General features: G+C 46.0%; 6 protein-coding genes and 3 non-coding genes across 13 annotated transcripts; 2 read left to right on the forward strand and 7 right to left on the reverse strand.

Moving 5' to 3' along the window:
• Positions 1-17324: 17324 nt before the first annotated feature.
• ATP6AP1 (ATPase H+ transporting accessory protein 1) lies at positions 17325-29456 on the reverse strand. The gene is made up of 10 exons (XM_073640353.1): positions 29281-29456; positions 26755-26881; positions 26539-26613; positions 23705-23898; positions 21883-21923; positions 21645-21730; positions 19841-20082; positions 19548-19583; positions 19128-19371; positions 17325-18334 (listed from the first exon to the last, which is right to left on the reverse strand). Exons 1-10 carry the CDS (start codon positions 29388-29390, stop codon positions 18125-18127), a joined length of 1365 nt encoding a protein of 454 aa, XP_073496454.1. The 5' UTR covers positions 29391-29456; the 3' UTR covers positions 17325-18124.
• Positions 29457-35624: 6168 nt separating this feature from the next.
• On the reverse strand, positions 35625-44792 carry TAFAZZIN (tafazzin, phospholipid-lysophospholipid transacylase). Of its 2 annotated transcripts, none has more exons than XM_073640360.1 (11): positions 44037-44792; positions 42979-43111; positions 41945-42073; positions 40574-40619; positions 40409-40494; positions 38742-38822; positions 38549-38590; positions 38405-38467; positions 37791-37843; positions 37455-37532; positions 35625-36269 (listed from the first exon to the last, which is right to left on the reverse strand). In XM_073640360.1, exons 2-11 carry the CDS (start codon positions 43085-43087, stop codon positions 36168-36170), a joined length of 789 nt encoding a protein of 262 aa, XP_073496461.1. In that variant the 5' UTR covers positions 43088-43111; positions 44037-44792; the 3' UTR covers positions 35625-36167. The 2 variants fall into 2 exon arrangements, with proteins under 2 accessions (XP_073496461.1, XP_073496462.1); XM_073640361.1 differs by lacking the exon at positions 44037-44792 and adding an exon at positions 43771-44008.
• A 168-nt stretch (positions 44793-44960) lies between these two features.
• LOC141154432 (mitochondrial carnitine/acylcarnitine carrier protein-like) lies at positions 44961-56078 on the reverse strand. Of its 2 annotated transcripts, XM_073640354.1 has the most exons (9): positions 55615-56078; positions 54394-54486; positions 50154-50281; positions 49729-49819; positions 49459-49576; positions 47674-47746; positions 47439-47548; positions 46989-47110; positions 44964-46802 (listed from the first exon to the last, which is right to left on the reverse strand). In XM_073640354.1, exons 1-9 carry the CDS (start codon positions 55900-55902, stop codon positions 46740-46742), a joined length of 1086 nt encoding a protein of 361 aa, XP_073496455.1. In that variant the 5' UTR covers positions 55903-56078; the 3' UTR covers positions 44964-46739. The 2 variants fall into 2 exon arrangements, with proteins under 2 accessions (XP_073496456.1, XP_073496455.1); XM_073640355.1 differs by lacking the exon at positions 54394-54486 and having other exon boundaries at positions 44961-46802.
• LOC141154433 (deoxyribonuclease-1-like 1) lies at positions 52819-66461 on the forward strand. Of its 3 annotated transcripts, none has more exons than XM_073640357.1 (10): positions 52819-52958; positions 54364-54509; positions 56222-56375; positions 56516-56604; positions 56679-56759; positions 57330-57442; positions 57547-57659; positions 57913-58070; positions 65239-65329; positions 65510-66461. In XM_073640357.1, exons 3-10 carry the CDS (start codon positions 56238-56240, stop codon positions 65645-65647), a joined length of 921 nt encoding a protein of 306 aa, XP_073496458.1. In that variant the 5' UTR covers positions 52819-52958; positions 54364-54509; positions 56222-56237; the 3' UTR covers positions 65648-66461. The 3 variants fall into 3 exon arrangements, with proteins under 3 accessions (XP_073496458.1, XP_073496459.1, XP_073496460.1); XM_073640358.1 differs by having other exon boundaries at positions 54364-54498; XM_073640359.1 differs by lacking the exons at positions 52819-52958; positions 54364-54509 and adding an exon at positions 55676-55788.
• A 144-nt stretch (positions 66462-66605) lies between these two features.
• On the forward strand, positions 66606-71183 carry LOC141154435 (deoxyribonuclease gamma-like). Its single transcript, XM_073640362.1, has 8 exons — positions 66606-67322; positions 67568-67656; positions 67901-67987; positions 68177-68289; positions 68378-68490; positions 68862-69019; positions 69310-69406; positions 71109-71183. The coding sequence occupies exons 1-8, from the start codon at positions 67188-67190 to the stop codon at positions 71181-71183; spliced, it is 867 nt and encodes a 288-aa protein (XP_073496463.1). The 5' UTR covers positions 66606-67187.
• A 1084-nt stretch (positions 71184-72267) lies between these two features.
• RPL10 (ribosomal protein L10) lies at positions 72268-78648 on the reverse strand. Its single transcript, XM_073640363.1, has 7 exons — positions 78552-78648; positions 78424-78461; positions 76332-76390; positions 74953-75060; positions 72960-73098; positions 72589-72751; positions 72268-72496 (listed from the first exon to the last, which is right to left on the reverse strand). The coding sequence occupies exons 2-7, from the start codon at positions 78444-78446 to the stop codon at positions 72341-72343; spliced, it is 648 nt and encodes a 215-aa protein (XP_073496464.1). The 5' UTR covers positions 78447-78461; positions 78552-78648; the 3' UTR covers positions 72268-72340.
• Positions 72803-72937, reverse strand: LOC141155682 (small nucleolar RNA SNORA70). The gene has a single exon (XR_012247586.1). It is a non-coding gene; the product is annotated as a small nucleolar RNA SNORA70 (small nucleolar RNA).
• Positions 73261-73394, reverse strand: LOC141155680 (small nucleolar RNA SNORA70). Its single transcript, XR_012247584.1, has one exon. It is a non-coding gene; the product is annotated as a small nucleolar RNA SNORA70 (small nucleolar RNA).
• On the reverse strand, positions 75196-75329 carry LOC141155681 (small nucleolar RNA SNORA70). Its single transcript, XR_012247585.1, has one exon. It is a non-coding gene; the product is annotated as a small nucleolar RNA SNORA70 (small nucleolar RNA).
• Positions 78649-119972: the final 41324 nt, after the last annotated feature.

Below are 119972 nucleotides of genomic sequence, written 5' to 3' on the forward strand. Positions count from 1 at the left end.
AACCGCTCACCTCATCAATAAATAAAAAATGTCCCCCTCATAACTCCTCACCTCATAAATAAATAAAAAATGCCCCCCCCATAACAACTATGTCCCCCCTCATAACCTCTCACCTCATAAATAAAAAATGTCCCCCCTCATAACCGCTCACCTCATTAATAAATAAAAAATGTCCCCCTCATAACCCCTCACCTCATAAATAAAAAATATCCCCCCTCATAACCCCTCACCTCATAAATAAAAAATGCCCCCCTCATAACAACTATGTCCCCCCTCATAACCGCTCACCTCATCAATAAATACAAAATGTCCCCCTCATAACTCCTCACCTCATAAATAAAAATGCCCCCTCTCATAACAACTATGTCCCCCCTCATAACCTCTCACCTCATAAATAAAAAATGTCCCCCCTCATAACCCCTCACCTCATAAATAAAAAATGTCCCCCCTCATAACCCCTCACCTCATAAATGAAAAATGTCCCCCCTCATAACCGCTCACCTCATCAATAAATAAAAAATGTCCCCCTCATAACCCCTCACCTCACAAATAAATAAAAAATGTCCCCCCTCATAAATAAATAAAAAATGTCCCCCCCTCATAACCCCTCACCTCATAAATAAAAAATGTCCCCCCTCATAACCGCTCACCTCATCAATAAATAAAAAATGCCCCCCTCATAACCCTTCCCCAATAAATAAAAAATGTCCCCCCTCATAACACCTCACCCCATCAATAAATAAAAATGTCCCCCTCATAACCCCTCACCTCATAAATAAATAAAAAATGTCCCCCCTCATAACCGCTCACCTCATCAATAAATAAAAAATATCCCCCTCATATCCCCTCACCTCATAAATAAAAAATGTCCCCGCTCATAACCCCTCACCTCATAAATAAAAAATGCCCCCCCTCATTACTATGTCCCCCCTCATAACCTCTCACCTCACCTCATCAATAAAAAATGCCCCCCCGTCATAACCCCTCACCTCATACATAAAAAATGTCCCCCTAACCCCTCACCTCATAAATAAAAAATGTCCCCCCTTATAACCGCTCACCTCATCAATAAATAATGTCCCCCTCATAACTCCTCACCTCATAAATAAATAAAAAATGTCCCCCCTCATAACTCCCCATCTCATAAATAAAAAATGTCCCCCCTCATAACCCCTCACCTCATAAATAAAAAATGTCCCCCTTCATAACCCCTCACCTCATCAATAAATAAAAAATGTCCCCCCTCATAACACCTCACCTCATAAGTAAAAAATGTTTCCCCTCATAACCGCTCACCTCATCAATAAATAAAAAATGTCCCCCCTCATAACCCCTCACCTCATAAATAAAAAATGTCCCCCCTCATAACCCCTCACCTCATAAATAAAAAATGTCCCCCCTCATAACCCCTCACCTCATAAATAAAAAATGTCCCCCTCATAACCGCTCACCTCATCAATAAAAAATGTCCCCCCTCATAACCGCTCACCTCATCAATAAATAAAAAATGTCCCCCTCATAACCTCTCACCTCATAAATAAAAAATGTCCCCCCTCATAACCACTCACCTCATAAATAAAAAATGCCCCCTCATAACAACTATGTCCCCCCTCATAACCGCTCATCTCATCAATAAATAAAAAATGTCCCCCCTCATAATCCCTCACCTCATAAATAAAAAAAGGCCCCCCTCATAACTGCTCACCTCATCAATAAATAAAAAATGTCCCCCTCATAACTCCTCACCTCATAAATAAATAAAAAATGCCCCCCCTCATAACAACTATGTCCCCCCTCATACCCTCTCACCTCATAAATAAAAAATGGCCACCCTCATAACCCCTCACCTCATAAATAAAAAATGTCCCCCCTCATAACCCCTCACCTCATGAATAAAAAATGTCCCCCCTCATAACCCCTCACCTCATAAATAAAAAATGCCCCCCTCATAACAACTATGTCCCCCCTCATAACCGCTCACCTCATCAATAAATAAAAAATGTCCCCCTCATAACTCCTCACCTCATAAATAAAAATGCCCCCTCTCATAACAACTATGTCCCCCCTCATAACCTCTCACCTCATAAATAAAAAATGCCCCCCCTCATAACCCCTCACCTCATAAATAAAAAATGTCCCCCCTCATAACCCCTCACCTCATAAATGAAAAATGTCCCCCCTCATAACCGCTCACCTCATCAATAAATAAAAAATGTCCCCCTCATAACCCCTCACCTCACAAATAAATAAAAAATGTCCTTCCTCATAAATAAATAAAAAATGTCCCCCCTCATAACCCCTCACCTCATAAATAAAAAATGTCCCCCCTCATAACCGCTCACCTCATCAATAAATAAAAAAAGATCCCCCTCATAACCCTTCCCCAATAAATAAAAAATGTCCCCCCTCATAACACCTCACCTCATCAATAAATAAAAAATGTCCCCCTCATAACCCCTCACCTCATCAATAAATAAAAAATGTCCCCCCTCATAAATAAATAAAAAATGTCCCCCCGCATAACCCCTCACCTCATAAATAAAAAATGTCCCCCCTCATAACCGCTCACCTCATCAATAAATAAAAAATGCCCCCCTCATAACCCTTCCCCAATAAATAGAAAATGTCCCCCCTCATAACACCTCACCTCATCAATAAATAAAAAATGTCCCCCCTCATAACCCCTCACCTCATAAATGAAAAATGTCACCCCTCATAACCGCTCACCTCATCAATAAATAAAAAATGTCCCCCTCATAACCCCTCACCTCACAAATAAATAAAAAATGTCCCCCCTCATAAATAAATAAAAAATGTCCCCCCCTCATAACCCCTCACCTCATGAATAAAAAATGTCCCCCCTCATAACCGCTCACCTCATCAATAAATAAAAAATGCCCCCCTCATAACCCTTCCCCAATAAATAAAAAATGTCCCCCCTCATAACACCTCACCTCATCAATAAATAAAAAATGTCCCCCTCATAACCCCTCACCTCATAAATAAATAAAAAATGTCCCCCCTCATAACCGCTCACCTCATCAATAAATAAAAAATATCCCCCTCATATCCCCTCACCTCATAAATAAATAACAAATGTCCCCCCTCATAACCCCTCACCTCATAAATAAAAAATGCCCCCCCTCATAACTATGTCCCCCCTCATAACCTCTCACCTCACCTCATCAATAAAAAATGCCCCCCCCCTCATAACCCCTCACCTCATAAATAAAAAATGTCCCCCTAACCCCTCACCTCATAAATAAAAAATGTCCCCCCTCATAACCGCTCACCTCATCAACAAATAAATAATGTCCCCCTCATAACTCCTCACCTCATAAATAAATAAAAAATGTCCCCCCTCATAACTCCCCATCTCATAAATAAAAAATGTCCCCCCTCATAACCCCTCACCTCATAAATAAAAAATGTCCCCCTTCATAACCCCTCACCTCATCAATAAATAAAAAATGTCCCCCCTCATAAAACCTCACCTCATAAGTAAAAAATGTTTCCCCTCATAACCGCTCACCTCATCAATAAATAAAAAATGCCCCCCCTCATAACCCCTCACCTCATAAATAAATAAAAAATGTCCCCCCTCATAACCCCTCACCTCATGCATAAAAAATGTCCCCCCTCATAACCCCTCACCTCATAAATAAAAAAAGGCCCCCCTCATAACTGCTCACCTCATCAATAAATAAAAAATGTCCCCCTCATAACTCCTCACCTCATAAATAAATAAAAAATGCCCCCCCTCATAACAACTATGTCCCCCCTCATAACCTCTCACCTCATAAATAAAAAATGGCCCCCCTCATAACCCCTCACCTCATAAATAAAAAATGCCCCCTCATAACAACTATGTCCCCCCTCATAACCGCTCATCTCATAAATAAATAAAAAATGTCCCCCCTCATAATCCCTCACCTCATGAATAAAAAAAGGCCCCCCTCATCAATAAATAAAAAATGTCCCCCTCATAACCTCTCACCTCATAAATAAAAATGTCCCCCCTCATAACCGCTCACCTCATCAATAAAAAATGTTCCCCTCATAACCCCTCACCTCATAAGTAAAAAATGTCCCCCCTCATAACCCCTCATCTCATAAATAAAAAATGCCCCCTCATAACAACTATGTCCCCCCTCATAACCGCTCACCTCATCAATAAATAAAAAATGTCCCCCTCATAACTCCTCACCTCATAAATAAATAAAAAATGCCCCCCCCATAACAACTATGTCCCCCCTCATAACCTCTCACCTCATAAATAAAAAATGTCCCCCCTCATAACCGCTCACCTCATTAATAAATAAAAAATGTCCCCCTCATAACCCCTCACCTCATAAATAAAAAATATCCCCCCTCATAACCCCTCACCTCATAAATAAAAAATGCCCCCCTCATAACAACTATGTCCCCCCTCATAACCGCTCACCTCATCAATAAATACAAAATGTCCCCCTCATAACTCCTCACCTCATAAATAAAAATGCCCCCTCTCATAACAACTATGTCCCCCCTCATAACCTCTCACCTCATAAATAAAAAATGTCCCCCCTCATAACCCCTCACCTCATAAATAAAAAATGTCCCCCCTCATAACCCCTCACCTCATCAATAAATAAAAAATGTCCCCCTCATAACCCCTCACCTCACAAATAAATAAAAAATGTCCCCCCTCATAAATAAATAAAAAATGTCCCCCCCTCATAACCCCTCACCTCATAAATAAAAAATGTCCCCCCTCATAACCGCTCACCTCATCAATAAATAAAAAATGCCCCCCTCATAACCCTTCCCCAATAAATAAAAAATGTCCCCCCTCATAACACCTCACCCCATCAATAAATAAAAATGTCCCCCTCATAACCCCTCACCTCATAAATAAATAAAAAATGTCCCCCCTCATAACCGCTCACCTCATCAATAAATAAAAATATCCCCCTCATATCCCCTCACCTCATGAATAAAAAATGTCCCCCCTCATAACCCCTCACCTCATAAATAAAAAATGCCCCCCCCTCATTACTATGTCCCCCCTCATAACCTCTCACCTCACCTCATCAATAAAAAATGCCCCCCCGTCATAACCCCTCACCTCATACATAAAAAATGTCCCCCTAACCCCTCACCTCATAAATAAAAAATGTCCCCCCTTATAACCGCTCACCTCATCAATAAATAATGTCCCCCTCATAACTCCTCACCTCATAAATAAATAAAAAATGTTCCCCCTCATAACTCCCCATCTCATAAATAAAAAATGTCCCCCCTCATAACCCCTCACCTCATAAATAAAAAATGTCCCCCTTCATAACCCCTCACCTCATCAATAAATAAAAAATGTCCCCCCTCATAACACCTCACCTCATAAGTAAAAAATGTTTCCCCTCATAACCGCTCAACTCATCAATAAATAAAAAATGTCCCCCCTCATAACCCCTCACCTCATAAATAAATAAAAAATGTCCCCCCTCATAACCCCTCACCTCATAAATAAAAAATGTCCCCCCTCATAACCCCTCACCTCATAAATAAAAAATGTCCCCCTCATAACCGCTCACCTCATCAATAAAAAATGTCCCCCCTCATAACCGCTCACCTCATCAATAAATAAAAAATGTCCCCCTCATAACCTCTCACCTCATAAATAAAAAATGTCCCCCCTCATAACCACTCACCTCATAAATAAAAAATGCCCCCTCATAACAACTATGTCCCCCCTCATAACCGCTCATCTCATCAATAAATAAAAAATGTCCCCCCTCATAAATAAAAAAAGGCCCCCCTCATAACTGCTCACCTCATCAATAAATAAAAAATGTCCCCCTCATAACTCCTCACCTCATAAATAAATAAAAAATGCCCCCCCCTCATAACAACTATGTCCCCCCTCATACCCTCTCACCTCATAAATAAAAAATGGCCACCCTCATAACCCCTCACCTCATAAATAAAAAATGTCCCCCCTCATAACCCCTCACCTCATAAATAAAAAATGTCCCCCCTCATAACCCCTCACCTCATAAATAAAAAATGCCCCCCTCATAACAACTATGTCCCCCCTCATAACCGCTCACCTCATCAATAAATAAAAAATGTCCCCCTCATAACTCCTCACCTCATAAATAAAAATGCCCCCTCTCATAACAACTATGTCCCCCCTCATAACCTCTCACCTCATAAATAAAAAATGCCCCCCCTCATAACCCCTCACCTCATAAATAAAAAATGTCCCCCCTCATAACCCCTCACCTCATAAATGAAAAATGTCCCCCCTCATAACCGCTCACCTCATCAATAAATAAAAAATGTCCCCCTCATAACCCCTCACCTCACAAATAAATAAAAAATGTCCTTCCTCATAAATAAATAAAAAATGTCCCCCCTCATAACCCCTCACCTCATAAATAAAAAATGTCCCCCCTCATAACCGCTCACCTCATCAATAAATAAAAAATGTCCCCCTCATAACCCTTCCCCAATAAATAAAAAATGTCCCCCCTCATAACACCTCACCTCATCAATAAATAAAAAATGTCCCCCTCATAACCCCTCACCTCATCAATAAATAAAAAATGTCCCCCCTCATAAATAAATAAAAAATGTCCCCCCGCATAACCCCTCACCTCATAAATAAAAAATGTCCCCCCTCATAACCGCTCACCTCATCAATAAATAAAAAATGCCCCCCTCATAACACTTCCACAATAAATAGAAAATGTCCCCCCTCATAACACCTCACCTCATCAATAAATAAAAAATGTCCCCCTCATAACCCCTCACCTCATAAATAAATAAAAAATGTCCCCCCTCATAACCGCTCACCTCATCAATAAATAAAAAATATCCCCCTCATAACTCCTCACCTCATAAATAAATAACAAATGTCCCCCCTCATAACCCCTCACCTCATAAATAAAAAATGCCCCCCCTCATAACTATGTCGCCCCTCATAACCTCTCACCTCATAAATAAAAAATGGCCCCCCCTCATAACCCCTCACCTCATAAATAAAAAATGTCCCCCTAACCCCTCACCTCATAAATAAAAAATGTCCCCCCTCATAACCGCTCACATCATCAATAAATAAAAAATGTCCCCCTCATAACCCCTCTGTAACGGGTCTGGGAGGCGGAACCTCTGAGCTACTATACAAGGGGGCGGTCCTTGCAAGGGAGCGGGTGGCGACCAGGGAAGACGGGCAGGCAGTCACAGCAGGTGACCGGGACAGTCTCTGAGTGAACGGGCTGGAGGTCACGGCAAGTGACCGGGGCAGTCTCTGGATGAACGGGCAGGAGGTCACGGCAAGTGACCGGGGCAGTCTCTGGATGAACGGGCAGGAGGTCACGGCAAGTGACCGGGGCAGTCTCTGGATGAACGGGCAGGAGGTCACGGCAAGTGACCGGGGCAGTCTCTGGGTAAAGGGTAGTTATGACCTGTGATGGCAGAGCCTCCAGGTAGGCTAGCGGGCAGATGGTAGATGTGTGCTCCCAGGTGAGCAAGCGAGAGTCTCTGGAATGGCAGGTGGTCACAGCACGTGACGGCGGAGCCTCCAGGTAGGCTAGCAGGCAGGTAACAGGTGTGCGCTCCCAGGTGAGCGGGCAGGAGTCTCTGGAATGGCAGGTGGTCACAGCACGTGACGGCGGAGCCTCCAGGTAGGCTAGCAGGCAGGTAGCAGGTGTGCGCTCCCAGGTGAGCGGGCAGGAGTCTCTGGAATGGCAGGTGGTCACAGCACGTGACGGCGGAGCCTCCAGGTAGGCTAGCAGGCAGGTAACAGGTGTGCGCTCCCAGGTGAGCGGGCAGGAGTCTCTGGAATGGCAGGTGGTCACAGCACGTGACGGCGGAGCCTCCAGGTAGGCTAGCAGGCAGGTAGCAGGTGTGCGCTCCCAGGTGAGCGGGCAGGAGTCTCTGGAATGGCAGGTGGGCACAGCACGTGACGGCGGAGCCTCCAGGTAGGCTAGCAGGCAGGTAGCAGATGTGCGCTCCCAGGTGAGCGGGCAAGCTGGTCCATAGACAGACTGACAGGAGTAGGAAGGCAGACCGTCGGACCTCAGGCTAGCAAGCAGGTAGGAGGAATGTCAGGCAGGAAACAGACAGCAAACTGGCAGGATTCTGGCAGGTAACTGGCAACGGGACCTGAGGGCTGAAGCAGAGTAGTGAACAGTGCAACAACATTGCTCGGGCACCTCCATTTTGGAGGAGGTGCCTTATATATGGTGAAGTCCTCCGGCCATTGGCCGGGGACTCCTTAGGACGGCGCGCGCGGCCCCTTTAAGAGGGAGGGAGCGCGCGCGCCCTAAGCACAGTGGCCGGGAAGCAGCGCGCGCTGCCAGCAAAGCGGGAGGAGGACGCAGAGGGGAGAGGGGAACAGCGTCCCTGCCTAACAGAGGGCAGGGACGCCGGCGCTACACCCTCAACTCATAAATAAATAAAATGTCTCCCCTCATAACCCCTCACCTCATAAGTAAAAAATGTCCCCCCCTCACAACCCCTCACCTCATAAATAAAAAATGTCCCCCCCTCATAACCGCTCACCTCATCAATAAATAAAAAATGTCCCCCTTATAACCCCTCACCTCATAAATAAAAAATGGCCCCCTCATAACCCCTCACCTCATAAATAAAAAATGTCCCCCCTCATAACCGCTCACCTCATCAATAAATAAAAAATGTCCCCCTCATAACAACCTCACCTCATAAATAAAAAATGGCCCCCCTCATAACCGCTCACCTCATAAATAAAAAATGGCCCCCCTCATAACCCCTCACCCCATAAATAAAAAATGGCCCTCCTCATAACCTCTCACTTCATAAGTAAAAAATGTCCCCCCCTCATAACCCGACTTCATGAATAAAAAATGCCCCCCACCTCATGAATAAAAAATGAATACCTCCCTCATAACCCCTCACCTCATATATAATAAATGTCCCCCCTCATAACCTCTCACCTCATAAATAAAAAATGGCCCCCCCTCATAACCCCTCACCTCATAAATAAAAAATGTCCCCCTAACCCCTCACCTCATAAATAAAAAATGTCCTGCCTCATAACCGCTCACATCATCAATAAATAAAAAATATCCCCCTCATAACCCCTCAACTCATAAATAAATAAAATGTCTCCCCTCATAACCCCTCACCTCATAAATAATGTCCCCCCCTCACAACCCCTCACCTCATAAATAAAAAATGTCCCCCCCTCATAACCGCTCACCTCATCAATAAATAAGAAATGTCCCCCTTATAACCCCTCACCTCATAAATAAAAAATGGCCCCCTCATAACCCCTCACCTCATAAATAAAAAATGTCCCCCCTCATAACCGCTCACCTCATCAATAAATAAAAAATGTCCCCCTCATAACAACCTCACCTCATAAATAAAAAATGGCCCCCCTCATAACCGCTCACCTCATAAATAAAAAATGGCCCCCCTCATAACCCCTCACCCCATAAATAAAAAATGGCCCTCCTCATAACCTCTCACTTCATAAGTAAAAAATGTCCCCCCCTCATAACCCGACTTCATAAATAAAAAATGCCCCCCACCTCATGAATAAAAAATGAATACCTCCCTCATAACCCCTCACCTCATATATAATAAATGTCCCCCCTCATAACCCCTCACCTCATAAATAAAAAATGGCCCCCCCTCATAACCCCTCACCTCATAAATAAAAAATGTCCCCCTAACCCCTCACCTCATAAATAAAAAATGTCCCCCCTCATAACCGCTCACATCAATAAATAAAAAATATCCCCCTCATAACCCCTCAACTCATAAATAAATAAAATGTCTCCCCTCATAACCCCTCACCTCATAAATAATGTCCCCCCCTCACAACCCCTCACCTCATAAATAAAAAATGTCCCCCCCTCATAACCGCTCACCTCATCAATAAATAAAAAATGTCCCCCTTATAACCCCTCACCTCATAAATAAAAAATGGCCCCCCTCATAACCGCTCACCTCATCAATAAATAAAAAATGTCCCCCTCATAACAACCTCACCTCATAAATAAAAAATGGCCCCCCTCATAACCGCTCACCTCATAAATAAAAAATGGCCCCCCTCATAACCCCTCACCCCATAAATAAAAAATGGCCCTCCTCATAACCTCTCACTTCATAAGTAAAAAATGTCCCCCCCTCATAACCCGACTTCATAAATAAAAAATGCCCCCCACCTCATGAATAAAAAATGAATACCTCCCTCATAACCCCTCACCTCATATATAATAAATGTCCCCCCTCATAACCCCTCATCTTATAAAGAAAAAATGTCCCAGCTCATAACCGCTCACCTCATCAATAAATAAAAAATGTCCCCCCTCATAACCCCTCACCTCATAAATAAAAAATGTCCCCCCTCATAACCCCTCACCTCATAAATAAAAAATGCCCCCCCTCATAACAACTATGTCCCCACCTCATAACCCCTCACCTCATAAATAAAAAATGGCCCACCTCATAACCCCTAACCTCATAAATAATTAATAAATGTCCCCCCTCGCGCCTCTTGGCACTTTTTACCTCTGTGCAAGAAGGGCTCCGCTGGACCAATGCGTGTTCATGTGATTTGATGAAAAATCGCTTTGAGGGCTTTTTTTCCTGATCACCCATTACATATGGGTGTGTGATAAAACGGATGTGGCGCGGTCACCATCTGTACGGCGCCCGTTTTAGCGGATACATTGCAATTATGAACATAGATAGCTATTTAGCATTGTAATAGTTTTTAATGGATGTCATATGGAGAACACAAAAGAAAAATCCTTTATTTTTTAAGGAATGATTTTTTCCTTTGACTGTATACAGACGGTCATAATGAAAGAATTGCGTATGTGACTGGCTCTGTGTGTTTGGAGTGTGATTTTGTCCGCCATGATGGGTCCGTGGCATACAGACTGATACGCTAGTCTGAACAAGCCCTTAGGCAGATTTTACACCTGTGCTTGGATCACAATGCCAGGCCCAATCTCCGGGTCACATGAACACAGATAACTGACGAATAGGCATATATAGGGTTGTGGAGTTTAGGTTAAGGGACCCGCGGTCAGTCCAGAAGTCGCAGCCCGTGATATTTGGATGTCTGAACACTGCCTCACATACAGTTAGGTCCATATATATTTGGACAGAGACAACATTTTTCTAATTTTGGTTCTAGACATTACCACAATGAATTTTAAACAAAACAATTCAGATGCAGTTGAAGTTCAGACTTTCAGCTTTCATTTGAGGGTATCCACATTAAAATTGGATGAAGGGTTTAGGAGTTTCAGCTCCTTAACATGTGCCACCCTGTTTTTAAAGGGACCAAAAGTAATTGGACAATTGACTCCAAGGCTATTTCATGGACAGGTGTGGGCAGTCCCTTCGTTATGTCATTCTCAATTAAGCAGATAAAAGGCCTGGAGTTGATTTGAGGTGTGGTGCTTGCATTTGGAAGGTTTTGCTGTGAAGTAAAAATGTGGTCAAAGGAGCTCTCCATGCAGGTGAAACAAGCCATCCTTAAGCTGCAAAAACAGAAAAAACCCATCCGAGAAATTGCTACAATATTAGGAGTGGCAAAATCTACAGTTTGGTACATCCTGAGAAAGAAAGAAAGCACTGGTGAACTCATCAATGCAAAAAGACCTGGGCGCCCACGGAAGACAACAGTGGTGGATGATCGCAGAATAATCTCCATGGTGAAGAGAAACCCCTTCACAACAGCCAACCAAGTGAACAACACTCTCCAGGAGGTAGGCGCATCAATATCCAAATCTACCATAAAGAGAAGACTGCATGAAAGTAAATACAGAGGGTTCACTGCACGGTGCAAGCCACTCATAAGCATCAAGAATAAAAAGGCTAGACTTGTCTTTGCTAAAAAAAACATCTAAAAAAGCCAGCAGAGTTCTGGAAGAACATTCTTTGGACAGATGAAACCAAGATCAACTTCTACCAGAATGATGGAAAGAGAAAAGTATGGCGAAGGCGTGGTACAGCTCATGATCCAAAGCATACCACATCATCTGTAAAACACGGTGGAGGCAGTGTGATGGCTTGGGCATGCATGGCTGCCAGTAGCACTGGGTCACTAGTGTTTATTGATGATGTGACACAGGACAGAAGCAGCCGAATGAATTCTGATGTATTCAGAGCCATACTGTGTGCTCAGATCCAGCCTAATGCAGCCAAACTGATTGGTCGTCGTTTCATACTACAGATGGGCAATGACCTAAAACATAAAGCCAAAGCAACCCAGGAGCTTATTAAAGCAAAGAAGTGGAATATTCTTGAATGGCCAAGTCAGTCACCTGATCTCAACCCAATTGAGCATGCATTTCACTTGTTAAAGACTAAACTTCAGACAGAAAGGCCCACAAACAGCAACTGAAAACCACCGCAGTGAAGGCCTGGCAGAGCATCAAAAAGGAGGAAACACAGCGTCTGGTGATGTCCATGAGTTCAAGACTTCAGGCAGTCATTGCCAACAAAGGGTTTTCAACCAAGTACTAGAAATGAACATTTTATTTATAATTATTTAATCTGTCCAATTACTTTTGGTCCCTTTAAAAACAGGGTGGGACATGTTAAGGAGCTGAAACTCCTAAACCCTTCATCCAATTTTAATGTGGATACCCTCAAATGAAAGCTGAAAGTCTGAACTTCAACTGCATCTGAATTGTTTTGTTTTGTGTTAATGTCTAGAACCAAAATTAGAAAAATGTTGTCTCTGTCCAAATATATATGGACCTAACTATACTTACATAGTTTCCCCCACACATTATGATGCACCCACAACGCTCCCAATACACGAGATGCCTCCACAGTGCCTCCCACTCCGTTATCTTTTCGCAATGTGCTCCTGATGGTGCAGAAAGCACGCACAGGCTGGATGGTGGAGCAAGGAGCAGACAGGTCCAGGTCCCTGCTCCACCACTTTGCTCATTGGAATGCTGGAAGTTGGAAACGGGATCCATGAGTGTCCCTCTGGATCCAGGACACTTGGGAGATAGGATTTAGTATATACAGTTATATGAAAAAGTTTGTCACCCCTATTAATCTTAATGTTTTATAAAAATTGGTGTTTTTGCAACAGCTATTTCAGTTTGATATATGTAATAACTGTTGGACACAGTAATGTTTCTGCCTTGAAATGAGGTTTATTGTACTAACAGAAAATGTGCAATCTGCATTCAAACAAAATTTGACAGGTGCATAAGTATGGGCACCTCACCAGAAAGGTGACATTAATATTTAGTAGATCCTCCTTTTGTAAAAATAACAGCCTCTAGTCGCTTCCTGTAGCTTTTAATGAGTTCCTGGATCCTGGATGAAGGTATTTTTGACCATTCCTCTTTATTAAACAATTCCAGTTCAGTTAAGTTTGATGGTCGCCGAGCATGGACAGCCCTCTTCAAATGATCCCACAGATGTTCAATGATATTCAGGTCTGGGGACTGGGATGGCCATTCCAGAACATTGTAATTGTTCCTCTGCATGAATGCCTGAGTAGATTTGGAGCGGTGTTTTGGATCATTGTCTTGCTGAAAGATCCATCCCCTGCGTAACTTCAACTTTGTCACTGATTCTTGAACATTATTGTCAAGAATCTGCTGATACTGAGTGGAATCCATGCGTCCTTCAACTTTAACAAGATTCCCGGTGCCGGCATTGGCCACACAGCCCCAAAGCATCATGGAACCTCCACCAAATTTTACTGTGGGTAGCCAGTGTTTTTCTTGGAATGCTGTGTTTTTTTGCCGCCATGCATAACGCCTTTTTGTATGACCAAACAACTCAATCTTGGTTTCATCAGTCCACAGGACCTTCTTCCAAAAAGAAATTGGCTTCTCCAAATGTGCTTTTGCATACCTCAGCCGACTCTGTTTGTGGCGTGCTTGCAGAAACGGCTTCTTTCGCATCACTCTCCCATACAGCTTCTCCTTGTGCAAAGAGCGTTGTATAGTTGACCGATGCACAGTGACACCATCTGCAGCAAGTTGATGCTGCAGCTCTCTGGAGGTGGTCTGAGGATTGTCCTTGACTGATCTCACCATTCTTCTTCTCTGCCTTTCTGATGTTTTTCTTGGCCTGCCACTTCTGGCCTTAACAAGAACTGTCCCTGTGTTCTTCCATTTCCTTACTATGTTCCTCACAGTGGAAACTGACAGGTTAAATCTCTGAGACAGCTTTTTGTATCCTTCCCCTGAACAACTATGTTGAATAATCTTTGTTTTCAGATAATTTGACAATTGTTTTGAGGAGCCCATGATGCCACTCTTCAGAGGAGATTCAAACAGGAGAACAACTTGCAAGTCGCCACTTTAAGTAGCTTTTCTCATGATTGCATACACCTGGCTATGAAGTTCAAAGCTCAATGAGGTTACAAAACCAAAAAAAGTACTTTAGTAAGTCAGTAAAAATGTAGGTAGGAGTATTTAAAACAAGAAAATGATAAGGGTGCCCATACTTAAGCACCTGTCAAATTTTGTTTGAATGCAGATTGCACATTTTCTGTTAGTACAATAAACCTCATTTCAAGGCAGAAACATTACTGTGTCCAACAGTTATTACATATATCAAACTGAAATAGCTGCTGCAAAAACACCAATTTTTATAAAACATTAAGCTTAAGATTGATAGGGGTGCCCAAACTTTTTCATATAACTGTATGAAAAGCAGAGGATGCCATAAGAGTCCATTCACATAACATATACCAGCCAACATGTGCCATAAGCGCCCTCTTCTCTTCTCTCTCGGAATATACTGCTCAGTTGGCATGTGCCCAGAGCCGCAGGTTATACGTGCTGCAGTACATGGCTGTCTGGGGGTTTACAGAACGTCTCTTTGTTCTTGCTCATGGAGGAGGGTTTAGGACAAGGACCCCTTTCTATATATATTTTCTGGTTAGCCAATAAAGGTATCACCCCAAGAATACTTTTGTCATTTTTGGCATACAAGTATTTACATCTATACCCTCCCTAATAAGGTGTATATAGAGGCGCTCACCTCATGAGACATCCCGTATACCACTGCTCTAGTTACAATGCTGAAAACAAAGCACCGTCCACCGAAGCCTAAACTGAAGGGTGGCGGACCCCTTTTCCCCATTTCTCATCTGGCACGGTGTTGGAATTGGAAATAACCAAATTATCTTGGACAGTGTATTGTTATACTTGTGCCTTATAAAAACCTATGGGAACATTAAAGCAGATCTGTTGTCACAATGGGCTACTAGTTAGGGTCAGTGATAGAGGCACGGGCATACACTGGCCTAAGTCACTCTGATGCCAACCTATATAATAGAATGCCCCAAAAATGGAGTCCATAGCAGATTCCACGCTGCCATAGGGAAGCTGGCATTACTCCAGGAGTAGGTTGTCACCCACTGCCAACATCACAGGGAAGGATTCATCATTACTGTATTAAGAAGCCGGCCCCGATCAGTGGGCAATCACTTTCCTTGCTGGGCTTCTTGTCCGTGTGACTTATCCCATAGATCTGACGTCTGGGACTTCAGGCCGCGTCCAATATCCCTATTTCTTGGCACATTCAATATTCTGAGATTCTAGAAAGAGAAGACATGACTTCACATAAAGCTGTAGATGCCGTAACGTGGAGCGAGACGCGCTGGGCGATAATGATGGGAAGCGGCTCAGGTTTCAGCTCCATTACATTTCCAATCATCCAGTTTCCAGCACATTACTCCTCTTAAAGGGGACATACATTTTAACCTGACTTTTGGCAGGCGGGTCTCGTAAAGTTAAACAAAGACTACTAATTTAGCTTTATAGGATATCGTACAGACACTTTCATTTAATAGAGGAGCAGTCTATTGTATAGCACCAGGGCAGGAGGGCACTCGATCACAGTCTATAGGGAACGTAAAGACGTCACATGGGGGTAGGTAATACATACACCGGCCCATGAGAAATCAGCAATGGCTCCTTGAAGAAGATTTAACCAGAATGGGACAAAAAAAATGAGGTGTTTGGTTGAGAAAAAGCTGAACACATCATTGCATAATGCATTTTCCAGATCTGCTTACAGTCAGTGAATGCAAACAACAGTTACATCCAGACCTGTCCTGATCCTGCTCTGAAGGACGATGAGGAATCGGGGTGCAGCTCTGGGGGCGCAGGTGATTGGTCCTAGGTGACAGCATTGGTCGCCCCCATTACCCTGGAGCTGGTCCTGGCACCTCTATCAATTAGCAGGATTGAGACCAGATACACCACCACAAAGCCAGTCTACAGCCACACCCTCCATTCTGTATGACATAACTCATGACGGACCCCTGCAGGGGTCAATGGGCTGTATGGCACCGGCCCATGCCGTCATATATCCCAGACAGAATGACAGATGTCCCTGTAATTAGCCCGGGTAATCAATACATCAGCGACGGCCACCACTGCAGAAAAAGCCAAAAACATATGTAGCAGAGCTGAATTGTCACTTTGCTTTCCATTGTGCACTGTGATAACACGTGCAGTCCTACGTAAGACCAGAGATGTCACATCATGAGGTCACCATATGCTTCAAATGATAAACTGGACCGGGCCTGCTATCTCGCCCTTTGCACTGCTAATGGTTTAGGAGGGTGTATATATATTTTTTTTAGCATCACACAACAGTATTTATCTCCAATACACAAATGTAGCAGAGCTGAATTGATTCTTCATCGATTTTTATGTGCCGTAATACCCTAAGTGGTATGGCAATAGTTTAATTGGAAGTGGTAAGAGTATAGGGGGGGGGGGGGGGTTGCAATTGTTACTTGTTGAGGCCCTATAGTCAAGGGATCCCACAGGACCCCCATGTGAAGGCTTGGAGGAAAAGAGAAGTTAGGAGCGGTCAGTACACGCCCGACTATTCCATGGTCAGAGGTCTGATCAATTTTGGGGTCTAGATTCAATAAAAGGGTCTGGGATCTGATACAGGTCCAGAAGAATTTAGGGGTTTGGGGGTCAGAATTAATTCAGAGGTCAGGGGTCTAAATTCAAGGTGCTGATTCCAGATCTAAATTTAGGGGTTTGGTCTAGGGCGAGGATAAATTTAAGTTCTATCGTCTTGTTACTTAGGAGGTCTGCATTCATTTAAGAGCCATCTTTTGGACCCCTGATGCTCTATTGTAGTGTTGCTGGTGACCCCTACCAGTCTCCAGTCGTCTTCTTCCATCAGGGGAGTAACTGAGTCACCACTGCATTCTGTTGTTATGGGGCCAACTGTGTGTATTGTCCCAGCATGCTCTGGTCTTTGTACAGATGTAGCAGAGCTGAGTTTGTCAATGTACAGTAAATGAAGCAGAAGCCACAAGGCGATAAACACGACCACAGGAAGATTTATTTCATTTCTGATAATTTATACAGTGAATAGTTAGAGGAACAAAAAAAATTGTACATAAAACTCATTCATTTTAGAGAGCACGTCACAATGAGCATATATCCAACACAGAATCACGTGACTACAGCCGTCAATGCACTACAGATCCCAGCATTATCCAACCACAAATAAATAGCGATTCTTCTATGTACACATCCTAGAGAATTTATACAACGTGGTCGCGCCCCCTGCTGGGTACACAGGGGGGCCGGAACTTTGCAGATAGCTTTCTGTTTTCGGCGCCAGGTTGTGCCTTCTTACGCCCGTCGGTGTGACAGACACCCGACAGTTACTAATTATCAGCGTTTTCGGTAATTTTCTGTTCGAGCAGTGGCCGGGGATGGGAGGATCTCACAGAAGGGGCAACTGAAAACAAAGGCATGGCTACCACTTCCTCGACTGACCTTAGCCTTACATATGCAGTTCTATAAACGAGAGGACGCTTAATTATAAGTTTCATTAACCCTTAAATCTCTTAATACTAGATCAAGATAGTAAACATTAAAAAAGTGCCCCCCTTCTCCACCACTGAGGTACGAGATCTATTATGCCTCAGCCATTGGTAAAGGAAAGCAACAAAGCAATCACCGACAACACAAAGGTAAACCAGGCCCCTCACATGGGCACGTGTATGAGGATGACAGTCTGGGAGATACATGTATGGAATGTAATAGGATCTGGGCATGGGCGAGGGAGGACACTGCCGTGAGGGGGAATAGGGGCGAGTTCAACCGCAAGATCACTCGTTCTGGGGCACAGAGATGGAGGGTCCCTTGGGGTCGTCAAAGCGATCCATGGTCTTTAGACTCATTACCATGTGCAATCCATAGGTCAGGATGAAGACAAAAAGCAGAGTGGTGATGAGACCCATCCAGATGCCAGGAGAGAAGAATCCTGCACAGTCACTGGCGTAAGAAAACCTCAAGCCAGTCACATTGAAGCCCTGGATCTAGGAGATAAGGGTGGAATTAAATAGGAAGACATAAAAAGTAATGATACAGCCCCTTCTGCATTATACCCCAGAGCTGCACTCACTATTCTGCTGGTGCAGTCACTGTGTACATACATTACGCATTCTGTATTATACTCCAGAGCTGCACTCACTAGTCTGCTGGTGCCTTCACTGTGTACATACATTACTGATCCTGTACTGATCCTGAGTTACATCCTGTATTATAGCCCAGAGCTGCACTCACTATTCTGCTGGTGCAGTCACTGTGTACATACATTACATTACTTATCCTGTACTGATCCTGAGTTACATCCTGTATTATACCCCAGAGCTGCACTCACTATTCTGCTGGTGCAGTCACTATGTACATACATTACGTATTCTGTATTATACTCCAGAGCTGCACTCACTAGTCTGCTGGTGCCTTCACTGTGTACATACATTACATTACTGATCCTGAGTTACATCCTGTTTTATACTCCAGAGCTGCACTCACTATTCTGCTGGTGCAGTCACTGTGTACATACATTACTGATCCTGAGTCACAGCCGTTATAATTCTCCAGAGCAGCACTCAATTGTATAGTGTCTGTTGTAAAGACGACATTTTCAATAAGCAAAGCACCAGAGTAAGCTCTGAACCAAAACTGAACAAGTGTGAAATTTGGAGAGATTTCAGCTGTGCCGTAATGTATTTATAAAGTAATCTACATACAAGCTATTAACTATCCCTATACAGATGGGCAGAGGTTCAATATGTTAAGACTTCTGTGACGCCGGCACCCACCTACCTGAAAATCATTGATGGTGAGGCGCCAGTTAAATCCTGGGGTTTGGTCGCTGCTGTTCTGGACCAGGAGAGCTCCGTATTTCGGCAGGCTGCTGATGTACTCACAGTGATAGGAGTAATTCCTGGGAGCGGTCACTTGAGGTGCCAGGAAGGTGGCATTCAGGGTGCCGTTAAAAAGTTCCACACGTTTCAGGGTGAACCAGAGCCGTGCGGATACCGGATACCAGCGGCTCTCCAGTAGGAAACTGCAAAACATGGTGACACAATAAGGCTGGGGAGGGGAGGGATAAAAAACCTTGATGGTGACATCGCTGAGATGGTGACATCAGAACTGGAGTCAGTGATGTCATTGGTGCAGCCGCCATTTATAATATATAATCAGGGGTCATACAGGGGCGCCCGCACACATGCCAATACTTACATTATTCTGATCCCATTGTTGTAGTTCAGCACCAGCCTGGAAGAAACACAATAAAAATGTTATGGCCATATTCACACATCAGTGTTTCACGGTCACAGTATGCAGTGCACAGCACGGATCTCCGCGGGTCTCCTGACCCGAATGCTTAATATATGCCTATGAGGCTGCTGACTTAGGGTCAGGATACGTGCGGCCGGTCCGTGCATCGAGCTGCAAGAAACACAGATGTGGGAATATGGCCTAATGCTGGATCGGCCTCTTCCTTGGTTTCTCTAGACTTTGGCCTCACTGACCTGGCATCTGAATTGTTGCAGAAAGAGCCGTCTGTGATCGTTTCGGTTCCCTGGAAGGTGTCATTGGTGAGGTCCAGCTCCCGATCCATTGTCACTGTGATGTTTGAGGCCCAGAATAGGATGCAGGGTCGATTCTGCGTTCCGTTGTTATAGGACAGAGGAGGATAAATGGGGGTTGGGGTTGGAGTTGCCAACAGCTGACGCCCAAAACTGCCAACAGAGAAGTCAATTTCCCTGTTCACCTGAAAGAAAATAAAAAAATAAATGAAAGCTGAGAGTGTGCTGGGCAACACAGCAGCCATGTATGGATGTGCCATCCTGGAAGAGCTGGATGATCTGTGCCACCTGAATGGGCAGCAGGTGCCACCTCATCCTACCAGCAGTGACCAGGACACCAGCAAAACGAGAGAGGAGTCAGTCAGGAGGGATAAGGAGAGAATGGTCTGTGGTCCCCATTCCCTTGGGGACTTGTCTTTCTGTTCCCTCCAGTCACCTGTTGTCACTTTCATCTGCATCAAAGCCGGTGAGATAGAAGCGAATGTGAATCTGGACTGGACAGACAGACCCCAAATCACTAGTATAAGGGCAGTTATGTGGCCGATTTTCTCATCAACTGTGTCAAATTTTCTGCCCTGAAATCAATATGAATTCTGCTCATTGCTTTCAATAAGAATCCATTTTACAGATTTGAGAACCACACTACAAGCAATGGGAGAGCCTCAAGTCAATACATGGTGCAGAATCCTTGCTGAATTTACCTACTGAAATCAATGGGAGGCAGAAACGTGCTGAATCTGTTCCAAAATAAGCGTGTATTTAAAAATCAGGTGCTCATCTTGTACAGGGTAAAATGAGCACCTGACTTGAGTTGCAGTAAATATTGTCAAGTTAAAAAAAAAAGAAAAATTTGTGTTCCTTGTGATGACACAATATCAATATGGGTGTGTGTGTGTGTGTGTGTGTGTGTGTGTGTGTGTCTTATTAATTATGTCGGACTTAATGTTCCTTTGTTCAGTAGGTCAAGGGACATGAGCCATAGTTTCATGTGACACTGTCCATTGACCCTTGTATGTTAATTTGTGGAATGCCTGCTGATTACGTTTTGCATCAGCCCCCTGCGGTGTACTAGTCTGTACAACTTGGAGGACAAATATGCAGTCTAACTGCAGTCTAACTGAACGATCGAACAATGAGGGATTACCTCCTGACACCTTTCTGTTGGACAATGCCCTGAAAAGAGAGCTGTGGAATAGAAAAGTGCCCTGCTCCTGTCACCAGTGTGATTCTACAGGACGTCAGCCCAGGAACCACGGTTATAGCTGGTGGAATACAGATCTGCTCCACGGTCCATCACTGAGCCCACAAAGTCGTTTGGAGAACCTAGGTTGGGACAATCAGGTAACCTGGCCACATACCTCGCTGTGCTCTGTCAGCTTCTAAACTTGCCGCTACCTCTTCGCTGTGGGTGCCTGGCAAAAGCGGGGTGCTACTGGTAGGGGCAGTTGGCCCCAGAAGTTGCAGAGGTTCTAATCCCTGGCGAGCCAGCGGAGGGGTGAGACTATCATCTGCACCATCTTGTGCAAATGTACTATATGTTGTTGACTGTTTGTGATCCAATAATTTATTACCATAGTGTTACCCTCACCCTGTGGTGTTAGTAGTGTTCTGCCCACGGCTAAGGAGTATGGGTGTTCAGTGGGATGAGCCCTGGTCCATGCGGTCTTTCTAAAGATAGCTAGGCCAGCAGAAAAGAGCAGCCACTGACCCTCGTGTCTCCACATTCCAGCCCCCTGACTGCACGTACCCGTGATGGCCTGAGGGCAGTGAGCAAGGCGGTGTAAGGGACACCCTCCGACTTCAGGGTGCTCAGCACCTGTCCTATCACTTCATCTGGAAGAGAGACAGAAGATAAAAATCATTTCTATTCCCCCACAGCCCAGATCTTCAGATTTAATATCAGCCTTTGACAGATACACCATGAAGCAGACGTTATTTGGACCATCAGATGCCGGATTAGAGGACTAAGGATTTCTCTTACTCACCATTTGCTCTGAGGACATCTTTAGCTGCCAATAACCCAGCACTAAAAAGAAAACAAAGTGATTAATCACCATAAAATGAAAGATCCAAAACTGGACGGGAACGGGAGGTTCCAAACAAAAAAAAAAAAAAAATATATATATATATATTAATATATATATTTTTCTGTATTTTCATGACTTTGAAAATTGTACATTCACACTGAAGGCATCAAAACTATGAATTAACACATGTGGAATTATATACTTAACAAAAAAGTGTGAAACAACTGAAAATATGTCTTATATTCTAGGTTCTTCAAAGTAGCCACCTTTTGCTTTGATGACTGCTTTGCACACTCTTGGCATTCTCTTGATGAGCTTCAAGAGGTAGTCACCGGAAATGGTCTTCCAACAATCTTGAAGGAGTTCCCAGAGATGCTTAGCACTTGTTGGCCCTTTTGCCTTCACTCTGAGGTCCAGCTCACCCCAAACCATCTCGATTGGGTTCAGGTCTGGTGACTGTGGAGGCCAGGTCATCTGGCGTAGAACCCCATCACTCTCCTTCTCGGTCAAATAGCCCTTACACAGCCTGGAGGTGTGTTTGGGGTCATTGTCCTGTTGAAAAATAAATGATGGTCCAACTAAACGCAAACCGGATAGAATAGCATGCCGATGCAAGATGCTGTGGTAGCCATGCTGGTTCAGTATGCCTTCAATTTTGAATAAATCCCCAACAGTCTCACCAGCAAAGCACCCCCACACCATCACACCTCCTCCTCCATGCTTCACGGTGGGAACCAGGCATGTAGAGTCCATCCGTTCACCTTTTCTGCGTCGCACAAAGACACGGTGGTTGGAACCAAAGATCTCAAATTTGGACTCATCAGACCAAAGCACAGATTTCCACTGGTCTAATGTCCATTCCTTGTGTTCTTTAGCCCAAACAAGACTCTTCTGCTTGTTGCCTGTCCTTAGCAGTGGTTTCCTAGCAGCTATTTTACCATGAAGGCCTGCTGCACAAAGTCTCCTCTTAACAGTTGTTGAAGAGATGTGTCTGCTGCTAGAACTCTGTGTGGCATTGACCTGGTCTCTAATCTGAGCTGCTGTTAACCTGCGATTTCTGAGGCTGGTGACTCGGATAAACTTATCCTCAGAAGCAGAGGTGACTCTTGGTCTTCCTTTCCTGGGGCGGTCCTCATGTGAGCCAGTTTCTTTGTAGCGCTTGATGGTTTTTGCAACTGCACTTGGGGACACTTTCAAAGTTTGCCCAATTTTTCGGACTGACTGACCTTCATTTCTTAAAGTAATGATGGCCACTCGTTTTTCTTTACTTAGCTGCTTTTTTCTTGTCATAATACAAATTCTAACAGTCTATTTAGTAGGACTATCAGCTGTGTATCCACCAGACTTCTGCACAACACAACTGATGGTCCCAACCCCATTTATAAGGCAAGAAATCCCACTTATTAAACCTGACAGGGCACACCTGTGAAGTGAAAACCATTTCCGGTGACTACCTCTTGAAGTTCATCAAGAGAATGCCAAGAGTGTGCAAAGCAGTCATCAAAGCAAAAGGTGGCTACTTTGAAGAACCTAGAATATAAGACATATTTTCAGTTGTTTCACACTTTTTTGTTAAGTATATAATTCCACATGTGTTAATTCATAGTTTTGATGCCTTCAGTGTGAATGTACAATTTTCAAAGTCATGAAAATACAGAAAAATCTATAAATGAGAAGGTGTGTCCAAACTTTTGGTCTGTGTGTATATATTATATATATATATATATATACACACATATACATACACACACACATACATTACAGGAAAAAGGACATTCACCTGTTGGTGTAGGGCAGCCTCACAATGAGCAGGGATGGGATTGTCTCGTTTAGCCTCAGTTCCAAGAGTGTCGACTGGTCCACGTGTAGGGGGCTCACACCCAGCTTCTCCTTTAAGTAGGTTGGCAGGATGTTGGCAGCGTACCAGTCCACAGCAGGCAGCACCAAAGAGGATGGTGAGGACTCCATAATGTTCTGCATAGCAAATAAGTCTTATGTGAGAATATAACCCTACTGTCACGTGTGTCCAGAGAGCACCTGACATGTACACCATGGAAGCGACACTTGCAAAACCACAGCAGAGTCTGCAGCAACAGGAGCCTTCCCTCCCTCCACAAAAAAGTCACAGGGTCTATAAGCATTTATAAATGCATTAAAAGTCTATTAGTCTGGCACCTGATAATCCAGTCATCTAGAACGGTGAGACTCCGTTTACTGGAGTTGGAACAGATGCCTGCACTAGGTCAGTGGTGATTGTGGCCACATTGAGGAGTTTGAGGCCCCTGGCAAGGACTTTTGGGTATACCAGCGGACAGACCCCTCCCCACCCCCCAGTGATCATAATTCCATAGTCCCCCCCTATTTTAATGGTTATAAAAAATAAAAAAAACTGTCCTTAATGCAATCTTTCGGGGTCAGATTTAAAACATGGGATGTGGTCTTGCCCCAATAGATCTTTTTGAACAATATTACGGGATATTTTAGATTCCCTTTGGCATTTGACTATTAGGGTTCGCTCACATCTGCGTATATAAAGTAGCTGAGATTCTAAGCCAGAAAAGTTAGAGAATGTCAGGCGTTTTTTTTTCTCACCTAGCATCCATATGCAATGCGATTTTAACATCAGCTTTCATATACAGTAATTCTGTCATTTCAATCTAGTTTTCTAACTAATAAAATAATCTTATATACTAATATAGAAAGATAGATAGTAAGAAATATGGTCAGTAAGAGATTATATATATATATATATATATATATATATATATATATATATATATATATATATATCAGTGCTTTGCATGTGTAGTTTTCTGTACATGTATTTAGCTAATAAATGAAAGAAAAAAATGGCATGTGGTCCCCCTTATTTTTAATACCCAGTTGAGGGAAAGCCGACAGCTGGGGGCTGGTGTTATTATTCTGGCAAGGGGCCAATATCCATGAAGCTTCTCAGCCTATTAATATCAGCTCACAGCTGTCTGCATAGCTTTTACTGGTTATTAAAAAGGCGGGACCCAAAAAAAAAAATAAAATAAAATGATGTTGGGTGCCCCCTATTTTTAATTACCAGTAAAGGCTATGCAGACAGCTGTGAGCTGATATTAATAGGCTGGAAAGCTTCATGGATATTTTCCCCCTCCCAGACTACTAACACCAGCCCCTGCTGTCTGCTTTCCCTCAGCTGGGCATTAAAAATAAGGTGGATCCAACGTTATTTTTTTCTTTACTAAATACATATACAGTAAACTACATATGCACTGCACTATTATCTTTCTATTTATTCTGACGGCTCACACTGTGAATTTACTGTACTTGGCTGATGAAATGTTGGGTTTCCTATCAGATGTGTGTGTAAAAATTGGACTGCACACGCATGCTCCGTGTTCAGTGCAATATTTTCTCTCGCACCCATTCACTGACTGGCATTGGTGAGTCTCCGCCGTTTTATGCGGCCATACGCAGCATGTTGTGATTTTAATAATAATCTTTTATTTTTATATAGTGCCAACATATTCCACAGCACTTTACAGACTATATGGGCACTTGGCTCACAAACTACATTCCCTATCAGCATTGGAGTGTGGGAGGAAACCGGAGAACAAGGAGGAAACCCACGCAAACATGGAGAGAACATACAAACTTCTTGCAGATGTTGTCCTTGGTGGGATTTGAACCCAAGACCCTAGCGCTGCAAGGCTGCAGTGCTGACCACTGAGCCACCGTGCTGCCTCACCCCAACTCTAGGTGAGGAAAGACTCGTAGATGAACACTCCTCATTGAATAACATTGGTGGGAGTGAAACGCAATTTCTTTCTCACATTGCACTCTCCGATTTTATACGCAGATATGAGTGAACACTTACTGTCTCTTGTAACACTTCTGAAACACTATGGAGAGAGAAAAGGGGGGTGCTGAAAAAGCAAAGAACCGCAGGCAGGTTCACTTTTGCAGAAGTGGAAGCAATTTATTATAAAGGTGTTCCCTGGAGGAAATGAATAATGTTGTATGTCCTTTACTGCGATCTGATGGTATAGTACGATGACCTAGGTCAACGCCGTATTATTGCATATATGTATCGGAAATACAAAAAGCTGCAGGTATATAAAGGTTTCGGAGTTTCTCCCCCACCTTGTAGGTTTTATAATACGGCATTGTTCTGTATATGAGCTTTATTCTTATTATGTAAGTTATGACACGCTAACAATACATTATTCCCCATTCTGTACTGGATACCGAGCTGTACACTATTGCTTTATTACACGTTGTTTACACTAAAAATTATATATTAAAAAAAAAATTTTGTTTGTGTGGATGACACCAGAAATGTTGTTATTCTTCTGGCGATGGCGCTGTGCGAGGGATTTTTTTTTGCATGGTGAGCTGGTGTTTTTATTGGGACGATTTTGGGTTACTTAAGACCTTTTCATTGTAATACTTTCAGAGGGGAGATGAAGCAACCAAAAAAAGGGCAATTTTAGCATTATATATAACGCAGCCAGCACCCGCCGTGTATGGCATGGACTCGGGTCACGATCTCACTACGGGTCGTTAAGGGGTTAAGTGCCTTTTTCATTATTCCCGCTGCAGCAGAGGGACATTGTTCTCTCTTACCTCCAGGTTCGGGAACGCGCTGTCTTGTTTGTTCCCATAGACTCCTCCGAAGGCAGTGAAGTCCTCAACACTGAGCTGGGGGAATAACAGAAACGTGTTAGTGATTGCCGGGAGCCACACAGGCTGCAATGCTGCCCTTCTACACTGCACCCACTCATCGGCAGCAGCTGGGGGATGTGCGGGGTAGGAGAGGGTTAATAATGCTGCATACAATACCTTCTCCTGGAGGAAAAGCAGGAAGTTCCTGGGGCCACTGCTTAGGGCCGAGTCCAGGTACTGCCCCAGCTGGAGATCAGTGGTCACATGGCCGCCATGCGAGCTGGGCTGCGCCGACCACAGGGAGCTGCGGGGACACAATGTATCAATGTCTGGTGTATACAGATCTAGATGAGGTCACAGGCAGAGCTCATCATCTCCAGCCCTGGAAAAACACATGATCTGGTTTCAGGCGAGCGCCTTGGCCGGTGTGCAGTCAGCCACAATGGCTCATTCATAAGCAGCGGCGATGGCAGGACGTGCTAAGTCCAGGAAATTATAGATTACAAACTACTGCACTCTACAGTTATTGCAAAACTACAACTCCCAGCATGCTCAGGGGGCAGTATATGAAGAGCCAGACAGCACAGTAGGATCCATACACAGGCATCACGTCCTCGGCACATTTCCAGGAACTATTTTGAAGAAGTGGAAATGAGAAGTTGGCACCGCTGGACGAGGCGCAGCCGAAATGTGGCCTCGGTGGAAGAACATGGAGGGGCCGTGTGTGACAACGTGTGCGCACCATTAGGAAATGTGGTTTATAGAGAGAAAGAAATATACATACAAAGCTATACAATCATAGCACCCAACACTCAGTGCACCGCCGTGACGTCACACCCCTCCCTATACACCAACTACTACATACTGTGATGGAATCACACCCCTATACGCTGAGCGGGACGCCCCGTGATGACGTCACACCCCTATACGCTGAGCGGGACGCCCCGTGATGACGTCACACCCCTATACGCCGAGCGGGACGCCCCGTGATGACGTCACACCCCTATAAGCTGAGCGGGACGCCCCGTGATGACGTCACACCCCTATAAGCTGAGCGGGAGGCCCCGTGATGACGTCACACCCCTATACGCTGAGCGGGAGGCCCCGTGATGACGTCACACCCCTATACGCTGAGAGTGACGCCCCGTGATGACGTCACACCTCTATACGCTGAGAGTGACGCCCCGTGATGACGTCACACCCCTATATACTGAGTGTGACGCCCCGGGATGACGTCACACCCCTATATACTGACGTCACACCCCTATACACTGAGTGTGACGCCCCGTGATGACGTCACACCCCTATATACTGACGTCACACCCCTATACACTGAGTGTGACGCCCCGGGATGACGTCACACCCCTATACGCTGAGAGTGACGCCCCGTGATGACGTCACACCCCTATACGCTGAGAGTGACGCCCCGTGATGACGTCACACCCCTATACGCTGAGAGTGACGCCCCGTGATGACGTCACACCCCTATACGCTGAGAGTGACGCCCCGTGATGACGTCACACCCCTATACGCTGAGAGTGACGCCCCGTGATGACGTCACACCCCTATAAGCTGAGAGTGACGCCCCATGATGACGTCACACCCCTATATACTGAGCGTGATGCCCCGGGATGACGTCACACCCCTATACACTGAGCGTGATGCCCCGGGATGACGTCACACCCCTATACACTGAGCGTGATGCCCCGGGATGACGTCACACCCCTATACACTGAGCGTGATGCCCCGGGATGACGTCACACCCCTATACGCTGAGAGTGACGCCCCGGGATGACGTCACACCCCTATATACTGAGTGTGATGCCCCGGGATGACGTCACACCCCTATATACTGAGTGTGATGCCCCGGGATGACGTCACACCCCTATATACTGAGTGTGATGCCCCGGGATGACGTCACACCCCTATATACTGAGTGTGATGCCCCGGGATGACGTCACACCCCTATATACTGAGTGTGATGCCCCGGGATGACGTCACACCACTATATACTGAGTGTGATGCCCCGGGATGACGTCACACCCCTATACACTGAGCGTGATGCCCCGGGATGACGTCACACCCCTATACGCTGAGCGTGATGCCCCGGGATGACGTCACACCCCTATACGCTGAGAGTGACGCCCCGTGATGACGTCACACCCCTATATACTGAGTGTGATGCCCCGGGATGACGTCACACCCCTATATACTGAGTGTGATGCCCCGGGATGACGTCACACCCCTATATACTGAGTGTGATGCCCCGGGATGACGTCACACCCCTATATACTGAGTGTGATGCCCCGGGATGACGTCACACCACTATATACTGAGTGTGATGCCCCGGGATGACGTCACACCCCTATATACTGAGTGTGATGCCCCGGGATGACGTCACACCCCTATATACTGAGTGTGATGCCCCGGGATGACGTCACACCCCTATACGCTGAGAGTGACGCCCCGTGATGACGTCACACCCCTATATACTGAGTGTGATGCCCCGGGATGACGTCACACCCCTATATTCTGAGTGTAATGATGTCATGACATAGCTCCATTTGCACCGCTGACACAATACTGCCGTTCCCGAACGTTACAGTCATGACACAATGACGTCATCACACGACATATCGCCAAGCGATCCCGCAATAAGAACAGAAGAGTCTCAATGTCAGAGGAAAGAAGAGCCGCGCTCACCTCTCGCTGGACCACAGGAGCACTGGCACCTGCTGGGAGGTGGCGGCTCGCCATGGCACCCCCAACACCAGGAGGAAGCAGAGAGGCACGAAGCACATCCCATCCGCCATCTTCCTGCTGCTCACACAGGGAAGACCATCACATGATTAACACCGGTCAGGTGACAAGGGCTAAGATCATTGGACGCCGTCAGTGTCAATCAGGGAGCGGCCAGGAGGCGGGACAAACGTACTGAATGCTGATTGGAGCATAGGAACCTAACCCGATGCATGCGCCGTAGAGGCTAGATATTAAAACCGGAGCATGCGCAGTGATGTGTACTGCAGCCATAAAAATGCAGGTGCAGCTGGAACAGTCATTGTGTGTGTGACCCAAATCTGCACAGGAAAAGGAGGTCTCAGTGCTGCACTGCTCCTGGCACACGGCGTACAAGGGTTCCCTCTGCCCCCTCCCTGTACCCTGCAGGATGTGCAGCCTGTGTGACACAAGGCCTTGCTACATGTGCTGCCTCCCCGCTGCAGTTCTCAGGCTGCAGGTACATGTGATGCTGTGCCACCGCCAGGGGGAGCTCCAGCAATCACTGTGAGCGCATGTCGCCGCGCAATCCACAAACGCAAGAGGCGGGATATCCGCACAGTCCGGGAACACTGCCGTCTGCTCTGCACCAAAGCGCCTTTATAATGACCAAGGCAGCATGGAAACTGTTCTGTGGTGAAATTCTTTCTGGAAAAAGCGGACTCAGGAGAAGGATCAGCTCCATCTGTACGTCCCATAGGCTATACAGCGACCCTGGCCATGACCCCCGTCACTGCAGAGTCATGTAGGTGACTGGGGTCGCACTGCGCGGTGACCTCGGCCATCACACTCGTCACTGCAGCGTCATGTAGGTGACTGGGGTCGCACTGCGCGGTGACCTCGGCCATCACACTCGTCACTGCAGCGTCATGTAGGTGACTGGGGTCGCACTGCGCGGTGACCTCGGCCATCACACTCGTCACTGCAGCGTCATGTAGGTGACTGGGGTCGCACTGCGCGGTGACCTCGGCCATCACACTCGTCACTGCAGCGTCATGTAGGTGACTGGGGTCGCACTGCACGGTGACCTCAGCCATCATACCCATCACTGCTACATAGCGTCATTTAGGTGACTGGGGTCGCACTGCGCAGCGATCTCGGCCATCATACTCGGCACAGCAGCAGTAGGTGACTGGGGTCGCACTGCACGGTAACCTCAGCCATCATACCCATCACTGCTACATAGCGTCATTTAGGTGACTGGGGTCGCACTGCGCGGCGATCTCGGCCATCATACTCGGCACAGCAGCAGTAGGTGACTGGGGTCGCACTGCACGGTAACCTCAGCCATCATACCCATCATTGCTACATAGCGTCATTTAGGTGACTGGGGTCGCATGGCGCGGTGACCTCGGCCATCACACTCGTCACTGCAGCGTCATGTAGGTGATTGGGGTCTCACTGCGTGTAACCTCGGCCATCATACTCGTCACTGCAACGGTAGGTGACTGGGGTCGCACTGCACGGTGACCTCAGCCATCATACCCATCACTGCTACATAGCAACGTCATGTAGGTGACTGGGGTCGCACTGCACGGTAACCTCAGCCATCATACCCATCACTGCTACATAGCGTCATTTAGGTGACTGGGGTCGCACGGCGCGGTGACCTCGGCCATCATACTCGTCACTGCAGCGTCATGTAGGTGATTGGGGTCTCACTGCGCGTAACCTCGGCCATCATACTCATCACTGCAGCGTCATGTAGGTGACTGGGGTCGCACTGCGCGGTGACCTCGGCCATCACACTCGTCACTGCAGCGTCATGTAGGTGACTGGGGTCGCACTGCGCGGTGACCTCGGCCATCACACTCGTCACTGCAGCGTCATGTAGGTGACTGGGGTCGCACTGCGCGGTGACCTCGGCCATCACACTCGTCACTGCAGCGTCATGTAGGTGACTGGGGTCGCACTGCGCGGTGACCTCGGCCATCACACTCGTCACTGCAGCGTCATGTAGGTGACTGGGGTCGCACTGCACGGTGACCTCAGCCATCATACCCATCACTGCTACATAGCGTCATTTAGGTGACTGGGGTCGCACTGCGCAGCGATCTCGGCCATCATACTCGGCACAGCAGCAGTAGGTGACTGGGGTCGCACTGCACGGTAACCTCAGCCATCATACCCATCACTGCTACATAGCGTCATTTAGGTGACTGGGGTCGCACTGCGCGGCGATCTCGGCCATCATACTCGGCACAGCAGCAGTAGGTGACTGGGGTCGCACTGCACGGTAACCTCAGCCATCATACCCATCATTGCTACATAGCGTCATTTAGGTGACTGGGGTCGCATGGCGCGGTGACCTCGGCCATCACACTCGTCACTGCAGCGTCATGTAGGTGATTGGGGTCTCACTGCGTGTAACCTCGGCCATCATACTCGTCACTGCAACGGTAGGTGACTGGGGTCGCACTGCACGGTGACCTCAGCCATCATACCCATCACTGCTACATAGCAACGTCATGTAGGTGACTGGGGTCGCACTGCACGGTAACCTCAGCCATCATACCCATCACTGCTACATAGCGTCATTTAGGTGACTGGGGTCGCACGGCGCGGTGACCTCGGCCATCATACTCGTCACTGCAGCGTCATGTAGGTGATTGGGGTCTCACTGCGCGTAACCTCGGCCATCATACTCATCACTGCAACGGTAGGTGACTGGGGTCGCACTGCACGGTGACCTCAGCCATCATACCCATCACTGCTACATAGCAACGTCATTTAGGTGACTGGGGTCGCACTGCGCGGCGACCTCGGCCATCATACTCGGCACAGCAGCAGTAGGTGACTGGGGTCGCACTGCACGGTAACCTCGGCCATCATACGCATCACTGCTACATAGCGTCATTTAGGTGACTGGGGTCGCACTGCGCGGTGACCTCGGCCATCACACTCGTCACTGCAGTGTCATGTAGGTGACTGGGGTCGCACTGCACGGTGACCTTGGCCATGACCCCTGTCACTGCAGCGTCATGTAGGTGACTGGGGTCGCACTGCACGGTGACCTCAGCCATCACACTCGTCACTGCAACGTCATGTAGGTGACTGGGGTCGCACTGCGCGGTGACCTCGGCCATCACACTTGTCACTGCAGCGTCATGTAGTTGACTGGGGTCGCACTGCGCGGTGACCTCGGCCATCATACCCATCACTGCTACATAGCAGCGTCATTTAGGTGACTGGGGTCGCACTGCACGGTAACCTCAGCCATCATACCCATCACTGCTACATAGCGCCATTTAGATGACTGGGGTCGCACGGCGCGGTGACCTCGGCCATCATACTCGTCACTGCAGCGTCATGTAGGTGATTGGGGTCTCACTGCGCGTAACCTCGGCCATCATACTCGTCACTGCAACGGTAGGTGACTGGGGTCGCACTGCACGGTGACCTCAGCCATCATACCCATCACTGCTACATAGCAACGTCATTTAGGTGACTGGGGTCGCACTGCGCGGTGACCTCGGCCATCATACTCGGCACAGCAGCAGTAGGTGACTGGGGTCGCACTGCACGGTAACCTCGGCCATCATACGCATCACTGCTACATAGCGTCATTTAGGTGACTGGGGTCGCACTGCGCGGTGACCTCGGCCATCACACTCGTCACTGCAGCGTCATGTAGGTGACTGGGGTCGCACTGCACAGTGACCTTGGCCATGACCCCTGTCACTGCAGCGTCATGTAGGTGACTGGGGTCACACTGCACGGTGACCTCAGCCATCACACTCGTCAATGCAACGTCATGTAGGTGACTGGGGTCGCACTGCGCGGTGACCTCGGCCATCACACTTGTCACTGCAGCGTCATGTAGTTGACTGGGGTCGCACTGCGCGGTGACCTCGGCCATCATACCCATCACTGCTACATAGCAGCGTCATGTAGGTGATTGGGGTCTCACTGCGCGTGACCTCGGCCATCATACTCGTCACTGCAGCGGTAGGTGACTGGGGTCGCACTGCACGGTGACCTCAGCCATCATACCCATCACTGCTACATAGCAACGTCATGTAGGTGACTGGGGTCGCACTGCACGGTTACCTCAGCCATGATACCCATCACTGCTACATAGCAGCGTCATGTAGGTGACTGGGGTCGCACTGCACGGTTACCTCAGCCATGATACCCATCACTGCTACATAGCAGCGTCATGTAGGTGACCTCGGCTATCATACTCGGCACTGCGCGGTGACCTCAGCCATCATACTCGTCACTGCAGCGGTAGGTGACTGGGGTCGCACTGCACGGTGACCTCGGCCATCACTGCTACATAGCAGCGTCATGCAGGTGACTGGGGTCGCACTGCACGGTGAACTCAGCCATCACACTCATCACTGCAGTGTCATATAGGTGACTTGGGTCGCACTGCATGGTGACCTCGGCCATTACACTCGTCACTGCAGCGTCATGCAGGTGACTGGGGTCGCACTGCGCAGTGACCTCGGCCATCACTGCTACATAGCAGCGTCATGCAGGTGACTGGGGTCGCACTGCGCAGTGACCTCAGCCATCATACTCGGCACTGCAGCGGTAGGTGACTGGGGTCACACTGCGCATTGACCACAGCCATCATACCCATCACTGCTGCAGTAGGTGACTGTGGTCGCACTGCTCGGTGACCTCAGCCATCATACCCATTACTGCTACATAGCAGCGTCATGTAGGTGACTGAGGTCGCACTGCACGGTGACCTCAGCCATCATACCCATCACTGCTACATAGCAACGTCATGCAGGTGACTGGGGTCGCACTGCGCGGTGACCTCGGCCATCATACTCGACACTGCAGCGGTAGGTGACTGGATTCGCACTGTGCGGTGACCTCAGCCATCATACTCAGCACTGCAGCAGTAGGTGACTGTGGTCGCACTGCTCGGTGACCTCAGCCATCATACCCATTACTGCTACATAGCAGCGTCATGTAGGTGACTGGGGTCGCACTGCACGGTGACCTCAGCCATCATACCCATCACTGCTACATAGCAACGTCATGTAGGTGACTGGGGTCGCACTGCACGGTGACCTCAGCCATCATACCCATCACTGCTACATAGCAGCATCATGTAGGTGACTGGGGCCGCACTGCACGGTGACCTCAGCCATCATACCCATCACTGCTACATAGCAGCGTCATGTAGGTGACTGGGGTCGCACTGCACGGTTACCTCAGCCATGATACCCATCACTGCTACATAGCAGCGTCATGTAGGTGACCTCGGCTATCATACTCGGCACTGCGCGGTGACCTCAGCCATCATACTCGTCACTGCAGCGGTAGGTGACTGGGGTCGCACTGCACGGTGACCTTGGCCATCACTGCTACATAGCAGCGTCATGCAGGTGACTGGGGTCGCACTGCACGGTGAACTCAGCCATCACACTCGTCACTGCAGTGTCATATAGGTGACTTGGGTTGCACTGCACGGTGACCTCGGCCATTACACTCGTCACTGCAGCGTCATGCAGGTGACTGGGGTCGCACTGCGCAGTGACCTCGGCCATCACTGCTACATAGCAGCGTCATGCAGGTGACTGGGGTCGCACTGCGCAGTGACCTCAGCCATCATACTCGGCACTGCAGCGGTAGGTGACTGGGGTCACACTGCGCATTGACCACAGCCATCATACCCATCACTGCTACATAGCAGCGTCATGTAGGTGACTGGGGTCGCACTGCACGGTGACCTCGGCCATCACTGCTACATAGCAGCGTCATTTAGGTGACTGGGGTCGCACTGCGCGGTGACCTCGGCCATCATACTCGGCACTGCAGCGGTAGGTGACTGGATTCGCACTGTGCGGTGACCTCAGCCATCATACTCGGCACTGCAGCGGTAGGTGACTGGATTCGCACTGCTCGGTGACCTCAGCCATCATACCCATTACTGCTACATAGCAGCGTCATGTAGGTGACTGGGGTCGCACTGCGCGGTGACCACGGCCATCATACTTGTCACTGCAGCGGTAGGTGACTGCGGTCGCACTGCACGGTGACCTAAGCCATCACACTCGTCACTGTAGCTGTAGGTGACTGGGATCGCACTGCGCGGTGACCTCAGCCATCACACTCGTCACTGCAGCTGAAGGTGACTGGGGTCACAAAAAGAAGCAGTTGGATTTTTTGCAGTGGCTTTTAGGTCACAGCATTCACCCACATTATGCTGCGCTGTGGTGTTGTGGCTCCATACACTGTGTAGTGGCCGATCTCGGTACTGCAGCTCAGCTCCAATTCATGGAAAAATGATGCACAAAACAAATGAAAAAAAGACAAATTATTTTTATCTTTATTTGGAAAGACAGCTACAGAAAAATGGAGAGTATAAAACAGTCTTGTAGCCAGTGTGCATTCCTGCAGCTCAAGTATCATCCATTTCATTACAATAAATAAAAGGCTGCACGAAAATGGGAAGACTCCAGGAATGGGACGAGCAGTGCAATGGGTGCAGACCACCTCACAACTCCATGAGACATCATCAAAAGACCTGAAATCATGATTTATTTTTTACTTCACCCAGCTTAAAAATGGTTAAAATCATCGGGGTCCCAGCCAGGGTCAATGGATATAGGACTACGTCATCCTATTTCCTCACCATGCGGCTTTTCTGGAAACAGCATTGGACCCGTAGAGTAAATGTTATTACTTCATGTATTTGTCACCTTCATGTTATGTAGCAGCAGACGGCGTCAACGCCAACGTAAATGAATGTACGGCGGAACCCGATGGGGCACAATGGATAAAAAAACTATAGGAAGGCATCTGGTGTGTGGCCGTGGTCGCTGGGGCACAGTTTCGGCGGCTTCTTGTCACCTCTGCTCTTTAAAACTTTGGTGCAGATTCTCGGCCTGAGACTTCAGCTGCCGAAACTCCTCCTGGATGTAATCGGTGATCGCTTTCCTCATCTCCATCTGCAGAGAATTACAGAACAGTAATGCAGCCGCTACACAGGAAAATATGGAGAAAAATCACACGGACAGTGGATCGGTGGAACTGGCATGATAGGTATGGGGTCCTATGCACTAAGCTCAGCACATGCCCTTAACTCCTTCCTGCTCCATTATATACTATTACGTCATGCAGAGGGTGCAGGAGCTGAAGCCGCTCACACAGGGCAGATGCCGGCTGTGTTATACATCCAGCACCTGCTCCTAACAGCAGCGATCGGATCTGATGGTTTCAGTCTCAGACAGCAGCATTTAGGTGCTGCCATCCTAGGGAGGCATCTATTTGGGCACTCATCTTCCCCTCTCAATCGCAAGGTGCCAGTGGGTTACCAAGGTAGCTTGGGACTTGTATTGTCCTCCTGTGAAGTCCAATGACCTACTGGGCTTTATAGAAGATTATAATCTTCACTATAATACCACGATTAAATGAAAGCAGGTTTGAGTCCTGGGAAGGCTGAAAAGTTTTAAAAAATATGAAAAGGAATAAATATATATTACTATTCGGGCCACCCCTTCTTAACCCATCCAAAAGTAATGGAATTAAAAAAATAAATAAAACATGTGGTATAGCTGCGTCTGTAAAATTCTGATCAATATAAAATTCTGCAATCCATAAAGGAAAAAAATTAAAAAAAATATAAAGTGAAATGACAAAATTGCTCTTTTTCTGGTGCTGCCCTTCACTCAAAAAGACAATAAGAGGCAAAGCACGGTATGTACCCCAAAATGGTATCAAAATGTCAGCTTGGCACGCAAAAACAAGCCCTCAAGTTGAAAAAAAAAAAGCAAAAATATTTTGGGTCTCAAAAAACAGACACAAACCAGTTTACCAATTTTTTTTTTTTTACCTTCAAAACTCACAATTTTTTAAGCCACTAAAATAACAAAGGATCAATTGGATTATACAGCGAGGCACGTGTCCTAATGCTACGCCATCACTCTGCGAGATGGGAATACCCCCTTATTGGAGTGGAGACAGACCCGACCATTCATTAGATCCATGCGGCTCATCTTGGATTGCGCTGATTTTACCAGCCTAGTGATTATCAGTGGTATGGGCTTAGCTGCTCAGAGACTGCAGGATGTCCCCAGTCCACCGGCCAGCGTTATGACCTCTGATGACGCCAAGGGAAAGAGTAAGGATCTTACCGGCGTCCTGCACTCAGCTCTTAACTTCTCCACCACAGACGCGGCACTGAACGGGCTCCCAACCAGCACAGTAATCTTCTGCAGGGAAGAGAAGAAATGGAGACAGTGACCTGACTGCGCTGGAAAATCTATAGCTCCAGTCACTATCAGACCCCCGAGTCCTAGGAAGTCACCAAGAAAATCTACGCCAGGATAGGGGAGAAGCGTCAGATCGTGCGTTCCCTTCGCTCGTCCGGTGTCCCCTGTATGAATGGAGGAGTGGTGAAGCGAGAAACAGTCCTGCTATGGGTCATACACATGATCCCAAATCAGAGGGAGTCACAAAAAAACACCTACCTGTCCCCATCGCGGCACATAGGGCGGATCGTTAGGTAGCACATCGTTCATTCCTGGGATACAAGAGGGCGATATCACAATCATTGTATACACATATAACTCCTTTTTCTATCTTCTCAATGGGTATTTCCTGAATGTTATGTACAAATATACAATATGACGCCTGAATATAGGGGATAATATATTCCCCCTTCTAAGAGGGTTAGACATGGGGGAATAAAGTGCTCAGGTGCTACAGTCCAGAGCTGAAATCGCCAGCTCCTCCTGCACAGAACCTGCTCCGGGGAGTAGTGTCATCATTGTACAGTCTTCTGATGGAGAAGGACAAAAAGCTCCGGCCCCATGGTATTATAGGAGGGCAATCAAAACCTTAAAGGGGTTGTCCCCTTTCAGAAAAGTATTTCTTATAAGCTCTATTAGTAGTAAAAAACAACAACTGGGCGTTACTCTTCCACCCCAGGTCCAACAGCGAGTTTCCGCAGCTGCTCCCTGCATCCGTTATTGCCAGCAGGACTGACCAAAGCGCTGCAGCTGATCAGCTCTGAGCAGTTTCCGAAAAGTAATGGTCAAAGACGCACACATGCGATAAGAGGAGAGACAGGGTCAGTACTTACCGACGTGCCAGAGAGGAAGGATGATGGGGTTCAGGGTGCACTCAGATATTAGGCGGCCGATGCCTAAAAAGATGAGCAGCGATGACGACATGCATGATATCTACCAAACCCAACTCAATTTTGGACTATGTCTTGCGCACTCACCCCACTTCAGCCTCATAAAATCTTGCGTCATGTTAACTTTTCCTAAAGGGAAACCAAAACATTATGAAAATGCAGGATCCGCGGACGCTGGCAATCCAGGATCAGAGAAGATGGACAGAAGCTGCAGAGACGCTGCTGCACCTCCGTATCTACATGATCGGGTATACCGTGTATATGGGATCGGGGCCATTACCTTCAGGGAACACGTGCACCCATTCTCCATTGTTCAGCCGCTCCACAATAAAGTCCATTCCTTTCTGATATACTCCATCTCCTGCACGACAAGATGCAAATGATGATGCTGGGGGTTGTAGTCTTATAACAGCTAAAGAGCCAACAGGTTGCAGATTAAAGTTCTACAGACTTAAAGAAAAAAATAACCCTAAAATGTGTGTGCGCTAAAAAACATTTCTGCAGTCTTTTTTTCTATTTCCTTGCAGTATTCAAGATCCCTGCTTGTTGTCAGTGAATAGGAACATTACTGAGTTCATCCAGAGGGCAGGCTATAAAATATAGCAAAATAGGTGCACTGAATACTTCTCAGAGCTCAAGGTTTCCAAAAACCACTTATATTCGGGGTGAGTATATGCACATTGCATTCAGAGACAGCAAGCGTAAACGCACGGTCTATACAGGAGATTATTGGACAAATCACTGAATTTGAGTTTTTCTTTCAGTCCTATTGTCCTTGGTGTATAACATCTGACCACTCCCCCCCTCCCGGTGTATAATCTCCAGCCCCTCGCCATGCCGCCTGCCTTTACTAACATGTGACAGAACGTCTGGTGGTGCAGAGCTCTCCGATACCAGCGCGGTCCTGTAATAGGAGCCACCGGGGTAACAAGTCTGGTCATAACATTTCTTGCTCCTGAATCTTCCCCCATCACCTGTAATGATGATATTAGTGATATTATTGAGAAGTGGAAGGAACCGCAGCAACTCAGCCACAAGGGGAGACCCCATAACATTACAGAACGGGGGGCCGAGTGCTGGGGAGCAGAGGGCAGAAAAGTCACCACTGCTCTGCAGACCCCATAACTGCAGAGTCCAGTCCTCCTCTGGTATAATATCAGCACAAACAGCGCCCCCACCAGCAGCTTCATGGCCGAGCAGCTGCATGCAGCAGTACATCACCAAGCACAATGCTGAGCATCGGATGGAGTGGTGTAAAGCCGCCACCACTGGACTCTGGAGGAGACGTGTTCTCTCTATCCGGCGTCTGATGGAGGAGTCTGGGTTTGGTGATTCCAGGAGAACGTTACCCCCTGACTGCATTGTGCCCGTTGTGCAGATGGTGGTGGAGGATAATGCTATGGGCTGTTATCAGGGGTCGGCCTCGGCCTCTGAATCCCAGGGAAGGGAAATCTTAATCTTCTTCACAAGACATTGTGGACAATCATAGCTTCCAGCTTTGTGGGAACAGTTTGGGGGAGACCCTTCTTTGTTCCCCATTACTGTGCCCAGTGCACAAGATCCATACAGACATGGGGGGGGTGGAGAACATGAGCGGCCGCACAGAGTCAGGACTTCAGCCCCATCTCATAACGGAGATTGTGACCCCGGGCTCCCCCCAACATCAGGGTCTGACCCCACAAATGCTCTTATGGATGAAGGGGCAAAAATTCCCACAGACACCTCCAAAATCTTGTAGAAATCCTTCCCAGAAGAGGGGAAGCCGTTATATCTGCAGAGGGCAGACTCCATATTATGTCTATGGATGTAGGATGGGAGGTGAGAAAAGCCCCTGGATGTGTAATGTGGAGGAGGCACATACTTTTCTCCATATAGTGTGTGTAAAATATATATATATATATATATTTATTTATTTATTACTGTATATGGACTGCCACCCGCACTGACCTCGGCACACTGGCACACACTTGCCCATACTGAAGAACCAGGAGTGGACCTCTTTTGTGAAACAGATATCTGCAGCAGTAGGGGTCCTAAGAGAAGGCACAGACATGTCAGTAAGAGCCGCGATATCCATGGATGCCTCCGGTGGTACATGGGGAGAACACTCACCACCGCATCGTGCTCAGGTCCCACAGGTGCTTGAACTTTAGGATACCTGGAATACAGAGGAGAATATTTGTTACCTTCTTTTCATGGCATTCCAACTGTTGCAAAACTACAACTCCTGACGCAAGGATATGGCCCAGCACCACCATATATCTAAACATACACTCGTGCCAAGGTCCCAAAAGAGACAATGTAGAAAGAAAGGAAGTGGAGGGAGAACAGGCACCAAGCGTAATGAATAATCAAGTATAGAGGCAGTGTATTGAAAACATAGTGTAAATTTTATTATAGTCAGGCCATACAATACCACTTGTTAAAAGGACATATAAAGCAGAAAAACAAACATCTGGACAAAGATGACCCCTTAAAAAGGTTCTAGCATATATCCAAAAAGTACTGAATACACCTAAATTCATATATCAAAAAATGCACCACCGATATGGTATAAGACTAAATAATTCTAATAATGTAGACATATGGCTAAAATGTATCCCCCAAATAAATTATACATTATAAAGATATAGAATAAATAGATCATTTGAACAGGAGGAAAGAAGATATGTCTATGTTCTCCCTAAAGCGGACAGTACCCAATAGGTCATAGTGGGAAGGGGAGAATAAGTAAATAAAGTATACCAACCATGTAAGGTCACAGTGGAGAAAAAGGGGGATGACAACAGTGCTAACCCTACGCGTTACGCCATTAGGTTCTGGCTTCCTCAGGGGATATTCTCCCCTTCCCACTATGACCTATTGGGTACTGTCCGCTTTAGGGAGAACATAGACATATCTTCTTTCCTCCTGTTCAAATGATCTATTTATTCTATATCTTTATAATGTATAATTTATTTGGGGGATACATTTTAGCCATATGTCTACATTATTAGAATTATTTAGTCTTATACCATATCGGTGGTGCATTTTTTGATATATGAATTTAGGTGTATTCAGTACTTTTTGGATATATGCTAGAACCTTTTTAAGGGGTCATCTTTGTCCAGATGTTTGTTTTTCTGCTTTATATGTCCTTTTAACTATGTTTTTTAACAAGTGGTATTGTATGGCCTGACTATAATAAAATTTACACTATGTTTTCAATACACTGCCTCTATACTTGATTATTCATTACGCTTGGTGCCTGTTCTCCCTCCACTTCCTTTCTTTCTACAAAACTACAACTCCTAGCATGAGCTGCGTGCAGTTGTCAGTGCAAACAAGGAGTTGTAGCATCTCAACAGCGGGAAAGCCACAGGCTCGGGACCATTCAGTAATGGGTTCACCGGCAATGACACAAGTCTGTCCCAGTCCCTGTCTCCCTGGTGTCGGAGGCCAGACCATGAGTGCAGGGTGAGCCCCATGACGAGGGAGGCTTACCCCACAGGTGAGGGTCGTCCATACAGGACTGGTGGTTGGAGATGGTGATGAGCGGAGTGTCCGGCTGCCGCTTCTCGATCAGCTCATATAACACTTCTTTGTTGTGCACCCGCAGACTGTTCATGTACTCTGCGAGAACAAGTGACAGCTGCAGTCATTATAGTTACACTGAGTTGTCGGATTAACAGAAATTCCGGACTATTGGAATTATACAGACATTGAGACCTAAACCGTTATGTCACCCACTGCCGGGGGTCCATGGGACAATTTTTGCCATGTGGCAGATTATCAGTATTTCCAGGCCACTGGACCCAATGTCCTCCTAATGCCTTCACACTACAACTCTCAGCATGTCTAAACAATTATAGAATCTGGCCAATCCCTTTATTTTTTAGCTCTTTACTTTCGGATTGGGAAAAGCAGGCGATTCATACATTTATGTTTTTGATTAATTTTTACTTTTTTTTTTTCCCCTTTATCCCCTCGGGGGACTTGACCTTGTGATTGTTTGTGCGCTTGTACTATATACAGCACATATCACAATCTCCTATGGAGCCGGGCTCCACTTCATGGGAGTACAAAGATGGCAGCAATCGTGTGTGTGATTGACAGCAGGGTGAAACAGCAGGGAAAGGGTTAAAGGTGTAATCCAATCTCATAAAGTGATGGCACATTGCTAGGAAACGCAATCACTTTACAATTGGTGGGGATCCAACCTCCGATCCTCAGAATGAAGGATCCATTGCAAAGTAAAGGGGACGCAGTGATAAATCAGCGCTACCGGCCCTTTAATATCCAGTTGGGGCGACCTAGAGGGGACGCAGTGCTGAATAAGCACTATGGTCCCGCAGGTCAGACCTCCTGACAACCATAAAGCGATGACGTTGATGATGTGCCATCCCCTTTACGGAATATGGATCCCATGAAAGGTCTTCTCTGCTACCGTGAGCTACTCATAATACAAGGTTACATAAAGTCTATAAGACATGCTGGGAGTTGTAGTCACAACAGCTATGAGAAAGCCAAATACTTACTGGTCCATATCCAGCTGTAAGTGCCCACCAGCCCGGTGATCACGGTGCTGGTCATGTGCCGGTATACGTGTGACTTGACAGGGAACGGCCAGCTCACCACCAGCGGCATCTTCCACCGTACGTCAGCAGAGATCTGGAACAGCGACACAAGGGAGAAGAAAGCTCTGATAATCCGGAATGTTGGTAATCCAGAGATTAACTCCCAGCCAGCCTCTACAGTACACAGGATTATTATTAAAATGGTCACCAAGTCAGAGATACAGCTACCCAGTCTTCTACCTGGCAAGTCCTGTGAAGCCCAACCAGGGGCCGAGCTTCAGAGGTGGCCGCAATGTTATTATATATTTCTTAAATGCACGTATTGGGGGTAGGAATCATTTCTGCAATTCGGTTTCATGAAATATTTGGCTTTTTCCGGCTCCTTGTTTCCCGACACGACACATTCAACTTTCATGTTGTCTGAGGTTATAAATCAGCTGAGATAAAGACAGATACAAGTGTTACAAAACGCTGGTCAGACCGCTATAGCGAGCTCACTGACGGAGTCTCAGTTAGCTCATTCTGCAGCCAGCAACGGATGACAAGACTATAAAAGGCAAACGGTGCAAACTGTTTATCGAAACCCAATTGCAAACATTATCTTTAGCCCCAAATACATGTATTCAAGTAAGGAAAACCCATCTCCCCATAGGTGACCTCCCCTAAATGTGGCCCCACTGGCCCCCCGATGGGACATAGTCGCTAGCACTGTATATGCCGCAGCTGTGCAGGGTGGCGGGGCCCAGCACTCACACAATGCCTGTAATGGGGGCTGTGCAGTCACCGCACCTCCACCGCCTGCCCTCCATCACTTCCGGGGAGGCTCCTCAGGAAAGTCCGAGGCTTCGGCCTAGTCTGACGCGATTGCTACGCTCCGGGCCACTATCAGGAGCTGACCTCCGGCTTTTCCCCTGGGCTTCCCCCGGTGTGGTGACAGACTGCAGGCCGGGGCAGAGCGGTGCGGGGGCCCGGGGTGTGCACCTCCTGGGGGCCGCCATCTTGACGGGGACCCCACTCACCTGAGCGGACGGGGGGCTTCATTCACACGAGTCGTGCACTAGTTTCTTGCGCGTCTCCCTGCAGCCTCGCCACTGCTCACTAGAGGGCGCCAGAGCCGCAGCATTGCGGCCTCCATGCGCCGAGCTCTTCAGCCTCCCGGCAGGGCTCGGCCTTACCTCTGCTTGCTGTCAGTGATTGGCAGCACCATAGCGTTATATCTGATCTCAATGCACAGCTGAGGGGTTGTTGCACTGTATGGTGACATAAGAAAGCGGCGTCCATCTGTAATATGGGAATAGAAGAGGGGTCCTTATAGCCGCAGTTATTGGGTGGTCCTGACACCACAGCCCCCATACAGCCTGTGTGTACATGGATGAGCAATGTATGATCTCCTGTTACTACAAGGCGTCCATGTATCTGTTCTCTGTATACTCATGTAACCATCCATAGGGCAGCCATTCACCGCGGGCACCCCGAAATCTGCTGCCCCTGGAGCTGATGAGCAGGAAACCCTAATGGCTGCAGAGTGGACCCCGGGGACGACATATTGTGTATTATGTGCTGATATACGAAGCGCAGAGCGTGAGAAATGTAATGTCTCCATCATCTATCTGCTGAGTACAGTGCAGTATAACTGCGATTCTGCTAGAACTTGGAGCCCTGGCCCTAAGGCTGCGTTCAGACGGACGTATTCATGGTCCACGTACAGGCCTGCAGCGCCCCGGCGGTCCACGTACAGGCCTGCTGCGCCCCGGCGGTCCACGTACAGGCCTGCAACGCCCCGACGGTCCACGTACAGGCCTGCAGCGCCCCGGCGGTCCACGTACAGGCCTGCTGCGCCCCGGCGGTCCACGTACAGGCCTGCTGCGCCCCGGCGGTCCACGTACAGGCCTGCAGCGCCCCGGCGGTCCACGTACAGGCCTGCAGCGCCCCGGCGGTCCACGTACAAGGCCTGCAGCGCCCCAGCGGTCCATGTACAGGCCTGCAGCGCCCTGGTGGTCCACGTACAGACCTGCAGCGCCCTGGCGGTCCACCTACAGGCCTGCAGTGCCCCGAGAGATATGACGTAAGTTTGGGGTGGGAGAGCAGGCATTACAGGCTGTATATAAACCGTGAAATACGCCCGTCTGATCGCGGCTTTAGGCTACGTTCACATTTTTTGCAAAATTCCTCCAAGGATTTTTCACAGATTTTGTTGCGGAATTGCAGAAGATTTTGCCTTATGTAGCAGAGTGAGATAGTGAAGCTCTGCGGTGACGTGCTGCATGCACCACATATTGTAGATGAGATCTTATCCGCAACGCTGCTACCATAATACTCTATAACCTGCTGTATATCCGCCCAGTGTGAACAGCCCCTGGCATTGATCATAGGGCCACCACCCCGACTTGTGCAGTGCAGGATCCTATTAGATAAGAAGACACCGTAGGTGATTCTGGAAATGTCCTTCCTGCACCGGCCTGAATACGGCACAGGGAGACGACAGCGCCATTTATTAGAAAGTCATTTATATGATCCGCGTGTACGCTGAGCTTTGGTCTTGGGGTGCTTCACAGTTTTGCCCGGTTTCAAGTGTCACACTTCTGGAATCATCCAGCGTAGCCCAGTGGCGTGCCAGCTGTTGGAAAACTACAACTCCCAGCATGCCCTGACATCTTGCACACCACTGATGTAGGATCAGGATCCGCAGGACTTGTGTACGTTACCTGCAGCCGGCACTTGATCATTTCAGCAGGTACTATGATTATGGCTGCTCACAGTCCTGCCAGCGCCATTTATTAGAAAGTCATGTATATGATCCGCGTGTACGTAGAGCTCTGGTCTTGTGGTGACGCACGCACGTAGATCTCTGGTCTTGGGGTGACGCACGCACGTAGAGCTCTGGTCTTGGGGTGACGCACGCACGTAGAGCTCTGGTCTTAGGGTGACGTACGCACGTAGAGCTCTGGTCTTGGGGTGACGTACGCACGTAGAGCTCTGGTCTTGGGGTGACGCACGCACGTAGAGCTCTGGTCTTGGGGTGACGCACGCACGTAGAGCTCTGGTCTTGGGGTGACGCACGCACGTAGAGCTCTGGTCTTGGGGTGACGCACGCACGTAGAGCTCTGGTCTTGGGGTGACGCACGCACGTAGAGCTCTGGTCTTGGGGTGACGCACGCACGTAGAGCTCTGGTCTTGGGGTGACGCACGCACGTAGAGCTCTGGTCTTGGGGTGACGTACGCACGTAGAGCTCTGGTCTTGGGGTGACGCACGCACGTAGAGCTCTGGTCTTGGGGTGACGCACGCACGTAGAGCTCTGGTCTTGGGGTGACGCACGCACGTAGAGCTCTGGTCTTGGGGTGACGCACGCACGTAGAGCTCTGGTCTTGGGGTGACGCACGCACGTAGAGCTCTGGTCTTGGGGTGACGTACGCACGTAGAGCTCTGGTCTTGGGGTGACGCACGCACGTAGAGCTCTGGTCTTGGGGTGACGCACGCACGTAGAGCTCTGGTCTTGGGGTGACGCACGCACTTAGAGCTCTGGTCTTGGGGTGACGCACGCACTTAGAGCTCTGGTCTTGGGGTGACGCACGCACTTAGAGCTCTGGTCTTGGGGTGACGCACGCACTTAGAGCTCTGGTCTTGGGGTGACGCACGCACTTAGAGCTCTGGTCTTGGGGTGACGCACGCACGTAGAGCTCTGGTCTTGGGGTGACGCACAGTTTTGGCAGGTTTCAGGGTTTCACATGTCTGGTATCATCCAATGTAAGAACTTCATAGAAGCCTCAAATCCAAGAAAACAAGCCTGAAAGATAAAAATAACCAAAATAAACTGAGCTGGGAATCTCCGTGTTTTGCCCCCATAGACTAGTGTTGGTTATTTCAACTGTGTTCATCCAGAGCTGCCGGGTTCACTAATATAATCCCAGAACTACAGGACTGGAAGGATTCACTGATTTGGCTGTCTGTATCTTTCAGCTTCTGCACTCACCGCGTTGGCTGGGAAGGCTCGTAACATGGCCGCTGTGAACCCCTTGTACAGTCCTCGGGGTCCCTCATCTCGCAAGACTTCTCTGATGACATCCAGGACACCCCGGTACCGGCTGTCAGGAGCTGCAATAAGACGGTAGAAGGCATTAGATAGAGACAATGTCACCTCGTCCTGTGCTGTTTTTTTTCTGTATTGTGCAGCTAAGGCTTAAAGGGATCCCGACAGAGATAATCACTTTCCGATCACATCCCCAATCAGCTGATCGTCCCCGGGGTATCATGGCTGCCCAGGCAGTTTCCTTGCAGTGGCTACTACAGGGGAAATGTGGTATTACATCATGGTCATCCAGACGAATGGCTGGTCATGTAATAATGGCTGGAGTCCTCCTCGGTGGGAACCCCTCATACAGAATCAGACCGGAAAATAATTAATTGGAGTCGCTCTATTCACCTGTCTGGAAACGTGACTTGAGCACATCCATAGGAATGGCCACTACCCAGTTGCAGATGCCGGCCATTCCTCCGGCCAGGAGGATCCGTGCAACGGTGAGGTCACGGGCGCTGTGGAAGAAGAGGGTGGTGAGCGATGTAGTATAGAGTCAGCTATACTTTGTATTATAGGACTACTGCCCTCATTCTCCCACCCGGGATCCATATACCAATGTATCTACATCACCACTGCTTACCTTCCTCTGTCTGGTGTCATTTTATCCTTCATCCATTCATAGCTCATAAAATACATGCCGGTGGCTGGGATATCTTAATGAGGAAAGTAACTTGTTAAAGGGACATTCCCGTTTCTAACAGACATTTATGACATTTTATTAAAGGGATGCTCCATGTTCCGCTCTCCTCTTTTGGTAGACAGGATCACTATAAGCCCACATTCACACATTCAGTATTTGGTCAGTATTTTACATCAGTATTTGTAATACAAAACCAGGAGTGGGTGATAAATACAGAAGTGGCTACGTGTTTCTATTATACTTTTCCTCTGATTGCTCCACTCCTGGTTTTGGCTTACACATACTGATGAGAAATACTGATAGTGTGACCATAGCTTAATTGTTATGATCGGTGGAGAACCTAGCAGCAAGTGTTCGGTTCCCCTGCAGCGCTGCCATTGGCAACATGAGGCATTGCATGGTGTCCACCAAAATAAACGTATAGATATGATGGGTCCTCCAGGGGCACTCAGACTTTTTTCCACTCCAGCTAAATGATGGAGGTCCAGATGTGGCCTAGGAAGAGCAGTTACTGTGGCCCCTCATCGGCTCTCCCAGCAGTTTATACTAGTTTACATTTAGCAACTTCTTTTAGGATGAGACCAGACGGTGCACCTGAATACACAGGACCGAGCTGTGCCACATGTGACAAATGGCGGCTCAGTGTAAAGCCCAAATCATGAGGGTATTGCTTGCCACATGCATTTAGCACATTTTGGTCTCATTCTTAGGTGGAATTCGGACGTCCATATATCACGGTCTGAGTACGGATGACGAATCATGGACTATCCGTGGGTCTCCCTACTTGAACTGACAGCCTCACCCGTGGCCGGTCTGTGCACTGTGGTCCAGTCTTGGACATCTGGATTTGGCTTTAGGCTCCCCCCTCCCCGTTCCACACCTATACACTAATTTGCAAAACAGACAAACACCCACACTGACAGCAAGAAGCCATGCCCTACTACTATCTAGCAAGTGGAGACAAGCATACTGTCGGGGGGTCAGAGCGTCCTCTTGGCTGTGTGCCCCAGCGCTGCATCTTCAGGGGTTGGGCTTTTGGGAGGAAGAGAGGAATGGCTGCAGTATTTACTTTTCCCTAAAAGTATTAAATTCACAATCCATCTGTGCCCCAACATCATCCGCCAGAGGAGATTTGGGGGTCATAGTGCATATAGGGTATTCTGGTGGACCCACCTAAAGTTGTTTGGTGTGGTCAACGTTTCCCTTACAATGGTTGTTTGGATTAGGAATGCCCTTTCCATATCACAGGTTCCCCCTTACCCTCCGCAGTGGATCATTGCTGTGCAGGTCCCAGTCCTGGAGCCATCTGCTTGGTGCAATAATTAAAGGGTGGTCCCATTTAGTAAAGTGATTGCATAGTGCTAGGATATATGGTCACTTTATGATCAGTGGTGGTCTGACTGCCGCTACCCCCATTCACTGGCACAGGCCCTGGCTGCAGCTCCCTGCACAGCAAGTGCTACAGTGCAGTGAATAAAGCAAAGGGGAGACAGCCAGTTGTGTGGCCCTTCATCCTTAGGATCTCCATCTTCCCCACCGATCGTACAGTATTGGTGTATCTTGTGCTATTGCCTCACCTTAGGAGATGAGAATACCTCCTTACATGCTCATTTTACATTTAGATAAGCTTCAGGAATAGTGGCGCGCTGCTTGGTGCCCATTAAAATCTGCATGGACCAGAGGTCCCTAATGAAAAGCATATTATTTCAACATGTTGGTAGCTACCTCTCAGGAGGGTAAGTACAGCACCCCTGTACAAGCTTCGGATACCCTGCTCCTGGAACAGCTGCCTGGCACAGTCTACAGGCCCCGAATATCTCTTCAGTGAACTGTTCGCCTGAGCCTGAAAACGAGAGAGAAGGGGATGGTTTGGGCACAGCTGATCATGTAGCTCAGTGGTGTGCCAGCTGTAGCAAAACTACAACTCCCAGCATGCCCTGCCATCTTGTACACCACTGATGTAGGATCAGGATCTGCAGGACTTGTATACGTTACCTGCAGCAGGCACTTGATCCTTTCAGCAGGTACTACGATTATGGCAGCGCACAGTCCTGCCAGCATCCCCGCCGAGAACACCTGGTGCGGTCTGGGGTGGAGGCATCAGAGAAAATAAAATATAAAAAAATCAGACATCAGTGTAAGATAACAGATTATTTCTTATTTTTTAGCTTTCCCAGTGTCGTCAGCCCGCATATCCTGCATTACCACTGCATGGTTAGGAAAGCTGGCCGCTCAGAAGTCTCGGAAAGTCAGGTGCAACACGTGAGGATATTGGTTGTCATCCAGTTTATCCAGTGTCGGCAGCCCGGATATCCTGCATTACCACTGAATGGGTAGGAAAGCTGGTCACCCAGCTTTCCCAGAAATGGATTTAACTAAAAACTGTCTGGATGAAATCATTAGGAAATCTGCAATCTCACCTCAGTATTTGTTGGGGCTGTTTCTGTTGTAGCTTCTTCCCCAGACTGAAGCCAAAAAACGTCATTGCCATTATTGGGGTCACTCCAGCCAGAGGGGCCCCCATCCCTTTATAAAGACCCCAAAGTCCCTGATGGAGGAAAGGAAACAATTGTGAGGTTACACTCCAGACACAGCTGCTTGGTATGGAGAGTAAGTACGGGGGCAAACATCGGGCTACACTCCTCCCAAATTCTCCGTACTGGGGGTATAAAGCATACGGCTGCAGCCTGTTCATGATAGGAGCCGATATATATTATTAGGGATCAGGCCGGGCGCTGATTTAGCCGGGGAACAGAGAGACATCCGAGAAGACGATTTCTATCTCTGCACAAAAGCAGCATTTTGCTAAATGTTTTTAATGTGTAGATACAAACTGAGTAATTTCACTCATTTTCTTGTTTGCAAAAATGCTGTATTTTTATTTTTGTGTTATCTTTTTCTCACTTTTTTGCCCATTTTTGTCTGGATTTTATTCTTGTGTATTGCCATAATGTCAGGTTTTTATTCTGCATGACGATAACAGATTGTTTTTTTTAAATCAAATTTTCATATATTTGTAGATGGCGTCCGTGTGCTGTTCAGTTTTTTTCATAATCCCATTGACTTGAGTGAGCAATGTCTCCGTTCAAGGCAATGTCCATGAAAAGAAGAAACCACGGATGTCCTCAACCAGAGAATATAATCGTTTCATGTTCTTTCCATTAAAAAAATTACCTGCGCAGTAGACCCGTGTGTGGGGATCTGGCCGTCTGTGCGCATCAGGCCTGTGTGGGGGGATCCGTCCGTCCGTCTGTGCACATCAGACCTGTGTGTGGGGATCCGTCCGTCCGTCTGCGCACATCAGACCTGTGTGTGGGGATCCGGCCATGTGTGGGGATCCAGCCGTCTGTGCACATCAGACCTATGTGTGGGGATCGGTCCGTCTGTGCGCATCAGACCCGTGTGTGCAGATCTGGCCGTCTGTGCGCATCAGGCCTGTGTGTGGCTATCCGTCCGTCTGCGCACATCAGACCCGTGTGTGGGGATCCGGCCGTCTGTGCACATCAGACCTGTGTGTGGAAATCGGTCCGTCTGTGCGCATCAGACCCGTGTGTGGGGATCCGTCCGTTCGTCTGCGCACATCAGACCTGTGTGTGGGGATCCGGCCATGTGTGGAGATCCAGCCGTCTGTGCACATCAGACCTATGTGTGGGGATCGGTCCGTCTGTGCGCATCAGACCCGTGTGTGCAGATCTGGCCGTCTGTGCGCATCAGGCCTGTGTGTGGCTATCCGTCCGTCTGCGCACATCAGGCCTGTGTGTGGGGATCCGTCCGTCCGTCTGTGCACATCAGACCTGTGTGTGGGGATCCGTCCGTCCGTCTGCGCACATCAGACCTGTGTGTGGGGATCCGGCCATGTTTGGGGATCCAGCCGTCTGTGCACATCAGACCCGTGTGTGGAGATCTGGCCGTCTGTGCGCATCAGGCCTGTGTGTGGCTATCCGTCCGTCTGCGCACATCAGACCCGTGTGTGGGGATCCGGCCGTGTGTGAATATCCGGCCGTCTGTGCACATCAGACCTGTGTGTGGAAATCGGTCCGTCTGTGCGCATCAGACCCGTGTGTGGGGATCCGTCCGTCCGTCTGTGCACATCAGACCTGTGTGTGGGGATCCAGCTGTCTGTGCACATCAGACCTGTGTGTGAGGATCGGTTCGTCTGTGTGCATCAGACCCGTGTGTGGGGATCCGGCCGTCTGTGCCCATCATACCCGTGTGTGGGGATCCGTCCGTCTGTGCCCATCATACCCGTGTGTGGGGATACGGCCGTCTGTGCACATCAGACCCGTGTTTGGGGATCCGGCCGTCTGTGCACATCAGACCTGTGTGTGGGGATCCGGCCGTCTGTGCACATCACACCCGTGTGTGGGGATCCGGCCGTCTGTGCACATCAGACCTGTGTGTGGGGATCCGGCCATGTGTGGGGATCCAGCCATCTGTACACATCAGACCTGTGTGTGGGGATCCGTCCGTCTGTGCGCATCAGACCCGTGTGTGGGGATCCGTCCGTCTGTGCACATCACACCCGTGTGTGGGGATCCGGCCGTCTGCGCACATCAGACCTGTGTGTGGGGATCCGGCCATGTGTGGGGATCCAGCCATCTGTACACATCAGACCTGTGTGTGGGGATCCGTCCGTCTGTGCGCATCAGACCCGTGTGTGGGGATCCGTCCGTCTGTGCGCATCAGACCCGTGTGTGGGGATCTGGCCGTCTGTGCGCATCAGACCCGTATGTGGGGGGGACCGTCCGTCTGTGCACATCAGAACCGTGTGTGGGGACGCGGCCGTCTGTGCACATCAGGCCTGTGTGTGGGGGGATCCCGTCCGTCTGTGCACATCAGACCTGTGTGTAGGGATCAGTCCGTCTGTGGACATCAGACCTGTGTGTGTGGAAATCGGTCCGTCTGTGCGCATCAGACCCGTGTGTGGGGATCCGTCCGTCCGTCCGTCTGTGCACATCAGACCCGTGTGTGGGGATGCGTCCGTCTGTGCACATCAGGCCTGTGTACGGCGATCCTATATTACATGGTAATCTTGTCCATATGCCGAGTGTTATGTTTTAAAAGGGAACTGATCTCGGTCTCCTTCCTCCTGCAGATCCCGCCCAGCGTCATACCGTGGGCTTGCTGTCTGGGACGAGGGGGTGCGAGCTCCTATGTCACTACTCAGTGAGTCATATACAGCGGAGGGAGGGAGCAGAGCGCAGACTGGGGCTCGGGATTTTGAGGTAAGCTGCAGGAAGCCAGCGGATATACTGCCTGTGAATGTCTCGGTATAGTGCCCCCTGTAGTGTCCTATATCGTCAGGCACCGCTGTGTCACCCTGTGTATTCTGCACTGTATGGCAGCGTCCCCTCTGTTACCCTCCGTCTCTTATAAGTGCAAATAAGAGATGCCAACTCTGCCATTGACCTCAGCCCAGAAAACGAGTGATTCCTAAAGGACACGGCCCTGACTTTCTGGAAAGTGATGTCAGGGACTCTGCTGATCCCATGACTTCTGATTCTGAGGATTGCTTTGGTTGGATTTCCCTGTGAGCAGATTTGCAGCACACGACAAATACCCCATGAACGCCAGACACACAGGATTCAGCTGTCAGGAGGGATGGGGTCGCTAAGCCACCAGCACGCCATTATGCGGCTAAGGATTAGTGTCCCAATCCTGTCCGTGTCACATGTACTCGCTGGACTCCTCTCCACAGCTCTACTTGGAAATGCATAAATCATTTTACTACATAATGTCAGAACGGTAGGGTCTGACATGGGCATGCTGGGATCGCTGTCCCACAATACGGCAGGGTCTGAAATGGGCATGCTGGGATCGCTGTTCCCCGATCCTTTTGCTTCCTTGACACCTGGGGAAAGTCTGGGATCCGCTCATCTCTGCCCTTAGGAAATAACGTGCACTTTTAGGTCCGATTAATAATTTACACATACATCCAATATAACATAGGCTTTAAGCTGATCCGCCATAACTTGCCTTTCGGGTGATTTCATGGGAGGATCAGGTTCATAACTGTTGGCCAAAAGATTATTCTTCCATCTATATAGTATGTCTATTTATCATCCAGATTATCTGCGCCCAGCGGCCATGCACAGGATCAGCGGCCCCTCCGTGCACACACAGGCGGGGGGCGGCACAGCTGATCTTCCGTGTCACTTGGTGCCATCTGCTCCTCCTTGTGCACTTAGACATCCCTCTCTTCTGGGAAATGATGAGTGGGGTTCTGATTTCTGGGATATTTATATTTAGGGTATGTTCACTTGTAACTTATTTTTTTTTTCTGCATGGAGGACTATGGCCTGAAGCTGTCACAGAATGTATGCATGTTTCACCTCTTTGGTGGTAACCCATTCTCATCTCAATGGGGGAAAACAGCTGTAAAAACGCTGAAAGAATTGATGTGTGCACAAGCACTAAAGGGGGCTGCAGCAGTGATTTAGCGCTGTTGATCCCCCACTGTGTTCCTGGCAGAGCTGCGCTCCTGGTGCCCCCTGCTGTGCAGAGAACTGGAGCCAGGTGCACTCTAGTGGAAGTGTGCTGAAGTTCCCTGCACAGCGGGTGCGCACGGTGGTGGTCTCCGAGCTATGCCTATATCTCTCAGTATCACTCATCTCGGCCCCCTCTTCCTAGGTTGCCCTGTGGTCTCTCGGCCATATTCACCTGTTGGGAGAGGATCTTGCGAAAACAATCCCCGGTGCTGACATACTGCGGCTTCTGTCCTCCCGCCGGCCGAGCCTGGATCTGTAGATTCACCTGGACACACAGGTATTACACAGGTAAATGGGGACAGGTTGGGGCGATATCTCATCTGATTTGACTGTCGCAGATATAGCAATTCCCTAATTTATTCCTAACACGGCAATCGCTTCCTGTACAGAATTACAAGGGAATCTCCCGGGTTCCTCCTGGCACCAGAGGAGCGACTCCTGCTTATAAACCTCTGTCCTTATATAATGAAACTCTCATGCGCTTTGTTTCAATTCCTGTTTGCTGTCAGTGAATGGGATCATTGTTAGATGATTAGAGGCCACAAACACCCAACACCCTGGTCACACCAATGGCTTTTGTTCACCGTACACAAATGGGCAGCATATCCCTCTATATGGTAGGTAGTGGGATATATCACCCATGGGGTCCCATGTATAAGAAAAAGTGCCTTTTTTATGGTTCACAGGCCAACCGAAGGTCAAAAGGACACTTATTTTTGGCCTCCTTCAGATGAATAGATCCGTATGATTCGTCAGGAGCTCTTCCCTGTGTACACTCTTAGTCTTAGCCCCATACACTTCATATTTTACCCACAACCGCAGCGATCTCTATCCTGACCTCAAGTATTGGCTCTAAACCCGTGCTCCTATTCACTGACTGCAAGCAGACGTCTTCAAAGTAGTTGAAGAAATTCCAAAGTTTTCTTTTATATAACGATGAAAGGGGTATCTCGTCTTATGTCCCACCCATATGGTGACACTTTGAGATGGGAATGAATGAACACTTGGTTGGGAGGTCGGCGCGCCATTATTTATTACTTGGTTGGCGGTGGGCAGACGTGTGTTTTTGGCTGATAATGACACTTCAAGAGCTGAGATAAGACACAAGTCCCTCCATGTCTGCCTGTGCTTCTTATAGCTGCAGTACGGGGGTAAGTACTATAAGGTGGGCCGCAGTGATGTGTGACTATGTGCCGCCTGCCATTGATCAGACATTGCAATGAATTCAACATAGGACTTAGGGATTGTCCAGGATTGAAAAACAGCGCCTCCCTTGTCTGTGGGTTGTGTCTGTTATTGCAGCTCCATTAACATAAATAGGACTAAGCTATGGAGCAGGGAACGGAGCCGGGTGACATGGGGTAAAAGGATATGTTCCCATCTTGGCACTCACCTTGACGGTGTCCATGGGCTGTCCGGCCAGGGTGAGGCACACACCTCCCACACCTCCAGACACAAAGTGCTTGACGTAGGCCAGCGGGTGACTTCCATGCTCGGAGGTCATGTATGTGACTTCAGTGAGCTCCTGCTGACTGCCTGTGTCTCCGAGAGGTTGCCGCCACTGGGTGTGAGAGATGACACAAGGGGGATTGCAGATAAGCGAGCTCTCCGGAGACACCACGCTGATGGTGGAGGATGCTGATAGCGTGCAGGGTGTGCTAGCTGGGGAGTCCTGGTGCATGTGGCCCCGAGGGACGTGCTACCAGCTGTGTATGAGCATATTGGTTGTGTGTTGTGGAGCGGCAGATGCCGTTGTGTGTAGTCCGGGGGGCCGCAGCTGATGTAGAAGCGTGCTCGGTCTTCTCAGTGAGCTCCCCGGGGCTGTGTGGCTGTTTGCACTGCTGTACAGAGCTTTCGCCAAACAGGTTAAAGTCCATAAATGAAGCAAAATGATTACTGTACAACCTGTACAGAGTCCCCGACACAGAAGAACAGAACTGCAGCAGTTCTCAGCGCCAGGCTTGTACAGAAGTGATGACCGTGAGTCCTCTGTATTATAGGGACCTCTAGACGATCATGGGCAGCTGGTGCCACTTCCTCGTCCTCTGCACCGTGTGGCCCTGCGTGTGGCCCTTCAGGATCTGCGCTTTCAATGGCCACCACTTCGGGGAGAAAAAAGCCGCCAATAACGATATCCTGAACGCTGTGGTCAAGGTAAGAAGGGGGGGGGGGGGGTCTGATTCAAAGACTAAAACGGGACTTCAGTGGGCGGAGAGGTGATTGGACCCGCACGCGGGCAGTTTCACCCATAGGATGCGAGATTTTTGCCCTTAGTTCTCATGTTATCTGCACAGATCATCCGGCGATGTGACATCTTCCTGCTGCAAGAAGTACATGACGCCAAGGGAATCGCCATGTCCAAACTTATGGCTGCCCTCAACAGGTGAGGAGGTTCATGGGTAAGAAGCAGAGTTGGGAAATGTCAGGCTTGTGTTAACCCTTTCTTTCTCCGCACAGGCCAGAGGACTTGTACTTGGCTGTGAACAGCCCTCCGCTAGGGCGCAAGTCCTACACAGAACAATACGTCTTCATATACAAGTGAGTGCTAAGAGAGATCCCGTTTCCTGTACGCAGCTCCAGTGCAGACCTATGTGTCTTCTTGGCAACAGACAACAAGCAAATTCTGTGCAGTCTGACACCTCCGTCCTAGGTCCTCTCCCTATTACTGTCCTACTGATCATACATGTGACTGGAAGCTCAGACTACACGGAACTTGTTTGTAGTCTGTTACCATGGTGATGAAGACACAAAAATGTCAGTTGTGTTCTGAGATCTATTGCAGAGTTGATTTTTTTAAATTAATTTGGATTTAAAAAATGTGGTTGTGAAGGTGTTCACAAAGGTTTATGAGGACATGTATCCGCCCGCCATACACATGCATGCTCACTTCAGCCCAGTGTGCATGTGTAGAAGGAGGGAGTCAGCCGCTACTAGACCACTATGACCGCGGCTTCTCTCCCTGAGAACAGAAGTATCAGACCGTTGTAATCTAGCGACCCCGTCCTTGCTAATGTCCGGGAGAGTCAGGAGGCCCCATACACATGAGATGGATGGAGTCGTGCCCAGCTCCCTGCACCACGCTGATATTTTGAGGATATCCCCTCGTAGGTCATTCAAGATCTCGGTGACCGATCAGTACAAATATCCAGATGATGATCCAGCCGCTCCTGACGTGTTCGCCCGAGAACCGTACATCGTTCGCTTCGCTCTGGAGTCGACAGGTCAGTGATCGGGATGAGCCGAGACGTCGCACCTTCACTCATCACGTGTATAGATCACAGGGATCAGCGGCTGCGGGAGGGCTGTAACGCTTCTCTCTCTGTAGATCTGCAGGATCTGGTCATAATCCCGCAGCACACAGAACCAGAAAAAGCTGGCACCGAACTTGAAGCTCTTTATAACGTCTTCATGGACGTCCGAAAGCGCTGGAGCTGTAAGGTAGGCTTAAAGGGGTTGTCCAGATCCTTTATATTCATGACCTATTATTGGTGTGTGTAGGGAGCTGAGTCGTGACATTCTAACAGCCGGACTCCGGCTTTGTCCTCCTCGTATGAAATCGGTGAATAACGTCACTCCCATCGATGTCTTATCCCCATAGTCGATACTTCTAGGTTCCATCGTGTCGTTCTCTTCATTGCTCCATTGTTTTCACAGATCAATAGGTTTAGACTTTACTATTAATTCTCAACAGAACATTATTTTAATGGGAGACTTTAACGCCGGCTGCAAGTACCTGTCCAAGAAGAAGACAAAGTCCCTCCGTTTATACACAGACCGAGACTGCCACTGGCTGATTAGTGACAGCACCGACACCACGGTGAAAGAGAGCACCATTTGCGCGTACGACAGGTGAGGGGATCACTACACCGGGGGCGGACACGCACAGCAAAGGACCCCTGTGCCATGCACAAGCATATGTACGATACATACGTGCAGATGAATAAACACAATACACACACATGTGTATATATACAGTGCATTGTGAAAGTATTTGGCCCCCTTGAACTTTTCTACCTTTTGCCACATTTCTGGCTTCAAACATGAAGATATAAAATTTTAAATTTTTTGGGAAGAATCAACAAGTGGGACACAATCGTGAAGAGGAACGAAATTTATTGGATATTTTAAACTTTTTTAACAAATTAAAAACTGAAAAGTGGGGCGTGCAATATTATTCGGCCCCCTTGAGTTAATACTTTGTAGAGCAACCTTTTGCTGCGATTACAGCTGCAAGTCGCTTGGGGTATGTCTCTATCAGTTTTGCACGTCGAGAGGCTGAAATTCTTGCCCATTCTTTCTTGCAAAACAGCTCGAGCTCATTGAGGTTGGATGGAGGGCGTTTGTGAACAGCAATTTTCAGCTCTTTCCACAGATTCTCGATTGGATTCAGGTCTGGACTTTGACTTGGTCAGTCTAACACCTGGATACGTTTATTTTTGAACCATTCCATTGTAGATTTTGCTTTATGTTTGCGATCATTGTCTTGCTGGAAGATAAATCTCCGTCCCAGTCTCAGTCTTTTGCAGACTCCAACAGGTTTTCTTCCAGAATGGTCCTGTATTTGGCTCCGTCCATCTTCCCATCAATTTTAACCATCTTCCCTGTCCCTGCTGAAGAAAAACAGGCCCAAATCATGATGCTGCCACCACCATGTTTGACAGTGGGGATGGTGTTTTGAAGGTGATGAGCTGTGTTGCTTTTAAGCCAAACATATCGTTTCGCATTGTGGCCAAAAAGTTTGATTTTGTTTTCATCAGACCAGAGCACCTTATTCCACATGTTTAGTGTGTCTCACAGGTGGCTCGTGGCAAACTTCAAACGAGACTTTTTATGGATATCTTTGAGAAATGGCTTTCTTCTTGCCACTCTTCCATAAAGGCCAGATTTGTGCAGTGTACGACTGATTGTTGTCCTATGGACAGACTCTCCCACCTCAGCTGTAGATCTCTGCAGTTCATCCAGAGTGATCATGGGCCTTTTGGCTGCATCTCTCATCAGTCTTCTCTTTGTTTGAGATGAAAGTTTAGAGGGACGGCCGGGTCTTGGTAGATTTGCAGTGGTCTGATACTCCTTCCATTTCAATATGATCGCTTGCACAGTGCTCCTTGAAATGTTTAAAACTTGGGAAATCTTTTAGTATTCAAATCCAGCTTTAAACTTCGCCACCACAGTATCTCGGACCTGCCTGGTGTGTTCCTTGGTCTTCATGATGCTCTCTGCACTTGAAACAGAACCCTGAGACTATCACAGAGCAGGTGCATTTATAGGAGACTTGATTACACACAGGTGGATTCTATGTATCATTACCAGTCATTTAGGACAACATTGGATCATTCAGAGATCCGCACTGAACTTCTGGAGTGAGTTTGCTGCACTGAAAGTAAAGGGGCCAAATAATATTGCACACCCCACTTTTCAGTTTTTAATTTGTTAAAAAAGTTTAAAATATCCAATAAATTTCATTCCACTTCACAATTGTGTCCCACTTGTTGATTCTTCCCAAAAAAAAAGAATTTTATATCTTTAAGTTTGAAGCCACAAATGTGGTAAAAGGTAGAAAAGTTCAAGGGGGCCAAATACTTTCACAATGCATTGTATATACAGTTTCGCTCAAAAGTTTACATACCCCGGCAGAATTTTTGCTTTCTTGGCCTTGTTTCAAAGAATATGAATGATAACAAAAAAACTTTTTCTCCACTCATGGTTATTTTTTGGGTGAAGCCATTTATTGTCAAACTACTGTGTTTTCTCTTTTAAAATCTTAATGACAACTAAAAACATCCAAATTACCCTGATCAGAAGTTCACATATGCTGGTGATTTTGGCCTGATAACATGCACAAAATTTGACACAAATGGGTTTGAATGGCTACTAAAGGTAACATCCTCACCGGTGACCTGTTTGCTTGTAATCAGTGTATGTGCATAAAAGCTGAGTGAGTTTCTGGGATCAAGACAGACTCTTGCATCTTTCATCCCGCCACTGACGTTTCTGGATTGTGAGTCATGGGGAAAGCAAAAGAATTGTCAATGGCTCTACGGGACAAGGTAGGTGAACTGTATAACACAAGAAAGGGATACAAAAAAATATCCAAGGAATTGATAATGCCAGTCAGCAGCGTTCAAACTGTGATTAACAAATGGAAAATCAGGGGCTCTGTAAAAACCAAACCACGGTCAGGTAGACCAACAAAACTTTTGGCCACAACTGCCAGTAAAATTGTTCGGTATGCAAAGAAAAACCCACAAATAACATCAGCTGAAATTCAGGACTCTCTGAAAACTAGCAGTGTGGCTGTTTCAAGATGCGCAATAAAGAGACACTTGAAGAAAAATGGGCTGCATGGTCGAGTCGCCAGAAGAAAGCCTTTACTGCGCAAATGCCACAAAGTATCTCACCTACAATACGCCAAACAGCACAGAGACAAGCCTCAAAACTTCTGGAACAAGGTAATTTGGAGTGATGAGACCAAAATTGTACCTTTTGGCCACAACCATAAACGTTACATTTGGAGAGAGGTCAACAAGGCCTATGATGAAAGGAACACCATTCCTACAGTAAAGCATGGAGGTGGATTGCTGATGTTTTGGGGATGTGTGAGCTACAAAAGCACAGGAAATGTGGTAAAAGTTGAAGGAAAGATGAATGCAGCATGTTATCAGTAAATACTGAAGGCAAATTTGCACTCATCAGCCCGGAAGCTGCGCATGGGACGTACTTGGATGTTCCAACATGACAACGATCCAAAACACAAGGCCAAGTTGACCTGTCATTGGCTACAGAAGAACAAAGTGAAGGTTCTGGAGTGGCCATCTCAGTCTCCTGACCTCAATATCATTGAGCCACTCTGGGGAGATCTCAAGCGCGCAGTTCATGCTGGACAGCCCAGGAATTTACAGGAACTGGAGGCTTTTTGCCAAGAAGAATGGGCAGCTTTACCATCCAAGAAAATAAAGAACCTCATCCACAACTACCACAAAAGACTTCAAGCTGTCATTGATGTTAGAGGGGGCAATACACGGTATTAAGAACTGGGGTATGTGAACTTTTGATCAGGGTCATTTGGATGTTTTTTGTTGTCATTAAGATTTAAAAAGAGAAAACACAGTAGTTTGACAATAAATGGCTTCACCCATCCAATAACCATGAGTGGAGAAATTTTTTTTGGTATCATTCATATTCTCTGAAACAAGGCGAAGAGAGGAAAAATTCTGCCGAGGTATGTAAACTTTTGAGCACAACTGTATGTATGTGTGTGTATGTATGTATATATATATATATATATAAAATGTACATACACATTACGCACACCCACTGTCCATATACAGTGGCGTGTAAAAGTTTTGGCACCCCTGGTCAAAATTACTGCTACTGTCAACAGTTAAGCAAGTTGAAGATGAAATGATCTCTAAAAGGCCTAAAGTTAAATATGACACATTTACTTTGTATTTTATTAAAAGAAAAAAAAAAAAGAAAAAAAATAATATATATTTATTATTGTCATTTTTTACTTTTTAAAAATTACAAAAAGGAAAATGGGCTGATGCAAAAGTTTGGGCACCCTTGGAGATTTGTGTACTCAGATAACTTTGACCAAGGTTTCAGACCTTAAATAGCCTGTTAGGGTTATGGCTTGTTCACCATCATTTGTTAGGAAAGGCCAGGTGATGCAAATTTCCAAGCTTTATAAAAACCCAGCTTTCAGAAAATGGTGGAGGCCCACAAAGCAGGAGAAGGCTATAAACAGATAGCAAAGCGTTTTCAAGTTGCCCTTTCCTCAGTTAGAAATGTAATTAAGAAATGGCAGTTACCAGAAACCGTGGAGGTCAAGATAAGGACTGGAAGACCAACCAAAATTTCAGTGAGAGCTGCTTGTAGGATTGCTAGAGAGGCAAATCAGAACCCCGCTTGACTACAAAAGACCTTCATAAAGATTGCAGCCATTGGCACAGGGAACATTTCACGGGTAGAGGGAAGAATGGATTCAATGACATTTAAACAAATTCTTGATGTAAACATAACACCACCTGTAAAAAGCTGAAGTTGAAAAGAGGATGGCTTCTACAAATGGATAATTATCCTAAACACGTCAAAATCCACAATAGACGACCTCAAAATGCGCAAGCTGAAGGTTTTACAATGGCCCTCACAGTTCCCGGATCTGAACATCATTGAAAATCTGTGGCTAGACCTCAAAATAGCAGTGCATGCAAGACCCCCCCAGGAATCTCACAGAACTGGAAGAATTTCCAAAGAAGAATGGATGAAAATCCCGCAAACAAGAATTGAAAGATACTTTCAGAAGGGGGTGCTACTAGGTACTAACCATGCAGGGTGCCCAAACTTTTGCATCAACCCATTTACCTCATGGTAATTTTTAAAATGTAAAAGATGACAATATATACATATTTTTTGCCTAAAATACAAAGGAAATGTGTCATCTTTAACTTTAGCCCTTTTAGAGATCATTTCATCTTATCTTCAACTTGCTTAATTGTTCACAAGAACAGTAATTTTGACAAGGGGTGCCCAAACTTTTACATGCCACTGTACATACATATACACATTATACATTTATAAAATACTTACATACTTATGTATGACACATTTCACACACATTCATAAAATACATACAGATAACAAACATTAAAATACTGACATCCCCATAACATATTCACATTACACACACATATGAAATACTTACGTAGACATTTATATACACATTATGCACATATACAGTACATATTGTACACATGCACATTAAACACACATAAAATAGGTACTTACACATGTATATACACTGCGCACACATACATAAAATGTGTATATATGAATGATACACGTTACAAAATCTAAAATACGTACATGCACATACATATACACATCTAATATATATAATTGTCTTATCCCGTCTGTCTGTCCAGGAAATCCCGCGTCGCTGATTGGTCCGGCCGCGGCCAATCAGTGACGCGGGATTTCAGAACAAGATGGCGGCCGTTAGCGGCTCATCTGCCGCACGGAGGTCAGCGGCGATGATTCGTCGCACCGATTTGCTGATTCGTCGCGGTGGCCGGCCGCGACCAATCAGCGATTTTGGCGCCAAATTTAAACACCGCTCTGCTGATTGGCCGCGACCAATCAGCGATTTTGGCGCCAAATTTAAACACCGCTCTGCTGATTGGTCGCGTTCGCAGGCTGCGACCAATCAGCATCATTGGCGCCAAATTTAAACACCGCTTTGCTGATTGGTCGCGGGTGGCCGGCCGCGACCAATCAGCGATTTTGGCGCCAAATTTAAACACCCCTGTGCTGATTGGTCGCCGTCGCGACTAATCAGCAATTTTGGCGCCGAATTTAAACACGCTCTCCAGTCCTCACTAACACGGTTCGCTGATTGGTCGCGGCCTCCGCCCGCAACCAATCACCGATATTGCCGCCAAATTTAAACACCGCTTTGCTGATTGGTCGCAGTTGCCGGCCGCATACCTATTCTAGAATACCCGATGCATTAGAATCGGGCCACCATCTAGTTACACATAAATATATAAAATGGGTACTTGCATATACACATAAAATACTTACATGTACATATATATATATTAAACACACAAAATAGGGACATACAAATATATATGCACATTACACAAACATATGAAATACGTAGATATAAATGTATATCTACATAATAAACGTACCTATACTGTACACATACATTAAACACATATAAAATAAGTACATACACACATTACGCACATATATACATAAAATATGTACATATACGTGAATATAATACACCTTACACAAATATAAAATACATACATGCACATACACATACACACACATACATTACGCAGATTTATACATTCTCATGTAAAATATGTACAGACCCATAAATTCCTCCAGGTTCCTCCCAGGCCGACTGTGGCTGATCCCTGAGGATCACAATGTCGGGATGTCTTGTGACATTATTATTTTTAGGGGACCCCTTTAAAGGCTAGTTCTGATAGATTCTCCCATTTCTAGAACAGACCCGACCTCGGTGGATGTAGTGACGGCTGCACGTAGGCGGCTCTCTCCATTCACTTTGATGGGAGTTCTGAAAATGGCCATGGATGGCTTACTTTGCTGGTTTCAATTCTTATTGAAGTGAATGGAAGGAGCCGCATGTGTGTTGCCACCCCTCCATTCACAGCAGCTGTGTGATGGGGCTGGGGACACCTGTTCTGGAGATAGGCAAGGGTCCTACCTCTGGGACCCTTATCCATAGACATTTATGGCACCCCTGTTCTGGAGATAGGCGAAGGTCCTACCTCTGGGACCCTCACCCATAGACATTTATGGCACCCCTGTTCTGGAGATAGGCGAGGGTCCTACCTCTGGGACCCTCACCCATAGACATTTATGGCACCCCTGTTCTGGAGATAGGCGAGGGTCCTACCTCTGGGACCCTCACCCATAGACATTTATGGCACCCCTGTTCTGGAGATAGGCGAGGGTCCTACCTCTGGGACCTTCACCCATAGACATTTATGGCACCCCTGTTCTGGAGATAGGCGAGGGTCCTACCTCTGGGACCTTCACCCATAGACATTCATGGCACCCCTGTTCTGGAGATAGGCGAGGGTCCTACCTCTGGGACCTTCAGCCATAGACATTTATGGCACCCCTGTTCTGGAGATAGGCGAGGGTCCTACCTCTGGGACCTTCACCCATAGACATTCATGGCACCCCTGTTCTGGAGATAGGCGAGGGTCCTACCTCTGGGACCTTCACCCATAGACATTTATGGCACCCCTGTTCTGGAGATAGGCGAGGGTTCTACCTCTGGGACCTTCACCCATAGACATTCATGGCACCCCTGTTCTGGAGATAGGCGAGGGTCCTACCTCTGGGACCCTCACCCATAGACAGTTATGGCACCTTCTGTGGCATACAAGAACGTATTACACATTGTCTAATGGACAACCCTTTAAAGGGACCAGTATTAAGTGTCCTTCTTTTTGCCTCTGCCTTTTAGGATCGTGGTTTATGGACAGGATGTAATGGATTTGGTGAAGTCGTCCGGAACTTACAACTTCACGAAGGAGCTGCACCTCAGTGAAGTGGAGGTACGATCCAATGTGGAGGACACAGACGTCATCCGGGTCCCCAGCATACATATCTTGAATGATCTGTAGTATATAGGGATCTGGTGGCTAATACCCTGGTCGGAGGTCCCGCAGCGCCCCCTGTCATAGATGGATAGACTGATTTATCCTGGGCAACCCTGGTATGTTCTGTTCTCGCAGGCCCTGAAAGTCAGCGACCACTACCCAGTGGAGATGGATCTGTACCTGGTTCTGGGCGGCTGCCGGACTCTCCTTCCATCACTCTCGCTCATTATTCCCAGCCTCCTGTGGATTCATGAACTTTCCAGAAGTCAGTAGTGACGATCCTGCACCAGGGATGAATTACCCAAATTCAGGAGCCGGGGCAACGCCAAGAGGGCGACCTGCCGTAAAGACAAAGAAAAGGCATCAAAGACCTGAGTGACTGCCCCCAGGTGGCTGACCTTGGCTTATATGCCCCTCGTCACGTGCCCGGGCTCCAGGGGCGGACATACTATTGGTGCAAACTGTGCAGCCTCTCAGGGGCCCAAGAAGTAAAGGGCCACTACCACTACACAGCAGCTCATATACTGTTGTTGCACAGGGGCCCCTTCTGTCTGTGTCCGACCACGGCCACCAAAGCTTGTGTAACTGCCCCACTGGGCTTACTGGGGTTTTTTTTGCAGGAAAGGGTTAAGCTCCGCGATCTCTACCTCTCTGCCTCCTCTTCTGTACCACTCAGGGATAATTATGTTATCGTCTATATATCTGCGACTGACATTTCTCTCCTAGTGCTTGATACAGGGTAGATCCCAACCTACACCCCCCTGACAATGACACCTGCGGTGTCACATCACTGTGCCGCCAGATGGTGCCACTTTCTTGTACTCTAATGCCCTCTGGTGGCAGAAACCTGAAACACACCAGAGGAGATTAATCCCAGCTCTCGTGCCCTGAGAATTATTGTGCTCAGTCCTCGTGACACTTTTGGTAACTCTCGCTCCGTGCGCTCGTGTTAGTGTCTCTCCACCTTTGTATGGCATCATGAGGCATTATAATAATGTTATTAGCTGGTGGCAGGTACTGATCCAGGTCCTGCTTTATCTCTATGTATGTACTGACCATTTTTGCATTAAATCCTTTTTATACTGTACATGTGCAGCGTCTCGCTACTTTATATCACAGGTCGATGATTCACGGGGCAATACGTGGAATTCCCTGCTCGCCTGGACTTAATGGACCTTACATTTGATATACTACATCACATTAAACATTTTTCTACGCTCTAAAATATAGAAAAATGTTTCCAAAAACAGCGCCACACTTGTCTGAAGGTTGTGTGCGGTACTGCAGCTCGCCCCCATTCACTTGAAATGAACAGCACAGTAAAGCCTGATGAGCACATAACCTCATCGGGGTGCAGTCTTTATGGGAGGAAAGAAGTCATGTTTGGGAAAGCTGAGTGACAATTATTATGGCCGCCATTAGGACCGGGCACCACAGGTCAGGCCCCATGTATGTATATTGTCCCCCGGCAGCAGGTACTGTCCCTTCTCTTGTGTTCCCTGCTGACCGAGCGCTGACACAGCAGCCGCATCCGTCCCACATTGTGTGTGTTATAATAGACGGCCGCCCTGCTTCATCCCCTCGGGGTCTCCTGAATTTTCTGCCCCCTCTTCTGTCATCCATTGAGTCCTCAGCTATAGACTCCGATACTGACCACTTTGTCTGGTGCCCGTCCTCCATCTGATGGGTCTTCCATATACTTCAGCTGTATTCTGCGCTCACCGGGGACAGGACTATATAGACCAGAGCGGAGAGCGCCCCATCTATAGGGCCTCATCCACACTGACTAGGTGCTATATATCTACGTCACGCCATGAGATCCTTCCTGCTTCTCCTGATAATCCTGGGTCTGCAAGTCACCGTCGCCTTCAAAATCTGCGCTTTTAATATCAAAAGTTTTGGAGAAGCCAAAGCATCGAATAAGAAGATTATGAGCGTCCTGGTAAAGGTGGGTGACTGCCTGTCTGCTAAGTATTGTACGTCTATGAATGACCCTATAGTGACCATAAACAGTAACGGGGTTAAATATCCACAGGGCAGGTAGTAAGTGTTTGGGACCCTCTTTGATGTCTCCCCTGTATGAATGGAGCTGCAGTCGCACATGTGCAGTGCCACTTTCTCCTCATCTATGGGACTGGTGGATACAAATCCCATATACCCCGTTCTTCTCATATCTGCCTCTTTTCACTCTAGATTCTTGCTCGCTGTGATATTAGTGCAATTCAAGAAGTGCGAGACTCGAAGGGAGAAGCGGTTCCTGCTCTGGTGTCTGAGCTCAACAGGTAAACTGATCAAAGTAGATGATAGGAGTCATTGTTCCCATGTGTTAATATACCAGATATATATACTAAGGGCCAGCAATAAGAGATCAATGTTCATGGAGTCCGTGCAGCAAGGAAGGCGCTGCGAGATCCTCCCATGGTATACAGGAGGCTGAGAGGTACATGACGTGGGTGTACATGGCAGCCCCATCATGTGCAAACACAGAGAATACAATAAGGATGACGCCGCTTCATTTCTCTGTAGATTTGATGGCGTCCATCGCTACCAGCACCTGGAGAGCAAGAGGCTGGGGAAGAACAGCTACAAGGAGCAGTTTGTATTTATCTACAGGTACAGTCGAGGTCGACCATTCCGTTCTATTGTACAAAGGTTTATTGGCCCATATCAAAAAGGCTTTTTAATAAACTTTTGCACTTTTTTGCATAATACAACTTTTGGAGTGCTGTCGAGATTTTTTTTGGACTTCCTGTTCATATTGGCTGTGGGCTGGCATATCTACCTAATTTTCTTGCACACTAGAGCCGACACCGTGCAGGTGATGGACTGGTACCAGTATGTGGAGGATCACCCGGATCACCCAGAAGCCTTCGCACGAGAACCCTTTGCTGTCCGTTTTCTCTCCCCCACGACAGGTCGGCCATATTGCCCCCCTTTCTTCCCTTGTATATCCATCCTGAGCCCTAATCGCGGCATTACAAGCTCCTTCTTCTTTTTTTGAAGTTATTAAAGATTTTGTCCTGATGTCTCACCACACGTGTCCGAGCCGAGCGGCCAGTGAGATTAATAGACTCTTACATGTGATGCTGCAAGTGAAGAGTCGCTGGAAAATTGAGGTGGGTTAAAAAAAAAAAAATACAGAGGTGCCGACTGCACCAAGACATGTGTATGTACAGAATGGCCACTGTATGGACCCCGAAAACAAAGACTGTAAGGGGTGTTAACAGCCATCAGAGACAAAACTACAGATCTCATGCTTCCTTTCATACTTGTGGACACTTATAAATAAGAAAGCAGTAGTTCCCTTCAGCTTCCACTAGGGGGAGGTCACTGCATTATCACCATTGTCTGTTCTATATGTAAAGAGCTCCATCTAGTGGTGACTGGAGGTAATCAGAATGGTTATTACCATTTAAAGGATTCTAGGGTCTATCCCTTTAAGAATATAGTTCTTCTTCTTCTCACTATACTCCCTGAATTTTATCAGAGCCTGATGCTCCTCGGAGACTTGAACGCTGCATGTGGTTATGTCACAGCGGAGGAATGGCGAAACATTCAGCTCCAGAGCGGCGACACTTTCCACTGGCTGATTGGTGATAAAGATGACACAACGGTGAAGCAGAAGACGCACTGTGCATATGACCGGTAATTCTAGGATCGAGACATGACCTTATAAAGGAGATGATCATCTAAACTTTATCCTAAAGGGGATTTATAAGACTTAGGATAGCCATGTGAATCAGATAGAGGATTTGACTTCCTGCACCCCCTACTGATCAGCTGACTTGTTACAGCGCCCTGCATTTTATAGTGGCTGCGCCTGGTACTGCAGCTCAGTCTGATTGAAGTTGAGTAATTCGGGAGCGCTCTATACTATAGTACATATCCATAATTTGTGAAAGGTTTTTTTTCCCTTCTGTATGTCATTCATCAAGCATTGTGGTACATGGAGAAGAACTTCTTAAAGGGATTATACCGGGTTCTGCGAAACCATTCAATTTCAAGAGAAAACTTGGTTTATCTGAAGAGGAGGTAAGTTCTGTTTTATCATGGACCCATCATTGTCATAAAAGCTTTAATGGATGAAGCGTAAATATATGATCTAGACCAGGGATGTAAAAGTCCAATACCTAGAGGGCCAAAATTAAAAACTTGGACAAAGTCACGGGTCAACCTTAATAAGTAAAAAATTCCTAAATCGTAGACTTTTTCAATATCAAATATAACGATGAACCTTTTCATATGGAAACAAAGGGGTTGTCCCACAAACAAAGTACATTTTAATTAATAGATCTTAAGAGTCAGAAAACCTGACCGGAGAATTGGGCATTTCCTCAAGGGCAGGGGCATACGTAGAAATCATAGCAGAACTTTTAACTGGGCCCCCTCCACCTCCAAAAACCCCATATGTTCTTTTGTGCCCCCATTGAATATTATCTCACAACTCTACAGCCCTTACAAAGTAATTGTCCTATTGAAGCCCTTTCATTGCCCCCATAAAGTATGATGCCAACAAAAGTGCCCCCGCAAACACAGTATGACGACCCTACTGTAACACCCCCTGCAAAGTATGGTGACCCCCACACAGCCCTCCATACAGTATAATGGATCCAACTAACCCTTCAAACAGTATAATAGCCACCCACCAGGCATAATGAGCCCCACATAGTCCTCCTCACAGTATAATGGGCCCCACATAGTCCTCCATACAGAATAATGGGCCCCTCATAGTCCTCCAGCAAGTGTTCAGTCTATCAGCTGCAAAACTCAAACATTATCATCTGACCTTGTTTGCTCATCACTACTCGCCTCTCCTCAGTCCCCTGCTACTCCGGTCTCCGTAGTGAGAGTTCTGAAGTGCTACACTGCTAGGGCCAGCGGGCAGATACATTTAAAAGAACAATGCCAAGTGGGGGGCAGTGCCTGCATCCCTGGACAAAAATATTATCACCCTGGTGGCCAGAGTTTGACATCTATGATCTAGATCAGTGGTTCCCAAACTCAAGTTCTCACAGCCTCCCCACATCATGTTCTCAGGATTTCCTTCGTATTGCACAGGGGAGAGAACTCATGGCAATTTCTGATGCCTTGATGAAATTACTACATGTGCAATACCAAGGAAACCCTGAAAACATGATCTGTTTGGGAAACCCTGATCTAGATGCAGAGATCCTTGAAATGGGGGACTTAAAGTACCATGTGAAGTGTTATTCAGCATATGACACTAAAGTAGAGCGAATATGTTGAAATTTGGGCTGATTTGCATGGCAAATTCATTAAAAATTGAATTTGATAGCCAGTGGTTAAAAATAAAAAGTAATTCTCCGCTCTCCATATTCTTGTCCCGCTGTCACTCCCCACGCAGTCCTCTGATCGGTTCCTCGTCCCTCTGGGTCTTTTGGCGGTGTTATGGCTGACTAAGCTACGCATTGACAAGGGGTTGTTCTGCCTCCATAATGGGATGGAAGATCTCCGCAGTCAGATCCCCAGCACTCACAAGTTTCTCATTGATCTGGTGATGTTCCTTAGTCCACCACCTCTCTCCCATATTTCCTATAGATACCATGAGACAGTCCTAGCGTGCACTAGAAAGATTTTCTCCTTTAAGAGGACCATATACATTAAAAGCTACCCTGTCTAGAGACCCCCCCCACCCCATACACTTCAGATATGTTGGCAGGCATGGCTGTACATATATAGTTGGTGATCCACTTTAACCTATTTTATTCTACAGGCGCTGGAAGTGAGTGACCATTTTCCAGTAGAAGTGAATCTCCGGGCCGATCCACGGATGGACAGAGAGCTGTGATCATCAGTCTAATAAAGCGATTTCTCCCTCAGATGACGAGGCTTTGGCTGTTCTTGTAGGAATAGACCAGATTTTATAGGCCAAGCGCTCAGCTCGCACAGGTGTATCTGCTGCTCATGGTGTATGGCCATTTGTTTCAGTACCCTTTGTGCTCCCATGTGGCTCACCATACAACCCTGACATTGACCAGTCTGGTTTAGTGTGTCCTAGGGAGAACTCAACTATTGGTTGGTTATGTGGAGTTCACCTTACCTCTTGGATCAGCACTATTCATTATGTACATCCTTCTTTGATCCAAGGGTCACACTGAGACTGAACCATTTTCAAGGGCTGAAATAAAACTTAGGCAGGGTCAGAGCCATATCTCACAGTGGCAAGGCCTGGCCTAACCACAGGTCTCCTGAACCAGAGCTGCTGCCTCATATGCCTACGATGAGACTATAGGTTCAGGTCAGGAGACCAAAAGAGTCAGTCTGGCAGTGTGATCCATATAAACATCTCTGAACACTGCTCCCTCCCTGAAAATATCCCAAATACCTACCTCCCATACTAGGTCTCCCAAGGCTCACATGACCTTGGCTGCAGGGCTGACCGTCATTCTAAGCTGCTTCTCTCACTTACTTCAGAGACCAGAGCTTGATCTGAAGGAAGTTATAGCACAACTGCTCAAAATCAGACACTGTTATGCAACGAGAGACCTGGTGTTGGTGCAGGAGGTATTTGGAGAATATAGCATTTAAGGTGTTGCCCTAGTGGCAACCAACTCCATTCATTCAGCTGTAATATTGCTGAATTGGAGCACCCGACTGCAGGTCCCAAGTCAACAGCATCATAAGGACCTTAGTCCTACATGGTCTACAAACACTGATCTGTAGCTTTCATTGAAACATGGAGAGAAGGACATGGACAGATGGGACCTCTGCCGGTATACACATTACTACCACATACATATACAGAAGACACTATGAACACAGCAGTCATGATTCACACTTGTACCCATTTTGTCCTCCGATAACCCAGCATGTGTAGTCTACAACCCTTCAGCTAGCGGAGGTCTCACCACCAATAACGAGCAGACCAAACATTTCATTACTGTACTTAGAACTTTATTGATGCAAGATCTCACAAGACCCATGACCAATTAAAAGTGCAGCCCCTTATGCAGCATGCAGTGCCCTCCAGTGATCCAGGGGACCCCGGTTAGGGATGTACTTCACGCCACAGCCATCGGGAATGAGACGCTTCTCAGCAACCATATCCTCAAAGTTCTCTGTGTTGAACTTTGTGAAGCCCCACTTCTTGGAAATGTGGATCTGAAGAGAGAAAGTTTGATATAAAAGGATCAGACCCACGTTGTGCACAGCACTGCTGAGCTTACACCCGCAGATAACAGCAGCCGTGTTACCTTCTGACGTCCGGGGAACTTGAACTTGGCTCTGCGCAGAGCTTCCACCACATGCTCCTTGTTTGAGGTCTTGGTGCGGATGGACATGATCACCTGTCCAATGTGGACTCTGGCCACTGTGCCCTGAGGTTTCCCAAAGGCACCACGCATACCAGTCTGGAGCCTGTGAGAAGAACCACATGTTAGATACCACACGGCACATTACATGCCAGGCTACTGTCTCCGAGGCCCTTTCATGCACCATGTATCGTACACAAGGAGCACACACGCAGCCGGGAGGTCTCTGTATGCAGCCATTGCACACCTCGCTCTGATGGCAGCAGGAGCTGGTCGGCTTAATTCACTGCCATCTGCAGACAAGACAACATTACCTGTCAGCTCCGGCGCAGGATAACATTTTGTTGATGCGGATGACGTGGAATGGGTGGAGACGCACTCTGATGTGGAAACCGTCCTTGCCACAGCTCTTCACCATGTACTTATTGGCACAGATACGGGCAGCCTCAAGAGCTGAGGAGAAAACCAGCACGTTATTAATTAGGTCAAGTATTAAAGTGCGTCTGATGCCATCCACCGCCACATCATGAGGCAAGCGGCATAAGTGACTGCGTGGACTGGTATCTGGTCGGCACCACAAACCGATCACCTCTATGCACCAGATCGGCTCAATGTTGATGTCTCCAAGGTCCCTTAGAGCACTTTGTACGACAGACAAAGCACATACACAACCAAGGACGTTACTGTATGCAGCCATTGCACACCAGCTCACGATGATGGCACGAGATGGTCGGCTTAATTAGCTGCAAACCTCATGTTCTGCACCAGATCACATCTCAAGGACACATTCTAGACAGTTTGGTGCAATAAAAGTTATGATCTGGTAAGTTAAATTAGTCACGTGTCAGACGCACCCTACTATCTACATGGCAGCCTGGTACAACCCCCACAGACATTAGAAGTTCCCTCATGGCTCAGTCGTTGCAGGCAGTCACGGTATGGTGGGCCAGAACCACAGGTTGGGGGGGATACCATCATAAAGCAAAATTATGGGGCAGATCTAAAGACTTACTGCAGTTTTTTTTTATTAAGAGTATAGAAATTCACCGCACACAATGCAAAAGTTTTAATTAAAAAAACATTTAAGTGGTGGACAAAATAAAGTTCTTTTGTTTAGAGGCGACTTACGTTTCGGGCCGCTCCTGGGCCTTGCTCACAGGAAGGGGAAGGATGTGATGGTCCAAACCGCATGAGAGAAATCCCTGTGGGGGATGCATATAGAGTGGAGTCCTTATGAGTAAATGCAGTAAGGGTGCTCCTGCACCTCCTGTGTGAAGTCCCCAGAGCAACTGTGAGCAAGGCCCAGGAACGGGCCGAAACGTAAAAGTCGCTTCTAAACAAAAGAACTGTAATTTGTCCACCACTTGCACTTTTTTTTTTTTTAAATATCACTAAACTTTTGCATTGAATCTCCTGAGTGTGCGGTGAAAGATTCCTATACTCTATAGTGATTGTGGAGTCTGCAACTCCCTTCCACCTGCACCTCACTATAGCTGTGTACACCAATTTGTTATTTTTTTTTATTGGTCACGTGACCAGTCACATGACTAAATGACATCATGGCACGTCCTTTTAGACCATCACGAGCTGCCAGGACAGATCGCTATGGAGACCGGGGGCCATCAGAAGGGGAGCATAATGTATATTTTATTTATTTTTTTTACAGGTACTATGGTACCCAGGTTTGGAGGAGAGTCTTCTCCAAACCTGGGTACCATTCGCACATTGAACCGCATGTGCACATGTAGTGATACGGATATTATACGATTCAATGCAAGTCAATGGTGACAAAACACCGCAAATCTGCAAAATTGGTAGTGCTGCGGATTTTCATTGGGGAACATGGCAGGCCTTCTACCATGCGTTTTTAAGCGTTTCTGCAGCGGAGTTGCCGCTGCGGAAAGGCTTAAAAACGCATAGTGGGCACACTTCTGGCCATTTCCAGGTCCCCACAATAAATCTCGACAGAGGTGGGATAACGCACAGTTCGCGGGCACCTTTAAATGCCCAGCTGTCATGAGTTCAATACCCCACTTCCATTTTGAACCATTAAATGTCTTCCCTCCCCGGGGTTCACCACAGCAGTTTGTTCCCTACTTGACAATCATGGAACAGAAATCTGACATTTTGCACAAGTTGCCACTTTTGTGATTTAATTTATGACAATCGGTCATTCAGTGTTTCAGCTGTCGTGAAACTACAATTCCCAACTCCCGCTGAAGCCATAATGCTGGGAATTGTGATTTTATAGAAGCTGGACAGCAGAGGGCGGCTGATTCCTGTGAGATAGCCCTCATTCACATGTACCTTCGGATGACAGCTGCTCGTACTCGTCGGAGACCATGTGACCACATAGTGGGAACTCGTCCACCTTGGCCTTCTTACGACCCAAGTCGAATATCCTGATCTTAGGATCTAGAAAGGATAATAACAACATGTCTGAGACGAGGCAGCTCCGTTGGGGCCAGAAATGGTGGTTTGCTGCAGTTTACGCAATAATAGTTGTTGACGTAGATACAATCAGACCATTCACACAGATCGGCTCAATGTGACTGTCGCCAAGGTCCCTTAGAGCACTTTGTACGACAGACAAAGCACATACACAACCAAGGACGTTACTGTATGCAGCCATTGCACACCAGCTCACGATCAAGGCATGAGCTGGTCGGCTTAATTAGCTGCAAATATCACATTCTCTGCTGCCAAATGGGAAACAGACCTACACATGTAGACCCTACAGTCTCCCATACACCACGGCCCTACTCTATATACTGGACAGTGCTGAGCAAGAGAACAATCTGGTAGAACATTGTGCCCAAGCGTGACCTCTCTCGCCAGTGTCATGCACCGCCGCCAGGTATACAGTAAGGCTATGTGCCCACGATGCAGAAATGCTGCATATTTTTTACGCTTCTCCCTGGCAGGAAAAACACATGCGTTTTTCCTGCCAGGTAGAAGCGTTTGTCATGCGTTTTTGCATGCGGGTTATCAAGCGCTTTTCCAGGCAATTTTAGCATCACTTGGAAAAGTGCTTGACAACTTGATCACACTATATAAATCCATGCAACCGGCTCTTGCAATGCTCGCAGTGGTGTGAAGGCCCTGCGGTGACGTCATTGAGTCATGTGATGGGTCACATGACTGACATCATGGCAGGTCCTTCACAACAGCACGAGCATTGCAAGAGACCGGACGGCATGGACAAAACACCGGGAGGACATCGGAAGGTAAGTATTAACTTTATTTTAAATTCTTTTTTTTTTTTTTTTTTTTTACAGATTCTATGGTACCCAGGTCTGGATGAGAGTCTCCTCTCCTCCAGACCTGGGTACCATCTGCACATTAGAACGCGCCAATTACGCAAGTACAGACGCAGTCTTGCGGAATTAGCACGTTCCAACGCAAGTCAATGGCGGCAATTTTGCAGACATGCAGCGTAATCAATGGACATGCTGCGGATTTTTGAGCGCAGCATAAACGCTGCGGAAAAATCCGCAGCATGGGCATTGACAGTGCAGAATTGCATTGGAGACCATGGGGGAAGGTTTACCAAGCGTTTACGCTGTGGAAATTCCACAGCGTAAACGCTTGAAGAACGCATCGTGGGCACACCGCTTCATACCCTGGACTGTTCCTTTAACACCCCGCTCAATTAAACTAACGTCTTACCCGATTCCACCACTCACCTGGGACACCCCGACAGAAGCGGGACTTGGGGTAGGGCTTGTTTTTGCAGTATCTGTAACTAAACACGGACAGTCGTGTTACCAGAAGAGTTCAAGATCTGATGTTATATAACCCTGCAATATATTTAATTCCTTAATACTCAACGAATAGTGTAGTCTGGTCAGAATCCCTATTAGGATTCCACTCAAGTATAACAGCCAGACCAAAACATGGAAATAAAAGCAGACAACCTCTTTAAGACTGCTCATGATGAAAACCCTTCCCCAAAGAACATCCCCATATTTGCATAGACGTTAGGAGATCAATCTATATTTGGCGACTACCAAAACTGAACCTATTGCTGCAACATCTGCCACCAAGTCAATGGGAAACTAGAGTTGAAATAACATTTTTTATGAAAAAATAATTACCAAAAAAAATGTGAGTTCAGCTCCTGAGCCTACATCAAACACAGGGAGCAGACACTATGTACTGGTGTGTCCAGTGTCAGTAAGGGGGCTAAAGGCGCCGTCTAGAGCCGGCCATATCTGCACTGGAAGTGACTGGGACCCTTGACGTCACAACCTTACAGGTGTCATGTTAGGGGCTTGTAATGTCATCGGCACCGCAGACTTCTGGTGCCGACCATTGGAGGGCTTCTCCAGGCTTAGTAATATTACCAGAGGCACAGAAAGTAGAAATGTGGGGTTTTTTATACGTTATTTTTGGCGATCTTTGCAGATACCCCACAGAACGACAAGCAGGATACAGCAACCCAGACTTCAGGTGGTCCGTGCTGCAGGTTAGCAGCAGAAATGTGTAAGGATTTTAAATTATTTGTGTTTAGTTTTAGATGGGGAAAAATGGACGATTTAAACTTTACCCGAGAGTCCAGACATCACAGTCTCCTATCAAGTCCAGACTGTGGCTTCATACAAACACAGATCAGGCAACTCCTCTGTCATGGTGACCCATCAGCACCCCACAATCTAGTAACGTAGTTAAGGTTGAAGGAAGACTAAGTCCATCTAGTTCAACCCAATGTGGTGCCAAGGCCCCCACCCCTATTGCAGGCATTTGAAGTTATACCAGCAATGATCAGGGCTCTGCTCACTGCTGTAACAGCTGCAGCCCTGGTGTTTGAAGATCGGGTTCACCTCCCCCACAAGCGACTTCTGACAACAAAAAAAAGGTCACTGAGGGGTTAATACAGAGAACAGGCACCACGCTAATGCATCATGGGAAGTGTAGTTTTATTTTCATGCTAAAACTACAGGGAAAACCATCAAGTCAGTGTCTGGACACAAGGTTTTATCTATAGCGTTGATTTTCCATCAAGGAATCTACAGAGTGGCCAAAACTACAACTCCCAGCATTCCCTGCCAGCTTCAAAGATAATCGGTGACTAAGGCTGTGTGCCCACGTAGCATTTTTCAAGCGTATATGCTGCGGAATTTCCGCAGCGTAAACGCTTGAAAAACGCATGTATATCCGCACCCCATGGTCCCCAATGGGATTCCGCAAGTTCTATGCACATGCTGCGGATTTTTCCGCAGCGTTTATGCCGCGTTCAAAAATCCGCAGCATGTCATTTAATTTTGCGTTTCCGCATGCGTTTTTCCGGGAGAGGACTTGCATTTAGGCTATGTGCCCACGTTGCATTTATGAAGCAGAAAATTTCTGCTGCATAAATGCAAGTCCTCTCCCGGAAAAACGCATGCGGAAACGCAAAATTAAATGACATGCTGCGGATTTTTGAACGCGGCATAAACGCTGCGGAAAAATCCGCAGCATGTGCATAGAACTTGCGGAATCCCATTGGGGACCATGGGGTGCGGATATACATGCGTTTTTCAAGCGTTTACGCTGCGGAAATTCCGCAGCATATACGCTTGAAAAATGCTACGTGGGCACACAGCCTTATGAAGCAGAAATTTTCTGCTTCATAAATGCAACGTGGGCACATAGCCTAATAAGATTGTATCCCGTGGTCGTTAGCCCACAGCAGTCATCTCCCCCCTTCCCCACAGCTTTATAGGAAACGCACACAGTTAACGCGTGTACAGGCCAAAGCCCGGCACATGGCGGAGGCGCCCCCCGCCTATCACTCACCAGCGGGCGGGTCTGCGGCCCATGATGGCGCCTTGTACCTAAAGGAGACACAAAGAAAGACGAGCAGTGAGCGGAAACCCCGGCACCGACTGGACAAGAGCGCGCGCACCATCCACCATCTTACTCACCTCGCCGAAGCCAAAGAGGAAGCGGCTGCGCCTGCGCACTCACTTATATATGCGCCCCGCCTCCAACATGACGTAGAAGATGTCCCACCTAAGACGTTGAAAGCGTCGGCGCTCTAGTGTTTGACGTACAGCAGCGGCCATCTTACCGGAGACCAAACCTCAATGACTTAGCATGTGAGGTCTACAGCAATATGTCACCTGAGAAAGGGACAGTAACAGCGAGCACTAGGTAAGTAAAATCACCCTGTCATCGTGAGGTAACATGTATTTCATTCGACGTCTACAGTGTGTTATGTGTAAAAATATCTTCTGCGTCTCAGGCCTGTCAGAAAGGCTCCGCTGTGAAAATAGGAAACATACTGAAATGATAAAAATATGAAAATGTCATTGACTTTTATCCATTCGGTTCTCAAGGCAGATGTGCAGGACTACAAAAAAGGGCCATTGGTGTGTGCCAAGTATGAGGTTACCTGCAATGGCCTAAGAACAGGAGTGCAGCTGTTTCTGGAAGAAAACAAGAGCGTCTACGTGACAGCAATTATGCAAGAACGTGAATGCCACAGAGTGCTGCACAATGACAGTTAGAGTGCCCTTATATCATAGCTAGAGTGCCCTTATATCTAGAGTCTCCATGTCAGACAGCTAGAGAGGTTATCTCATATATCACAGCTAGAATACTCACATATCAGCTAGAGTGCTCATATATCACAGCTAGAGTGCTTATATATCACAGCTAGAGTGCTTATATATCACAGCTAAAGTGCTCATATATAACAGCTAGAGTACTGATATATCACAGATAGAGTGCTCATATATAACAGCTAGAGTACTGATATATCACAGCTAGAGTGCTCATATCATTGCTAGAGTGCTTATATATCACAGCTAGAGTGCTCATATATCACAGCTAGAGTACTCACATATCAGCTAGAGTGCTCATATATCACAGCTAGAGTAACTTACATATCAGCTAGAGTGCTCATATATCACAGCTAGAGTGCTCATATATCACAGCTAGAGTGCTCATATATCACAGCTAGGGTACTCACATATCAGCTAGAGTGCTCATATCACAGCTAGAGTGCTCATATCACAGCTAGAGTGCTTATATATCACAGCTAGAGTGCTCATATATCACAGCTAGAGTGCTTATATATCACAGCTAGAGTGCTCATATATCACAGCTAGAGTACTGATATATCACAGCTAGAGTACTCACATATCAGCTAGAGTGCTCATATCAAAGCTAGAGAGGTTATCTCATATATCACAGCTAGAATACTCACATATCAGCTAGAGTGCTCATATATCACAGCTAGAGTGCTTATATATCATAGCTAGAGTGCTCATATATCACAGCTAGAGTGCTCATATCACAGCTAGAGTGCTTATATATCACAGCTAGAGTGCTCATATATCACAGCTAGAGTACTCACATATCAGCTAGAGTGCTCATATATCACAGCTAGAGTAACTTACATATCAGCTAGAGTGCTCATATATCACAGCTAGAGTGCTCATATATCACAGCTAGAGTGCTCATATATCACAGCTAGGGTACTCACATATCAGCTAGAGTGCTCATATCACAGCTAGAGTGCTCATATCACAGCTAGAGTGCTTATATATCACAGCTAGAGTGCTCATATATCACAGCTAGAGTGCTTATATATCACAGCTAGAGTGCTCATATATCACAGCTAGAGTACTGATATATCACAGCTAGAGTACTCACATATCAGCTAGAGTGCTCATATCACAGCTAGAGAGGTTATCTCATATATCACAGCTAGAATACTCACATATCAGCTAGAGTGCTCATATATCACAGCTAGAGTGCTTATATATCATAGCTAGAGTGCTCATATATCACAGCTAGAGTGCTCATACATCACAGCTAGAGTGCTCATATATCACAGCTAGAGTACTCATATCACAGCTAGAGTACTCACATATCAGCTAGAGTGCTCATATATCACAGCTAGAGTGCTTATATATCACAGCTAGAGTGCTCATATATCACAGCTAGAGTACTCACATATCAGCTAGAGTTCTCATATATCACAGCTAGAGTACTCACATATCAGCTAGAGTGCTCATATATCACAGTTAGAGCGCTTATATATCACAGCTAGCGTGCTCATATATCACAGCTAGAGTACTCACATATCAGCTAGAGTGCTCATATCACAGCTAGAGTGCTTAAATATCACAGCTAGAATACTTATATATCACAGCTAGAGTGCTCATATATCACAGCTAGAGTACTCACATATCAGCTAGAGTACTCACATATCAGCTAGAGTGCTCATATATCACAGCTAGAGTGCTTATATATCACAGCTAGAGTACTTATATATCACAGCTAGAGTGCTCATATATCACAGCTAGAGTACTCAAATATCAGCTAGAGTGCTCATATATCACAGCTAGAGTGCTCATATATCACAGCTAGAGTACGTATATATCACAGCTAGAGTACTTATATATCACAGCTAGACTGCTCATATATCACAGTTAGAGTGCTCATATCACAGCTAGAGTGCTCATATCACAGCTAGAGTGCTCATATATCACAGCTAGAGTGCTTATATATCACAGCTAGAGTGCTCATATATCACAGCTAGAGTACTGATATATCACAGCTAGAGTGCTCACATATCAGCTAGAGTGCTTATATATCACAGCTAGAGTGCTCACATATCAGCTAGAGTGCTCATATATCACAGCTAGAGTACTTATATACTTATATATCACAGCTAGATTACTCACATACCAGCTAGAGTGCTCATATCACAGCTAGAGAGGTTATCTCATATATCACAGCTAGAATACTCACATATCAGCTAGAGTGCTCATATCACAGCTAGAGTGCTCATATCACAACTAGAGTGCTCATATCACAGCTAGAGTGCTTATATATCACAGCTAGAGTACTCACATATAGCTAGAGTGCTTATATATCACAGCTAGAGTGCTCATATATCACAGCTAGAGTGCTTATATATCACAGCTAGAGTACTCATATATCACAGCTAGAGCGCTCACATATCAGAGCTAGAGTACTTATATTTCACAGCTAGAGTACTCACATATCACAGCTAGAGTGCTTATATATCACAGCTAGAGTGCTCATACATCACAGCTAGAGTGCTCATACATCACAGCTAGAGTACTCATATATCACAGCTAGAGTACTCACATATCACAGCTAGAGTACTTATATATCACAGCTAGAGTACTCACATATCACAGGTAGAGTACTCATATATCACAGCTAGAGTACTCACATATCACAGCTAGAGTACTTATATATCACAGCTACAGTGCTCATATATCACAGCTAGAGTGCTGATATATCACAGCTAGAGTACTCACATATCAGCTAGAGTGCTCATATATCACAGCTAGAGTGCTTATATATCACACCTAGAGTGCTCATATATCACAGCTAGAGTGCATATATATCACAGCTAGAGTGCTCATATATCACAGCTAGAGTGCTTATATATCACAGCTAGAGTACTCACATATAGCTGGAGTGCTTATATATCACATCTAGAGTACTCACATATCACAGCTAGAGTACTTATATATCACCGCTAGAGTACTCACATATCAGCTAGAGTGCTTATATATCACAGAGTGCTTATATATCACAGCTAAAGTGCTCATATATCACAGCTAGAGTGCTCATATATCACAGCTAGAGTGCTCATGTATCACAGCTAGAGTACTTATGTATCACAGCTAGAGTGCTCATATATCACAGCTAGAGTGCTCATATATCACAGCTAGAGTACTCACATATCAGCTAGAGTGCTCATATATCACAGCTAGAGTACTTATATATCACAGCTAGAGTGCTCATATATCACAGCTAGAGTGCTCATATATCACAGCTAGAGTACTCACATATCAGCTAGAGTGCTTATATATCACAGCTAGAGTGCTCATATATTACAGCTAGACTACTCACATATCAGCTAGAGTGCTCATATATCACAGCTAGAGTGCTTATATATCACAGCTAGAGTGCTTATATATCACAGCTAGAGTGCTCATACATCACAGCTAGAGTACTCACATATCAGCTAGAGTACTCACGTATCAGCTAGAGTGCTCATATCAGCTAGAGTGCTTATATATCACTGCTAGAGTACTTATATATCACAGCTAGAGTGCTCATATATCACAGCTAGAGTACTGACATATCAGCTAGAGTGCTTATATATCACAGCTAGAGTGCTTATATATCACAGCTAGAGTACTTATATATCACAGCTAGAGTGCTCATATATCACAGCTAGAGTACTCACATATCAGCTAGAGTGCTCATATATCACAGCTAGAGTGCTCATATATCACAGCTAGTGTACTTATATATCACAGCTAGAGTACTCACATATCAGCTAGACTGCTTATATATCACAGCTAGAGTACTCACATATCAGCTAGAGTGCTCATATATCACAGCTAGAGTGCTTATATGTCACAGTTAGAATGCTCCTATATCACAGCTACAGTGCTCATATATCACAGCTAGAGTACTCACATATCAGCTAGGGTGCTCATATATCACAGCTAGAGTGCTTATATATCACAGCTAGAGTACTTATATATCACAGCTAGAGTGCTCATATATCACAGCTAGAGTACTCACATATCAGCTAGAGTGCTCATATATCACAGCTAGAGTGCTCATATATCACAGCTAGAGTGCTCATATATCACAGCTAGAGTGCTCACATATCAGCTAGAGTGCTTATATATCACAGCTAGAGTGCTCTTATATCACAGCTAGAGTGCTCATATATCACAGCTAGAGTACTTATATATCACAGCTAGAGAACTCACATATCAGCTAGAGTGCTCATATATCACAGCTAGAGTGCTCATATATCACAGCTAGAGTGCTCATATATCACAGCTATTGTACTTATATATCACAGCTATAGTACTCACATATGAGCTAGAGTGCTCATATATCACAGCTAGAGTGCTCATATATCACAGCTAGAGTACTCACATATCAGCTAGAGTGCTCATATATCACAGCTAGAGTACTTACATATCAGCTAGAGTGCTCATATATCACAGCTAGAGTGCTTATATATCACAGCTAGAGTGCTCATATATCACAGCTAGAGTACTCACATATCAGCTAGAGTGCTCATATCACAGCTAGAGTGCTTATATATCACACCTAGAGTACTTATATATCACAGCTAGAGTGCTCATATATCACAGCTAGAGTACTCACATATCAGCTAGAGTGCTCATATATCACAGCTAGAGTGCTTATGTATCACAGCTAGAGTACTTATATATTACCAATAGAGTGCTCATATATCACAGCTAGAGTGCTCATATATCACAGCTAGAGTACTTATATATCACAGCTAGAGTACTCACATATCAGCTAGAGTGCTCATATATCACAGCTAGAGTGCTTATATATCACAGCTAGAGTGCTCATATATCACAGCTAGAGTGCTTACATATCACAGCTAGAGTACTTATATATCACAGCTAGAGTGCTCATATATCACATCTAGAGTACTCACATATCAGATAGAGTGCTCATATATCACAGCTAGAGTGCTTATATATCACAGCTAGAGTGCTCATATATTACAGCAAGAGTACTCACATATCAGCTAGAGTGCTCATATATCACAGCTAGAGTGCTTATATATCACAGCTAGAGCGCTCATATATCACAGCTAGAGTACTCACATATCAGCTAGAGTGCTCATATCACAGCTAGAGTGCTTATATATCACAGCTAGAGTACTTATATATCACAGCAAGAGTGCTCATATATCACAGCTAGAGTACTCACATATCAGCTAGAGTGCTCATATATCACAGCTAGAGTGCTTATGTATCACAGCTAGAGTACTTATATGTTACCAATAGAGTGCTCATATATCACAGCTAGAGTGCTCATATATCACAGCTAGAGTACTTATATATCACAGCTAGAGTTCTCACATATCAGCTAGAGTGCTTATATATCACAGCTAGAGTGCTTATATATCACAGCTAGAGTGCTCATATATCACAGCTAGAGTGCTCACATATCAGTTAGGGTGTTCATATATCACAGCTAGAGTGCTTACATATCACAGCTAGAGTACTTATATATCACAGCTAGAGTGTTCATATATCACATCTAGAGTACTCACATATCAGCTAGAGTGCTCATATATCACAGCTAGAGTACTCACATATCAGCTAGAGTACTTACATATCACAGCTAGAGTACTTATGTATCACAGCTAGAGTACTCACATATCAGCTAGAGTGCTCATATATCACAGCTAGAGTACTCACATATCAGCTAGAGTGCTCATATATCACAGCTAGAGTGCTTATATATCACAGCTAGAGTGCTCATATATCACAGCTAGAGTTCTCACATATCAGATAGAGTGCTCATATATCACAGCTAGAGTGCTTATATATCACAGCTAGAGTGCTCATATATTACAGCAAGAGTACTCACATATCAGCTAGAGTGCTCATATATCACAGCTAGAGTGGTTATATATCACAGCTAGAGTGCTCATATATCACAGCTCGAGTACTCACATATCAGCTAGAGTGGTCATATCACAGCTAGAGTGCTCATATCACAGCTAGAGTGCTTATATATTACAGCTAGAGTACTTATATATCACAGCTACAGTGCTCATATATCACAGCTAGAGTACTCACATATCAGCTAAAGTGCTTATATATCACAGCTAGAGTGCTTATATATCACAGCTAGGGTACTTATATATCACAGCTAGAGTGCTCATATATGACAGCTAGAGTACTCACATATCAGCTAGAGTGCTCACATATCACAGCTAGAGTGCTCATATATCACAGCTAGAGTACTTATATATCACAGCTAGAGTACTCACATATCAGCTAGACTGCCCATACATCACAGCTAGAGTACTCACATATCAGCTAGAGTGCTCATATATCACAGCTAGAGTGCTCATATATCACAGCTAGAGTGCTCCTATATCACAGCTAGAGTGCTCATATATCACAGCTAGAGTACTCACATATCAGCTAGGGTGCTCATATATCACAGCTAGAGTGCATATATATCACCGCTAGAGTACTTATATATCACAGCTAGAGTGCTCATATATCACAGCTAGAGTACTCACATATCAGCTAGAGTGCTCATATATCACAGCTAGAGTGCTCATATATCACAGCTAGAGTGCTCATATATCACAGCTAGAGTGCTCACATATCAGCTAGAGTGCTCACATATCACAGCTAGAGTGCTTATATATCACAGCTAGAGTGCTCATATATCACAGCTAGAGTGCTCATATATTACAGCTAGAGTACTCACATATTAGCTAGAGTGCTCATATATCACAGCTAGGGTGCTTATATATCACAGCTAGAGTGCTCATATATCACAGCTAGAGTGCTCATATATCACAGCTAGAGTGCTCATATATCACAGCTAGAGTGCTCATATATCACAGCTAGAGTGCTTATATATCACAGCTAGAGTGCTCATATATCACAGCTAAAGTACTCACATATCAGCTAGAGTGCTCATATATCACAGCTAGAGTACTCACATATCAGCTAGAGTGCTCATATATCACAGCTAGAGTGCTCATATATCACAGCTAGAGTGCTTATATATCACAGCTAGAGTGCTCATATATCACAGCTAGGGTACTCACATATCAGCTAGAGTGCTCATATATCACATCTAGAGTGCTTATATATCACAGCTAGAGTACTTATATATCACAGCTAGAGTGCTCATATATCACAGCTAGAGTACTCATATCAGCTAGAGTGCTCATATATCACAGCTAGAGTACTCACATATCAGCTAGAGTGCTCATATATCACAGCTAGAATGCTCATATATCACAGCTAGAGTGCTTATATATCACAGCTAGAGTGCTCATATATCACAGCTAGGGTACTCACATATCAGCTAGAGTGCTCATATATCACATCTAGAGTGCTTATATATCACAGCTAGAGTACTTATATATCACAGCTAGAGTGCTCATATATCACAGCTAGAGTACTCATATCAGCTAGAGTGCTCATATATCACAGCTAGAGTACTCACATATCAGCTAAAGTGCTCATATATCACAGCTAGAGTGCTCATATATCACAGCTAGAGTGCTCATGTATCACAGCTAGAGTACTTATGTATCACAGCTAGAGTGCTCATATATCACAGCTAGAGTGCTCATATATCACAGCTACAGTACTCACATATCAGCTAGAGTGCTCATATATCACAGCTAGAGTACTTATATATCACAGCTAGAGTGCTCATATATCACAGCTAGAGTGCTCATATATCACAGCTAGAGTACTCACATATCAGCTAGAGTGCTTATATATCACAGCTAGAGTGCTCATATATTACAGCTAGACTACTCACATATCAGCTAGAGTGCTCATATATCACAGCTAGAGTGCTTATATATCACAGCTAGAGTGCTTATATATCACAGCTAGAGTGCTCATACATCACAGCTAGAGTACTCACATATCAGCTAGAGTACTCACGTATCAGCTAGAGTGCTCGTATCAGCTAGAGTGCTTATATATCACTGCTAGAGTACTTATATATCACAGCTAGAGTGCTCATATATCACAGCTAGAGTACTGACATATCAGCTAGAGTGCTTATATATCACAGCTAGAGTGCTTATATATCACAGCTAGAGTACTTATATATCACAGCTAGAGTGCTCATATATCACAGCTAGAGTACTCACATATCAGCTAGAGTGCTCATATATCACAGCTAGAGTGCTCATATATCACAGCTAGTGTACTTATATATCACAGCTAGAGTACTCACATATCAGCTAGACTGCTTAGATATCACAGCTAGAGTACTCACATATCAGCTAGAGTGCTCATATATCACAGCTAGAGTGCTTATATGTCACAGTTAGAATGCTCCTATATCACAGCTACAGTGCTCATATATCACAGCTAGAGTACTCACATATCAGCTAGGGTGCTCATATATCACAGCTAGAGTGCTTATATATCACAGCTAGAGTACTTATATATCACAGCTAGAGTGCTCATATATCACAGCTAGAGTACTCACATATCAGCTAGAGTGCTCATATATCACAGCTAGAGTGCTCATATATCACAGCTAGAGTGCTCATATATCACAGCTAGAGTGCTCACATATCAGCTAGAGTGCTTATATATCACAGCTAGAGTGCTCTTATATCACAGCTAGAGTGCTCATATATCACAGCTAGAGTACTTATATATCACAGCTAGAGAACTCACATATCAGCTAGAGTGCTCATATATCACAGCTAGAGTGCTCATATATCACAGCTAGAGTGCTCATATATCACAGCTATTGTACTTATATATCACAGCTATAGTACTCACATATGAGCTAGAGTGCTCATATATCACAGCTAGAGTGCTCATATATCACAGCTAGAGTACTCACATATCAGCTAGAGTGCTCATATATCACAGCTAGAGTACTTACATATCAGCTAGAGTGCTCATATATCACAGCTAGAGTGCTTATATATCACAGCTAGAGTGCTCATATATCACAGCTAGAGTACTCACATATCAGCTAGAGTGCTCATATCACAGCTAGAGTGCTTATATATCACAGCTAGAGTACTTATATATCACAGCTAGAGTGCTCATATATCACAGCTAGAGTACTCACATATCAGCTAGAGTGCTCATATATCACAGCTAGAGTGCTTATGTATCACAGCTAGAGTACTTATATATTACCAATAGAGTGCTCATATATCACAGCTAGAGTGCTCATATATCACAGCTAGAGTACTTATATATCACAGCTAGAGTACTCACATATCAGCTAGAGTGCTCATATATCACAGCTAGAGTGCTTATATATCACAGCTAGAGTGCTCATATATCACAGCTAGAGTGCTTACATATCACAGCTATAGTACTTATATATCACAGCTAGAGTGCTCATATATCACATCTAGAGTACTCACATATCAGATAGAGTGCTCATATATCACAGCTAGAGTGCTTATATATCACAGCTAGAGTGCTCATATATTACAGCAAGAGTACTCACATATCAGCTAGAGTGCTCATATATCACAGCTAGAGTGCTTATATATCACAGCTAGAGTGCTCATATATCACAGCTAGAGTACTCACATATCAGCTAGAGTGCTCATATCACAGCTAGAGTGCTTATATATCACAGCTAGAGTACTTATATATCACAGCTAGAGTGCTCATATATCACAGCTAGAGTACTCACATATCAGCTAGAGTGCTCATATATCACAGCTAGAGTGCTTATGTATCACAGCTAGAGTACTTATATATTACCAATAGAGTGCTCATATATCACAGCTAGAGTGCTCATATATCACAGCTAGAGTACTTATATATCACAGCTAGAGTTCTCACATATCAGCTAGAGTGCTCATATATCACAGCTAGAGTGCTTATATATCACAGCTAGAGTGCTCATATATCACAGCTAGAGTGCTCACATATCAGTTAGGGTGCTCATATATCACAGCTAGAGTGCTTACATATCACAGCTAGAGTACTTATATATCACAGCTAGAGTGTTCATATATCACATCTAGAGTACTCACATATCAGCTAGAGTGCTCATATATCACAGCTAGAGTACTCACATATCAGCTAGAGTACTTACATATCACAGCTAGAGTACTTATGTATCACAGCTAGAGTACTCACATATCAGCTAGAGTGCTCATATATCACAGCTAGAGTACTCACATATCAGCTAGAGTGCTCATATATCACAGCTAGAGTGCTTATATATCACAGCTAGAGTGCTCATATATCACAGCTAGAGTTCTCACATATCAGATAGAGTGCTCATATATCACAGCTAGAGTGCTTATATATCACAGCTAGAGTGCTCATATATTACAGCAAGAGTACTCACATATCAGCTAGAGTGCTCATATATCACAGCTAGAGTGGTTATATATCACAGCTAGAGTGCTCATATATCACAGCTCGAGTACTCACATATCAGCTAGAGTGCTCATATCACAGCTAGAGTGCTCATATCACAGCTAGAGTGCTTATATATTACAGCTAGAGTACTTATATATCACAGCTACAGTGCTCATATATCACAGCTAGAGTACTCACATATCAGCTAAAGTGCTTATATATCACAGCTAGAGTGCTTATATATCACAGCTAGGGTACTTATATATCACAGCTAGAGTGCTCATATATGACAGCTAGAGTACTCACATATCAGCTAGAGTGCTCACATATCACAGCTAGAGTGCTCATATATCACAGCTAGAGTACTTATATATCACAGCTAGAGTACTCACATATCAGCTAGACTGCCCATACATCACAGCTAGAGTACTCACATATCAGCTAGAGTGCTCCTATATCACAGCTAGAGTGCTCATATATCACAGCTAGAGTGCTCCTATATCACAGCTAGAGTGCTCATATATCACAGCTAGAGTACTCACATATCAGCTAGGGTGCTCATATATCACAGCTAGAGTGCTTATATATCACCGCTAGAGTACTTATATATCACAGCTAGAGTGCTCATATATCACAGCTAGAGTACTCACATATCAGCTAGAGTGCTCATATATCACAGCTAGAGTGCTCATATATCACAGCTAGAGTGCTCATATATCACAGCTAGAGTGCTCACATATCAGCTAGAGTGCTCACATCACAGCTAGAGTGCTTATATATCACAGCTAGAGTGCTCATATATCACAGCTAGAGTGCTCATATATTACAGCTAGAGTACTCACATATTAGCTAGAGTGCTCATATATCACAGCTAGGGTGCTTATATATCACAGCTAGAGTGCTCATATATCACAGCTAGAGTGCTCATATATCACAGCTAGAGTGCTCATATATCACAGCTAGAGTGCTCATATATCACAGCTAGAGTGCTTATATATCACAGCTAGAGTGCTCATATATCACAGCTAAAGTACTCACATATCAGCTAGAGTGCTCATATATCACAGCTAGAGTACTCACATATCAGCTAGAGTGCTCATATATCACAGCTAGAGTGCTCATATATCACAGCTAGAGTGCTTATATATCACAGCTAGAGTGCTCATATATCACAGCTAGGGTACTCACATATCAGCTAGAGTGCTCATATATCACATCTAGAGTGCTTATATATCACAGCTAGAGTACTTATATATCACAGCTAGAGTGCTCATATATCACAGCTAGAGTACTTATATCAGCTAGAGTGCTCATATATCACAGCTAGAGTACTCACATATCAGCTAGAGTGCTCATATATCACAGCTAGAATGCTTATATATCACAGCTAGAGTGTAATGCAAACGCCCGGACTGACTGGCGTGTGCGTGTTTATGTAGTGATTCCACTGTGCCATGAACCCGAGAGTGCCTGGAGGGGCGTAACTAAGTATCTGCCCGATCCGACCAAGGTCGCACGACGGCATACGACGCCAGTGCACCAGGGAGGAACCGAGTAGAGGAACCAGGGTCTACTCCAGGTCAGACTCCGGACACGGCTGTTGACCCACACCGGGGAATACAGGAACAGACAGACTAGAGCGCAGGCTGAGTAGGGTCCAGTACAGACTGGGAGACAAATTCGAAACCGCAGACGCGGTGGACAGGGCAGAGCAAAGCGAAAACCGCAGACGCGGCGGACAGAGCTGAGCAAAGCGAAAACCGCAGACGCTGCGGACAGAGCTGAGCAAAGCGAACACCGCAGACGCGGCGGACAGAGCTGAGCAAAGCGAAAACCGCAGACGCGGCGGATAGAGCTGAGCAAAGCGAAAACCGCAGACGCGGCGGACAGAGCTGAGCAAAGCGAAAACCGCAGACGCGGCGGACAGAGCTGAGCAAAGCGAAAACCGCAGACGCGGCGGACAGAGCTGAGCAAAGCGAAAACCGCAGATGCGGCGGACAGAGCTGAGCAAAGCGAAAACCGCAGACGCGGCGGACAGAGCTGAGCAAAGCAAAAACCGCAGACGCGGCGGACAGAGCTGAGCAAAGCGAAAACCGCAGACGCGGCGGACAGAGCTGAGCAAAGCGAAAACCGCAGACGCGGTGGACAGAGCTGAGCAAAGCGAAAACCGCAGACGCGGAAGAGACAGGGCTCTGTACACACGGAACAGACTAGAAGGGAAAGGCAGAACCAGATACCCACAGGGTACTTACAAAGAAGTAGCGAGTGGACCATAAACTCACAAACAGAAGTACAGTGACAATGAGCAGGAGTTAGGTACGAGTTCAGACTCTGCAGAAAAAGGGAAAGTACGGACATAGAGAAAAACAAAAACAGGCTAGGAGAGTATTCAGACAAGAACAGACACTGCAGCAAGATACAGGAGCGGGTCTAGGTAAGCGACCCCAAGAAGGCGGAACGAACAGGCAGGAGCGAGTTCACACAGGCCTGGAAATACAGCCTCCAGGATAGGCAGAAGACAACAGGCTTGAAGATAATACAGACAGGACACAGTTCAGACACGGGAACTGATACCGAAGGCAGGAAACCTAAACGGGACCTGGCATATCAGTGACCAAAGGCCAACTGACAGAACACAATGCTCAGGCAGGGATTCATTGGAGCAGCTGGGTTAAATACCAGATGGCAGACAGCAATAGGCTGAGGACGCACAAGGGGTGTGTCTGCAGCAGGTACAAAAAGCAGGAAGTGATCGGGCGCCGCCCTTAAGCAGCAGACACAGAGGCAAACAGACAGCATGGAGGGAAGCCAGGCTAGCAAACTGGACTGGAGATCAAGTGCGCGCTCTTGCACAGTGGGAGATGGACCACTATGCAAGGACGCCGCCAGGTATGTTACAGTACCTCCCCCCTTACTCCCCCTCTTCTTCAGGCCTGCCAGAATGTTCCGCAGGGAATTCGAGGGCCAATCCTTTACTTCAAGTAGATCACTTCCACTGTCCACCGGAAAAACTGGTCTCCTCTGGGTAGCTAGGATGCTACCTCCTATCCAGCCATCCTCAGCAACAGACGAAACGGGTGGAGTACCAGGAATAGCACACAAGGAAGTCTCTCTCCACTTATTATCAGGTAGCACCCCAGAGGGTTCAGGAGACAACTGGAAGCCCTCCGACGGGTTGGAGGGGTGCAGAGACTCGGGGGTAACCTCTGCTTCGGGGTACATCTTGTCAAGCTCACAGGATGAAATGGGCGAGGTATCAGGTACAAGGTGTAGAAAACTCACTGTCTCTTTGTTATTAGGTGGTACCCCGGAGGATTCAGGAAACAACTGGGGGTCCTCCGCCGGGTCGGAAGAGTGCAGAGACTCAGGGGTAACCTCTGCTTCGGAGTACACTAGGTCGGATTCACTGGAAGAAGCGGGCGAGGTATCAGGTACCGAGTATAGGAGAGTCTCTGTCCATTCGCTATCAGGTAGCACCCCGAAGGGTTCAGGAGACAACTGGAGGTCCTCCGCCTGGTCGGAAGGGTGTAGAGACTCGGGGATAACCTCTGCTTCGGAGTACACTAGGTCGGACTCACTGAATGAAGCGGGCGAGGTATCAGGTGCAGAGTATAGGAAAGTCTCTGTCCATTCGCTACCAGATAGCACCCCGAAGGGTTCAGGAGACAACTGGAGGTCCTCCGCCTGGTCGGAGGGGTGTAGAGACTCGGGGGTAACCTCTGCTTCGGAGGACCCTTGGACAGGCTCACCGATTAAAGTGGGTGAAGTATCAGATATCAGGTGCAGGAAGTCCTCCTGTGTGGATTCTGGGTGGCCAGCAGTCTCTTCGGGCAGGAGAACTGGTGCGCTACCCACGCACTTTACCCGTCGGGGCTGCTCCGGGATACTGGGAAATGAAGCTTCAACAGGGACTTCAAGGTTGGGGTCAGGAGGTCTTTGGGAGGACAGACCCTGGCGTGACGGCTTGCCTCTACGCCTAGCACTTCTGGACTGCCTCTTAAGGTTGGGAGAAGAATTCCGGAGAGCGTAGTCATCCTGTGTGAATTCTGGTTGGGCAGTAGTCTCTTCGGGCAGGAGGACTAGTGCGCTACCCACAGACATTACTCATCGGGGCTGCTCCGGGATATTGAGAAGTGAAGCTTCAGCAGGAGCCTCCGCGTTAGGATCATCGAAGGCCATTAGAAAAGCCACCATGAAGGCCATTATGTCGAGGACGATAGGATCCTGTGTTTCCCATAGGGGGTTGATCCATTCCAAGGCATCACCCGCTAGGTTAGACATAATGAATCCCACCTTAACCCGATCGGTGGGAAAACAAAGAGGGTAGAACTTGAAGTGTAGCATGCATTGCTCCACAAATGCACGACTCTGTCTTGGATCCCCATAGTACCGTGGCGGATCCGCAGGAACGAGAGCTGATAGATCCATCTGGACGGGTGCGTAATTCGCCTGGAACTCAGCTAGAGAAAAAATTTATTTATTTTTAATGCACGTATTCGCTGGAAAACGTCTCAGAGAGCGAAGGCCGTGGGGCTCAACGGGAACCATGGCCTGAGCATGCTGTAATGCACACGCCCGGACTGACTGGCGTGTGCGTGTTTATGTAGTGATTCCACCGTGCCATGAACCGGAGAGTGCCTGGAGGGGCGTAACTAAGTATCTGCCCGATCCGACCAAGGTCGCACGACGGCATACGACGCCAGTGCACCAGGGAGGAACCGAGCAGAGGAACCAGGGTCTACTCCAGGTCAGACTCCGGACACGGCTGTTGACCCACACCGGGGAATACAGGAACAGACAGACTAGAGCGCAGGCTGGGTAGGGTCCAGTACAGACTGGGAGACAAATTCGAAACCGCAGACGCGGTGGACAGGGCAGAGCAAAGCGAAAACCGCAGACGCGGTGGACAGAGCTGAGCAAAGCGAAAACCGCAGACGCGGTGGACAGAGCTGAGCAAAGCGAAAACCGCAGACGCGGCGGACAGAGCTGAGCAAAGCGAAAACCGCAGACGCGGCGGACAGAGCTGAGCAAAGCGAAAACCGCAGACGCGGCGGACAGAGCTGAGCAAAGCGAAAACCGCAGACGCGGCGGACAGGGCTAAGCAAAGCGAAAACCGCAGACGCGGCGGACAGGGCTGAGCAAAGCGAAAACCGCAGACGCGGCGGACAGGGCTGAGCAAAGCGAAAACCGCAGACGCGGCGGACAGGGCTGAGCAAAGCGAAAACCGCAGACGCGGCAGACAGAGCTGAGCAAAGCGAACACCGCAGACGCGGCGGACAGAGCTGAGCAAAGCGAAAACCGCAGACGCGGCGGACAGAGCTGAGCAAAGCGAACACCGCAGACGCGGCGGACAGAGCTGAGCAAAGCGAAAACCGCAGACGCGGCGGACAGAGCTGAGCAAAGCGAAAACCGCAGACGCGGCGGACAGAGCTGAGCAAAGCGAAAACCGCAGACGCGGTGGACAGAGCTGAGCAAAGCGAAAACCGCAGACGCGGTGGACAGAGCTGAGCAAAGCGAAAACCGCAGATGCGGTGGACAGAGCTGAGCAAAGCGAAAACCGCAGACGCGAAAGAGACAGGGCTCTGTACACACGGAACAGACTAGAAGGGAAAGGCAGAACCAGATACCCACAGGGTACTTACAGAGAAGTAGCGAGTGGACCACAAACTCACAAACAGAAGTACAGTGACAACGAGCAGGAGTTAGGTGCGAGTTCAGACTCTGCAGAAAAAGGGAAAGTACGGACATAAAGAAAAACAAAAACAGGCTAGGAGAGTATTCAGACAAGAACAGACACAGCAGCAAGATACAGGAGCGGGTCTAGGTAAGCGGCCCCAAGAAGGCGGAACGAACAGGCAGGAGCAAGTTCACACAGGCCTGGAAATACAGCCTCTAGGATAGGCAGAAGACAACAGGCTAGAAGATAATACAGACAGGACACAGTTCAGACATGGGAACTGATACCGAAGGCAGGAAACATAAACGGGACCTGGCATATCAGTGACCAAAGGCCAACTGACAGAACACAATGCTCAGGCAGGGATTCATTGGAGCAGCTGGGTTAAATACCAGATGGCAGACAGCAATAGGCTGAGGACGCACAAGGGGTGTGTCTGCAGCAGGTACAAAAAGCAGGAAGTGATCGGGCGCCGCCCTTAAGCAGCAGACACAGAGGCAAACAGACAGCATGGAGGGAAGCCAGGCTAGCAAACTGGACTGAAGATCAAGTGCGCGCTCTTGCACAGTGGGAGATGGACCATGCAAGGACGCCGCCAGGTATGTTACATAGAGTACTTATATATCACAGCTAGAGTGCTCATATATCACAGCTAGAGTACTCACATATCAGCTAGAGTGCTCATATATCACAGCTAGAGTGCTCATATATCACAGCTAGAGTACTTATATATCACAGCTAGAGTACTCACATATCAGCTAGAGTGCTCATATATCACAGCTAGAGTGCCTATATATCACAACTAGAGTGCTCATATATCACAGCTAGAGTGCTCATATATCACAGCTAGAGTACTCACATATCAGCTAGAGTGCTCATATATCACAGCTAGAGTGCTTATATATCACAGCTTGAATGCTCATATATAACAGCTGGAATACTCACATATCACAGCTAGAGTACTCATATCACAGCTAGAGTGCTCATATCACAGCTAGAGTGCTCATATATCACAGCTAGAGTACTCATATCACAGCTAGGGTGCTCATATATCACAGCTAGAGTGCTTATATATCACAGTTAGAGTACTCCATATCACAGCTAGAGTGCTCATATATCACAGCTACAGTACTCACATATTAGCTAGAGTGCTCATATATCACAGCTAGAGTGCTCATATATCACAGCTAGAGTACTCATATATCACAGCTAGAGTACTCACATATCAGCTAGAGTGCTCCTATATCACAGCTTGAGTGCTCATATATCACAGCTAGAGTACTCACATATCAGCTAAAGTGCTGATATATCACAGCTAGAGTGCTTATATATCACAGCTAGAGTGCTTATATATCACAGCTAGAATACTCACATATCACAGCTAGAGTACTCATATCACAGCTAGAGTACTCACATATCACAGCTAGAGTACTCATAGCTAGAGTGCTCATATATCACAGCTAGAGTACTCATATCATAGCTAGGGTGCTCATATATCACAGCTAGAGTGCTTATATATCACAGCTAGAGTACTCACATATCACAGCTAGAGTGCTCATATATCACAGCTAGAGTACTCACATATTAGCTAGAGTGCTCATATATCACAGCTAGAGTGCTCATATATCACAGCTAGAGTACTCGCATATCAGCTAGAGTGCTCATATATCACAGCTAGATTACTCACATATCAGCTAGAGTGCTCATATATCACGGCTAGAGTACTCACATATCACAGCTAGAGTGCTCATATATCACAGCTAGAGTACTCACATATCAGCTAGAGTGCTCATATATCACAGCTAGAATACTCACATATCAGCTAGAGTGCTTACATATCACAGCTAGAGTACTCACATATAACTAGAGTGCTCATATATCACAGCTACAGTACTCATATCACAGCAAGAGTGCTCATATATCACAGCTAGAGTGCTTATGTGTCACAGCTAGAGTGCTCACATATCACAGCTAGAGTGCTCATATATCATAGCTAGAGTACTCACATATAGCTAGAGTGCTCATATATCACAGCTAGAGTACTCATATTACAGCTAGAGTGCTCATATATCACAGCTAGAGTACTCACATATCAGCTAGAGTGCTCATATATTACAGCTAGAGTGCTTATATATCACAGCTAGAGTGCTCATTAGTGTTGATCGAGGACTAAAATGCTTGCGTGCTCGAAGCTCAGGCCGAGCTCACCGTGATACTCGGGTGCTCGACCCGAGCAACGAGCCCAATGTTAGGCTATGGGAGACCCGAGAATTTTTGCGGCGGCACCCCCGGCAGTCTGTAGAAAGCCTAAAAAGTGCCCAAAACGATAGTGACAGTGCTCAAATGACATGGGGACAGCATGGGGATCGCCCCAGGAAGCAATTCTGACCCCCAGGTCACTGCTGTCACAATAAAACGTTCAAAACTGAAACTGTTTTCCTGTGAAATATGTTAAGGAACATCCTTTCCAGTGTAAAGACTTGTGTATAAGGTAAAATAAATAACGAAAAACAAAAATACTCCTCCACACCTTGGGCTATGTTCACAAGTAGCATTTTTTATGCGTTTTTGCACTTTTGTATTGCTTTCAACCGTGACAAATGCATTCACCGGGAAATTTCATTTTAACATTTTACAACCTTATCTGGCCATGTGCTGTGTGACACATGCATACAGTGCTGAAAAGACAAGGGATCAGCATGGGGAAGACCCCTGGAAGCATCTCTGACACCCAGGTCACTGCCTAAAAGTGTGCCCATCAGAAGCGATCCTTGCCGCATCAGAAGATGCAGACTTGCAACTATCCCCCTGCCAGTCCTTGTCTATCTGGGATGGATATTAGTCCTGAGAAGGACTGTTTGTTTGATTTTGCAGGCTTTAGTGACCCTACACTACCTATTTCGCAGTATAAATCTCTCCCTAGCTCACCAGCACTCTCTCTACACTGTATGATCCGGAGCGACTGTGTCCAAGATGGCGATGCCCGGTTTTAAATACTCGAGGTGACGCTGTGCGGCCAGCCAATCACTTTAATGCCCACAACCAACATGGCTGCGGCATTACAGTGACTGGCTGGCAATCCCTGCATGTTCATTGGCTCTGTAAAGAGCGCAAAACATGCAGGGCGGAGACTCGAGCTCCCGCCCGAGCAACCCGAAAATGCTCGGTGCTCTCCGAACATCCCGAGTAGTGAGATGCTCGGGCGAGTACCGAGCAGTGTCGAGCATGCTCGCTCAACACTAATAGAAGCATGTCAGTGACATATATAATAAGTACAGTGACAGTGTTGGTTACTGTACTTGTCATTTAGTGTTAAAATAAAGGATTTATTAAAAAAAAAATTGGCGTGGGGTTCCCCATAATTTTAGTCTCTAGCGGAGGTTAAGCAGACGGCTGGGGCAGATGTTTGAAGCCTGGGAAGGGGGTAATATCCACGGAGCTTCCCAGTCTACTAATATCAGCCCCCAGCTGAATACCTAGTCTTTAGTAACTATTAAAATGAGGGACCCCCCAAAAAAATGACGTGGGGTCCCAACCTATTTTAATAGCTAGCAAAGGCTATGCAGACAGCTGGGGGCTGATATTAATAGCCCAGGAAGGGTGCCATGAATATTGTCCCCCTCCCAGTCTAGAAACACCAGCCATCAGCCGCCCCAGAAATGGCGCATCCATAGGATGCGCCAATTCTGGCACTTAGCCTCGCTCTTCCCACTGCCCTGTAGCGGTGGCAGTGGGGTAATAGGGTTGGGGTTGATGTCAGCTTATAATGCCAGCTGACATCAAGCCCAGGTTAGTAATGGAGAGGCATCTATAAGACACCCCCATTACTAACCCCATAGTGAAAGTTAAAAAAAAACACAAACACCCAGAATAAAGTCCTTTAATTGAAATAAAGACACAATTCTTTAATGTTCTAAATTAAACTCTACTTACCGTCACGCCCATTGGCCATGTACTGTGTGACACATGCATACAGTGCTGAAAAGACATGGGAACAGCATGGGGAACCCCCCTGGAAGCATCTCTGACACCCAGGTCACTGCCTAAAAGTGTGCCCATCAGAAGTGATCCTTGCCGCATCAGAAGATGCAGACTTGCAACTATACCCATGCAAGTCCTTGTCCCAGGGCAGTGTTCAATTGTACCTCCCCCATTCCTTGCAATGCAAGCGCAAGTATGCAGCCTGCCACCCACCCACCCCCAGGCTGCAATACCATACTGCTTGCTTGCTTGCACTTGAAGTTGGGCCTTTTAGGCATGTGGAAGCGGAATCTGGCCACCACGTCATGGCTGCGTCTGCGGCAGGGTGTCCATAAATGGTCCCCAGCCGCCCCTATTTGTCCCGGTGCGCCTTATACACAAGCGCGCATACCAAAACATTACCTGTGCCCCCCCAGTGCATTTAGTGGGAAGGTCAGCCTAACCACAAACACGTGGACAAGTGAATGTGGCCAGGGATGGTCCATCTCACTGACGCCTTCACACTGGGTTAATATTGTGGAAGCCGGGACACAGTTGGACACTGAGATGCAACACGTCCTCCAGACATAGATGATTGTGGGTCCTGGGTCCTGGGTCAATCAGGCTTCAACACAAAGTTCAGAAGATAGACAGCAGCAGTGGTCGGCCTCCTACACAACGAGTAAATTATTCATGATCATTCATGAGGCCATCCATCTCCTTAGCTTTCTGTTCCTTGGAATGCAAGCGCATGTATGTAGTAGCGGCTAGCCCTGAGGTGGTCACTGGTCAGCGTTTTGGATTGCTGGATGTTTTCCTGCTACTATCCCAGTTCTATGACTCCCGTTAAAACAAAGCTTCAGGTGATGAATGATGGATGAGGTGGTGGCAAAGGAGAAAGAGCAGGAGGAACAGGGACCATTCACATCAATATCAGGTCAGTCAACCACACATGTCTTGTAGGATATGTTTCTGTACCAAAAGGAGCGGTTCGGCTACACAGTTATAGGGCATACAGTCAGTGCTATGCCTACCAAAAATTTCGAGGCACTCCAATGCCCCTTGGAAGTGACATGGAAGTCAGAGGGCCTTAACTAAACCGTTTTTTCCATTTATAGCAACTGGGTCTCCTGTACACTGTTGGCCTAACCGTGAATGGAAGGCTTTCCAAAAATTATGAGGAACTGCAATGCCCCTTGAAACAGACGTGGATTACAGCGTACTAAAAACCTTCTACCCATTATTGGGGAGTGGGTCTCCCTTAGTTTTCGCCTATGCATTGAAAAGCAAAAGCTGACTAAAATTAGCAGGAAATGCAATGCCCGTTGGAAGAGTCATGGAGGTTAGAGGTAATTAAAAACAACATTTCAATGCCCCTTGGAAGAGCTGTGGAGTTCAGAGTGGTTTAACAAGACGGTTTTAATGCTCCTTGGAAGAGACGTGGAGGTCACAGTAGCTTAACAAGATGGTTCTAATGCCCCTTGGAAGAGCTGTGGAGTTCAAAGTGGTTTAACAAGATGGTTTTAATGCCCCTTGGAAGAGCTGTGGAGTTTAAAGTGGTTTAACAAGACGGTTTTAATGCCCCTTGGAAGAGACGTGGAGGTCACAGTAGCTTAACAAGACGGTTTTAATGCCCCTTGGAAGAGCTGAGGAGTTCAGAGTGGTTTAACAAGACGGTTTTAATGCCCCTTGGAAGAGCTGTGGAGTTCAGAGTGGTTTAACAAGGCGGTTTTAATGCCCCTTGGAAGAGTGGTGGAGGTTACAGTGGAATAAAAAGACAATATCAATGCCCCGTGGAAGAGACGTGGAGGTCACAGTAGCTTAACAAGACGGTTTTCATGCCCCTTGGAAGAGCTGTGGAGTTCAGAGTGGTTTAACAAGACGGTTTTAATGCCCCTTGGAAGAGTGGTGGAGGTCGCAGTGGAATAAAAAGACAATATCTATGCCACTTGGAAGAGTGGTGGAGGTCGCAGTGGAATAAAAAGACAATATCAATGCCCCTTGGAAGAGTGGTGGAGGTCACAGTGGAATAAAAAGACAATATCAATGCCCCTTGGAAGAGTGGTGGAGGTCGCAGTGGAATAAAAATACAATATCAATGCCCCTTGGAAGAGTAGTGGAGGTTACAGTGGAATAAAAAGACAATATCAATGCCCCGTGGAAGAGACGTGGAGGTCACCGTACCTTAGCAAGATGGTTTTCATGCCCCTTGGAAGAGCTGTGGAGTTCAGAGTGGTTTAACAAGACAGTTTTAATGCCCCTTGGAAGAGTGGTGGAGGTCGCAGTGGAATAAAAATACAATATCAATGCCCCTTGGAAGAGTGGTGGAGGTCGCAGTGGAATAAAAAGACAATATCAATGCCCCTTGGAAGAGTGGTGGAGGCTACAGTGGAATTAAAAGACAGTATCAATGCCCTGTGGAAAAGACGTAGAGGTCACAGTAGCTTAACAAGACGGTTTTCATGCCCCTTAGAAGAGTTGTGGAGTTCAGAGTGGTTTAACAAGATGGTTTTAATGCCCCTTGGAAGAGTGGTAGAGGTCACAGTGGAATAAAAATACAATATCAATGCCCCTTGGAAGAGTGGTGGAGGTCGCAGTGGAATAAAAAGACAATATCAATGCCCCTTGGAAGAGTGGTGGAGGCTACAGTGGAATAAAAAGACAGTATCAATGCCCTGTGGAAAAGATGTGGAGGTCACAGTAGCTTAACAAGACGGTTTTCATGCCCCTTAGAAGAGTTGTGGAGTACAGAGTGGTTTAACAAGACGGTTTTAATGCCCCTTGGAAGAGTGGTGGAGGTCGCAGTGGAATAAAAAGACAATATCTATGCCCCTTGGAAGAGTGGTGGAGGTCGCAGTGGAATAAAAAGACAATATCAATGCCCCTTGGAAGAGTGGTGGAGGTCGCAGTGGAATAAAAAGACAATATCAATGCCCCTTGGAAGAGTGGTGGAGGTCGCAGTGGAATAAAAAGACAATATCAATGCCCCTTGGAAAAGTGGTGGAGGTTACAGTGGAATAAAAAGACAATATCAATGCCCAGTGGAAGAGAGGTGGAGGTCACAGTAGCTTAACAAGACGGTTTTCATGCCCCTTGGAAGAGCTGTGGAGTTCAGAGTGGTTTAAAAAGACGGTTTTAATGCCCCTTGGAAGAGTGGTGGAGGTCGCAGTGGAATAAAAAGACAATATCAATGCCCCTTGGAAGAGTGGTGGAGGTCGCAGTGGAATAAAAAGACAATATCAATGCCCCTTGGAAGAGTGGTGGAGGTCGAAGTTGAATAAAAAGACAATATCAATTCCCCTTGGAAGAGTGGTGGAGGTTACAGTGGAATAAAAAGACAATATCAATGCCCCTTGGAAGAGACATGGAGGTCACAGTAGCTTAACAAGACGGTTTTCATGCCCCTTGGAAGAGCTGTGGAGTTCAGAGTGGTTTAACAAGACGGTTTTAATGCCCCTTGAAAAGGTGGTGGAGGTCGCAGTGGAATAAAAATACAATATGAATGCCCCTTGGAAGAGTGGTGGAAGTCACAGTGGAATAAACAGACAATATCAATGCCCATTGGAAGAGTGGTGGAGGTTACAGTGGAATAAAAAGACAATATCAATGCCCCGTGGAAGAGACGTGGAGGTCATAGTAGCTTAGCAAGACGGATTTCATGCCCCTTGGAAGAGCTGTGGAGTTCAGAGTGGTTTAACAAGACGGTTTTAATGCCCCTTGGAGGAGTGGTGGAGGTCGCAGTGGAATAAAAAGACTATATCTATGCCCCTTGGAAGAGTGGTGGAGGTCGCAGTGGAATAAAAAGACAATATCAATGCCCATTGGAAGAGTGGTGGAGGTTACAGTGGAATAAAAAGACAATATCAATGCCCCGTGGAAGAGACGTGGAGGTCACAGTAGCTTAACAAGACGGTTTTCATGCCCCTTGGAAGAGCTGTGGAGTTCAGAGTGGTTTAACAAGACAGTTTTAATGCCCCTTGGAAGAGACGTGGAGGTCACAGTAGCTTAACAAGACAGTTTTAATGCCCCTTGGAAGAGTGGTGGAGATTGCAGTGGAATAAAAAGACAATATCAATGCCCCTTGGAAGAGATGTGGAGGTCACTGTAGCTTAACAGGATGATTTTAATGCCCTTTACAAGAGCCATGCAGTACAGCATATTAAAAACATTATTCCCATTATTGGGGAGTGGGTCTCCCATAGTCTTTGCCTATGCCTTCCAAGCAAAAGCTGCCAAAAATTAGGATGGAGGAACTTACAATGCTGGCAAACAAGAGCCATGCAGTACAGCATATTACAAACATTATTCCCATTATTGGGGAGTGGGTCTCCCATAGTCTTTGCCTATGCCTTCCAAGCAAAAGCTGCCAAAAATTAGGACGGAGGAACTTGCAATGCTGGCAAACAAGAGCCATGCAGTACAGCATATTAAAAACATTATTCCCATTATTGGGGAGTAGGTCTTCCATAGTCTTTGCCTATGCCTTCCAAGCAAAAGCTGCCAAAAATTAGGACGGAGGAACTTGCAATGCTGGCAAACAAGAGCCATGCAGTACAGCATATTAAAAACATTATTCCCATTATTGGGGAGTGGGTCTCTCATAGTCTTTGCCTATGCCTTCCAAGCTAAAGCTGCCAAAAATTAGGACGGAGGAACTTGCCATGCTGGCAACACGGACCACGGTCACCCTGGTGGTATAGTGGTGGTGGAGGCTGAGGATAAGGAGAAGAGCAAAATACAGCCGAAATGAGGCAGCGTATACCCATGTGTGGGTGTGAAGCGGTGCATGGGAATACACCTCCCGAAATAACACAGTGGATTTGACTTTATGTTACTCTACTGTCATTTGGTGGTGATGAGAAGTCTGGCTCAATCCAGCCCTTGTTCATTTTGATAAGGGTCAGCTTGTCAGCAGTTATAATTCCCCCAGCGGCACTAAAAACGCGCTCCGATAACATGCTAGCGGCAGGGCAGGCCAGGACCTCCAAGGTGTACAGAGCAAGTTCATTCCAAGTGTCCAGCTTGGTTACCCAATAATTAGAAGGCACAGACGAATCACGGAGGACGCTGGTACGGTCGTCAAGGTACTCCCTCACCATCTTTTGAAACTTTCCACTCCTTGTGAGAGTACCCCGTGCCTCAGGGCCTGTAAGCTGGGCGGGTCTCAGAAAACTGTCCCAGGACGTTGACAGTGTTCCCCTGCCTCTGCTGGATTGGAGTTGCGTCTCTCTCGCCTGTACGCCTTAGTTGGACAACAAACTGTGACCTCTGCCGCTAGTGTGTTCAGATGGGAATTTCTTTTAACAGTTCTGCAGCAAGGGCCTTCTGGTACTGCCCCATTTTTGTAGACCTCTCCACCTCAGGAATAAGAAAGTGAAAGTTCTCCTTGTAGCGGGGGTCTAAAAGTGTCACCAACCAGTAATGACAGTCACCCAACGTTTTGACAACGCGAGGGTCACGGTTAAGGCAGCGTAACGTAAAGTCAGCCATGCGTGCCAGACTGGTAACGGGCAAGACTTCCGTGTCCTCACCAAGATGACGACTGACCATGCTCTCCTCCTCCTCCTCCTCCCCCCTGTCCTCAGGCCACCCATGCTGAACCGACGGTATGACAGTTGTACAGGTACTACCGTCTACAGTGCATGATACCAGCTCCTGTTCTTCCTCCTCCTCCTCCTCTCCCTCATTGTCCCCCAATGCACGTTGGGATGACATGAGGCTGGGCTGTGTGTAATCACCCGTTACGGCTTCTTGATCCATCTCATCATACTCTGGCTGCAATGCCTCCTCTTTAATTCTCTGCAGAGAGTGTTGCAAAAGACAGACAAATGGGATGCTGACGCTAATGATGGCGTCATCGCCACTCACCATCTTGGTGGACTCCTCAAAGTTTGTCAGGATGGTACATATGTCAGACATCCAGGTCCACTCCTGAGGTCTTATGTGTGGAGTCTGTCCTGAATATTGATGGCCTTGTTGCAGCTTGTACTCCACAACTGGTCTCTTTTGCTCACAAATCCTTTGCAACATGTGGAGGGTAGAGTTTCAACATGTGGGGACATCACACACCAGTCGGTGTGCGGGAAGCTGCAAACGCTGCTGCAACACAGCAAGGGCGGCGGAAGCTGTAGCCGACTTCCGAAAATGAGCTGACAGGCGGCGTACTTTGACGAGCAGATCTGGGAACTCGGGGTATGATTTAAGAAACCGCTGAACCACGAGGTTAAGCACATGAGCCAGGCATGGTACGTGTGTGATCTTGCCTTCGCCTCAGAGCCGCCACCAGGTTACGGCCATTGTCACACACGACCATGCCTGGATGTAGGTTCAGCGGTCTCAGCCACAGATCTGCCTGCTCTTTCACAGCTGTCCACAACTCACAAGCAGTGTGAGGTTTATCACCTAAGGTTATGAGTTTCAGCACAGCCTGTTGCCTCTTGGCGGAGGCAGTACTGCAGTGCTTCCAGCTTGTAACTGATGTGGTGATATCTGAGATGGAGGCTGAACATGAGGAGGAGGATGATGCGCAGGAGCTGTACACTGTGGGGGCAACTCTGACTGACATAGGGCCCGCAGTCCTCAGTGTGGGGAGGATGTGTTCCGTCCCAAGGTCTGACTGGGTCCCGGCTTCCACTATGTTTACCCAGTGTGCCGTCAGGGAGATGTACCGCCCCTGGCCACAAGCACTTGTCCACGTGTCCGTTGTCAGGTGGACTCTCCCAGTAACTACGTTGTTGAGGGCACGACACATGTTTTGGGACACTTGCTTGTGTAGTGCGGGGATGGCACACCGGGCAAAATAGTGTCGGCTGGGGACCGAGTACCGAGGAATGGCCAATGCCATAAAGTTGCGGAAGGATTCCGTCTCCACGAGCCTAAAAGGCAGAATTTCCAACGCAAGCCGATGTGAAACGTGCGAATTTAGGACTGTGGCCTGTGGGGCGTTGGCTGCGAATTTGCTCTTTCGTTCAAAGGTCTGGGATATGGACAATTGAAGTCTGCGGTGGGACGTGGACATAGACGTTGATGCTGTTTCTTGAGAAACTGCCATAACAAGTGAAGACTGAGAGGAGGGGGCATCTTTGCATGCAGTATGGACAGGGGATTGCCTTGCACGCACAACAGGGGGTTCTCTCACACGCACAACAGCGGAAGAAGCAGTGGTGACACCCGCTGACACTGGTCGTGGACCCTGGGGTTCGCCCCACAAAGTCGGGTGCTTTGCTGACATGTGCCTGATCATGCTGGTGGTGGTCAGGCTGGTAGTTTTGTCACCCCTGCTGATGCCGGCATGGCAGGTGGTACAAATGGCCTTTTTGGGGTTATCAGCAGAGTCTTTAAAAAACTTCCAGACTCTGGAAGACCTACCAGTTGTACTGGCAACGTCCCTCGTGTTGGTGTTACGGGGAACGGTTGCCCGCCTTCTGTGTGCGGCCACCACACTGCTTCTTCCTGCCTGTTGGGGTACTCTGCCTCCCTCCCCCCTGTGTGCTGCTGGTCTTGCTCTGCGTGTCCTCCTGCCACGTTGGGTCAGTTACTAGATCATCCACCACCTCTTTCTCTTCCACTTGCACACCACGGTCCTCCTCCTCACTTCTTGGCAATTGTGTCTCGTCATCGTCCACCTCTTGTGACAAATTGCCTCGTCGCCTTCCTGTGGCCGTGGCTGTTCAAATATTTGGGCATCACTACATGGGATCTCCTCTTCCACCACTTCAAGCGGAGCAGGCGAGGGGCACAAATATGGAAATGGACCAGTGAACAGCTCTTCAGAGTGTCCAACTGTGTGATCAGTTGCTGTCTGACGACACTCGGCATGGTGGGAGGAAGGAGCATCAGGGTGAGGAGGAGTATGCGGTCGAGACTCACGGCTACTAAAACTTGACTGTGTGGAAGACAGACCGGAGGTGGTGGTGCCCAGGTAACTGGAAGTATGATCTGCTATCCAATTAATAACCTGTTCACACTGATCAGTTCGCAATACTGGTGTTGTTGTGTGCTTCCCTAGTAATTCAGACAAGAAGTGGGAGCGAGAAGATGTGGCTGTTGGTTGTGGCACATTTTCACCTTGGCCACGGCCCCGTCCTCTACACGCACCATCGTCCAGTTCCACGTCCCTTGCCACGCGCCTTGCCTATTGTAAATTAAGTAAAATAGCTTGCACTCGCACTATCAATGGAAAAAGGGTAATAAAAAGGAGATTTGAACCGTGGAACTGCAAAACCACAGTTATAGTTATGTGGCCTACACCAGAATCTTTTAAATAGATATATTTGTGTCTGAACAGTCAGGGAGACACTATTACTGTTTTTTTTTTACGGAAAAAAGGCCAAAAGCTGGATAATACAGAGATTTGCACTGTGGAACTGCAAAACCACAGTTATAGTTATGTGGCCTACACCAGAATCTTTTAAACAGATATATTTGTGTCTGAACAGTCAGCGAGACACTATTACTATTTTTTTTTTTTTACGGAAAAAAGCCAAAAGCTGGATAAGGCTGCGTGCCCACGTTGCGTATTGCAAGCGTATATGCTGCGGAATTTCCGCAGCGTAAACGTTTGTAAAACGCATGTATGTCCGCACCCCATGGTCCCCAATGGCATTCCGCAATGTCAATGCCCATGCTGCGGATTTTTCCGCAGCGTATATGCTGCGGTCAAAAATCCGCAGCATGTTCATTAATTTTGCGTTTCCGCATGCGGAATCAATGTGCGGATGGTACCCAAGTCTGGAGGAGAGGAGACTCTCCTCCAGACCTGGGTACCAAAGAACCTGTAAAAAAAAGAATAAAATAAAGTTTATACTTATCTTCTGATGTTTTCCCTCCGTCGCGCTGTTGTGTGAAGGACCTGCCACGTCATTGAGTCATGTGACCCATCACATGACTCAATGACGTCACCGAAGGTCCTGCACACAACAGCGTGAGCCGCTCAAGACTCCGGACAGGGCAGAGAATGCATCGGAAGGTGAGTATAAACTTTATTTTTTTATTTTTTACCATTCTGATTCTTTTTTTTTAACTATTACTTGGTCACACTATATAAATCCATGCCGGTTGCATAGATTTATATAGTGTGAACAAGTTGTCAAGCACTTTTCCAAGTGATGCTTAAATCACTTGGAGAAGTGCTTGATAACCCTCATGCGGAAATGCATGCAAAGACGCTGCAAAGACGCCTCACAAACGCTTCTACCTGGCGGGAAAACCGCATGTAAAATCCGCATGCGATTTTCCCGCCAGGGAGAAGCGTAAAAAATATGCTTCAGTTCCGCAACGTGGGCACATAGCCTAATACAGAGATTTGAACCGTGGAACTGCAAAACCACAGTTATAGTTATGTGGCCTACACCAGAATCTTTTAAACAGATATATTTGTGTCTGAACACTCACAGACACACTCTTTTTTTTTGGGGGGGGGACACCAAAAGGTTAATAAGATGGGTATTTGTACAGTCTGACAGAGGAAAAAAAAAAAAAGAGGATTTAGATGAAAAAAAAAACGATTTTTCTTGGCCCCCGAGACCTGGGACTATGTCTAGCAATTTCAGCAGCAGGAGCACACAGGACTGTAATGCAATGTTTGTTGGTATAACCACTGCATCCCCTATACAGCCTGCCTGCCTGATATCTGGGATGGATATTAGTCCTGAGAAGGACTGTTTGTTTGATTTTGCAGACTTTAGAGACCCTACACTAAGTATTTTGCAGTATAAATCTATCCCTAGGTCATCAGCACTCTCCCTACACTGTCTGATCCGGAGCTACTGTATCCAAGATGGCGGCGCCCGGTTTTAAATACTCGAGGTGACGCTGTGCGGCCAGCCAATCTAATGCCCACAACCAACATGGCTTGCGGCATTACAGTGACTGGCTGGCAATCCCTGCATGTTCATTGGCTCTGTAAAGAGCGCCAAACATGCAGGGCGGAGACCCGAGCTCCCACCCGAGTAACCCGGAAGTGCTCGGTGCTCGCCGAACATCTCGAGTAGCGAGATGCTCGAGCGAGTACCGAGCAGTGTCGAGCATGCTCGCTCAACACTACCAATGAGTCATCCTCGAAATGAAATCTATGAAATACGCAGAAGATTTCATATATGTTATAAGCCATATCAGATGATTCAAAAGTCAATTTCTTCACAGTTTCTTCCTCTAAAAATAAAAATGGCCGAAATTGACAGGCAGGGGCAGGTGATACCAGCTCACAGTGACATCATGGAATGTAGACTGAAGAACAGTCAATTATCTCAGCCTTTGAAGGATAGAAAAATGTCTTTTCTAAACAGATTTTTCTGGAGATTTTTTGACAGAGACATAAGATTTGGTTTAGGGAATGGAAAAACTGTAATTATATGTTGTATAAAAGTGTTACAATGTATCATTAGTTACTTATAATCTTATACCGTGAAATTGTATAATTGAATAGTTTCTGTAAATTCATATATTATACTTGTTTAAGTAGAGACTGTGTATGATTGTATGTATATACAGTACAGACCAAAAGTTTGGACACACCTTCTCATTTAAAGATTTTTCTGTATTTTCTTGACTATGAAAATTGTACATTCACACTGAAGGCATCAAAACTATGAATTAACACGTGGAATTATATACTTAAAAAAGTGTGAAACAACTGAAAATATGTCTTATATTCTAGGTTCTTCAAAGTAGCCACCTTTTGCTTTGATGACTGCTTTGCACACTCTTGGCATTCTCTTGATGAGCTTCAAGAGGTAGTCACCGGAAATGGTCTCCCAACAATCTTGAAGGAATTCCCAGAGACGCTTAGCACTTGTTGGCCCTTTTGCCTTCACTCTGAGGTCCAGCTCACCCCAAACCATCTTGATTGGGTTCAGGTCTGGTGACTGTGGAGGCCAGGTCATCTGGCGTAGCACCCCATCACTCTCCTTTTCGGTCAAATCACCCTTACACAGCCTGGAGGTGTGTTTGGGGTCATTGTCCTGTTGAAAAATAAATGATGGTCCAACTAAACGCAAACCGGATGGAATAGCATGCCGCTGCAAGATGCTGTGGTAGCCATGCTGGTTCAGTATACCTTCAATTTTCAATAAATCCCCAACAGTGTCACCAGCAAAGCACCCCCACACCATCACACCTCCTCTTCCATGCTTCACGGTGGGAACCAGGCATGTAGAGTCAATTCGTTCACCTTTTCTGCGTCGCTCAAAGACACGGTGGTTGGAACCAAAGATTTCAAATTTGGACTCATCAGACCAAAGCACAGATTTCCACTGGTCTAATGTCCATTCCTTGTGTTCTTTGGCCCAAACAAGTCTCTTCTGCTTGTTTCCTGTCATTAGCAGTGGTTTCCTAGCAGCTATTTTACCATGAAGGCCTGCTGCACAAAGTCTCCTCTTAACAGTTGTTGAAGAGATGTGTCTGTTGCTAGAACTCTGTGTGGCATTGACCTGGTCTGTAATCTGAGCTGCTGTTAACCTGCGATTTCTGAGGCTGGTGACTCGGATAAACTTATCCTCAGAAGCAGAGGTGACTCTTGGTCTTCCTTTCCTGGGGCGGTCCTCATGTGAGCCAGTTTCTTTGTAGCGCTTGATGGTTTTTGCAACTGCACTTGGGGACACTTTCAAAGTTTTCCCAATTTTTCGGACTGACTGACCTTCATTTCTTAAAGCAATGATGGCCACTCATTTTTCTTTACTTAAAATTTGTATTATGGCAAGAAAAAAGCAGCTAACAGTCTATTCAGTAGGACTATCAGCTGTGTATCCACCAGACTTCTGCACAACACAACTGATGGTCCCAACCCCATTTATAAGGCAAGAAATCCCACTTATTAAACCTGACAGGGCACACCTGTGAAGTGAAAACCATTTCCGGTGACTACCTCTTGAAGCTCATCAAGAGAATGCCAAGAGTGTGCAAAGCAGTCATCAAAGCAAAAGGTGGCTACTTTGAAGAACCTAGAATATTAGACATATTTTTAGTTGTTTCACACTTTTTTGTTAAGTATATAATTCCACATATGTTAATTCATAGTTTTGATGCCTTCAGTGTGAATGTATAATTTTCATAGTCATGAAAATACATAAAAATCTTTAAATGAGAAGGTGTGTCCAAACTTTGGTCTGTACTGTATATATATATACATTGCTCAAAAAAATAAAGTGAACACTTAAACAACAGAATATAACTCCAAGTAAATCAAACTTCTGTGAAACCAAACTGTCCACTTAGGAAGCAACACTGATTGACAATTAATTTCACATGCTGTTGTGCAAATGGAATAGACAATAGATGGAAATTATTGGCAATTATCAAGACACACTCAATAAAGGAGTGGTTCTGCACATGGGGACCACAGACCACATCTCAGTACCAATGCTTTCTGGCTGATGTTTTCGTCACTTTTGAATGTTGGTTGTGCTTTCACGCTCGTGGTAGCATGAGACGGACTCTACAACCCATAGAAGTTGCTCAGGTAGTGCAGCTCATCCAGGATGGCACATCAATGCGAGCTGTGGCAAGCAGGATTGCTGTGTCTGTCAGCGTAGTGTCCAGAGGCTGGAGGCGCTACCAGGAGACAGGCCAGTACACCAGGAGACATGGAGGGGGCCGTAGGAGGGCAACAACCAAGCAGCAGGACCGCTACCTCTGCCTTTGTGCAAGGAGGAACAGGAGGAGCACTGCCAGAGCCCTGCTAAATGACCTCCAGCAGGCCACAAATGTGCATGTGTCTGCACAAACGGTTAGAAACCGACTCCACGAGTGTGATATGAGGGCCCGACGTCCACAGATGGGGGTTGTGCGCATAGCCCAACACCGTGCAGGACGCTTGGCATTTGCCACAGAACACCAGGATTGGCAAAGTCGCCACTGGCACCCTGTGCTCTTCACGATGAAAGCAGGTTCACACTGAGCACATGTGACAAACGTGACAGAGTCTGGAGACGCCGTTGAGAGCTCTCTGCTGCCTGCAACATCCTTCAGCATGACCGGTTTGGCAGTGGGTCAGTAATGGTGTGGGGTGGGATTTCTTTGGAGGGCCGCACAGCCCTCCATGTGCTCGCCAGAGGAAGCCTAACTGCCATTAGGTACCGAGATGAGATCCTCAGACCCGTTGTGAGACCGTATGCTGGTGCGGTTGGCCCTGGGTTCCTCCTAATGCAGGACTGTGCCAGACCTCATGTGGCTGGAGTGTGTCAGCAGTTCCTGCAAGATGAAGGCATTGAAGCTATGGACTGGCCCGCCCGTTCCCCAGACCTGAATCTGATTGAGCACATCTGGGACATCATGTCTTTCTCCATCCACCAACGTCACGTTGCACCACAGACTGTCCAGGAGTTGGCAGATGCATTAGTCCATGTCTGGGAGGAGATCTCACAGGAGACCATCCGCAACCTCATCAGGAGCATGCCCAGGCGTTGTAGGGAGGTCATACAGGCACGTGGAGGCCACACACAATACTGAGCCTCATTTTGACTTGTTTTAAGGACATTACATCAAAGTTGGATCAGCCTGTAGTGTGTTTTTCCACTTTAATTTTGGAGGTGACTCCAAATCCAGGCCTCCATTGGTTAATAAATTTGATTTCCATTGATGATTTTTGTGTGATTTTGTTGTCAGCACATTCAACTTTGTACAGAGCAAAGTATTCAATGAGAATATTTCATTCATTCAAATCTAGGATGTGTTATTTCAGTGTTCCCTTTATTTTTTTGAGCAGTGTATATATATATATATATATATATATATATATATATATATATTTATATTTATAGTCATATAATTAAAATATTAATTAATTAATAAATTAGAGCCTCATATATAAATTAAAGTAGCAATATTTTGAATTACATTAGAGCCAATATATATGTATAAGATATTTAAATAATTATGTTTCTGTATGAATTTGATATTTAATCTTATCTTTTATGTTTCCTTAGAATTTTCATTTCAAAGCAGGATTTTGAAAAAAACTTTTACATGGATTTATTTCTTTATTCACACAGAAAGTTGTAATAATTGCATGATTTTATGTACCTAATGTCTTAAAATAATAATATAATTCAATTAGTTATATTGTTATGTGTAACATTTATTAATTAATTGACTTATACTGTTATGTTCTGTGCAAAGAGTGATTTTTGCATGACTGCATGACGTGTGACAGTTGCAGCATCTGAGCTTTAAGGGAATAATATGGATTCCATTCATCCTATTTTTAGATTGTGTAACTTAAAGCTTGTAAGCCGAGTAGAAAGAATTTCTAAGACATTTTGTATCTTATATGTATTTGGGGAATATTCAAAGAAATATTAAGATATTACATTTAATAGTTTACAATGCGCATTGATAAATAGGATATAATAATCTTGGGTTAAAAACATATACTGTATATGTATTCATACCTTGGTATGTGGAATGTATGAGTTGAACATATGATCTATGAATGTCAGAGTGAAATAACAGATGAAGTAAATGAGCAGATGCTAAGTGTGAGATTGAATGTGAGGTCTCATGTATGTTTGAGAATAAAAAACAACTGGTTTTATGTGAGGTCATAGAAATACATTTAATTCTGAAAATATTATGATACAAAATTGAGTATTATCTACATAAAATATATATTTCTATATTTCTTTAGTAATTATTATTTCTTGATTTAGTTAATAGTGGACAAGTGCAACCACACATCAGTATGGTTTAATAATGGTTACCTAGATGAGTATACACATCTTCAGACAAATATGCTACAAATTGATATGAGATTTATGCAAAATATTTATAGAAGAATAATTATTTTTAATTTTGGTTCTGATACATTAATTATTTTATAAAATAATATTTTTTGGTATTAAGGGGGAAATGTATTTTTGATCCTGATTACATATTCACATGTGATCGATACTTATTTTTCACACATTTTTAATAAAGGAAAAATATTAATAAGGAACAATGGTATAACTAAGAAGGGTATTATATGCTAAGTTGATTGAGGACATATTTACTCTGCATTAGTCATTAACATAAAAAGGCCTTATTCTTATTTTTTATTGTTATTTTTCATTTTCAAATTTGTATTCTTATTTTTAATTTTAAGTCTCATTTTTATTTTATTTCAGTTCAACATCTCAATTGAGAAAACACATCAATATTTAATAAAGTAATGTCTAGTACAAGAATATTGCTTCATTAAATATAATGATACGGTACCAATATAAGAAGAAAAATGTTTCAGTTTTTTGTGTAAATACAACAAGCCATACTTTCATTCATTCATTCATATATTTATTCATTTTCGTTCATGAGTATACATTCTTTGGCATTATATTTATCCAGTTAATAAAGGTTGAGAAATAAAGATATAAACACGTTACATCAAAACACACTGACACCTATGGGTTGGAAAAGGTAATTACACCTATGACATAAAAAAATGTTCTATCACATGAAGAACTTGATTAATAATGAATTATTATTTATTATTGTTTTATTATTTCAAACATAATTTATTTCAATAAAATTAGATGAATATTACTGATTGGGCTATGGTACGCTGTGATATTATAAGTTAGGAAATTGCCAGATTTGGTATTAGATTAGGGAATGAAGACTTCAATCAAAACATCGCAATTATGAATTCTATTTTAATAAAGACTTTTAATATTTACAGTGGGTACGGAAAGTATTCAGACTCCTTTAAATTTTTCACTCTTTGTTTCATTGCAGCCATTTGGTAAATTCTAAAAAGTTCATTTTTTTCTCATTAAAGTACACTCTGCACCCCATTTTGACTGAAAAAAAAAAACAGAAATGTAGAAATTTTTGCAAATTTATTAAAAAAGAAAAACTGAAATATCACATGGTCATAAGTATTCAGACCCTTTGCTCAGACACTCATATTTAAGTCACATGCTGTCCATTTCCTTATGACCCTCCTTGAGATGGTTCTACTCCTTCACTGGAGTCTAGCTGTGTTTAATTAAACTGATAGGACTTGATTTGGAAGGGCACACACCTGCCTATATAAGACCTCACAGCTCACAGTGCATGTCAGACCAAATGAGAATCATGAGCTCAAAGGAACTGCCCAAGGAGCTCACAGACAGAATTGTAACAAGGCACAGATCTGGCCAAGGGTACAAAATAATTTCTGAATTACTCAAGGTTCCTAAGAGCACAGTGGCCTCCATAATCCTTAGATTCCCAAAGAAATTTGGGACCACCAGAAGTATTCCTAGACCTGGCCGTCCAGCCAAACTGAGCAATCGTGGGAGAAGAGCCTTGGTGAGAAAGGTAAAGAAGAACCCCAAGATCACTGTGGCTGAGCTCCAGAGATGCAGTAGGGAGATGGGAGAAAGTTCCACAAGGTCACAAATCACTGCAGCCCTCCATCAGTCAGGCCTTTATGGCAGAGTGACCCGACGGAAGCCTCTCCTCAGTGCAAAATATATGAAAGCCTGCATAGAGTTTGCTCAAAAACACATGAAGGACTCCCAGACTATGAGAAATAAGATTCTCTGGTCTGATGAGGCGAAGATAGAACTTTTTGGTAATAATTCTAAGCTGTATGTGTGGCGATAATCAGGCACTGCTCATCACCTGCCCAATACAATCTCAACAGTGAAACATGGTGGTGGCAGCATCATGCTATGGGGGTGTTTTTCAGCTGCAGGGACAGGACGACTGGATGCAATTGAAGGAAACATGAATGCGGCCAAGTACAGAGATATCCTGGATGAACACCTCTTCAAGAGTTCTCTGGACCTCAGACTTGGCCGGAGGTTCACCTTCCAACAAGACAATGACCCTAAGCACACAGCTAAAATAACAAGGGAGTGGCTTCAGAACAACTCTGTGACCATTCTTGACTGGCCCAGCCAGAGCCCTGACCTAAACCCAATTGTGCATCTCTGGAGAGACCTGAAAATGGCTGTCCACCAATGTTCACCATCCAACCTGACTGAACTGGAGAGGATCTACAAGGAAGAATGGCAGAGGATCCCCAAATCCAGGTGTGAAAAACTTGTTCAATGAGGAAGTGAAGATGGATCCAGCTCAACACACCGGGCAATTAATTAAAATTCAACAATCTTTATTGGCAAATCCTTTTAAAAACTTGTAGAAAAGACAAAAAATGGACATCTCAGACGACAAAGCATATATTATGGGGTGGTGTGTATAAAATATACCATACGCGTTTCGAGTGAAAAACTTTTGAACACTGGCTATGACCCAGGCGCTGTGCACCAGCGAGGACTCCGTGCTCCATGCCAGACTGGGATTACATCTCAGGGGTGAGCTGAAATTTTCTCTTTATTTGTGAAAAACTTGTTGCATCATTCCCAAGAAGACTCGTGGCTGTACTAGCTCAAAACGGTGCTTCTACTTAATACTGGGCAAAGGGTCTGAATACTTATGACCATGTGATATTTCAGTTTTTCTTTTTTAATAAATTTGCAAAAATTTCTACATTTCTGTGTTTTTCAGTCAAGATGGGGTGCAGAGTGTACTTTAATGGGAAAAAAATGAACTTTTTAGAATTTACCAAATGGCTGCAATGAAACAAAGAGTGAAAAATTTAAAGGGGTCTGAATACTTTCGGTAACCACTGTATAAATCAAAGAGATTTTCAAAAGTTACAAGAAAAAAGAGCCGATATCCGGAAGTCTCAGAAGGTAAAGATGTTGTGAATACTGAGTTTTATAACAGACTGTGTCAATTCCAATACATTCTCACCACTGACCCCCAGGACTGCAGAGGACGATGATCATATATGATTGTGTTGAAGTTTTCACCACGTTCCAGTGTTTTCTTATCACCTGCAACGCTTCAATGAAAGCTGGTGAACAGGTAATTGTCAGGAAGCTGCCATTCTGAGATATGTGTCTTGTGCATTAAAGACTAAGTATTGGTTATGGTGCTATATAAAGCAGGGAAGTGTCAAGTTAACCCTTGCTATGCTGACCAAAGACGTCACATCTGTTCCAAAAGTAACACGAGACCAGTGTGGATGACACGGAGGATTCCAGAATTATCCAAAGACAATCCAATGTAAATCCAGGTGACACTACAAAGATATTAAAGGGGTTGTCCACTACTATTGAAAATAGCCCAATGTATTTTTATGATGAATTGAAGCTTCTTTGTAATTACCTTCTTCTGCTGTTTCTGCCTGTGAACGGTGCTATCACTGGCCGCTCACAGGCAGCACGTGACCCCCCGCTGACGTCACGTCAAGTGAGGCGTGACTCAGCGCTGGGGTCCCCACAGTGGCTGCTGGGTTGTGGACATGGTTACCCCCCCCGCATCACACCCTGCATCCACCACGCGCTTTCCCTTTGAATGGGGAGAGGTAGAGCACGTGGTGGATGCCGGGAGTGACACGCGGGGTAACCTCGCCCACAACCCAGCAGCTACCGTGGAACGCAGAAGAGGGACCCTCGGCTACAGCCTGGACTTGTCGTGACGTCAGCGGATGTCAGTGCCGCTCACTGGTAGAAACTGTAGAGGAAGGTATTTACAAAGAAGCTTCTATTTATCATAGAAATACATTGGGCTATTTTCTATAGTAGTGGACAACCCCTTTAAAGTTACATTTCATCTATGGACTTTGTTTTCTTATCAACATTTAATTGACACATGGTCTTTCTAATAAAGAGTACAGTTTATGGACTGAATAATAATGAATACAATTATGGACTGTACAATATCTACATGCTATAATTTATTTCAAAGGAGTTTTTATTTAAAGACTATGTTTTAAAAGAACCAAGAAGAAGACGAGATGAAGACCCGATGACATCAGATGATGACGATTTGACCCGGGATTACTTCGATTTAGATTTAGGAAAGTATAATTATACATTTTATATGAATATTAGTCACGGCTTACCATAACATAAATTCCCATCATTATGCTATTGAATACGTATAACAATAATCTGATATTGATATTATTAATATTATTATTATTGACATTATATTATATTGCCAAGGAAGAAGGAAAAAAAAAAGATGATCCTGTTATCCTAATCATGAACCTATCTACTTTTAGGATTTCAGTTGATGTCTGTCATCCTCAACAGGGGGAATTGTTAAATATTAATTATGGATATTCATGATTATTCTTAATTCTGAATTCTGCATCCATACATTGCATAAGATTACATCAGCCTCGTGCTAGGGGCTATTTTTGTATTTTTAGCTCAGTGTAAATTAGTGCCATATATGATGAACAGGTGCTATGAAGGGGCTATATAACCCTGTCAGTCACAGGGAGGGGGATCTCTCGCTATTGGACACACAATACAAGATGGAGGATCTACATGTGAAGGAAGCAGAAGACATGTAGGCTCTGACACACCTGCTGAACACAGACGTAACCTACCATCCAGGATCCCAGGAAACGATGGGTGAATCTATGGGCAAATGGACAATCACTTTGTAAATATTTCACCTATTTTATGTAACTACTGCAATTATTCTTTTTGATGGACAATCCAAGAATAAATCAATGCATTTTTTTTTATAAGAATATCATGATATATTCCTTGAACAATCGCATCTGGTAAACAGTCTTCCATATAAAATATATATATAAATAAGTATATTTTAACAGTAGGGTTCTTGAAGTTGGTCATAAATTGGTATGGGAGTGTCCACAGGACATGGAAACCTCGGTTATGTGTGTGGTATTGGGATCTGGTGCTGCTAAGGAAACTGTACTGTTTGTCACTGGAGCCTGTTGCTCATAAGACTTAACTTGCACTGGCTGTGCGGCTTCTTATTAAATGCTACTGTTTTACCGTTTATGAGGACTCTTGTCAAGTGAAACAATCTAAGTGTCTGTGCCTGAGGGTCAACACCCATGAGTGCCTGAGAGAAGCTGCAGCACATGGTCTATGGTCACCCTGAGTAACGGTTCCCCCAGGATTCCAAAGAATTCATATAACCTGTCTCGCCCCTATCTTAACCTTTGGGGCTGCGTGCAACAGTTGCTTTCTGTCTCCCATCCGCTAATCTATGCAGAACTTATGTATCTCTAACCTGGCTGCAAACAAACAGTGTCCCAATATGCCTCACATTTCGCGTAATGTCCGGCTGACCCCTGATCATTAAAGAGAAACTGATATTCTAACACTATGCAGCCAATGGCTGATTCCAGTGTATTTACCCAGCACAGGGTGAAGGTTGTGTTATTGGAGTTTTTGGTGCATAGTCCTGTTACATAGTTTCAGAGTAAATGTTTGGGATTTTGGAAACTTTTTAATGAGACTTTCCAATGAAACATGCGAAATATTAATAAGTTACCTTTTATGTACTTCCTTTCTAAAATGCTACTTAGAATTTAAAGTAGACATGTCTTCAGGGTATTGGTCCAATTCACTAATCATTCTGAAGTAACTGGCTCAAATCCACCCACAAACCACTCCATGAAAGCACATTATGAATATTTTTGGGCAAGTAGAGGGGCAAGAAAATTTATTACTGATCCTGTGCTACATTCTGCATTACACTGCAGAGCTGCACTCACTATTCTGCTGGTGCAGTCACTGTGTACTAGTGTTGAGCCACCCCCATAGTGTTCAAGTTCGGTTCGCTGAACTGTTCGTCGAACACCTTCGAACACCGTTAAAACCAATGGCAGGCAAACAAAAACACATAGAAACACATAGAAAACACCTTCAAAGGTGTCCAAAAGCTGACAAACTGCTCAGAAGACACAACTAACACATGGAAAAGTGACAAGTACATATAGTCATGCGAAAAGAAAAGAGGTGGAGGAGTAAAAGGAGGGGGAGACACAGATATAG

The sequence above is a fragment of the Phyllobates terribilis genome, unplaced genomic scaffold (assembly GCF_046119375.1).
Source record: "Phyllobates terribilis strain yellow unplaced genomic scaffold, ASM4611937v1 Scaffold_7__3_contigs__length_470593459, whole genome shotgun sequence".
Classification (NCBI taxonomy): domain Eukaryota; kingdom Metazoa; phylum Chordata; class Amphibia; order Anura; family Dendrobatidae; genus Phyllobates; species Phyllobates terribilis.

What these genes read in the sequence shown, in the direction of transcription:
- ATP6AP1 (XM_073640353.1), bottom strand. Translation starts at nt 29,390, where the DNA reads ATGGCGGATGGGATGTGCTTCGTGCCTCTCTGCTTCCTCCTGGTGTTG. An exon ending in AGGCTGCCCTACACCAACAG is followed by an intron (nt 21,924 to 23,704) that starts GTGAATGTCCTT and finishes TTTTCTTTTTAG; the next exon opens with TGCTGGGTTATTGGCAGCTA. An exon ending in TGCAACAATTCAGATGCCAG is followed by an intron (nt 19,584 to 19,840) that starts GTCAGTGAGGCC and finishes TGTTTCTTCCAG; the next exon opens with GCTGGTGCTGAACTACAACA.
- TAFAZZIN (XM_073640360.1), bottom strand. Translation starts at nt 43,087, where the DNA reads ATGCCGCTGGTGGTGAGCTGGCCGTTCCCTGTCAAGTCACACGTATAC. An exon ending in GACCTGAGCACGATGCGGTG is followed by an intron (nt 40,495 to 40,573) that starts GTGAGTGTTCTC and finishes GCCTTCTCTTAG; the next exon opens with GACCCCTACTGCTGCAGATA. An exon ending in GAGCTGAGTGCAGGACGCCG is followed by an intron (nt 36,270 to 37,454) that starts GTAAGATCCTTA and finishes AATTCTCTGCAG; the next exon opens with ATGGAGATGAGGAAAGCGAT.
- LOC141154432 (XM_073640354.1), bottom strand. Translation starts at nt 55,902, where the DNA reads ATGCACCAGGACTCCCCAGCTAGCACACCCTGCACGCTATCAGCATCC. An exon ending in AGCCCATGGACACCGTCAAG is followed by an intron (nt 54,487 to 55,614) that starts GTGAGTGCCAAG and finishes CTGTGTGTCCAG; the next exon opens with GTGAATCTACAGATCCAGGC. An exon ending in CAGCCCCAACAAATACTGAG is followed by an intron (nt 49,820 to 50,153) that starts GTGAGATTGCAG and finishes CCTCCACCCCAG; the next exon opens with ACCGCACCAGGTGTTCTCGG.
- LOC141154433 (XM_073640357.1), top strand. Translation starts at nt 56,238, where the DNA reads ATGGGCAGCTGGTGCCACTTCCTCGTCCTCTGCACCGTGTGGCCCTGC. An exon ending in CAATACGTCTTCATATACAA is followed by an intron (nt 56,760 to 57,329) that starts GTGAGTGCTAAG and finishes ATCCCCTCGTAG; the next exon opens with GTCATTCAAGATCTCGGTGA. An exon ending in TGCACCTCAGTGAAGTGGAG is followed by an intron (nt 65,330 to 65,509) that starts GTACGATCCAAT and finishes CTGTTCTCGCAG; the next exon opens with GCCCTGAAAGTCAGCGACCA.
- LOC141154435 (XM_073640362.1), top strand. Translation starts at nt 67,188, where the DNA reads ATGAGATCCTTCCTGCTTCTCCTGATAATCCTGGGTCTGCAAGTCACC. An exon ending in TTTTCTCTCCCCCACGACAG is followed by an intron (nt 68,290 to 68,377) that starts GTCGGCCATATT and finishes CTTTTTTTGAAG; the next exon opens with TTATTAAAGATTTTGTCCTG. An exon ending in TTGGTTTATCTGAAGAGGAG is followed by an intron (nt 69,407 to 71,108) that starts GTAAGTTCTGTT and finishes TTTATTCTACAG; the next exon opens with GCGCTGGAAGTGAGTGACCA.
- RPL10 (XM_073640363.1), bottom strand. Translation starts at nt 78,446, where the DNA reads ATGGGCCGCAGACCCGCCCGCTG. An exon ending in CGAGCAGCTGTCATCCGAAG is followed by an intron (nt 73,099 to 74,952) that starts GTACATGTGAAT and finishes TTTTCTCCTCAG; the next exon opens with CTCTTGAGGCTGCCCGTATC. An exon ending in TCCTGCGCCGGAGCTGACAG is followed by an intron (nt 72,752 to 72,959) that starts GTAATGTTGTCT and finishes TTCTTCTCACAG; the next exon opens with GCTCCAGACTGGTATGCGTG.